The 131,952-nt window shown below is 45.5% G+C and overlaps 10 protein-coding genes and 1 long non-coding RNA gene across 19 annotated transcripts; 5 read left to right on the top strand and 6 right to left on the bottom strand.

Moving 5' to 3' along the window:
* Nucleotides 1–7,036: 7,036 nt before the first annotated feature.
* LOC147046843 (sodium-dependent phosphate transport protein 2B-like) lies at nucleotides 7,037–14,470 on the bottom strand. Of its 2 annotated transcripts, XM_085927832.1 has the most exons (15): nucleotides 14,425–14,470; nucleotides 12,547–12,738; nucleotides 11,080–11,128; nucleotides 10,804–10,866; nucleotides 10,595–10,726; nucleotides 10,184–10,312; nucleotides 9,966–10,109; nucleotides 9,730–9,841; nucleotides 9,459–9,654; nucleotides 9,230–9,325; nucleotides 8,899–9,010; nucleotides 8,452–8,619; nucleotides 8,175–8,291; nucleotides 7,897–8,021; nucleotides 7,037–7,835 (listed from the first exon to the last, which is right to left on the bottom strand). In XM_085927832.1, the coding sequence occupies exons 4-15, from the start codon at nucleotides 10,856–10,858 to the stop codon at nucleotides 7,296–7,298; spliced, it is 1,926 nt and encodes a 641-aa protein (XP_085783958.1). In that variant the 5' UTR covers nucleotides 10,859–10,866; nucleotides 11,080–11,128; nucleotides 12,547–12,738; nucleotides 14,425–14,470; the 3' UTR covers nucleotides 7,037–7,295. The 2 variants fall into 2 exon arrangements, with proteins under 2 accessions (XP_085783958.1, XP_085783957.1); XM_085927831.1 differs by lacking the exon at nucleotides 11,080–11,128.
* A 29,851-nt stretch (nucleotides 14,471–44,321) lies between these two features.
* Nucleotides 44,322–62,433, bottom strand: prdm5 (PR domain containing 5). Of its 3 annotated transcripts, none has more exons than XM_085929009.1 (17): nucleotides 62,321–62,433; nucleotides 62,136–62,231; nucleotides 61,581–61,664; nucleotides 61,073–61,195; nucleotides 60,143–60,311; nucleotides 59,664–59,841; nucleotides 59,365–59,460; nucleotides 59,026–59,147; nucleotides 58,486–58,565; nucleotides 57,987–58,071; nucleotides 57,752–57,909; nucleotides 57,275–57,368; nucleotides 56,452–56,612; nucleotides 53,965–54,058; nucleotides 47,446–47,531; nucleotides 44,963–45,067; nucleotides 44,322–44,725 (listed from the first exon to the last, which is right to left on the bottom strand). In XM_085929009.1, the coding sequence occupies exons 2-17, from the start codon at nucleotides 62,226–62,228 to the stop codon at nucleotides 44,561–44,563; spliced, it is 1,893 nt and encodes a 630-aa protein (XP_085785135.1). In that variant the 5' UTR covers nucleotides 62,229–62,231; nucleotides 62,321–62,433; the 3' UTR covers nucleotides 44,322–44,560. The 3 variants fall into 3 exon arrangements, with proteins under 3 accessions (XP_085785135.1, XP_085785134.1, XP_085785136.1); XM_085929008.1 differs by having other exon boundaries at nucleotides 62,136–62,234; nucleotides 62,323–62,433; XM_085929010.1 differs by lacking the exons at nucleotides 44,322–44,725; nucleotides 44,963–45,067; nucleotides 47,446–47,531 and adding an exon at nucleotides 47,911–48,055 and having other exon boundaries at nucleotides 62,136–62,234; nucleotides 62,323–62,433.
* A 2,092-nt stretch (nucleotides 62,434–64,525) lies between these two features.
* On the bottom strand, nucleotides 64,526–74,505 carry ndnf (neuron-derived neurotrophic factor). Its single transcript, XM_085929123.1, has 4 exons — nucleotides 74,296–74,505; nucleotides 69,295–69,498; nucleotides 68,908–69,032; nucleotides 64,526–67,561 (listed from the first exon to the last, which is right to left on the bottom strand). Exons 2-4 carry the CDS (start codon nucleotides 69,495–69,497, stop codon nucleotides 66,177–66,179), a joined length of 1,713 nt encoding a protein of 570 aa, XP_085785249.1. The 5' UTR covers nucleotide 69,498; nucleotides 74,296–74,505; the 3' UTR covers nucleotides 64,526–66,176.
* Nucleotides 74,506–79,274: 4,769 nt separating this feature from the next.
* Nucleotides 79,275–89,297, top strand: cpeb2 (cytoplasmic polyadenylation element binding protein 2). 2 transcript variants are annotated; one of them, XR_015068011.1, is made up of 10 exons: nucleotides 79,275–80,036; nucleotides 80,450–80,725; nucleotides 81,857–81,947; nucleotides 82,907–82,957; nucleotides 83,633–83,806; nucleotides 84,639–84,847; nucleotides 84,916–85,030; nucleotides 85,105–85,286; nucleotides 85,452–87,492; nucleotides 88,763–89,297. XR_015068011.1 is itself a non-coding variant. In XM_085928642.1 (9 exons), the coding sequence occupies exons 1-9, from the start codon at nucleotides 79,275–79,277 to the stop codon at nucleotides 85,677–85,679; spliced, it is 2,088 nt and encodes a 695-aa protein (XP_085784768.1). In that variant the 3' UTR covers nucleotides 85,680–89,297. The 2 variants fall into 2 exon arrangements, 1 of the variants encoding a protein (XP_085784768.1); XM_085928642.1 differs by having other exon boundaries at nucleotides 85,452–89,297.
* Nucleotides 89,298–89,722: 425 nt separating this feature from the next.
* c1qtnf7 (C1q and TNF related 7) lies at nucleotides 89,723–92,946 on the top strand. Of its 2 annotated transcripts, none has more exons than XM_085928227.1 (3): nucleotides 89,723–89,850; nucleotides 91,214–91,438; nucleotides 92,062–92,946. In XM_085928227.1, the coding sequence occupies exons 1-3, from the start codon at nucleotides 89,844–89,846 to the stop codon at nucleotides 92,688–92,690; spliced, it is 861 nt and encodes a 286-aa protein (XP_085784353.1). In that variant the 5' UTR covers nucleotides 89,723–89,843; the 3' UTR covers nucleotides 92,691–92,946. The 2 variants fall into 2 exon arrangements, with proteins under 2 accessions (XP_085784353.1, XP_085784354.1); XM_085928228.1 differs by lacking the exon at nucleotides 89,723–89,850 and adding an exon at nucleotides 90,987–91,070.
* Nucleotides 92,947–93,275: 329 nt separating this feature from the next.
* cc2d2a (coiled-coil and C2 domain containing 2A) lies at nucleotides 93,276–105,786 on the top strand. The gene is made up of 40 exons (XM_085928797.1): nucleotides 93,276–93,485; nucleotides 93,619–93,703; nucleotides 94,141–94,194; nucleotides 94,294–94,374; nucleotides 94,503–94,623; nucleotides 94,789–94,880; nucleotides 94,949–95,047; nucleotides 95,276–95,353; nucleotides 95,464–95,682; nucleotides 95,827–95,986; nucleotides 96,218–96,354; nucleotides 96,424–96,555; nucleotides 96,622–96,831; nucleotides 96,908–97,014; nucleotides 97,100–97,240; nucleotides 97,360–97,516; nucleotides 97,672–97,934; nucleotides 98,023–98,200; nucleotides 98,351–98,504; nucleotides 98,943–99,090; nucleotides 99,210–99,342; nucleotides 99,426–99,629; nucleotides 99,889–99,981; nucleotides 100,049–100,140; nucleotides 100,688–100,798; nucleotides 101,584–101,751; nucleotides 101,913–101,970; nucleotides 102,043–102,152; nucleotides 102,259–102,355; nucleotides 102,447–102,545; nucleotides 102,625–102,801; nucleotides 103,092–103,106; nucleotides 103,196–103,390; nucleotides 103,539–103,628; nucleotides 103,914–104,027; nucleotides 104,250–104,384; nucleotides 104,559–104,681; nucleotides 104,755–104,813; nucleotides 104,929–105,127; nucleotides 105,326–105,786. Exons 1-40 carry the CDS (start codon nucleotides 93,472–93,474, stop codon nucleotides 105,509–105,511), a joined length of 5,088 nt encoding a protein of 1,695 aa, XP_085784923.1. The 5' UTR covers nucleotides 93,276–93,471; the 3' UTR covers nucleotides 105,512–105,786.
* A 320-nt stretch (nucleotides 105,787–106,106) lies between these two features.
* On the top strand, nucleotides 106,107–110,783 carry fbxl5 (F-box and leucine-rich repeat protein 5). Its single transcript, XM_085928885.1, has 11 exons — nucleotides 106,107–106,269; nucleotides 106,771–106,986; nucleotides 107,271–107,366; nucleotides 108,075–108,270; nucleotides 108,408–108,593; nucleotides 108,702–108,827; nucleotides 108,928–109,073; nucleotides 109,180–109,262; nucleotides 109,375–109,935; nucleotides 110,010–110,158; nucleotides 110,328–110,783. The coding sequence occupies exons 1-11, from the start codon at nucleotides 106,186–106,188 to the stop codon at nucleotides 110,402–110,404; spliced, it is 1,920 nt and encodes a 639-aa protein (XP_085785011.1). The 5' UTR covers nucleotides 106,107–106,185; the 3' UTR covers nucleotides 110,405–110,783.
* Nucleotides 110,784–111,262: 479 nt separating this feature from the next.
* Nucleotides 111,263–114,786, bottom strand: LOC147046836 (divergent protein kinase domain 1A-like). 2 transcript variants are annotated; one of them, XM_085927381.1, is made up of 5 exons: nucleotides 114,594–114,786; nucleotides 113,023–113,157; nucleotides 112,829–112,936; nucleotides 112,543–112,722; nucleotides 111,263–112,453 (listed from the first exon to the last, which is right to left on the bottom strand). In XM_085927381.1, exons 1-5 carry the CDS (start codon nucleotides 114,669–114,671, stop codon nucleotides 111,650–111,652), a joined length of 1,305 nt encoding a protein of 434 aa, XP_085783507.1. In that variant the 5' UTR covers nucleotides 114,672–114,786; the 3' UTR covers nucleotides 111,263–111,649. The 2 variants fall into 2 exon arrangements, with proteins under 2 accessions (XP_085783507.1, XP_085783508.1); XM_085927382.1 differs by lacking the exon at nucleotides 114,594–114,786 and adding an exon at nucleotides 113,857–114,463.
* On the top strand, nucleotides 113,889–115,340 carry LOC147046835 (uncharacterized). Of its 2 annotated transcripts, XR_015067857.1 has the most exons (4): nucleotides 113,889–114,167; nucleotides 114,280–114,406; nucleotides 114,476–114,542; nucleotides 114,606–115,340. It is a non-coding gene; the product is annotated as an uncharacterized LOC147046835 (long non-coding RNA). The 2 variants fall into 2 exon arrangements; XR_015067856.1 differs by having other exon boundaries at nucleotides 113,889–114,406.
* LOC147046834 (desmoglein-2.1-like) lies at nucleotides 115,279–124,924 on the bottom strand. Of its 2 annotated transcripts, none has more exons than XM_085927378.1 (14): nucleotides 121,530–124,924; nucleotides 121,281–121,400; nucleotides 121,016–121,174; nucleotides 120,666–120,807; nucleotides 120,421–120,581; nucleotides 120,147–120,281; nucleotides 119,873–120,058; nucleotides 119,336–119,787; nucleotides 119,020–119,162; nucleotides 118,700–118,921; nucleotides 118,373–118,615; nucleotides 118,134–118,264; nucleotides 117,827–118,063; nucleotides 115,279–117,605 (listed from the first exon to the last, which is right to left on the bottom strand). In XM_085927378.1, exons 1-14 carry the CDS (start codon nucleotides 121,716–121,718, stop codon nucleotides 116,394–116,396), a joined length of 3,732 nt encoding a protein of 1,243 aa, XP_085783504.1. In that variant the 5' UTR covers nucleotides 121,719–124,924; the 3' UTR covers nucleotides 115,279–116,393. The 2 variants fall into 2 exon arrangements, with proteins under 2 accessions (XP_085783504.1, XP_085783505.1); XM_085927379.1 differs by having other exon boundaries at nucleotides 115,281–117,605; nucleotides 123,147–124,924.
* Nucleotides 124,925–125,078: 154 nt separating this feature from the next.
* On the bottom strand, nucleotides 125,079–130,919 carry LOC147046833 (desmoglein-2.1-like). Its single transcript, XM_085927380.1, has 14 exons — nucleotides 130,760–130,919; nucleotides 129,996–130,124; nucleotides 129,740–129,895; nucleotides 129,325–129,466; nucleotides 129,075–129,235; nucleotides 128,860–128,994; nucleotides 128,573–128,758; nucleotides 128,229–128,494; nucleotides 128,006–128,148; nucleotides 127,506–127,727; nucleotides 127,186–127,428; nucleotides 126,919–127,049; nucleotides 126,609–126,836; nucleotides 125,079–126,463 (listed from the first exon to the last, which is right to left on the bottom strand). The coding sequence occupies exons 1-14, from the start codon at nucleotides 130,799–130,801 to the stop codon at nucleotides 125,180–125,182; spliced, it is 3,468 nt and encodes a 1,155-aa protein (XP_085783506.1). The 5' UTR covers nucleotides 130,802–130,919; the 3' UTR covers nucleotides 125,079–125,179.
* Nucleotides 130,920–131,952: the final 1,033 nt, after the last annotated feature.

Raw genomic sequence — 131,952 nt, 5'->3', positions numbered from 1 at the left:
CTGTTCGCTGTGGCATGAATACCACTTCCTGTTTCCTAGCTTGGGGGCTCAATTAGCGCCTGCAAAGGTTCAGGTGGGTACACCGCTGGGATTTGACGGAACTTGCGGGAAAAAGGTGGAGGGAAACATTTAACCTGGCAATTTGGGCATGAAAACAAGCCAGATGTTCCGTGGAGGAATGAAGTTCACGCCGCATTAAACAAATTGGAGTAGAAATAATCCATTGCAGGTCTCCCATTTGCAATTCGATTTCCCTCAATGGCAGGAGGCTCCAAAATATGGCCCAAAGTCATTGGAGTATTTTGCACAGTTTCCGATTTTATTTCCACGACTGACCAATTTGTGAAACGAACACAATTGCCATGAACCGATTCTCCGCCGTGGACGTTTCTATTCCGAAAGTGCCGAATACGTATATTTGTCAAGTACATATTTCAGTGCCCAGCTATCCTGTTGCTATCCTCGTCTGTGAAATCGCAACATCGACATAACTACAGTGACAGACAGACACCAGAAGGTGGCAGAGTTGTGTAATTTTGCAGGTTTTGATTTGAAGATTGGGTAAAAAGCTCATTTCCATACAGCAGACATCCAACGAGATGTTTTCCCATGTTCTCATCCAAACATCAAATGGCAAATTTTGCCAACCAGCAAGTCTGACAAATCTTCCAAGGACCAGCCAATGGCGGAGCGGCAGTGGGCACACGCCTGCCTTGTGGAATCCTAAAGACCGCAGGCAAAACGTACTCCCGATGAACCATTGTCAAATATGCATTTGCATTTTCATTTCATCTGGATTTTTTTATGAAGTTAGTTAGCCGGACTAGGTTGCATTTTAATCATTTTCAAAACGACTTTTATATGCAAATTGCATACGCATATTATAGAAGAGTATACATGTCCTCTTGACCGCTGAGGTTTTTTTAACCACATTTTAAATAATATATTTGCTATGATGAATTCAAAACCTATTCTAATTTTAGAGAAAAAATGTCAACTCTAGGATTGTTATAAAATAAATGAATCAACTTGAACATCAACGGAGCAGGAACACATAGAGACAGACAACAACTGGTATCACCACTTATTGGATCCAACCTTATCCGAGCGAGGCCGCTCGCAGGCGGCACCGGGACGCCTGCGAGTGGAATCCCAGGATGCACCGGGTTCATGCTTTTATTAGCGCAGCCAAGCAGACGGCCCGCGGCTCATTTCAATGACGGCTGCTAATTCAAGGTCACAACCTCATTTGATTTGCATATCTAAAAACGCTGTGGTCGCCCGGCTCACAGATTGCAAAATGTTTCTCTTTTATCTCATGAATATAAAGAAGCCGCTGCAGCTGGCGGAGCTTCAGCAGCTTTATTCTGAGATTGGAACTATTTTAGGATTGATATTTTTCATCTTTACGTGAGTTGAATTATAAGTCATTTGTCTTTTTTTTTCCCTTTAAAATAAAGCTCAGTGGAGATGTTGGATTTATGACTTGGGGGCTCTCGAAGCACAACCCCAGGGACTATTGGGAGGACATTAGCTTCAGTTCTTCTTCACGTTATTACCAGCATCCCTCACACATGTCAATATTGTGAAAAAGATGTTAAAAGCTATTTTTTCAAAGCAGAGTCTCTCTCTTCTTTTGAACCCCCACCCCCTCAAAAGAAATTTCCAGCTTTTTCCATTCATTAGTAACCAGCAGTGGGACATATTTCAGCAAAAATAGTTTTGATCACAAAGTTGGAAAACAAACTTCTCATGAAAAGAAGAAACATGCCAAGTCCAACGGTGACTTTGATGCTAGTTTTTTGTTTCTTTCTTTCTTTGTTTGGTGACACTGCAAACTAAACGTGAGAAAGGGCTTTGGGTGACAAATAATAGAATGTATTTAAAGATTAACAACTGAGAAACTTAAAGCAGGGCAGAAAATCATTTCTTAGTGAGCAGTGTAAAAAAAGTAGCGGATAGCAGCTCACACTTAGCGTTTGCCGAAAGGTTCCAATATCATCCATCCAAGACATAAACAATCTACAAATGTCCCATTTTCAGACTACATTTAGCTAAATGTGTTACACGTATGAGTGAATTTCATCTTCCTTGGCTCATCTGTGTGTCTCCAATAATGTTTTTGCCACTTTTAACTTGCGCTTCACTTCCCGCAATGTTTTCAGACCTCTCATAATAATCATTATCGTAGTTACCTACAATTAGGTGGCTAAAAATATATATCTGTTTTGAAATCTTAACCTGCTTTAATCATAAAATATATATGTTTGCACATATTTGAGAAAATCTTTGCAAATTTGAAATTAAAACATTCTGTAAAACGAATCCCACTAGAATAGAAAAAAAATAAGCATATTTGTCTTTATCATTATGTATAAGATGTAAATTGAGTACCGTTTTTGTCGTTGATTTTTTTGTAGTTTTTGTTTTTGCTTGAGAATTATCCAGAAGTGCATTTTATACCAGAAGATGGCGCTGTTACAGTTTAATGCACCTCAATTGCTTTTCTAATTAAACAACAGAAAACGTTTTTTGCTCTGCTCCAAAATGTGTCTTGCGTGTTTCTATTATAAGATGTACACCCGACCAATTGAATAGTATATAAGTATTGTGCAGCCATGTCTTCATATTGTCCTCAATCACGTGCTGCTTTTCCCTCAGTAGTGTTGAAATATTCATGCAGATATGCGGTCATAAAGGCAACATGGCTTGGAGATAGTTTACCTTCATTTCCCCATAAGTATGGAACACGGTTGCTTGATGTGACCACAACACACTTTTCCACTCATGCGCTCACTCGCAAGTCTTGACATACTTTACGTATTCAGCAGTAAAAACGTTGATATAATAAACATTTCCAATACAAACACACAAATTCATACAACCCTCAGAAATAACACCATCTATTTTGCTGTCTACGATTGTGTGAATGCAAAATGGCTGCCACCTCAAACTGCAGATCCTTCTGGTGTATTGTAACAATATCCAAGGCTCCCTCTAGTGGCATTAAGGCGAAATACAGCTTGTGACAGTTTTAAATTCAATGCTACGCTACATTACGTTACGTTACCTTACGTTATGCTACCCAACTTGTGTTGCTGCAGATTTTCATTATCAGACGACAAACGCAATCTGTAGGCAAATTAGCAAGAGTTCCGATTATGCAGCAGATATGTTACGAAAGTGTGTTCTCGATTTTCATTTGGCCTCAGCCTCTGCACACGTTTATCTGCATCGCGCGAAGCGTCCATTGCCTAACTACTCATTATTGCTGTGGCGCCGGGCAGAGCGTATCCACACACTCTGGGGGCGTGAATGAGGGGCGACAGATTTACTCGTCTGTAATCTCATCGGGCGGCGATAAACTTAATTAAACTTGGCCGATGCTGCCATAAAAACAGGCCAGTGCATTGTGCCTGCTGTTTATTATGATTGTTATTATTACTATTATTAGTTCAGCTGCTCATCATCAGCTCCGCTGCTAAGCCAACCAAGGACAAACTTTTTTTTTTTTTCAACAATCATCATCATACGGTTCACAGAGCTACGGTCTAGCCTAGCTTAGGGCACTATAGCAAAAAAAAGGCAATGTTAGCCAGTCATCATCATTCATCATGAACTTTGTCACTTGATTGACGTAAACATAAACATACGGCGCTATCTGAAAAAAGTTGTAGAGTACCAAGTACTTTTTTTCCATGGCCCTTGGTGTAAAAGGTCTGACAAGCACTTCACTAGAATCCCCCCGGAGGATGAGGATGAGGCAAAAAAGTCTCTGTTTGATATTCAAAAGAGAAAAAGCCTTCAAAGTCAGAACGTTGCACTTCATTCTTGCAACTATGCATATAATGTACCATACTAGCCATTGTCCTTTGATAATTGTGGTGCATTTCTGCTTTTAATAATTAAAACGTGTGCCAATGCAAATAGGTCGTGGTCCATAAATAAGACATTCAAGAAGACACTTTGCTATTTCACGCTGCGTTTCATATGTGTTGGAGGCCCAACTGCGGTGGCTGTCTGTCGTCATTGCTGAGACTTGCTTGTTGCCTTGTGTGCCTCTAGATGACGCTGTTTCCTCATAGTTGCAAGTCAAACCCTGCTGGACAATTTTGTCCATGGGAAATAATTTCAAGAGGCTCATTTGTTCCACAGTGGCCAAAAGCAGCCACTGTCCTTTATGACTGTCGGTCCTTTATATGGTCACATAGATGATTATTGATATTGTTAGTGACTTAGTAGGTCCTTATTTGTTCACAATACATAATTGTCTCGAATAAAGTTAAGCCTTTCGTTCTGAATTTTGAATATAAGGAGTTTTTAATTTGCCACTCACGTCTACTTTCTGCTTCTGGGTCCAAATCCCGCATTAAACGCCACAAGTGCAATGCGGAGCGAAGACAAGTGAACTAGTGGCCTCGAAATGGCACATCAGGGCTAAGCAATTGTGCTGGACATTGGCACTCTCATTGTGTCAAATGATCCTTATTAAGCGTGCTATGGCCCCCACTCAAGTCATAAAAAGAAGAAAGATTGTGGACATAACAAGCAGTTAGTGATGTGTAACGTGCCGTGACTTCTCTTACTACCTCTGAAAGGAGAAAATTGTCAGCTCAACTCAGGCCGTTCCCCATTTCATGTTTGTCGCTGTGAGAAATTCTTAGGCTCAACGCACTGTCAAAAAGACAACTTATATTTTTTTGGGGGGGGGGCTAAAAGAGTCATTAAGTTGAAACAACAATTGCTGACATTTTGGCAACAATGTTTGTTAGCACAGCAAAGCAAACAATTTGCTGAGTTGTTTGTACAATTAGCTCTGCAAACTCTCTTTGTTGAAAATGCGAGAAAGCTCATTTTTGTATCAGCAAAACTTAATTTCGAGTTGACCAACTCCAAACAACATTGACAATTGTCACATGACAGAGTTGAGTTGTGATGCTTCCCATAAAGTGAAAGTCCCTCCTCGTTCTCCTGAATGTCAGTGTTGTGCCAAGACATTTTTCCCCTACTTTTGGTTATACTGACCTTGATTCAGCCCCACCTTTTTTTTTTTTTTTTGGATGGTGTGCTAAACAAGCTAAGTCGATAAGATTCCTGAGTGGCCCCACATTGTGCTATTGTTGATTCACTCACGCAATGGTGATAGCTGACGTTTACTCACGTATTTTGACTTTTGCAGAATGGATTTGCTGAACTGGACTCGACCTTGGATGGTGACAGCCACATGAACGCTGACAAACAACAAACTCCCCCTGGCCTGACTCTGTGAGTCATTTGAGTCAATGTTGTTCTCAACTAAGAAATGAGACATCAATGAGTAGGAAGCAAGACAACAAAACAATGTCAAATAAAAAGTGAAGTCATTATATGACACCATTTGTGATTCGTTCATTTGAATCGATACAGCGAATCCTTTCCGGTATTCCGCATTCTTAAATCGATGATTGGTATTGCTGCATGATAATGTTGATTTTGACCTCCGTGTCATATCTGTCAAAGATGGGCAAGTGATGCTAAAGGTTCCTCAATGATTTCCCGACGTGTATGCTATCTGGGGTTTGAAAGTTCTAGTGGTCATAGCAACCGTTGTAATGTTTACTCACTTTGCCAGCTGCAATCTTCAAATAATAATACGATGTTCCCCAGCGCTCAATTTGTGGGCCATTTCGATTTTACGTCACATTCACTTCTTGACAAAATGGGACTATTTCAACGTTGGAGTTTGTGTCACAGGCAGGATGACAACCGTGTGATTTGGAAAGCCAAAATCCAATTCCAAAAAGATATATGATGATAAGATATCACGGGCCTCAACATCTTTCCAATGTGATGCACCACCGTTTACTATAACTGATACGCTAAATTAGCGTCTTGTCTTTTGTTTATCAAGAAAAATCAAATAATGATTTTATGAGCAATATGATAGTAGTCAAAACATGTTATGTAATCTCCAGGAGACATCCAAAGGGCTCAGCCCTTTTATTGTTTGCTGATCGTCCCTGCCACGTCAACTCGATAGGAGACGATACTTTACGATTTGATGAGACGAGAGATTTGCTTTGAAATTCAACCGCCACGGGACAGCCAGTGAATCTGACAACTGGACAACATTTTCAGTTTCCGTCTGCTTGTAAAATCAAGTCTTATCTTCTTATCATACTTTAGCGTCATGCGGGAGAGCCCGAATACCAGCGCTGACAAATATTGGATGACCACAAAACACAAATGAAACTATTTACCGTCTTTTCCGCATGCACGTAAAAGCCTTTCATTTTCAAGCCTTAACTTTTTGTGTTATTATCTGATCTAATAACTGCAATAAAAGACGCTGTTCACATAAATTGGACGCAATCATTCAAGTGTTGACCTTGGACTTGATAAATCACTGCAACATTGTACGCTATGTGATGGACATGCATTTTTTGGTAACGAAAACAAGAGAGAGAATTGACGCATCGCAAAAGGAAGCGTACCATCACAAACGCAACATGACTGCAACAAGGAGCGGAAGAGACAATAACACACCTGGAGTAGCTGGAGGGAGCTGATTGGTAGACGCCAGGGCCGGCGAGCCGACAGGTTCCAACAAAAACCTAACAAGCAGACGATACGGGCAAAATTTGAACAACATGGAACTGAAACAAAAGTCATCTTCATGGGAGCTTGCTTTCTCCAAAACTTTTATAAAGGCACTTTAAGTGCACTATGTCTTCTGGGAGAACGAAAATCTTATCTCGAGATTGAGATGCCATGGGATGATGCTTTATAAAGTCTCTGTTCAAAGGCATATCAGATATGATAAGCAATGATGTTATCAATTGCGTGTTTGCACGTGACAGCTCATGAAGTTTGAAGAACACCATGAGTGCCAATATATACAATGTCAAATTGGCCTTTGTATTCTTCCATGCATGGTTTTGTTTGGACACTTCTGATTTAGAAAGACGTTAGGTTCACTCAAAACCAGAAATATGTCATGATACTTTTGTTGAGACAAGCAAATAAGCACAGGTTAAAAAAAAGAGATAATTTATTGAATTCATACATTTTATCTTAAATACTGAAGATAACAAAGATGTAAATTCCAGATTTAACATTCAGAATTTTCCATCCATAAAAAGTTGAGATAGTGATAGAAGGGTTTTTATCGATAAACGGCCATTAGGTGAGGCCTTTAAAACAGTACGTAGCAGCGTAGCTGAGATTACAGCGTGGAGGAGATAGTCCAGTCGCGGGAATCATTAACGTCGAGAGATGACGGTATATAAAATGGACACGTTTCACAAGCGAGGCTTTTAAAGATGAGTCCCTTCGATAACCTTGCCGTTGTTATGGGGTGTAGCGGCCGAGTTGTCGTACAGCTCCAGGCTCTTCTTGTGCACGGCCACCTGGCCATCTTCGTCTTTCTGGCAGCAGCTGCAGCACTTGCAGATGCAGCAGCAGTAGCGGCCGCAGAAACCCAGACAAGACGTCACCAAGCTGTCCCAAGGCGCCAGCGAGCGCAGCGGGCGCGGTAGGAAGTTCCACGTGCGGAGGACGGGCGGCAGGCAACGGGGGCAGCGTGATTGCAGGATGTTGATCACGACCACAAAGACGACCAACACTACCACGGGCACCCCGACGCCGACCAGCACTTGCCAGCCGGCCACTGACAGGCCAAATATGGTGAGCGGCAAAACCAGGAAGCACAGGATGAGGTAGAAGGCGGCAAACCAGCGGTACTCGGCCGTGCGGTTGCCCAAGCCCCTGGCCAGCCGGATGGGGATCCGTGTGAACGGGATAGGGTACCACAAAATGATGCCCATGATGTTGAAGAAGAAATGGCAGAGCGCAATCTATCAAGAAACGCAGATGATTACAACCGAGATACGCCGCCACTACTTCTTCTTCTCGTACCTGGAGCGAGTTGGCCAACTTGTCTCCCGGGCTAGCCATAGCCGCCAGGATGGCCGTGGTGGTCGTTCCGATATTGGAACCCAAAGTTAGAGGATAGGCCCGCTCCAGGCTGATGACGCCGATACCTAGTGAGACACGAGTTGCCACAGGGAGCCAAGTCCAAAATGTGAGTGGCAACGGTCGCCAGCCATTATCACCATCAGACCTCGGAGCTGTGAAGCTACCTACGAGGTTTCCGTAGCACCGAACTTCAAACTACTTGAATGATTTCAACTCACCGACAAGAGGCGTTATCGCTGACGTGAAGACAGAGCTGCTCTGAACAATGAAGGTCATCCCGGCCCCCACAAAGATGGCGATATAACCCGTCACCCAGCTGAACGGGAAAGGGAAGTCTACGGCCATCGCAGAAACAGGACAAATAAGGACGATGCAAGTCGGATCACCACACGCTTTGTCCCTGAGCTTTCTTCGTCACGCGGTTCAGGACGGGAGGAGCCCGAGGGTGAGGTGTCAACCGTCGCGGAGAACAAAATGTGTGGCGTCGTCCCTCACCTGTGTTTAGCACCTTCTTGATGACGACGGCCACCTGGCCCTGGAGCATGGAGTTGAGCAGCTTGACGATGAGGATGAGGCAAGTACAGAGGATGAAGAGCGACAAACCCAGCAGAATCAGACCCACCGCCAGGTCGGGCAGGTTGGCGTTGGCAAAGATGTGGGGGCCTGTCGGCACACATGGCAAACGTGCTAAGCTAACTGAGAGACTCTGCTTGAGGAAAAAAACAAACCAACTAAAATTCATTTCTACTGTCATGTCACGCCGATAGTGCTCTTCAAGCCACTCCGATTGGTATGAATAGTCTCATTGAGCAAGTCAAAGTTATTTGCAGAATCAGCAATCAGGACCAGTCAAAGGTGGTCATTGTCTAAGTGGGCCTCTGGGGGGGGGGGGGGTCATTGTCTCACATTCCACTTCAGGTATTTACTAAAAGGCTTGCTTACATTTCTCTAGGTAGTCTGTCCAGGTGGTGTTCATCTCAGTCAACGTGTCGTTGCCTTCCGTCCAGCAGACGGCGCCGACGGGGCAGCTCTCCACTGTCTCGTTCCAGAAAGTCTTCATTTCCCCAAGAGATAAGAAAAATGGACCAAGCACGTAACTCACTTGACTTGACTTGGGGGGATTAGTAGAAAGCTGACAATTCCGTCGCGTTCATTTCCTCTCGTTTCATAATTTTACAGCATCACGAGGCCACTGACATTTCCGCAAACCAGTTCATTTCCTAACATTGTCAAGTCCAGGCCATCCATTCAGCATCCAAGCATTTTTCCTTACCGTGTTGACCTTCTTCTTGCACCAGACTTTGATCAGACTCTTGTTTCTGGCCTCCGGATCACCGGTGGCGATTCCGGTGATGACCGATTTATCCAGCTGAGAAAGAGAGAAAAAAAAACATCCTTAAAGTGAGTTGTGCGTAGCTGGTCTGCTACAATTGTGACTTGGGGGGTCAAAAGGTCAAATTAAGAAGAGTAGAGGCCAAGGAGATGCCGTGTGGCTGGTTCACCTGGATGATGGAGTCTGTGAGCGGTTTGGTGATGGTCTTGAGCAGGTCGGGCGCATCCTTCCCCGTCTCGAGTTGGAAGGACTGGATGATGAGGTAGGTGAGCTTTTCTAGGACCCTCGTGGCCACCTCCAAGGGCAGCAGCACCAGCACGGACAGCCAGTTGAAGAAGTCGTGCACGGTGGCGCCGGCAAAGGCCCTGCGCGGTGGACGGCGCAAAGACGATTGGTGACCTCCTTTGATACCAAAAAACCTTTGCCGGGGTTTTGTCTACCTGCGGAACTCGTTGCGGTTGCCCGCCTGCATCATGGCCACGATGGTGTTGGTGACCGATGTCCCGATGTTGGCGCCCATGATGATGGGAACTGCTGACCTGACCTCCAGCACTGCAAAAAAAAAAAAGAAATAAAATACAGACATATAAGTGAGACAATTTTGAGTCGTTAACATCCAAATGTATCTGGTACTATCTTGACGATGAGATCTTTCATTTGGGTCAACATTTCTTACATCCAGAGGAGACCATGCTGACCACAATGGATGACGAGGTGCTGGAGCTCTGCACCAACACTGTGACCATGACGCCAATCACCAGACCGGCCACCGGGTTGGACAGGATCACGTTGTCCTTAAAGATGTCACCGGCGGCTTTGCCTGTGTACAAAACGCCAAAGATGACAAGACGGCGAGAAAAATGTACGAAGCAGAGCCAACTCTGTCGGTCTCACCTCCGACCAGCTGGAAGGCTGAGCTGAGCACGTCCAAGGAGCAGATGAACAAGTAGAGCAGTCCTAGAAGTAGGGCCAGTTTTATGATGGAGGTCAACACTCGCATGATCTTCCCCTTGGTGTCCAGATCTGAAAGACAGCGTGTCGGTTGACTTGGCGTCCGTCATCGATCTGGAATTTTATATATCGCTCGATGATGCCAGCTTAGAGGTGTTGCGCCAAATTTTGCAGGTGTTGGGAAAATATTTCAAAGTTAAGGGGACTCAGACCCAAGCTGTGTGGTGCTCCCTAAGAATTGGAAATGGCCACATCAAAATGGCAGACCTTCCAAAGAAATGTCACATAGTTCAAAGAAACTGAATTCAGACAAGTGTTCTGCAACCATAACCTCTTCGGTCTGACCGAGCTCACCTGACCACTTGACACCCGTGTCTTTGAGCTCCGGTAGGTCCCACGGATCCTCTTCAGCCACGTCGTCATTGACCAGGTTTACGGTGGAGTAGGATGACATCATGGCGCCGTCTTTCCCGCCCTTATCGTTGTCTTTTGTTTTAAGAGGTACAACATTATCGGGCGGAAACAACGCGGGGGCTTAACGTGGCGGCTGGGCTGCAACATACCAAAGCTGGGGGACGAGGGGGAGGACTCAGTCCCAACTTGTGGTCTGGGACCCATGACTGTATCTAGAAAAGGGAATCACCTTTTAGTCCGTTGTGTGTGAAAGAACATCAGACAGACTTGATCAGACAAGTCAAGTTTATTTATTAAGCACTAAATCACAAGCAGTCTCAAAGGGCTTCACATATACAAAACAATTATGCTCAAAGCATCCTTAAGCTCCCAAGAGGGCAAGGAAAAACTAAAAAAAAAAAAAAACTAGGGGAAAAATGAGAAACCTCGAGAAGGGACCACAGATGGGAGAATCCCCCTTTCAGGATTACAAGGCTGCAATGGATGCAGAGAGGGCACACAAAATACATAACATAAAAAAAATGTAAAAAACATAATTAAAAAAAAAAATTCTGCAATGTTATGCTGAAAGCAATCGTCACTTTTTTTTCTATTATTAAACGTATTCTATTTTCCCCTGATTAAATGTAATCTGATTACAAAGTAATCAGGCATGTTTTTGTTTTTCTGATTTTCTAATGAAACAAATAACTGACAGATTGGAGTCACGCACGGAAATTGGAATGGCGGCAAACATTTCTTTGTTAAGCGTGTGGCACAATTTGGAACTTTGTTGAGTAAAGAGAAGCATATACAGATTTTCTTTGCAAACTCCAAAGTATCATCTTGCTTTCATTGCCATTTCCAGCCCGTACAAATCAAGCACAATATGACAGCATCTCTTTTTTTTCGGGTCTTTCAAGGAGGGGAAGCTCAAATTCGGATGCTGGTCTATTCAAGGAGGGGAAGCTCAATTTCGGCCGACCTAATAAAATGTGTCGCTTTATTTAGCTGCTGCTGGGTAGGGACAGAGAGTGCGATAGAAGTTAGAAAGAGTGAAAAAGAAAGTCAGTCTCCAAATACAAGCAGGTACAAAAAGAACCTACCAGAAATAGACGCTCGGTTTGTCGCTCGTCGTTTGTAACCCCAAAAAAAACCAAAAACGGCGTCTATACTTTTTAAAGCAGTGGTGTCCAACCACCGGGCCGCAGACTGGATAATTTGGTACCGGACCGCACAAGAAAGTATCAATAACTTGAATTATTTCAGTTTTATTTATCTTTTATTTAAAAAAATAGACCGGATTCTCTCCTACACCTCGTGATGTGAACAAAACATAAAATTATGCGATGTTATGAGGATGCTACGAGTAAAGTTATTAAAATAATAAAATATTATTATTATAAATATTATTTTGTTGCATTTATCCACCACACCTTAAAAGCCGGTGTAGGTAAAAAATCCACTCAGTGTTCATATCGGCTCCCTAATACTTTTGAAGACGTCACGCTATATTGGCTGAAAAGACTTGTTAAGATTGTGCTTGGTCTGTTTTGCAAAAATGGGATTGTAGTTCATATCTCGAAACAATGTGCAGTGATTATTTGATTTAATGATGCTTTCGACATCTGCTTTTGATTTGTCTTTTCTAAAATTGTTTTGGAGATGTTTTCTTTGCAAAGATTGTGACGTCATCAAACACCTGTCCATGAAAATATTTTCTGACATCATTACCAAGTGATAAGAAGCTGATTCTGAACAAAAGTTGAGCGCGTTGTAGCACATATTTGGTCAATGACATGTACAACGGTATATATTTGATCACTTATTTTTCAGGGAAGCTGAGCTTCCCTTGCCGTTTAGAGTAATCGATCATCGAATCGTAATTGTCAATCGACTCCGGTGAGACTCACCTGAATTTGCGTGTCTTGTCTATAACTGAATGGCCAAGTGAGTTTTTTTCCGGGCTGCTGCGCTTCGTCACGCCACGTCTTCTTATCAACAGAGCCGAGAGAGGTCGTGCCTCTTGGTACCGAACTCCCGAAGCCGAAGGGGGGACGCTACACCTGGGACACCTGTTGCTCGGGGGAGGGCGGCCTGGCCTGCTGCTCTTATAGATCCCCCCCACACACACACACACACCCACGCCCACACACACACAGCAGGTGCAAAGGTCAGCCACGACCGCACACACCCGCCTTCATGTCATGCATGTGAACGGATGGATGAGAAGAGAAGAAGCACAGTTTGAAGTGAACTGAGTTTCTCATGTGCACATTTTGTAAACATATTGGAGGTCAGCAATAGTCAGCAATTCACTGCTTGACTATAAATAGGACGCCCCCTTGTGGATGTTGGAACAGTGTACCCAATTGGACTCAGGTGAGAAGTAACAGTGCAAAATACTGTTCTCTCTCTCCCTCTCTCTCTTTCTCCTTCAAATCCAAATTCAAAGAAACACGCCCATCTACGCACAGAAACGCACACACACACACACGCACACACACACACACCCACGCACACACACACACACACACACACACACACACACACACACACACACACACACACACACACACACACACACACACACACAACTCACACAGCTGTGACCTCACACGTTTATCACTCATTAGCAGTGCATTTACGGTGCCTCGATAGGCCCAGCGACAACTTTGCCCGCTGCATCTCCCATAAATGGTGTGAATACAAGTTAATGTTTCACATCAGAGTTACGCTCCAGTAAAAAAAAAAAAAAAAATGATGGCTAAAATAAATAAATAATAAAAACAGGGTTCAACAGGTGTAAACTGCGATGGCATTTTTTACAGTGTAATGGTGGTGATGTGGAAAATGTGGAAATGTGCCAACGTTGTTACCAGAACGACCTTCAGACCTGGAAAAGTCACCTGGAACAGCTGAGAGGAGTCACTACGTTGCTTCATCCAGTAATTAGACGGCACCGCCCGGCTGCATTTGTGCACCTTTACTCAGCTATACCATATTGATCTATCTATCTATCTATCTATCTATCTATCTATCTATCTATCTGTCTGTCTGTCTGTCTGTCTGTCTGTCTGTCTGTCTGTCTGTCTGTCTGTCTGTCTGTCCTGTATATAGTTGATGGAAAATTTGTGCCAATGCAAATTGCACAAATAATCAAATGCAGCTCATTGAAATGAGAAATATAATCGAGATTGTGTTTTTAGATATGCCGCCTGTTCTTCTCGTGCCTTCGCCCGGCTGCATTTGAGTGACTTCATCATTTCTCTGGCGCCGACACGGCCAATAAAAGCGTGGCGACCGCGTGGATTTTAATATCTATTTATCACTGCAGATGCTGATAGCCTCTGTGGAAAGAACATCAGTGTTTTGATTTTTTTAATCATATTTAATGAAACCTTGACCTTGCAAAGTGTACCAATCGGAGTGCAAGGGGGGGGGGGGGGGGGACTTGCAGACATCCAACACAAAGGAAGAGTCTCACAACGTAACTTTTCTCTGGTTATTTATTGACTAACTCATTAAATGGCAGGTTTTCCCTCGTGTAGCTAACCTTTGACTTTTGGAAAGCTGCCTCCCTCCATAAAGGGCCACACAAACCCATGCACACACACACACAAACACACGAGAAATACAGCTGTGCGTGTGCAGAATAGTCTGCTGCCTCCTATTGGTTAAAATGCCTCAACACACTTGTGGAGAGTCTACCAAACGTTGCTTGAAGTTATCTCGAATGTATTTGAAGGTATGGTACTTTGCATTGCATACATGTAAACATATTTTCTTACCTGTTCCAAAAAGAAATGTGTTTTTTCTAGTTTCCATTTTTGGCATCTTTAATAGGGCAGCTTCACCTGAGGAAACATGAACACATGGATTGAGAAATAGCACGCACTCTATTGATATTTTTATAGATTTATTTAGCTGCCAGTCTTGGCTTAAAATATGGTGGACTTTTGCTTTGTTAAGGCTATATTGAAAGTGCTACAAATTAATGTTATCAATTAGAATACAAATATTTTTTTGTTTTGGAATACAATTTGAATTCATACATTTCCAAACCTGACCAGCAGATGGTAGCAGACTATAACTTGTGTTTTTTTCTGTCCTCTCGCAATCAGTGTACGCCAAGTTGTGTACTTTTACCGTCACCAATTTAACAAAAAAAAAAAAAAAAAAAATGAGAGGGCTTTTTGGATCCAGATGGATAAAAGATGTCAATATTCACAAAGATAAACACACCTGCCAAATTTGGTGAGCGTTTGAAAATGTCAAAGCCACCAAATTTCTATTTGACCTTAAAGAGTTCTCCCTGATATCCCTACACCATTTCGAGTAAAGGTCATACCAAAATTGCTGACTTTGCTTTTTTTTTTATTACATCTTAAGACTTTCTTGTGGGTCTGCTCATAAACGTGGTGTCAAGGGTTGAGTTTTAGCCAACTCATTGAGGTCTCACTGTAAATGTGAGTTCAGTGTTTGGCAGAACCTTTCAGAATGTTGGTAAACAACAAACAGGTGGGGAGTGGACTCCCAAAAGGATATTGACTGCCTGTTTCATTTCCAAAGTATGTCCTGTTGTCTTTGACTCACCCAATGCGACTTGCAGGGCCAGAGTCTGGAGCATGATGTCTGTCTCTCTTCTCACCTTCTTGTAGCTTCAACAACACATGGCCGTCACGTGGGAGCAACTTCCTGTTTCACAGATGGTTGGACAGAATTTGGGCTTTTGAATACAGTTGCTCAAATATAAACAACGTGCCATATGAAACCACATTAAGTATAACCGCGCAAGTGAGGACCAAGAAAATTGAAAAGCTGAGCCAGAAAATCTGTCTTGAAAAATCATCAAACAAATTTTGTATTGTTTAATTGATTATATTTTTAATTGTAAATATGATGACTGATTATTTAAATCTAGACTGCATGTTGTGAAAATCTGACAGTAAAAATGGAGCTGAAGATGAACTGATCTCAAAGTATCCAAATCAAGAACAAAAATAGAAGCCATCATAAATAAGAGGATCATAAATAATTTCCACATCAGGCAGGAAACATTTACTTGCTTCTCATCCATGCTCAGGTTTCACTATTTTCTCTCGACACACACCGGCAGCATCTTGCCGTCTTTAAAGTGCAGGTCAAAGGTGACCATGCCAAGTGGGAAAGGTCCATCTGCCGCTAGAGGAAGCTAGCGAGAAACGAGAGTCTTCATGCATTTTCAAGGTGAGCTCGTAAAACCTTCTTTTGCACTTTGCACGGGTGAGAGTTCGTCCAGGAGAGTCAACACTCAATATCGCAATTCCGTCATGCTGTGTTCGAATTGATTGAGATCCATACACAGATATCGATATTCATGTTGAGAGAAAACAATTGCTGTCAATCTGTCTTTTAAAAATCCACAAAGCATAGTGAATAGACAAGAGAGAGCGCAGGAAGGGGGAGGGGGAGGCCTCCTGCTGTGACCACCAAACTTGAAACGTGATGGGGTTTTTTTTCTCTCTAACGACTTTCCCTCCTTCAATAACATTTGGAAGATCCAAGAAGAAGAGGCTGGCCTGTATGCACAATCTGGAGGCAATTGTTCACGCCTGGCCGAGATGTGCCTTTCTTCTTTCTTTCCTTTTTATAACACGGCTCCGGTTGGAGGTGGATAAATGTCCTCATTTTACCAGCCAATCAAATCAAATCTTTCCACCCAAAATTGGGTTATTTTGTTAGGTCATATGAACCCAAATAGTGAACGGGTCCATTCTTTTGTGAGCCAACTGTTTTTGCAAACCAATATGACTAACTTCCTGTTCAATTTTGTTTGCGCGTGTGTCCTGTTGCGATACGAGTCCACCAAATTTCATATTGATTGATGAACTTGATAATGGAGCCTAGCGTTGCCAAGGATGAGTTTTAAAAATACAGAGGGAAGAAAAAGAGAGGGAACGATGACATGATGAAGCCGTTTGAATGTTGGCTTCGAGCAAACGGCTCGTACGTCCACGCACCACTTCAAAAGCTATCCGATTCCAAGACGTTAACATTTGACGGCTTTTACGCATTTGAAACAGCTGGGAAATTAAATGAAGCCTTTATATGCTCCTTGCACTGCTTTTTCTTTTATTGTATTTTATTCGCTGTAAAATAAAAGCGACCGTAGAGACGTGGTGGTGGACGGTGTTAAATCATCACGCAATGGTAAAGCGGGATAAAAGATGGATGACGGTGCCGGCGGCCTCTGTGGAGTTTGGGCCCGACGTTCTCTGCCAATTAGACCTCGGCAACATAAATCACACTTTAGGGCTTCGTGTCATCAAGCCCACCAAACGCAGATAAAAACACACCACACGGTCAACCCTCACTAGGTCACAGTTCACCTTCGGTGCCCTGCCGGTTTTGAAGTAATTTCGTTTTTATGGTGGGGTTCTCCAGCACACACACAAAAAAAAAGAATCAAATGCCCACAAAGCAGCACGGTCTTCATCGTGTCCGATTTCAAATTGATTCCACGCAAGAATGTGGAGCAATTTTGGTCGGGTTGAACATTAAGATGTCAGTCTATGCCGGTTGAGCTCATTTCACCCTGCTACGCCCCAAATGAAAAGCAATATTTCAACTATTTGGTTCAAGTCGAGTTGCTTCGATCCTCCAGAGTCCTGTTTTGGACCAGAAATAATGGTGGGCTTCTTTTCAAGAGGTGGTTCAAACGTGAAATATACCCCCCCCCCCAAAAAAAAAAAAACCTCTTTGGAGGTTTCCGAAAAGACGAAAGACGCGTCCGAGGTGGTAATTGTCGCCGATAGATGAAGGAAACCTGAATCCGACATAAGCGCGGCCCCCCACCGGGGGCGAGTCGCCCCTGCCAAGCTCATCTTTTATTACGGCCTCTCGGTTTAATGATGAAACCTTCACACCTCGGCCACCTGCTGGCCACTTGACGTTTTACGGGTAATCCACTCCACCCGGCATCTGCCCTCGCTTCCTCTCTTAATACAAACCTCATTGGGGGGGACTGGGGGGGGAAAGAAAAAAAAAAACAGCTTAGGCTTGTGCCAGAAGCGTATAAACAATTAAAATGTTGATGTATACATCTTTTCAGCCTGTCATTACACAGTAAACAAACTCTAATGTCGTTTAAGTAAACAGGAGAAATGTTTCTGGTTTTGTAGTTAGGTAACAAGTTAACTTATTGACTTTTCTGTTGCTCAGGTTAAAGGCACAGAGGCAACTTGCCGTCTGACGTTGAAATGGATCGGCCGTTGTTGAGCTAATGTTAGCTTGCTAGCAAGCTAGCCCTCATGCAAACATTTGAAACATATCTGTGGCTAAATGTTTTCCGCAAACCAAATGATGGTGTTTCATTTCCTAGTCTGTTCCTTCAGAAGTGGCTACTTGGCTACCAGGCAGTCTTCTGATCTTCTCTCTAGAACTATTTCTGAAAGCCACTCAATTTAGGTTTCGCTGGATTCATTTCATTTTTTTGGAAGGAAACAGAACAAAGATATCAATGAAGCTGTCTTTACGTTCTGCATCCAATTTGCCGCCATATTTAAGAAGTTGCGTCGTGAGACATCTGGCTAGCGTGAGATCAAATTGGAGCGAACAGATCGACAATTTGGCGGCGTGCGACATCAAAAGCAAATGGACGTAATTTGGCCTAAATGGCAACTTTGCGATGGCTAATGGCCCCCAAAACGGCCTGTCGGCTCCCATTAGACAGCTTGCCGCCTAACATGAAGCGAGCGGAGCTGGGTTGAAACCTTCCCGCCTTTCGGACGGCGAGTCAAACGCCAAAGAGATGAGCCGCCTCGTTAGCCGGCCCCCGCGTCGGCTAAAGTTACTTCGCAATGACTGATGGATAAAGAACCCCCCCCCCCCTTCCTAACCCCTCGCTCGCCATTGAATCCATACATTGAGCAATTATGCAGAGCCCCCTTGTCAACAAAGCAAACATCGAAGCTACATTTGCACTCCGACATTTTGGTTCTGGTTTTGTTCCACTTAAATCAGTTCCAGAACAGTGGATGAGTGGTTAGCATTGCTACGTGCCATCGAGAAGGTTTGGAATAGGACGAGCAAAAACGTGAACATGAAATTTGCCGTGTGAATGGTGAGCACCACTGTGTGCGTGTGTGTGTGTGTGTGTGCAAAGACAGATGCCTCATTGTCTGCTTGACCTTGGGCAGCGGGCCGCCAGGCTCTGGCTCGGTGTCGCGGACTTTGCAAACATATTAGTGTAACGTTTGCATAAAATGATAAATAAACAGGTGTGTTTACCTGTCGGGGGGGGGGGGGCGTGGGAGAGCGGCTACTGTGGCGTATGTACGTGTTTGCCTATAGCATTGGGTTACGGGTCAGGCCGTCTTTTTTATTACCACGTTTTCAGACGCCAGAATAAAAATCATTTTTCGTTTTTAAGAACACGTCATCAGCTGGGTCGGACGTGGTGGCAGTTGGGGAATGGTTTTGAGAGTGCAACGGTGATTTACAAGCTCCTGGGTCAGTGTCGCCGGCCGGCCAATTTGCAGGTGTCAAGCGCCAGTGCGACTTGAACTCAAGCTGCTCAATGGCCCCATTATGAACCCGACACCCCCCCCCCAAAAAAAAAATGCGTGAATAACTGGAAGTGACACCCTTTAAATGCTTCAATTGTGACTTGCCTGGAACGTGTGCTTGCCGTGCTCCGCATTATCATCTGTTATTCGGAGCTGCCGAGGTCAGTGGGAGGGGAACCTGTTGGGACAAACAAGTTCTTACATTGCAGGAAAAGTCACAACATGTTTTATAATAGCAAGCTTTATTTTTTTTAATCATTATCTTTTTTTTTCTTGTCTATGTCGCTGCTCTCTATGAGCGGCAACAACGTGGAATAAAGGAGGCAAAGTTGATCCAGCAATCTTCCATTTTTTTACATGACTTTTTTTTAAATGGAATCATCATTTTTTCCCCCCAAAATCTAATTTAATTTATACCGAAAACATTTTTCTCAAACGAATCATAGAATCTTTTCCCAATATGACTTGTAAATTCCATTACTTTATCTAATTTTTTAAAAAGGATATAATTTTTTTTAATCTCATGAATGTAAAATGATTCTGATATGTACCACTTTTCTTTCTCAAAAATATTAACAATAATATACTCCGCAGCCTTGGGAGTGTCATCATGGACTTGACAATTTTACGCATAGGCGTAAAATGTAATTGATGCCTTTCCTCGCTGATGTCATCAGAATATTGCGGTAGGGGGTTGATGACGACACACATTTTTTCAATTAGATCCAGCGTGTAACAAAGCCGTTCTGAACACGCGTCCCTTAAACATCACACATGTGCTCTATACGTGTTTGCGTGTGTGTGATTGCTTCCAGGAGGTGGTAATAACCAGAGACAGATGACGTCACGCTAATAAAGACGTTCAGACAAACGGGAACGTGCCGACGTCGTTGCTGCTGACGACGAGTGACAGGCGCCCGTTGCATTAGTCGCCAATCTGCCAATTAGCATCCGAGTCTAAAAGTCATATGTCAACAATGGGGGAACTTCATGGAAGCCATTAAAAAAAAAGGGGGGGGGGGGGGGCGGCCCTGACCCTGACGGACTCCAAAGGTCAGGGTTCAAGCAGGACCATTATCGACCCTGCAAAAGTGGCAGAACGAGATGGTGTGCTCCGGTGTGTGTGTGTGTTGGGGCAAGTAGGTCAGTGCCCCACTGCCTCCGACAGATGGCACTGTTAGACCGAAGCGGAAAATGCATACAGTGAATAAATAAAACGCTTTACACCACCAAAATGGTCTCACACTCACAGGATAACTTGAAATGCTCTCACACACACACACGAGTAAAAAACAATATGATGCGCAACGTTATTTATGGAGCATGTTTAAAACAACAAAACGCTTTGGAGACAACAAGTTCCTGTTATTCGGCAGAGTCATGTGACAATTAGACACACACACACACACACACACACACACACACAAAATGGTGAGGCACACAATGACTGTTGACGGGTTTGTGGGTGTGTAATGAGGCGGCCTCTGGGGCCACGTTTAATTGTTTAGTCATCGTCTCCATGCTCAGTTTGTCACAGTCAATAAAGCCACATTAGACCAGACTATGAGGGAAGTGGGCTTTGTTTTATGGGGGGGGGGGTGTCTATATAAAGCATCCCGCCCAAGTCTTCTTTGACTTTCTTTCTTAAGAGCAGGCTAAAGTTTGATCTCACTCTTTTTAGAATACAATTATGACAATTTTGTAGGTTGGTCTGCTGCATTTCATCAAGCTATTTAGACACAGCGTGGCGCTAGCTTATCTTTTGGCTAACGCTATCATTGCGACTAATGTGCAGGACAACAAGCAACAAAGATTTTATTAGGCTCACATGACTGATGAAAGCGCTTTTTACATGCATGAGTGCAGCACCTGATTGGCTAGAGCCTTCTGTCCTAAACGCCTGTCACTGATAACTGTGACTGAGCGCCATGACTGGCGTGACCGTAGCCAAAACATGTCACCGAGGGCACGATGGCCTCGGAGATAAGATGCGCACGCCTCCCTCCTTTTCGTCCGGGCCTCGACCCCAAGCGGCGCACCCTCACTCGGCATCTGCGGACCACCAAGCGAGAGTCTACCTGACCTCGGCCTGACCTGCCCCACCTCGCTGTCGTCAACTCTGACACGTGCACAAACTGACGGTCCAACAGGATAAAACCAGCTCATCTAAAGCATTTTTTCAGCCACAGTTTTCAAATAATTTAAGTCTAAATTTTAAAATTATATTTAAACTATATAGAAAAAAGTGTAATTGCACATCCACTCCAGTAGATGGCAGTGGAACTCTCATTGTCAGCTCCATTTGCAGAGTCATTATCATGACACTATCAAAGAGAAGGAGATATTTTCAACACTTTAGATTCATCAATAATTTGAAGAAAAAATGCTAGAACGATCCGACCGAGTGCAGGATGACTGAAAATCAATCATTGCTTTCCCGTAGGCCCTCAAAAGTGTAAAAGATGACGCCTGGTCAGCCCAGTTTAATAGCGACACTTTGAGAAAATATGGCGTGAAATGCGGCTAAGTGTGGTCATATAACACGGGTGTTTTACGGCACCGTCAGGGACCATGGCGCTCGGAGACCTTCGGTGTCCGAGACAACGCGAGGTGGAAGGCTGACCTTGCTCCGTGCATGATGGGGAGGGGACGTTTGCGGTCCATCCGGGGATCGTAAATTTGCTCAGATTTACAACAATGGCCAGCGAGTCGTTCGGGAAAGACTTTTTTTAAGACTTTTTCTACACTCCGAGCAAAGTTTGTGTATAGATGCTGAAAAGCTGAAGTGTTTAGCTTTCCAGGTGGTTATGAGGCAAAGTAGAAAAGTGACGACGGCAAGCCGTGTTTCGCTTTACTGGCCACCTGCAGACGGCATGGCGGCGCGTTCAAGGACCTCACCATCATTCTCCAACACAGATCAACATAAAGCATCAGCAGCGACATGTGACCTCGCCAACCCGCCCTCAACCTGTCTGATGAAGCATTTAAGAAAAAAAAAAAGATGAAGAACATTTGCTCGTGACCTGCATATCACCCCGTGGTGATTTGAATAAACGCTTAATATTGGCGAAATTAACGAGCGAGAATTTAAAAGCTCTTTTGTGCAGACGAAATATTCTAATCTCTCTCAAGTATAAGAAGACAGGCATGTTAAGCTCAATCTTAGCTCAAATAATGACAATGCCTCTTTGGAATTAAACGGCCTGCAGGTTTGGAGACCCTGTTTCATTTTGGTGAGGTTTATTACCGCAGAGAAGTTTTCATACAAAGATTCCCGCCACTCTGAGTTACTTCAGGGGGTTACTTGAATTACTTTTTCCATTATTTAGTTTGGTAGTCACTCTGTTCATGGACAACCTAATTCTTGATTCATACCGCAAACTGTTTGTTGTGAATCGGTCAATTATGTCAGAAAGTTACTTTGGATACTTTTTCATACATACCTTGCGGGCCAAGATTTCAGTTACGACCAAGTGTAAGATGCCACTTGAGCAAAGTGAAAACAAAATAGACATGGGTAAAATACTAGCTCAAGATATTCTCGGAAATATGCAACATTTTTCTTACTGGCAAAGAGCTGCTGTAGGCCACTGCTCACGACCAGAATCTCACACGCCGACAGCGGGCCAAACGTTCCCAAGAGAAGGTTCCTTAGTTGAACGGGAAATTTGTCAATTTGGGAAATGTAACATAGAGTTCCCGGGGGTGGTGGTGGGGGGGGGGGCGTAACCGAAAGAGGTCAAAGGTTTTTTTGTGCGCGGTGGTGAATGGAGGCGCGATGAAGACAGAGCTGCATTTAAGGGGCCCACAAAGCCCGACGCCTGGAAATAAACAGCTCCCGCGTCCCGTCTCCTTTTGGGGCCGATGGAGTCCATCAAAGAAGATGGTAATGTCGCCACTCAATACGAGCAGACTGAAAGAATGTCACATAATCAACACGGCCCGGGAAAAAACAGACATAAATTGAGCTTTAAATATTTGCAACCCCAGTTACAGCTTTTAATCATGAGTGGCGTTGCCATGCGGGGCCCCTCCCGCTTTGTGTCATTATTTGCAGGGGGGCTTGTGGGTTAATAAGCTGTGTAGTGAAAGTGTGAATCAATAATGGCGTCTGCGGGACAGTGGGAAGCGCGTCGGAGCGTGAAGTCGCAGCCAGCGTGGTCAGGTGGTCGACAAGGGCCGCTGGAGCCCCTCCAACCCCACACCGCCAAATATGCACACGAGAAACGTCAAAAAAGAAGTTCAACATTTCCGTCTGGACTCATCCATCACGAGCCCAAAGCTACGCGTGTGCCCCGTGGGGGTGCTGTTTGATGTGGAGGGGTCAAAAAGGCACCTTTCCTTTGTTTCTAAGTTTGTACAAACAATGATGAATGGAGGTGTTCCTAATATTTTGGACGGGGTTATTTGGGGGTAGACACAAACATCAACCATGAAATCGGTCTCCTCCACCTTGACACTATCACAGGTTTTCCGGCCAATTCGCAGCTGGATATTTTTGGCTTCACCTCTTCACCCTGCGCTTCATTTGTCTACGCCCCCTGGGGGACAGAAGGCGCAATCATTCATGCCACCAATGCAAAATACAACAAAAAAAAAAACTGGACTGGATTTAGTTGTCCTGGGTGACACATTTGACAGGCGCGGTCAGGGAGGCTCGCACCGGCGTTGTCGCCTTTTTGTCTCCCCCGTGTTTTCTCTGCTGTCAGGAGGGAAGTGTGATAAAGTTGCCGATTGTTTTACGCCGGGGGTTACGGGAAGGTCAGATCCGAAATCAATGAGGAAGCGGCTCGGCTCTCCGCTCTATTTCTGCCGAGCGAGAGGGAAAGAGAACGAGGTGGCCTATGATATCGGAAACGGGCGGGGATCGTTAAGGTGACAGATGGAGGAAGGATGAGAGGCGTGTGAAATGTGAAACACAAAAAGCTTGGAATGGAAACACAGTGGCGCTGATATGCATCATTTTATCTGCCATTGGAAACAATGTTAGTATCAGTTAATATTTTAAAAAAGTATCATTCGGATTTTTTTCTTTGCCAATAGTTTCTGGCAACATTGACTGTGAACTTGCTAGCTCTCAGCTAATGCTAATGGTCCTAATGGTCACATTAGAAAACATTTGCGCTATATTATTGCTTTAGGTAGATACATTAGCAAAAAAGAATTCCAATCATCCTCATTTATGACGTCATTGGAAAAGACCAATACTAGCCTCCGTTCTGCTTTGTTAGAATTTTACGAGTTTGGCGCGTACACGATTTCTCAGGCTAAAGAATTTATTTTCTCATGTAAGCATTTTGAGAATGTTGCTAGCATAAGGAGCATAAATCCAGACATTCTGCTCAGCATCAAATAAATGAGCTTACATCAAGATCGGCACTATACGTCCTCGGTGGTACCACTAAACACTTTCTTGATTCGTGTCCCTAAAGTGTACGTAACTGTATTTATGGCCGTGTGCCAAGATGAAGTTTGAGCCTCCCTGCGCTGTTGTTTTCAGAGACATTTTATGTCCTCCCGGAGAGCCGTGAAGTCGGACCCGACCCGACTCAACTGTGCTCGTAAATGCCACTCCGCGTCTACATCGGTCCGAGAGGAAAAAAAAAAAAAGACCCGATCACAAAGTCATCATGAGGTTAGTACATTGAATTCAGTTAAGGAGCGCCAAGGGTCTTTGGTGGAAGTACTCGCCTGCTTGGAGTACCAGCAGGTGTTTATTGAGGGACCTACTCAAAGTTCCTTTCCATATAGAAAGAAGTAGGACGGCGGTGTTTATTTTCAATGGCGGTGTCTGTCTTAGCAGGAAGCACCTAACTGATGATTTGGGTCACAACATGTATTTTAGGGATGGTGTTTATTTGAGGGAAGTGTTTAATGGAGACAATTTTTTTTTTGGTCAGAAATTTTGATCCATCTCAGGGTGGCAATTGAATCTGCATCTGCTTGAGGGATTTGTTGATTTCTGCTAAGCACATAATTTTAGATTGTCGTTTATTTTCTTGGCACTACGGACGAACGCTGCCAATCTGCAGATGAACTTTTTGGGCGCAACGTACCGTTCAAGCGTTTGAAGTGGAACTGGCTTGCGGTGAGCGCAGGCAACCGATTGGCCTAAGCAAAACATCAATTACTCCAGATTGTTGTCGGGAGGCCTTCTTTGGTTTTGGCTGGCGAAGACACGAGCACAGCTTGATGTGTTTAGTGCGCTCTGACAGGGTCCAGATCTCTGAAGAAACCCGCTCTTTTGCTCTTTGGGAGATTGACACCGCTCCCAGTGAACTTGGGGATGTCCGTGTCCTTGGTGCTGCATCATTTTTTTTGTGTTGGGGGGGGGGGGGGACTAATCACTTCCCCCCCGCCGCTTGTTAAACACATTTCACGAGAGGCCTGTGGGATGCCGTTTGCGTGTCATTGCCTGCATCTGTTGCAGGGCGTATCTCATTCTTGTCGATGATGACCAAAAAAGCGAGGCAAGTGTGTGAAGGCAAGTGAAGAGGTTGTTTTTTGTGGCGTGAAACGCGTTCAAAGCGACTTGTCCGCACGGAGACGCAACAACAAGGACCACACGAGACTCGATGGATATCAAAGAGCCGCGTTTGTTTTCGGAAATATTGTAGCCCTGAGTCCAAAAAGTCAAATCGGGGCATGTTAGTGTGATTCAAATGTTTATTTGTGACAAGTAAACTGTTGCCAGCTCGAAACCGCAAAAATGTTTTGCACATTCTTACATGGTATGGAAGCTTTTATACAATTTTACACCATAAAGGCCTTAACATCTAAAATTGTAATTTCTCAAACGCCTTCAAAATAATGCACGTTGCTAAATTTGATTTAATGTATATTAAAGGGAGCATTTTATTTGTCATAAATGAATGATGCCCTGAAATAATCGAAGCATGGCATCAGTTTTAGAGAGGAATAGATTTTAAATATTTAGTTTTTATTTGCCTTGAGTGGATGATGCAACGGGCAGATAATTGAGGTATGTTTTGGAGGTTTTTTTTTTCTGTATTACTTTGTAAATGACATACCTGGCAAATAATTGGAGGATGTGATAGAAAGGAATTTTATTATTTAAATTTTTACGTTATTTTTTATCCTTTTATTTTATTTCATTGTATCATTTTATTTTTCTTCAGTGGAGTATGGTATCTATTTTATGGTCAATTTGGCCCTTCATCGAGACAAAGTTGGCCTGGATTTTATTTATTGCGTTGATTATAAAGAATATCATCCACAAAATGGCTGCGCTCTCAACCCAAATCCGTGAAAGCATTCAACCCAGATTAGCATACATTTCAGGGATTATTCCCATTTTGGGAATTTAGAGTGATATGTGTTAAAAGTTCACTGCGGTCATGATTTTTTTTCTAAGAGGGCTGTCTAATACGCCTGAAATAAGTTTTTGTTAGATATCTTTTGTCAAAAGTTGATTTCTGTATGGCAAGCGATCTCCAAAATAACCTCTGACCTCTTTTCTGGAGAAGACTTTCAAAGGTTGGGTGAAAAGACTATTAGATGAAATGAAGAATTCTTTGTCTGGTTTGTTTTGCAAGTTTTGTAAATGCAATATTAGTCGCTCGCTTGCTATTTTAATCAGTATTCAACGAAGCGTTTCTTTGTCACTGTTTGCAAGAGAACGCTAGCTAGCTTGAGCAAGCTATATATATTTTTTTCGTTCATCAATCTAATTGACAGTAATGAACCTGCGCACACGCCAGCGCTCTGGAGGAACCCGTGAGCGTCCGTGCCGTTTGGGATGTTGGTCGGAGTTACCGCTGGGCCGTGTTCCCAGAAATAACAAAAGCTTCCCTTCTTGGAAGATGGCAAGAACAGCACCAGATGCGTGCACGTGAGAGACGGCGGCTTTGTGTTGCCAGATCGCACTTTTTACACTACACGGCTCCCGCGGCAGCCGATGGACGGACTCTTATTAGGTCAGCTGGAAATGAGCACAATCCCCCCGGGCTGGGATTTATCCCACATCTCTTCCAATTAGCTTGCGCAGAGCTTCGGGAGATAATTGCCGCGGCGGCGGTGCCGAGACAACCTCTGCAACCGCTACATTCCCATCTCATTCCGCACTCCACGAAGGGATCAACATCCCCATCGCTCCTGCTTAATCCAGCTCCGAGCCCCCCCTCTCAGAAAACCATCACATCCCGTGAGCTCGCTTCCGCTAAGTACTTACATACGCTAAGCAAGTTTGGTGAAGTTTTGCATGTGTTGTCATTTCATCATCTCTAACGATGGGGCGGGGAGGGATTAGCGACATTGCCTTTTTGATCCGATAATCCTCTGCTCCACTCCAAATCCCAAACTTTTTTTTTTTATCGCCTTTCTCTGCTCAGCCACCGATGGAAAATTGACCCTTGAAAATGAGACGGGATTCAGGCAGCGGCGGGGATATGTGTTTGCCAACGAGGCCGAGGTACACAAAAACTGGACGGACTAACAATGAGACTAAAAGATAAGAGCCCCGGCAGCCATCTCGGGTCGCTAAACGCGCCTAAATTTCAGATTTCTCTTCAAATTTGCAAATATGCAGGACATCGGTGTGACAAATAGTCCAATTGAACTTGTGAATGTAGGCCGGTGCTTCTGAAAGTGTTCAGGTCGGCCAGCCGCTCGAATCAGGTGACAGGTGAGGGCGGTAATTCACAGCCCGAAGAGAGAGATGAGCCTCGGCCGGCCCGTCGCCGAGGAGATTAAACGGCTTCTACTTTGCGTGGAGATATATCGCCCGGTGGCATTAATCAGCCAGCGAGCAGTCCCAAGGTGCCGTAATTGCATCTGCGCATGAAACTGAGCTGACGGTCCTCAACACACACACACACACACACACACACACACACTGTAGCAAACAGCATGTCTGGGAAATTCCGCACGTGATCGATGGGCGCATCCTTCACAGCACAGAGATGAAAAAATATTTACGGCATGGTAGACGAAACATTTCCTCTCCCAAATTTGCCCTTGAACTAGAATCGCACTCGGGTAAACAACTGCCAAATGACATTTTGTATTTCATAATGAGGCATGATTAAATCGTTTTGAAATCGATTGCGGACTCACCACCAGTCGAAGTGACGTTTGGCTACCATCAGTTAAAATCTCATCAAGTGTTCCATTGAGGGTTAAGATGGACAAATTCAATTGATGTTTGATGACCTGAAATCACAACAGAGCAATTAATTCAATGAAATGATTCAAAAAAAAGTCGGTGCCTAAACTGTTGTCCAACTCGGTGCTGAATTCTTAAAGGCAGAACATTTGTGTTGGTTCACATTCCATTGTGTACCTAATGAAGTGGCTGTGGAGTGGAGGCTTCATTGTCCGGTGAATCCATGTCCCACTTCTGCCGTGCGCGACCCCTCACTCCCCCCCCCCCCTTCCCTTCAACATCCATCCCACCAGCAGCGCTCGCTCGCTCGCTCGCACGGGGCTCGTGCTCGCACACTGGAACTAATTAACTAAACCCGATCCCGCGCTTTATGTCGACGAGGTCTGCGAGTGGAGAGCGACAGGAACTTAATTACATGCTGCCGCAGCCCAGAATAGCCGGTGAAGGTTTCAACTGCGCGTGTGCGCACTTTGCAAGCCGCGAGGGGGGATATTACACTCAAGTCTTGCATTGTGGGCCTTCGCAAAGACTTGAGTGTCAAGACACCAGATTTATGTTTGTCCTCCTTTTTTGGTGCATCTACAAGGACTTGACTTTAAGAGGCTTTTGGAACATCACAGAAGGACCTTTGCCGCAAGTCAGAGCCAAAAAGTACCAATTTTAAATCAAGACATCGAAACAATTAACAGTTTTTCATTCATTTGGTCAAAGGTCACGCGCATTGACTTGGAACACTCATTTAAAATTCTAACCCTGACTGACAATCCGTAGATTTGATCTAGGAGAGATAGTCGGCCTCCGTTCTTTAGCGACTTTCAGCTGTCAACAGAAGAAAGCCACGTGGAATTCCCCTGAGAGTGGCTAAATGGTGCCCGAGCACTCACCGGTTCGTCTTTGTTGTTTCCCGGTAAAATGACAACATGCATATTTTTGTCAAGCGTCTAATTACAGACTAATCAATCAAGTGGGCGTGGCCCCCGTCCCTCATCCACAATGCAGGTTTGTCGGGCAATCCCGCAAACCGCACTTATCCACTGTAGCACGCCGCACTCTTTCAAACCCCCCCCCCCTCCTCCGCTCCCCTCCCAAACCCGGGCCGCTGTGTTCTGGCGGGGAGCAAATTGAAGGTTTAAGATCCGCCTTTTGATGGACGGCAACAAAAAACAGGACGTCGCAGCTGGCTAAGCTGCACTTTGACAAATGTATTTCTGCACTACAAAGTCCCGCCGTTGCACGCTGTCCTTCCCACGGTAGCGTTCCCCAAAAAAATAAAAAAATAAAAATGGTGGGTACGGTTCAACTTGCTTTGTCCAGAAGAACGTAAATGACCCGGTCTGGGCTGCCCCTGTTCCCAATCGTCCTGTCCAAGGCCAAACATCATATCGCCTTATCTACTGTCCTTTTTTTTTTGGGTAATCATTTGAATTTGGTTGTTCATCAAACTTTTCTCCGGGGTGTGTCAAATTTGGAAAACATTTGTAAACTTCCAAATATCACTTTTGTGAAAACATGGCAGGATGTTTTTGCTGAGATTTCCTGGAGGTTTCCCCATCCATGCTTTTATTATTCTTTCTTTTTAACTCGACTTGGCGGAAGACGCTCGGGTAATTAAAACCAAAGGACGCATTTGCCTCCCAGCTGCTTGCCTTTAATGAAAGCGTCCCGTTCTTCAGCTACCAAAGTTATTTGTCACCGCAGAGACAAAAGCAACATTGAATTAGCAATCAGACGTCTTAAAAAAAAAAAGAGAAACCAGACTTGTAAATGAGCGTCTGGAGTAGGAGGCTGACGGGACCACATCAAGGAGCGCCACAAGCATCCCTTTTAGGAGCTTCGGAACCAAAAACAACTCACATTTCCAAAGTTGACACTTACGGAAAACATACAAGTCGAGCGTCACCCGATATTCTGCACCCCCCCGTGTCATAGGTTCCTCCAGATGGGATTTTTTTTCCCCGAAACCTTTCGACCTTTTGAAACGTGCGTGATTCCCCCCCCTCCTCCGGACTGCAAAAGTGAGAGCACAAAGCTTGTTTTTGTTGTTGAACGGCTTTCCCGCTGTTTTGACTCGGCCCGTGAGCTCATTCTTTGACATAAATGAAGTCCATTGGTAAAACATGTTAAGCTACACAAAAAAAAAAAAAAGTGTTACTCAAGAAACGCAGAGAGAAACGTGATGAATCGCAGCTGCTTGGTGAAACGGAACGTTTTGTCCAAATGGAAGGAAGATTTTTGGTTTGAGTTTTGACCCTCTGGTCCGATTCAATGTTCTGTACGTTGAGATAAGTTTGACCGCGATAGAATAGTGACCAGCACAGTTTCAGCAAATCATTGGCAACACCGCGTTAGTGTCACTTTGTTCCGTGGACTGCGGCGCTCAAACTCGTCCCCGAGACGGGCAGAGCATATCAACTTCAAGTTCGAGTGCAGTGGTCAAACTACTCCCAAGTAATAATGAGGCATTAGAGGAAGAGGTGGCTGACTGCAACTAAGTCATTCCGCATGAAGTCAGGACCGACACACACACACACACACATTGGCTCGGGCTGATGAGTGTCCGATGACACGAATGCGCAGCAAGGCCGCTTTAGCACTGGATCACGCGCACGCTCGGCGACGCCATAAAACACGCAGCGAGGATGGCGTCTTAGGCTTGGATTTGGATCACTGTCACATGATGTCAACGCGTTCATCCCTCACCCTCAATGAGGCCATTAGGCTGCAGACCAAACACACCCAACGGGTGGATTGCTTCCGTCATTCCAAAGATGGACGGAAAGAAATTGAAAACTGAGTGTGAATACAAGATTGTCATTCATTCGTTTGTAAGTAATTTGTTAGGTCCTGAGTTAATCGGTTTACGAGTTAATTGTCTATTAAGGTATTTATAGAATCGACGACTACTCGCAAAGTAGCATCATGTCGTAGCATACCAACGTAGCATCACGTATAGTGTTGCGTAACATCGTAGCGTATAAATGTAGGGTAACATGTCAACATTTTTAATGGAATATCTTGAGGTGCTCTTCCAACTGAACACATTTTCCACAACGTTACCACCGCTATGATTCATCACTCAAATTGACTCGGAAAAACACCCTGGACGAAGCACAAAGCCCTAAGCTGCAAAACACGTGCAAAAGCCCATAAAGCTGAGTTGGGATCCCAGTCAGGTGGTTTTGTCACTACAGGCGAGAAGAAGAAGGAGAAGAAGTCATTTGATCCACGGCTAATATAAAACATACTGACATCAGCAGCTTTAAACTGGATCCTCTTAAGAAGTACGCTGTGGTCAGACCATCACGCTGGCTGCCGCTCACGCCTAAAAGCACCTTAACACATTTTCCCCTCCGTGTGTGTGTTAATGAGCGCTACCTTCGGAATGTGTGTGTGCGCGTGTACCTGCGTGTGTGTGTGCGAGTCGATGCGCCCTGGCGGCTCTTTCCGTGTCGCGGCATGTTTTAGAGATTATGGTGACTTTGACTTTTAATGACATAATTTGAATCACATTTCTTCCCCAGAAATTCATTTGCAGCACACATTTTTTTCCCTCTCAGAACTCTGGGAAGTCCACAAGACGTCTTGAAAGTGTGCATCACAGTCACAGTACATCGATTTCCGAATCTCCAGCTATTGTCTCATGTTTGCTAATACGACATAATGGCAGGTGATAATCAAATGTTTTGTTTGATTGTTAACGTACGTAAACTCAACTCTGCGTGAGCCTTTGCTCCTCACTGTGTTTTCCTTTTGCATGCACATAAAAGCTGAACTAACATGTACGGGGCGAGTCAGCGGGTGGCCTTGTACAAGATGGCCCCCACCTCGCCCCCCCCCCACTTCTGGTCACTCATGAATACGTCCCTAATTGAATTCACCGGTGACAAACGAGTGTTAATTGGCAGGATAACGATGACGGCATCCGACTATTCACAGACCAGCCTGAAAAAAGAGGGGGAGGGGGATTCTTGCCCACCGCAGGGCGGTTGGTCACAGCAGGGGAGCCGAAGGGGTGGGGCGGAGGGGGTCCCCCTGGGGGGGGCTTTTCTACAGTTCTTTGTGCTCTTTCAATTTGCCAGGAAGCAATAAAACAATAAAAAAAAAAAAGTCCAACTCGATGAGAGTTGGGCGCTTCAGTCCGATGACCCGCTTTTGGCCTCGCTGTGAAGGATGACTGAAGCCGTGCCCAAGCTCAACAAACAATTCGGGCATTCTCAGACTTTTTTAAGATTGGTAGGAAAGGATGCTCGGTCGGCTATGAAGGGCGCCGGCCGGTTGATCTGGCCACTGCTCTTTTCCTTTTATTGCCAGCCCGTCAATAAGAGGTGGCAGTGGCTTCATATTGCGTGATAAATTCTTCATGAGGTAATATGAGTGCAAATGTTCAAACGCTGAAAAAGAACACACGCGGCAAAACAACTGCTGAGCTTGCGAATGCTGATGAAGGGAATGAGAGGAGGAGTAACTTTAGCTTTAGCCGTTAGCAGGCGGGCGCCGGAGTGGGAAATGGCAGCCAGAAAAATATTCAAACATGATTATTGTGCTACTAAGCAAAAAAAATGCAAAAACATGCTAATAGAACCACAGCGTGTGATTTTCGACGCCAACAAAATCGGGAAGGAATGCTGGCTTATGTTTTAAGTACGATTTTTAACGGGTAGGCATGCTAGGTTGGCTCCACAAAATATTCTGTGGGTCTTGAAAGGTCAGTCAAAACATTTTGGCTTGTTAGAACCCTAAATTTTCTAAATACTTTCAGTTTGGGAAAGCTCTGAAAATGTATTTGGCTTCCGAAGAGATCAAGCAAAGGAAAAGTCGAACTGTCGGGTTTTGGCCGTCCTTTGGCGGTACTTTATCAACCACAGCATGAGCCCAAACTAATGTTTCCGCTCACCTCCGTCTCCTGCCGCCTTCCTCGCTGCCATCCCTTCCCAACGTATACATCACAGGTGCGCGCTGACCATAAAGAAGATTTAACCTCCATGAAAGAATGTTGTGGAGGTGAAGTAGAAGGCCAGGTAACGCTTGACTGGGCTGGCGGTGCTAAAAGCTGCCCCGAAAACACGGGAATGGTTTTCGCGGCTGACGGACGGACGGCCCTCGGCACTGACGCAACCTCGTGCGTAAGGTGGTTGCGTAAAATGCGGGCCCTCCCGGATTGTGATCTCGGTACTGCTCGATTGTTGCCCCTGTCTTTTTTTTGGGTCTGAATTTATGGAGTTAAGAGACCAGACCAAAAGTCACGTCAACGTCGACGTTTGAAATGTTCCACTTTCCCCTCGGAATTATTTCATACGATTCAATCAAGCTCGTCTGGCTCCGCTACTCCCCCCCCGAGTCAAATTTGTGTAAACATGTCAAAAAAGCATCGAGCGCAGTCGACAGCCAATCGACTGCTGGCGCTGGCGAAGCTGACTTTCAACAAATTGTCTTGAAGTGATTAAGAAGTCAGGTGACGTTTCACGCGTCCGTCCGACCGACCGGCCGGCTCGTGAAGTCACGTCTGCGGCCGTGGAAAAAAAAAAAAAGCATACTGGGCACTTTGTGTGATTTGTGGTGCCCGGGAGGCGAAATGAACGTTGCGGTGCCGTCCGTGCGGAAATTGTGAAAGCGAAACGTTCCCCTCAAGGAGCTCTGATTATGTGTTGGAAGTTGGAAAGTTCCACAAAAATGTTTTACCCAATCATCACATCTTAGGGTCAAGCTTGATATGGGCGCTTGAGTTTCTTCTTACTCTATCATGAAGGTCCCTCGTGGGAGTTCCAGAAAGACAAAGTATTGAGGTTACACTCTCTAAGAAAGATGGGTGGGGCAGTGTGGGAGGGGGTGGGGGGGGGGGGGAAGAACAGTTCCCAATTGCTTCTGGAATCTTCCGTGGCAAACTTGCACACTTTACATTGGTTTGTGTCTTCCTGTGCTACAAATATCTCCAACAGAAGCCCTCATTAAAAACTTCTGGAAAAATGGTTCTGGAACGTTCCATATTTAAATGCTGTGGGGGTGGGGGGGAAGTGATTCCCATCTCACAAGAAAAGTGCGGCGATGTATCCCGGGAGTTACATCGCCTACTGTGTAATTACCAGACGGGTGAAACGACTTTAGACCTCACACACACACACACACACACACACACACACACACACACACACACACACACACACACACACACACACACAGTATCAATGTCAAACGACGGAGGCAAACACGAGCTCTTCTCGGGCGATGACAAACGACGTGTAGAAAACAGATGCTTCCCCCAAAGGCCGATGAATCACATTGCATGTTATATTCATTAATGTGTCAATCGTACAATGAATTTTCATTCTGGGCTCGTAAATATCATCGGCAATAAATTATGCTTGAAATGAACTCATGTAAGACAAACATGGCCGAGAGCCCCCCCCCCCCCACACATCCCCGCCACCACATATTCAAGTTGAGCTCAAGTGAAACATGTCGGAGTAAACGTAAAATCACGGGAGTATTTGTACTCGGATAGCTCCATTCCTTCAGCCAGTGCTGGCATTCACCAGCGTCCAGATGTTGGTCTGCGGGATACACGATCCGGCGCTTATTAAAGTGAGCTTATGTGTAATTAAGCCTCCCGATGGCTTTTGGGCCGGCGGCTCATTTTTAAGCCCTCTCGCTCCGGCTGTCGCCCTCCTGGTGACGAGCGAGGCGTAAAAGCTTTTATCGGGTGGCGGCGGAAAAATGACAGGCTGTTGAAAAGCGAGCAGCGGCGGTGGCCGTGAGGAGGCCGTGCCCCCCCCCCCCGACACGACCTGGTTATTCCTAAACTGTCCTCAATTTACCACAGAGACAAGTGGGGGGGGGAATCATGGCGCAGTGAAGGTACTCTCATGCCTGTGGGCAAGGAGAGGCACTTTCACACTTTTTGCAAGAAACCTGCTACAAGCCACAACTCACATCCAGACGCTCACACGCAAATGAGCCGGCCTTCCGACTCCCTAAAAACCCTAAAAATTTTTAACAATGCCTCTCTTGCTTCCATATTAATTTCATTCAGCCTTTCAGCTTTCACACACAGAAAGTTACTGAGAAGTCACTTGGGTACTGTTTTAAACGCTGGAGAAAATTGCACAATACGCCTCCCCGAACGTTCTTTACGTCATCAAATGAACTTTGTCGTTTTGGTTCCCACGAACTCAACAAGCGGCTGCACCTGCCGCAACGAACTTTTTTCGTCAGCGCTTTCATCAGTGCAACACCACAATTGGCCTGATAAGTGCAGCATTCTGTTTACAATCAAGCTCCGGGGAGACGAGAGCAACTGTGAACAATCTGACTGTAAACGGGCAAAGCGCTTTTGCCAGACCGCGAAACAACAGCACAAACAATTTCAAGGTTGTTCTTGTCCTCAAATGTGTTCAATCATTTAAATCACAGGTCTCAAACGCAAGGCCCGGGGGGCCAGATACGGCCCGCCACATCATTTTATGTGGCCCGCAAAGACAAATTGTTAATCAAATTCATGCGTCATTACTAGAATTGCAAATTGTTTTCACTTTTAATAATACCTTCTTTTTTTTAATAATATTTGACATTTGTGTGTACAGAATGTGCTGCACAGATGAATCCTTGTTTTGCTGGCCATGCAGCCTGAACAACGCTGACTTGCTGAATGTGAATCAGAACACCCTAGAATGGTTAGCTGTTTGGCGTGACAAGCTATGATGATGACTCGTCTGATTTGAAAACGAGTTATTTGTCAGTTGGTTTTGTAGCTTTTACTGTATGTAATATGAGGTGCTCATACATTTATTTGGGTTGACAGTCATAATGGCCCTTCGAAAGAAGCTATGACTACAATGAGGCCCATGAAAAAAAATGAGTTTGACACCCCTGATTTCAATTGTTTCACTTCTATTTATTTCATTTAGCTATTACACCGGTGAAGATAGGGTGGTTTGGAAAATGAAGAATGAAAATTATTAGAATCTCAACCCATTTCATAAGTCTTTAAATTTGTTATAATTCGTAACGTAAATAAGTCATGGCGTGATTTACTTTTTACGCATGAGTGTTTCGGCAATGTGCATGAGAACATCAGAGTGTAGGAGACGTACCTGTGCTCCTCTCGCAGGAACGTCCACCATGTTCAATTGGTCTCAATTAGCTGCCACCATCCAAACACTAAAAAAAATAAATAAATAAAAAACACACATGAGGAGCACGAAATTGAACAGGCTCTTATCCAGACACTTTTTTTTTTTTTCCAATATGCCGTTTATTTTTACAATCTCCAGCTGGACTTGGGTTGCAAGTGTGTGGAAGCAATCAGCAAACACACAAAGGGTGGGCGGAGGGTGGTGTGATGTGGTGTGGGGGGGTTCAGGGAGGGTGCGAGAGCTAATGTTCACAGCTTCGTATGTCACTAAAGCCTGAGGGATAAAGTGCAGAAATACATCGCAGCTCACGTGTGACAACTGCCTGCAGAAGGGAAGTCACATTTTCGTCCTTGGCTTGGTCACTGGCCTTTTTGATAGGTTGCCTCTTTAAGACTTTTTTAACAAAAACATTGCAACAAATTTCTATGGTAACCATTTTTTTATAAAAAAGTTCTCCCCGTGTCCGCGTGGGTTTTCTCCGGGCACTCCGGTTTCCTCCCACATCCCAAAAACATGCTTGGTAGGCCGATTGAAGACTCTAAATTGTCCCTAGGTATGAGTGCGAGTGTGGATGGTTGTTGGTCTCTGTGTGCCCTGCGATTGGCTGGCAACCGGTTCAGGGTGACCCCCGCCTACTGCCCGACGACGGCTGTGATAGGCTCCCGCACGCCCGCGACCCCGGTGGGGACATAGCGGTTCGGAAAATAGATGGACTTGGCCATTTTCTAGCTTAATTAACTTTAGTCTTTAAAATGGACATCAGTGACATCGAATAATCTCCGCACCTCCACGACTCCGCCCGTGACTCCTCCCCCTCCCAATCTGATGGATGTCCGCCGTCCGCCACGAGCGGCCCCGCGCTTTCATCATCGGCCGAGACGGAGCATCTCGTGGCTTCCCGTTGCCGTCCCGTGCTGGCGGGCCACTGGAGATAGCGGGAGGGAAAAAAATTCGTTCACGCTTCTTCACAGGTCATACATCAGCATTAGAGCGTTTGACGGCAGGAAGCAGCAAAGCATGCTGGGAAGATGACACCATTTTGACGGATCGGCGCGCGTGTTATCCCGGGGATAATATTTTACGAAATGTCTCACGTTGATGAAGTCATGATAGAAATGTAAGGTGCAGTCCAGGGTGGGCCGACATTGACGACAGAATCGTCTGTGTCCTGCATACTACATAATTGTGGCAACCTCACAAGGCTGCTGGACGGAAAAGCACAAAAAGGCCTCAACTCCACCTGTTGAAACACGATTGGGCGCAAAAAGCAAAAGCGTAACAATTTCCTCCCTGGTGCGTTTGGTCGTAGAGGTCGGGTGGCGTTGTTTATTTGCCGAAGTCGACAAAGCTCCCGGCCAGCTCTAATTAGCGGCGTTTGAAATGAGGCTATTAAAACCAATGACCTTCATTAAAGAGGTATTAAGGGACAGATGCCTTCACGAGGGTGTGTGTGTGGGGGTGGGGGGGGGGAACTTTCTTGAATAAACAGCTGGGATTACAAACAGAGCGCCGGCAGGATTACAAACACCTGGACTCGGCAAACATTCTTAATCATGGATAAAATTCATTTATATGTTGCAATAATTGGCTGTAATTGTTTCTTTGAAGAACCTTGTGCATCTGGCTGGCATGTGCTTCAAGGACTTACTCCAACTCTATGTTTGGGGGATTCCACAGGGTTCCTATTCGAGTACACAGAGAATAAAACAATAATTCAAACTTTTTTTTTTTTTTTAATACTCTACACTGGTGCGTTGAGATACAAGGGACAAGACTTATGAGTGTTTAGTGATGTGATTTTTTTTGTTTTGAGACATGGGCAAATTTTTGATTTAGTATTTTATGTTGATCGAAGTCAATGAAGTTCGTCATTATGTTAAAATTCCCACTTTTTACATTTGGAATTTCTTCCCTACCATTTCCTTTCCTTGATTACTTTCTTCCCTTCCGATCATCCATCTTGAGTATGACATTTGTTCCCTTTTAGCAAGAAGTCTAGCAATATAGGGTCTTCAAAACGTATGTCCTGGATTTGTGAGCTTTCAAATGTGCTTCCAGCAGCTTGCCTCCACGTGTCCCCCAGCTTGCCTGCTCTGAGGTGTTCCGAGCCGGACACGCGATTCTTTTTAGGAATTCAAGCGGACTACGTTTAATCCAGCTGGGCTTCCACTTTTTTTTTTTTTTTTTTTTGGCGTGGGCCCACGGCCAGTTTAGTTCCATATGGCCCGCAGACGCACCACAAAAAAAACTACACGCACTTTGGCCAGACACGCACCCCCACACGCTCGGAATCCTGGGAATTAGACTCATTATGCACAATTTAGCCGCTGTTTGCTGCCAGTGCAGGAAACGTGCGAGTGCGCGTACATTTGTGTGTACAGAATGTGAGGCGGAAACGACTTCAATGTGGTGCACAGGTGAATCCTCATTTCGTTGACACCGGGATACTTTGATTTAGGAATGCCCCACCCAATTTATACATTTTCAAGTTCTGAGGCGTAGTTTACTGGATTTTTTGTTTCGTTACCATGTCCGAGCCAGTTTTAAGATTCACAGCCGCTCAATAATAATTTTGGGCGAGCCCTACACAATGCATCTTTTGTCGTGACAATCTTCCTCTGCAGACAAGTTCCCACTGAAGTGATGATTATTTTTCCTGTCACTCCCTGACTGATGTACTCATTTACACGGAGAGCCTGTCACTCAGTAAGTGACCCCAAAGCCGTCTTTTTCTACACACACACACAAACTCCCAGCGAGTGTCGCTGACGCTGACAACGTCCCATCTGGAAGCTCTTCCCTGAGATGTTTCAGTGCTCCGGGCCCTCCCAGGAGGCCTTCTAAGCCCAAACTTCACCTCTAATGATGTGAAAAGGGAGGGGAAGTGGGTATTTGCAGACATGAGCAAATCCCTCTCCCAGATCACTTTCCGCTCACATCAAAACGGGAGCAATTTGCCGAGGGATCCGACATCTTGGCTCGGCGCGGGTCTTTAACACCTCCTTTGTCACTGTGTGAAAAGGTCACAAAAGCGAAAGTCATGGTGACCTGTGCCAAGTCAGATTGTCATCAAGTCAGAGAGAGACATTTTATGCAGGACATTTTATTTCCTCTATGGAAAATATCTGCAGAGTGTAAGATGTAGGCAGAGTGACGTCGCTTAGCTAGCCAGTCAAACAATCGCTGAGTGATGCCATTCACACCTGACACCTGTTGGAACCTGTTTAGGCGACTTGGCGGTAAACGAGGAGAAAACCCAGCGCAAAAAGCAATAACCTGAGCATCACGATCTGCTTCCAGTTATCTCGCACCGGCGTTCCCATCGGCCGACTACAAAGAGAGGAATCGAATTTCAGGAGATGCTTTGAATGCAACTCGAACCGAAACGTGTTTCTCCATTGGAGAACAAAGTTGCGGGACGTGGAGTTGTTGCCAAAGGTGAGCGGCGCTTCAGAAGGTCCGCCTTTCCAAAAACAAGGCCCCTGCAAAGTCTCCACTTTCCAGCTTGACAAATTCAGCTTAGAGTTCTGGTTTTGGCGTCATCTCGAGTTTCAGCTTGTTTGGAAACATTTGGCGTAAACAAGCACTTGGGTTTCCTTAGAACTCTAGAGATGAAGAGGACGTGAAACAAAAGGTAGATGGGCCAATCGGTCACTGCGGTCACCATTTTAGAAACGTTTAAGAAATATGGCCGGGAACATGGACTTGATTATTCAGATGGATGCCCATCAGATCCTGAAGATATCCTACAGCCTGAATGGACAAGTAGCTAGCTACTAAGTACATAGGTAGTTTGGTAGATATCAGGGTTGGTTTTTAGGCACTGATTTATAATCAGGGTGAGAAGACTAAAGATTTGAGTGTGGCCTTCATGGATCAACAGATACCCAGTCCACACATCTGCTTTGTTGAAAAAAACGTTTTGTCTTTACATTTTGGACTCCAAAACTCCATAAATTTAGACAATATATAAGTTACATTAGATATTATCAGTTGATTGTTGCCATTAAATTCAACGTACTTCTACTTGGTTCTGGACTCCAAAATTCCATAAATTTAGACAATATATAGGTTACATTAGATATTATCAGTTGATTGTTGCCATTAAATTCAACGTACTTCCACTTCAGCAATTTAGGACTGCGCTCCCTTTCACCATGCTAACCGCTATCTAGCCTTGAGGCAAAAGTCGAGGCTAAGTTCGCCAAACTGTCAACTATTCTGGGTCACTGAGTGAAACAGTCTTGGTTTCATTTCCGCATGTCTTCGCGCACGGTTGGGCTGTGAAAGATGTTTGAATTGCCTCCAAAGTTTTGTGATACTCTGTCAACATTTTCGCCTTCATCTTAGCACATTGAAGGAGATTGGAAAATGTATAACAGTTGATGTTAGCTTTCCGTTTCAACACTAGCGTATCGTCTCGATTTCGACCTGTGATTGGCAACTTACCGGAGTCTCTGTATTTATTACTTTTTTTTTCATCTGTTCAGAATGTCAACACAACCAGCGAGTGATGAAAGACTCCAGCGCAGGAGTTACAGTTTCTTAAATCGGAAGCCAGAGAATAACTCCCGAGATTTTCTGGCCTCAGCAGTTTTCCTGCTTGATTCCTAACAAGCATTTAATTTACGAGCACGTGAAGGTCCCAACTGCTTCGGACCCTCACGCTTCAGTCTGACGCGTGACTTATGGGATCAAGGCCGACGTGCGGCACGGTATCTTCAACTTCCTGATTTGATCAGTCCTGCGGCGGACCGCCGAGCAGGCGCAATAAATCTGTCGCCGGAGTGTTGAGGGGAGCGCCCGACATTCCTCATTCTTGTGAAGCACCTGCACACCAGTTGCCTTCTTCGGCTCTGGTTTCTGCTAGCTTCATTATTCTTGTTGCGCACTATCAAACGACTGTTTGTAAACAACACAAAGGTTAAACTTGTCGAGTTCCCACTGCACTGATAGCTGATATATTTACTGAAGTACAGTACCAAAATATTTGTACTTTTTTTTTTTTTTTACAGCCACACCACCAGAGGTGGAGGACCTTGAGTTTTCAGCTCTTCTGCTTCCGTGTGGGCGAGCGACATACACGATCCATGTTTGTCAGTGTGTGTGTTTGGACCGACAACAAGACAAGAACAACAGTCATTTCATTTGTTTGACTTCCTGTCCAGCCCCGGCAGCTGCTTGCCATCACAACATAGTCAAATTGTGTATACATACTCCTTTTCAATGTTGGCTTTCAAACCTGGGTCAGGGTTTCAGATTGGGGTTTTAAGATTGGGTTAGGATCTTAAAGTCAAGTCATTTTAAATTAGTTTTGTTTTCCTTGTCCCAGTTTTGGGTTTTGAACATCGGTTAAGGTTTCAGGTAGGGGGTTTAAGCTTGGGTTAGGGTTTGAAAGTAGAGTTTCAAGACAGAGTTGGAGTTTTAAAATTGGGGTTTGAGTTTGTTGGGTGTCAAGACAGGGTTATAGGACACAGGTTAGGGTTTCAAAGTCGGGTTTGAGGTCTGGGTTAATGGTTTGAATAAGGCTTTGCTTCCTAAATAGGCTATAAAGGCCGGGTTAGAGTTTTGTAGTAGGTTTTGAAGTCAGGGTTAGGGTTTTAAACTGTGGTTTGTGTTTCAAAGTAGGTTTTGAAGTCAGGGATAGGGTTTTAAACAAAGGTTGGAAAGACAGTGTTTGAATGTAGGGTTTTAAAGATGGGTTAGGGTTTCGAGTTGGAGTTTAAAGCTTGCGTTAGAGGGCTTTAAGCATTCACATCGAGCACGCGTGCGTGTGTGGTCTGCCTCAGTGGTTAATTCACAGGCCCAACATACAAAACCTCGTCCATGGGACAAAGTGAGTGGGGGCGGGGGGGCAAGGGGTGGTGGGGTACCTCGCCGCAAAAGTTAGCACCCCTGCTAGTGTGCACGTGTGTTTATGTATGTGTGTCAAGGTTCAGTGGAGCGTAGCGCAAATCAGCACATGAAAGGTGGCGTATCCCCAACCCAACAGGAAACAGGCCCGAGTGGTGGCGGCGGTGCTGTGTTACAAATTCAAAACATGAGCGACAGTAGTGAGGACAAAACTTTGTCAGACGTCGCTCTTCACTCATTGCTGTTCATATTCATGTAAGGTTGGAAATCATTAGGGTTGCAAAAGTGGGTGTTTCTATCTGTCGCCACGGCAACACCTGTTATGCGTGCCGGTGCTTGGCTGTAAAGGGGCGCTGGTGGTGGCATAATGACAACTTGTGGAAAGTGATGGGGCGCATGCGAGGGTTGCGGGGAGGGGGGGGGGGAGCAGGAAAAGTGAGTTTTCCATTCCAGACCTGCAATTAAGTGCACGCATGAACACACTCGTACGGGGATGCTAAACGTCGGATGGAAGGCGAGGATGGGACGAACGAGGTAAGCGGCAACGTCACGGCCGACTGGGAAAGTCCCGAGAGAAAATCACATGTTAGGGAAGCCAAAAGGGGAGGCAACGGTAGACACAACACGTAACTGACATGCTACATATATACTGTGTAGATACGCTATAGTATATAAGCAAGAGAGCGAGATAAATAGATAGATCTATTATATACTATATGCTATATGCTATATTATCGCCACATTAATCCTACTCCATTTTGCACATTGCCACTCTGGTGACCTTGTCCCCACTTTTTACAACATGTTGGCACGCATCTGTGGGAATGTTTTTTTTTTTTTCCCACTCAATTCCAAAACAAGCAAACACAGACGACATTGTGCTCGGAATAAGACATCGGGACAAAGTTCGGACCCGGCCGCATCTTCCGTCATCCCTCGGTGACGCAGACGGCGGTCATGTCCCGTAACCAGAATGCGGCGCACGACAAATCGTCCAACCGCACGGCACGCAATTTATTGACAAACACGACATCTTCTCACACAGCTAAATACGGCGCGCTTGGACACGGGCCGCTGGGAAGCGCAGATGAGAGGCACCTTAGCGTGACGCCGCTCGGCCCCAATGAAAGGCCTCAATTAGCCCGGCCCGGAATAGAAGACAGATTAACAACAAGACGCAAACACTTTTAATCAGCGTCTCGCTAACATGCCATTACATGAACTCATCAGAGATGCGGGAGGAGAAACATCAAAGGGGAAAATGCGTCCATGTTTAGCGAAGCCTACTGTTGCTGCACAAACAGAGAAAAGGCTCAGTGTCACGTAATTACCGGAAGGAATTGTTGTTGTAATGATAAATATCGCTCATTATGCGGTGAATTTCTCAAGATATCGTGTTGTATTATAAAATCATGTTATTTGAAGATACAATCTTTTCACGCTATCAAGTTATCACAATATTTTATATTTTATGATGTTTTCACGTGAGATAAGAATCATGATGACGCATTTGTTATGAGCATTATTTTAGTACATGTATTCAGGTTATCACTTTATTTCATGACAATATTTTCATATGAAATTAGCATGTTTTTTTTACGTGAGGTGCTTTTCACCTTTGGTGAATGTATCATGTCATTTCAAAACATGTTTTCATACTATAATGTGACATCACATTATTTCAAAATTTGACGGTTTTATGTTTTAGGGTACAAGTTGAGCACAAAGCACAGTCTAACTTTGACTGTGGCTGCAATATGCTTCAAATATAAATTAAATTTAAAAAAAAGTTGTGCAAGACCATTTTGCACCGAGCTACGCCTTATAGAGAAAATAACCCACCTTTTTGTGTTTGTAAACAATGGACGCCGGGGTACTTCTAGGTGGCGGGAATGTCAGCGTCTACCTCTGACTTAGTTGCTCCGCGATTGTTTGAGAATTGTCATTCCACGGAGCAATAAACACCATTGAAGGTAGAAAACAAGATAAATAATAGAAATATCTATTTGCATAGTGTAACAAAAACAAGCAGCTAAAAATAACACTGTATTTTGAACACGTACAGTACTGTGAAAAAAGTCCAATGGGTTCAGTTTTTTTTTCCTGGAAACTGAGAAAAACACACCACATTAAACGCATCGTTCGGATGTAATTTTGAGAAGGATCTGGAGAAAGGTGCCTATTCGCTCAACACAGACTTTTACACAGTACTGTCTCTTTGGGACAATGTGTTATTCCGTACGTCTGTCTGTCCATCCGGATATAGGTCCGTCTAGCCATCCGTCTCTCCGTGAACGTTCTCCATGTGCACTTTGAGGTAGTCGTTGCGCGTGAACTTCTTGTGGCAAAGCTGGCACTCGGCCATGGGCCGGTTGGGGTTGTGAGTCAGCTTGTGGCGACTCAGCATTTTCTTCAGGCTGAAGGACAGGTCGCACACCTGCAGCCGCAGAAAAATAAGGGGAAAGGAAATTTGAACAATCCTAGCAGATAGCATGCTAAAAACACAAATGGACAGATTCCGGTTTATTTTGCTCCGTTTCTACTTCCTGTCTTGGGTTCCCTTTTCCCATTGTCTCGATCAACTCAGCAAAGAACTTTGGTTTTTCATCTCTGCATCCATTTGGTATCATTCCCAAATACATGGTTGAGCAACATGTAGGTGAAGGATACTCACGTCGCACTGGAAAGGCTTTTCTCCCGTGTGCGTCCTCATGTGTTCATCCAGGCCTCTTTTCTGACTGAAAGCTTTGTTGCACTCGCTGCATTTGTACGGCTTCTCCTGCAATGCACACGAGCACACGAAAGGTTACATAATTCTCCTCCGTGTGTCTGTGGATTATTTCTCGTCATTTCTGTTGATTTCTATTTTGCCAACAGCCTGTTATCATGAATAACCGTTAAGGAACAATCACATAACAAGGGATTTGAACACGTATCGGCTCGCCTGTACCAAGATGGCTTCTTGACCTCTGTCAGGGCGCGGCTCAAATCTACAGGCCCACCCGCACTCTGATTGGATGCCGCTGTTAATCGTCGTAGGCGCCCCCAGTCACTGTGGGTGCGATAGCAAAGACTATGGGCATGTTTGGTCCCCCGTTGTCAAGGCAACGGGAGTGAATGCAGGAAGTTGAGGGCCTGGGAAAAAAAACGCTATCATGTGGGCGGGGCTTGGCTGACACAGGATACAAAAGGCCGTGTGTGTGTGTGTGTGCGTGTGTGTTGTGAGTGTTTGTTACCATCTAATTCAGGGGTGTCCAAGGTTTTTCTTCCAAGGGGAGCAAACAGGAATTTGAAGCATTTAAAGGCTACTTTAGCATTCTTCGCCCTCATTTAATGAAAACAAATAGAATAGAAATTTTGATATTATTTTATTTATAAATTTCGCACATTTACGGCAACCAATGCATTATTCGCGCTATTGGCCAACGATGTGTAATTGGTGAAAGGACCATGTCTCTCTTTTGGGGTAGCGGGCCACGAATGGCCCCAGGGCCATATTTTGAACACAGCGTTCAAATGGAATTTCTTTTGGCCATGAAACAAAGGAGGTTAAAGTTGAAGGGTCAGAAAACACATGGACGCGAGGCTTTTAGCGTACCCACAATGCTTCGGTGTGCGCGACCCCGTTAACACGCAACATCTGTACCTGTTGACCTTCACTCTACGCCAGCTGTTGAGCCAGCTGACCTCTGACCCGATGGAAAAGGCAAAGCTTCGAGTCTTTGTTTGTTTACGGGGAAGAAAAGCTCACTTCCTCGCGTGGCGTCCTCGTTTGTAAAGCAACATGCAAACAGGAAGCGGCAACTTGGGGCCTGCAGGCGATCTGACGCCAATCCAATTGTTGTATTTTGACATTTGGAGTTCCCCAAGAAGAAGACAAACTATTGATGCTGCACTTGGATTTATAAATAATAAATAGAAAAACTAAAACGTTGCACTTGACTAAAAATACAGCATAGTGTTCAAGTTAGTTCAAAAGAAGATGTAGGTCGAGAATTGAATGAGCAGACATTTGATTGGATCATCATAAAACCTTTCAAGTCTGTTTTACTTGTTTGGTCTGGTGGTTTGTTGTTATTGCGCAAAGCCGTGCGGTGGCGTGGCTTCTCATTACACGCGGAAGTGTTTTTTCATGGCCCTTTTAAACACACACGGCAGCATGTTCTTGTCTTTAATTGAGGTTGACGCAGGTCACTGTTGAAATCAAACAAAAACATTTTCTCTGGACGATTCCTCCGTGACCCGCCGTTGGCCCGCCGAGGCACCTTTTAATACGAGTCTGCTCGTCGCACCGCCAAAGCCACACGACCGGTTTAAAAAAACGACTTTATTAAAAAGCTCCTCGTAACCGCGGCCGTTCAAACGTGTTTCATTCTGACTGGCCGCTGATGCTGTTTTGTGCCTTAACACATACGACAAAGCGTGATCCTGTGCGCTAGTGCTAAGAGTTGAACGTGCTCGCGGAACAAAGGAAACCTTCGAAGCTCACGCTGACAAAAGTGTGCAAAGCAGACAAGAATGAAGTGGAAAAAAATGGAGAAACCAAATTGGGGGCAGAATTTTCCCTCCTGACTTGATTTTACATTCACACGCTGGTAAGAGAAGTTCCCAGTCGTCTTGTTGAGTCGACTGTTTACAAAAAAGGTAAACAGCAACTACTTTTAAGCACGTGGACGTATCGAGACTGGGAGTCTGGCTACTTTCCCAAGCTTGTATATACTGCGGCTGTGTCATGGGGAGGTTTTTGTCACCGAGGACATGGATATGGATAAAAGCTAAACACGCGCGGCATAAGCGACTTCCCGCACGTACGTATTTATCCAGGCGCAAACTTTGTGCGGTTCAGAGGAAGCTATTTTGGGGTACGTGTGTGACGAGTCGGCGTGAATCACGGCGAGTGGCGGGACAGCAGGTCACGGAGAGGACGCAAGACAAACGTAGTTGTGAGAAAAACTTTTGAGATCTAGTCAATTTTGTTTCTGATTTTCCACGATTTCAGCCATCAAAAAAAGAATTGCTCACATAGTTAAAGTCAAGAATTAACGGTTCCGTGCTTAATCCCGCCAGCACGTCGGTAATAAGTACGCCGGTGAGACGATCCAGATGTTGGACGTTACATCGACGTGCATTTTAGAAGACAACAATAGCAAGACTTACTCGAGTGTGCGTGCGGATGTGCATCTTCAGACCGTCGTTCTTGCTGAAGGCTTTGTCGCAGTACGGGCACTGGTAGGGACGCTCACCTGCCGGATCAGACAGATACGTTGAAAGCATCCGCAGCATACTTGTACCATGTGCCCCTCAAGTTGACAAATTAAATTTTAGGGACATTTCTGTGCATGGGAGCTAGCATTCGCACTGAAGAACACACGTCTTCATTCAAGTCATCCACAAACAGCTGCTCGGACCTGCGTGTCCGCTTTTTATCTCTGTGTGATCTCCAAAACCGACTTGACCCAGCTACCGGCGGAGCGCAAGCGTTTTGCTTTCCGAGCCACACAAACTCTACGCTGCCCCGGCGAACGTTTGCGTCGGCCGTGGAAAAACATCCTGGCTCGGGGAGCACATCAGACGCGAGACCGGTCGGAATGAAAAGCGACTCCGGCCAAAAAAGAAAAAAGAAAATTCTCTGCGAATGATCCCCGTCTGAGCGCACTCCCGAAAGATGACAAAGGGGAAGTGACAGGCTGTCAGTCAAGGGCCGCCCGGACACATGGATCTGTTTTAGCGTGCGCGTGATCCGCTTGCACCACACTTGATTGCTGATCTTAAGAGAAAAAAAGAAAAAAAAGAAAAAAGAAGTAGCATGAGGTCACTATTTATGAGCCATGAAAACCTTTTGACAGGATCCACTCAAAACGATCTTGGATTCACATTTTATTGCATTGTGAAAATTGTACGTAGCGAAGCATATGTGTGACACAAATGTATCAAATAAAGCTTGTAAATCCAAGAAATGTCAGCAGCGTGCTTGAAAGCATCAGGTAACGTCGGCGAGGTTATTTTTGCAAAGGCAAGCGACTGCTTGATTTGAGGTTAATTAGCTGCAACTGCTCAGGGATGTGCCACGTAAACGCTCTCAATAAAGCCAAAGGCGTCGTGGGGAAAACAAGATATAATGGCTTCTTGGCTTTTTCACAGCTAAGCAGACAAGATCCCGGAAAGATGTTATTCAAAATTGTTTCATTAAAATCCAATTATGAAGTTGTTGTCGTGGTATAAGGGTGTTGACTTTGAATGACTGAATTTACTTTGAACGGATACATCAAAAAACAGATGCCATTTTGTTTTATTCAAGATTATGACTGAAGGAATTCATGTATCGAATTGTAATCGTGAGCACTGCTGCTTATCTAATCAAGCACTTTTTCAACCACCAGGGGGCGAACGCATGAATGGTCAGACAAAGAGCTGAAAGTACATCAAAAATTGGAGATGATCAGCTCTTGTCGCAACTTTGCGAATGCATTTAGCTAGCTAGCAACTAAAAGCTAGCTGGAAGGCGGCTGTGGCCGTCTGCGCTGCACATTAGCGGACAATAGCCAGATCCTGCGAGGGCCGCCATCCAAAGCCACACTGCGCCACTATTAGCACGCTAATGCCTTCCCCAGGACTCAACCCGATACCACACACAAGCACATGGCTACGCTACACAAGGCATCGGGTTTACTCGCTTTCAAAACACATCTGGCCTTCACATTTTCCTGTTTGTCAACAACAACAAAAAAAAGGTCCGGAGACTCAAAGTGCACCGGGGGAAAGGGGATTTTCGGGACATGTTGCCGTGCGTCATCGTGCCGCTAAGACTCTCATCGTCTCATTACTTCTTGCCACCACGGAAAACAACAATTGTTTTTGTCACGATTTAAGCGACAAATGCGGGTGTTTTCAGGCAGAAGTGACAACTGCAGCACGGAACTGCGACGGCTCTCTGTAACCGTCTTGCCTTTCGCTAGTGCTCTTGAGTGAACGTAACGGGAAACCTGTACTTATTCTCCAGATTGAACCAGATTGCTCGGGGATTACGGGGAGGCGGTGGCGGTTTTACGAGTGCCGCGACGCTAACTGATTTAGCATGTGCTGAAACGGAATACCATCTATTTGACCCCCGGGCATCTAGACGTAACAACCCTCACCTCCCCCCCAACCTCTCTAGCTTCTCCCGTTGTGGCTCTCTTCTGCTAATCGATCCTTTTGAGTTGGGGAAAAATACTTATACTCTGTACTTACTGTAAGTAAAAATACAGACTAGCGTGTTTTATGCTAATGTTAACTGTATTTACAACTTTACGACCGCGCTAGCAGCACGCTCAGACTTGCATACAAATTAGGCCCAGCCTAGTTTTACAGTACAGGTGTACTTTTTGTGGAATTGAAGTTGTGAAAAATGTAACACATTTCTGAGACAAGGAATTTGTCCTTCAACTGTTTCAAAATTAGGAGGTTATAGGTTCAAATCTGGAAACTGAACTAAACTGCTGGCTAAATTTCCCAAATGTCAGTGACAAACTTTTGTCCAAATACCTCAGGATTAAGATTTACGCCTTAATGTTTACCCTCGTCAGTAACGAAGTATTTGTAATTTGTTACTTTCCGCTGCTGTCAGCAGATCTGTTTAGCAGATGGTCAGGCTTTGTCCCGGTCTGCTGTTACGAAGAACGCTTTTGGAGCCTGAAAGACATTAGCGCTGTCTGTCACGATTAATCCCCCGGCTTCCTCCGCTTGAGCCACAGTCCGCTCAGTCCACTCAGTCCACTCAGTCCGCCGTCCTTCTGGCATGCCAACAGGGGGCTGCGGCGTAATACGATATCGCCGATAAAAGATTGCCTTTGATGCGCCCCGAGGAATGCCTGACAACTTGACCTTGGTGCTACAACAAGCGCCTCCGCTTCCGCAAACTCTTCTCGCACCCCGGTACATTTGACATATCCATAACGGACATTTGAGATATCCGTGCGTACGTTTTCTAATGCTTATTCATGGGTGAGTTGGATCTCATCCCAGCCGACTGCCGCCACAATCTGAAAGAGGACAGGCCGTGTCCAAAATAAATCTAAGAGAGGGAACTGAAAACAAAACCCTGAATATTAGCTTGAGAGACCAATATACAATTCACATTTTATAGCATGATAACGAATTCCAGGTTGTTACCACGACAACAACGGCGACAAAACTATCCGTGTTCCCGATTAAACCGTCTTTCCGTACTTTTCAAGTCTGGTCTGCGCACAATTAGCGTAACAAATGACAGCGAGATGGAGACTATTACGTGAACAAGCGACTTGGGAAAGCAAGACCAAAAAAAAATAATAATGTGAACTGTATCTCGGATTGTTTATTGGAAGTTGTCTCCCCTGTGAAGGGAACATTTGCAGAGGCCGACTGATACGATGCCAGATCAGGCGCAGCACGCATGGCAGACATTTGTAGGACTCAATGACAAGCTTGTTTATGTAATTACAGCAATGCTTCATAATCTAAGTGGCAGCCATTCCCTTTTTTATTGTTTTATTGGGGGGGGGGGGGCTTTATGGAATGGCTTGTTGAGCTTAATGTGGAAACTGGCTAGTTGCAACCATTTGAATCGTGTTGAGAATTTGGGTTCGTTGATTTCATAGGGATTGGGATGTCAATTGCTCTTCGTATCAAAACGTTAGTGGGCACTGACTAATTACTGGACCAAACAAAACACTGTGTTGAATTGACTCCAATGAAGTATTATGCTTCCCCACCACGGTCCGCTTCCAAGCATTGATAGGCTGTCAGGTTCACTTGCACCCGCTTCAATTAGGTTTCTCATTCCCATTCGATTGTACACATACAACTACTATATACATCCATTTAAGGCCTCCAGTGGCTGAATATGGTTCATGAATATGCACAGCCACTTTCTTGAGAGTTCGGGAAGCATGAAAGCTTGATTTGTTCAAACGCGGTTTCCCAGAGTTTACACTGCAAACTGCGCCTGAACGAGACTTTTCCAATGATGTCACAGTGACAGTTACGGCCTCAATATTCTCCACCGTCCCATTTTTGGTTCTTGGCCATGTTCTGTGTGTACACACACACACACACACACACACACGGGCACACACAGACTGGGAAAATCCACCCTCACCACTTTTTGATGTAGCGACGGAGCCCTTTTTGCACCAGCGTGGGAGCCAAGAGAATAAATTAGTAAACGAAGAGAAGGATTCATCATGACTACCGAGTTGCACAAGGTCACGGCCGCACTCCGTCCAGCGTTTTTTGACAGCTGGCATTTTACGGCTTGTTGGTGATCTCATAGCGGGGCAGCTCGGCTAGGCCGCGCCAGCCACTGCGGGACGGCGACTAATTTGTTTGACTTGAGCATGATCAAACACCATTAAAGGGAAACGTAATCCAAGCTAAATATACAGCCACCCGGACGAGATTTACGGCTGCGCATTTTTCCCGTATTCCATGTCTTGGCTTGACCCGCTTCTTTCATCAGTGGTGGGAAGTAACAAAGTACAACTACTTGGTTACTGAATGTCACTCTCGCATAGTGTTTAGATCAAATTGGACCTGTTTTGACAATCAGAATACTCAATGTTGTTTTTGCATCCTGAAGTTTGATTTTCCTGAAGTCACCCGAAATACGCAACACTAAAAAATAGTTCAATATGTCAGACTTTTGCAGGGATTCTACGTGTCCTTGTACTTGAGTACAAAATGCGAGTATTTTTGCCACCTCTGTCTGTCATCGGGCCGGCCACGGTTTGAAGGGAGGGAGATGAAGGAGAGGAAATCTCCTGGGAATCTTTTACAACGCCGTTTGTGTGGAGCGGATAAATAATCAACTGCCAAAGGTTCCTGTGCAGGAGGAAGACAAACAAGATGAGCGGCGCATTGTCCATTTGATGAGGTTTTTAGCTCAGCTGGAGGCAGTCTTTTGCAGATTACTGACAGGCCCGGCCAGAGCGGCCGCTTGCCGGAGCCCCGGGGCGAGTCAAACAATTTGCGGATATGATAAAAATGTTTTCTTTGTAAATGTTTCCAAAAGTCACACTGGACACTGGAATGTGAGAAAACGGAAATAAAACAATCAACCACGGGTCTACTTGACGTCTTCATTGTCAATGGGTGACTCAACTGCTGTGTCGTGATTATTTTGTATGCTTACTGTATATATGGATATGGACGGCATGGGGGGCTAATGGCTAGCATGTCTGCTTAGCTTTCAAGAGACTATAGGGTTTGACTCTTTGTTTTCACACGCATGTCATTTGGACCCAAATCCGTTGATACAAACATAACTGAAGGGTTAAAGTTGTTTCTCACTACATTATGTTGATTTCACACTTTTCACAGCTCCGACACAACATTTATACAAGTTCAGAGTCTTTCTTCTTCTGTCTGAGAACAACGTGACCTTGTGGGGATGGCCGCTCTAGGCACGACTCGCGCCTTTCACCGAGGCTTCGTACACAAAAACGCGGACACACACAACAAACACGCGCACACAAAAATCTCCACCTATAGAAGGAGGGGACAGATTTACAGCCAGTCGGGGTCACGGGTCGTCCGGCTGGATGCTTTCTTGGAGTGTTCTTTTCTCCCTTTGCTCCTTTCTTTCTTTGAGGTGTCCTCTCGGCTCCCACCCCTCCCCCAGCATTCCTCCCTTTTGTTTATTCTACATAAATACAATCAGAGCAGGCCACACGGCTTTACATTCTCCAGCGCCTTACACACATCCACAGAAACACACGCATTTACAAAGGAAGCTATTGACAAAGATGGAGACCACACTGAGCGCGGCAACACCTGAAGGCAGCCAATGAAACGGAAGACGTTTTTGCACAGCGATTGTCACAACAGCATCCTACACATCAGATCATTCCCACCTGGAGATTTTTAGTTAGGTCAAATGTTCCTGGGTCAAGCTCCTGGCAGAAAGTGAGTGTCAGGTATTCAACGTCACACTCCTGTCGTTGTGTTCGTCGAGACAGCACCAAGTGAGACAGACGCTTTATCAAGACTCGAGAGAGAGTATTGATGCAGAGACAAGACCAAGACTTTTGGAAGTCGAGACAGAGAAAAGACAGAGACTTGTGGAGGTTGAGACTGAGATGAGAACTTCTTTTTGACTGACACTGACACAAACTATGGCAGGAGGGACGAAGGCAAAAAAGTCATCATTTAAACTATATCCTCTGTTTTCACAATGACTCTGCATTGGTCAACTGACACTACAAGAAAAAAAAAAGTCGCTTTGTAAATCGACGTACCACTGACTGTATGTTGTTTTCACCGTGCGTAATTTGCATGAGTTTATCTGCTGACAGAAATAAACTGATATCATTTGTCCCAACACGGCAAGAGAATAACGATGGGGGAGAAGCCAAGTGTGTGCGGGCGTGCGTGTGGTCATGCCAGGTCTCGGCAGCAGTCAGTTGGTAAGGAGATGCGCAGGAATGCGTAGCTTTCCAGTTTAAGGCCCTTTAATGAACATCCAAGCGCTCCATTCTGTCTGGTAGCCATGTGTGCAGCGCATTTCCAGATCACGTTTGGGGGGGGAAAAGCAACTGAAAAATGTACCGGTGGGAAGTGGATCAAACTACCGGATGAATTTTTGTTCGCGGTTGCTTTTAACACATTTTCAGCTCTAAAAATGGGCTAAGCTAACGAGACTAGCATGATCCCACTTACCTGTGTGACTGCGGATGTGGACCCTCAGCGTGCCGTTGCTGGCAAACTTTTGTCCGCAGTACGGGCAGATCTTCTCCTTCTCGCCTGTGTGCGTCTGCAACAACAATTTTGCATCAACACACAAGGTGATAGTTTCACAATTGGGTAAAAGATCACAAATTTTCCAATTTGTGGTGCCTTGGTACCAGAGAACTATGTTTTTATTCAATAACAAAACATATAATTGAACTAAAAGTTTGTTATCTTTCGGCACTGAAGGTCACGGTGCACATGTGGCCTCATATCCTCCTCCTTCATCTCCCGTCAACTCCCAACAGTCCCTCCCGACACCCATCGCGCTCGGCGACCTCCACCGATTCAACCCCCACATGTTTCGCCATCCAGCAAACATCGCCGGTGTTGCCGCGTCGTAAACGCACCGCTGTGAGGGAAATGCCTCGGGTTGGGAATGCGGGGAATTTACTGAAAACATATTTTATAGCCCGGTGCGGATGGGACTGCTCACCCAGTGAGTCTGTCATTTGCACATTTAACAGAGGTGAGATCAAATCCAGAGCAAAACATACAATGCATGCATGTACTTGTTTGCACCCAGACGGGAAAGTACCCGCTGTTACCCCAGACAGGGTAAAAAACAAAACAAAAAATATTTAATGTGCTTTTTTTAAAATGGGATCAAGATCCCTATAATATTTTAATGTATATAATAATGGCAGGATTCATTGAATAGTTTTATGCCCCCATCTACATGGAAAATGCTCCTCAGTAAGCCGTCGTAAAAGTCAGTCCTTGCAGAAGATAAAAAAAAAAAAAACTATGCCTGCAAGTATTATCATTGTCTACACGTTTGCCCTTCAATAATTTTTGCCATTATGTAAGTAGCATTAAGATAGCGGGGTCATTCCTGAGGCAAATTATTTGCTCGGTTTAAAAAAAAACTGTAATTGTCTTTGTTTTATGTTTATGCGACTAGTGACTCGTATACTTTGATTTTCAGTGGCAGAACGAAAACTGCTATTGGTTTGGAAGGATTCCCGAGCACTTGGCAGCGTCAACCCAACGTCATCCGCCGGCACTCGTTTTCTTGATTACAATTGTTTCTTCTGAAAATGTCTACCGTGAGCTCCATTCCAGCTTTCGTAAAGCAGCTCCAGAGAGACGTCGGCTGGTTGAACTTTTGAAGCCATTTTTCATTTGTACAAAGTCATTTGTCAATTGAAACAATGATTGAAAGCCCAGGCCTGGAGTTCCAAGGCGAACATTTTCGAAGAGTAATGGCAGCCAGATCAAACCAGGAACGTGCGGCGAGCTGTTTGGCCTCACTCTTCGCTGCTATTATTTTTGATTTGCGTCAGGCCAGGCAAAAAAATGTGACGCAGCCTAGCGAGCCTAAGCGAACATGGCATTGAGAAATATTTGACATTGTTTTGTGACGGGCAAAGTTTGCGGCCAGCAGGTTGTCGTTTACAGCGGCAGCACAACTTTGATCAACACGAGGACCAGCTGGTGGAAAGGCCGTATTGTCGTCGCTGTTTATGAGTTTTCTTTTCAACTTTAGCCAGCTTAGGCATCGGCATTAGTTTCTTCTTGTTTTTTTCAGCCAGTAGTTGTTTACCTAATATTTGTGTATCATTCATGAAATATGTCAGACTATACATATACATATATTATATATGTACATTTCTAATTTACATTTCTGTTCTTCACATCAAACAAACATTTTTTAATTTGTTTTAATCTTTTTTTTAATCTTTCTTTAATATATATATTTTTTTTTTTAAATGTTCTCATATTTGTGTATTATCCGTAAATTATTTCTAAAAAAAAAAAAAAGGGCATTTTAGGGAGGTTGGTATTCCTAATGCTTTCCAGTATTTGTGCAAAAAGAGCGCATGTGTTATTAGCCTAAGCGAACATGGCATTGATAAGTATTTGCCATTATATTGCACGAGGCAACGTTTGCCTCCAGCAGGTTGTCGTCTCCTGCGTTAGGCCCACTTTGATCACGATCCGCGATCACGCAGCGGCCTCCGGGTTCCCCGCTGTTCGGAGACGACCCCCTCCCAACGGCACCGAACGGCCACGTGGCAAGAAGCCGGTGGAGATTTCAATCTGGATGCACGTTGTCAGATCGCAGGGATGCTAATCAACGGCTGGATCAGTTTGGGGCTCTGAAAGCCCCGTCGAGTTAATGGACGAGCTGTCGTTTTGAATCAAGGAAGAGATCAATTCCCGGCTTTTATAAGAGCCTCCCTACCTGGGTAGAGATGGACCTTTCTTGCCAGCCATCAACACTGTTGAACTAAAAATGTAGCCAATGTTAACAGAGGTGGCCACCATCCTGAGGAGATGTTTAAGGCCTAGTGGTTGTCAAAATTTGGCTTTGGCCTTTATTTTAAGAGGATTATCATATTTGGCTCACGCTTTGGATTCAGAAGTGTTCCTAACGTTTGACGTGAGCGTTTTAGCCGTAGCCGTATGGCTCACCTTCTTGTGGCTCTTGAGGACGGAGGGCGTGACGAAGGCCTTCTCGCACAGGTCGCACTTGTACTTCTTGTGACCGTCGTGCACCACCTGGATGTGCACGTTGAGCGTGTCCTTGCGCTTAAAGGTGGCGTTGCACTGGTCGCACTTGAACGTCCGCTCACCTGCAGCGAGAGGGCTTCTTTGTTAACAAAAGCTGCTCCAAGGACCTTTTTTTTTTTTTTAATCATGGCGGAACAATTTGTCTGAGGCCATTACGGAGACGACAAAAGATGACCCCGAGCCAACAATGTGTGTGATGAAAGTTTAAGGTGAACATGAAAAGATTGTTTGACAGAATAGAACTAAAACCAGAAAGAACCCTGGTCAGAAAATTGGGCCATCATCACAACTTGTCTGCTCATTTAACCCTTTCGATACATTCAGGCAACAACGATAAATTATCCATAAGTTTCTTTGTGATTCCATTTCTCCTGATTTTATCAAATATGGATGACAGCTTTAATCAGTATCTTATTGGACCACCCGCAGTAAAATCCCCCCACTGATGTATTGTAAGAAGACTGCTATCATATAGCCGTCCTCTTTATCCTACCGAGGTGAGAAATGCCTTCAGCTACATCGCGTCTTTGTCGTTTGTGACAATGCGAGCCGCACAAACCGATTCAGTCACACGACCTACAGCGAACACAATATCTTGAAGCTAAGCTAACAGATACGCGTGAGACTCTTTTGCTACCGTATGACCTCAAATAAACAAGCAGAGTGAGAACACGTGGGAAAAAAACCCCAGTCCTTATCAATCTGGACATGAGGTTGTCCTTACTGTTATGGATGAGTAGGTGGCGCTGTAAAGAGAAAGGAGTGCGGAAGAGGGCCTTGCACTCCTCACACTGGAACGGTCTTTCCTCCGAGTGGGTCTGTGAGCGGAGAGAGACAGAGAACAACAAAGCAGCGTCAGCGTGTTTGACCAAGTGGACGTGACGGGATCGTCCACTAGGCTCGCCACTACCGCCGCTCAGCTCTGTTGACTTGATGAAGACAAGCGACTCGGAGGGGATTAAAGTTCAAAGTGCTTCTGTTTTTACTCCTTCATCACGCTGCCCTCTATTTATCTGCCTGAGTGACACCTCAATCCCCAAAGTAAACACGGAAGAGAGCGAGGGGTCGCAAAGAGAGCGTAGATTATACTTGTAGCCACCAGCAAGACCTTGATGGGCAGCTGTGACATGACACTGTTTTTGAATGGAAAGTCATTCAGGAGTTTGTGTGTGTCACTTTTAACTTTGTGCCAATTTCTCACCTTTTTGTGATTCTTGTAGACGTTCCGATGGGCAAATTCTTTGCCACACAGTTTGCACTTGTACGGCTTGTCCTCGCTGTGGATGATTTTGTGCGCCGTCACCTGGTCGAGGCGCTTGAAGGAACGGCTGCAGATCTCGCACGTGTACGGACGCTTCTCTGTCAAGCCGAGACAAAAATGGTTACAATTTAAAATATATATCTTAAGTGATGTTTATGAGGCTGGTTTATCTCACCTGAGTGTGTGATCATGTGTCGTTTTAGCTGATTAGTGGAGATGAACTTCTTGTCACATGCGTGGCAGTCGAATATTTCGTGTATCTGGGGGATATGGAAAGACAATGGCATATGATTACCACTTTAAAATAGTAGTACGATATTGTTTATTGTTTTATTATTTTTGCATACAGTGCACATTTATCGTATAGCACTTGGGAGCAACAACCTAGTTTGTCCCCAGTAAATGTGCCAGTTTTTTTTAAATAGATGTAGCTTGCAGCACTAAATTAGTGTGAGAAATGTCACATTGAGGAATAATGGCCCCAAATGCAATCTTGCTGAGCTACTGTTAGCGCTAGCAACAATATGATAGCCCAACCCAGATTTAGCAAAAATGTGTCACATTCACACAACTTGGAATTTTATTTGTAGCATGAACAAAAAGGCTGTGGTTCATTAATCATTGGTGAATTTGGGTTAGGGAGAGGTTAGGTTGGGATATCGAATGTAGCTTACCTTTCTGTGCTCTTGCAGATTTAGAGACGACGAGCACTTTCTGTTGCATATCGTGCAAGTCAGTTTCCTTCGCGCACTTCCTAAAAAAACAAAACAATCAATTGATTTGTTGTGTTCGGTTTGGATGAGTTGCTGCAGCCTATGTTAAACCAGCAGTTGTTTGAATATTAATGTAACATTAATGCTAATTTCTATTAGCCCATCTATGGTCCTTCACATTATCAAAACGACTAAACATCTGGTTTACTGGGGAAAAACAAGTACTGTCATGGTGATTAGATCTTATTTAGTGACCACGTGACCTCAAAAGGTCCTGTCTGATCCACTTCCCCCTCCCAGAGTCCAGACCACACTTGGGACCCTAAATCTCAGTTCAATCACCCGGTGATATCAAAGTCTCCATCTGGGCTCACCCGTGGCCTACATCCTGCCCTAAATAGCCAAATTATCCGGAGCCCAGAAGGTGCCGCTGCGCAATTACGTGGCAATTACAAGCGAAGGCGGCAGCGCTACTGGAGGAGCCGTAAAAGCGCCGCCGACCTGTATGAACGTTCCCTTTATGTTTCTTCAGCGCGTCCTTGCTCTTGAAGCGTTTGCCGCAGCTCTCTTCCTTGCAGATGAAGCGGGCGTCGCCTTTACACGCCTCCTTGTGCTGCTCGAAACTGCACGCGAGAAGGCAAAGATGGTCGAGGGGAGAATTCCGTACGTAAAAGATACCATAGTGCTCCAAGTCAAATATGTGCAAGTAAGGACTAAGTCTGGAGTTTGAAAATTAAGCAGGTTTAGTGGAGTCTCCACAAAATGTCAAAACAAGTCAAGTCATGTGACTTATGTCTCCCTTCACCCCACCCACCCAATTGACCTACTGCAAAAGACTACCTGGATTCTGAAGTGAAGGAGCTGTGGCACAGGGAACACTGGTGATATGCTTTGGAGTCTCCCGAAGGGCTCACTGACTCGGAACAGTGCAACACGCTGGAAGAAGAACAAGTCCAAATAGAAGAGCATTACTTAGGCGTAGTGAAGTCACACTCGAGACCGGCCTCAAGACAAGATTTTGCCAGCACCTTCTATTCTTCAACGTCATTGAATATAATAACAAGGAGAAGCAGTAAATCAAACACTGCCAAGCGTGATGTTTTGGCTCACTATCATGGCGATATGAAGAGTGGACCCACTGGCGCTGCAGCGCTTGCTTGACGGGGAACTTCTTGCCGCAGTTCTTGCACTTGAACTCCTTCTCGTCCGTGCCAGGCCTCTGGTGCAGACTCTGCAGGTGGGCGGCCAGGATCTCCTCGCTGGGGAAGCTGCTCTCACACAGCAGACACGGGTGGTCCTCCTTCTTGATCACCAATTCTGTCAACCATTCGGCAAACGTGTTGAAACTCGTCAACTGGAATTCAGCCACCACTTCCATGACTAACAGTTGCCTGTAGATGGCAGCGTTGCATAGTTTCGCATTTAAGATCAGCACAGTTTTTGAGTAGAAGAGACACTGAACAGAGTATGTATTATATACGCTAGTGCTGCAACAATTAATCGACAACTAATTGATTATCAAATTATTTATGCATTTCAGACAGATTTTCTTTTGTGTTGTTTTTTTACTTTCAAAAAAGACATTTGCCGCCGTTTGCTTTTACTTTGGAAAACGTACCCATCTCAACCAAGTGTTTTGCCTCTTTGCTGCTCTCGTCCTCATCTTTGCTGACCTCTTCCTCTTCCTCCTCCTCCTCCTCCTCCATGTCACTGTCCAGGAAGCCGATCAAGAGCTCTGTGTCCGTTTCGATGTCATCCAAGGCCAAGTAGAAAATGTTCTCGCCGTCCTGAAAAGCACAGTCATTTTAGGATGCGATTGCAGAACATCAAAATGAATGGACAATCGAAAGGATGACTCAAAAGCTAATCCTGAGAAAGTAACATTTAAATAATGTACAATCAGATTGAAAGATCAATCAGAATGCTCTGGAATGGCTGTCAAAACGGGGAACTCTGCTTTAAAAGCAGCTGGCGGTCAAAGAGCGAATTGTCTTTTAGCTTGCATGTCTGTGACAAGGAGATGATCATTCAAAAAAAATAAGCAACAGGTCAAAGGGGTGCACTTCACCGCGTGAATACCCCCAACGGACCACGTGATTGGACGCCCAAAGGTCATCCGCATGTTTCCTAAAGCTCTGCCTTTCGTCAGCACTGACATTTATTGTGCCCCTCTTGTCCTCTTAATCGTTATTTATGTCGATCTGGAATGCCCTCTGTTTGGACAAAATGGAAGTTTGACGTCAGTAGCCGGATGTGAATTCAGACATTTTTGAAAAGGGTTTGATCTGGTGAACTTTGAACCTGGCTCACTTGTCACTCAGCGTGGTCGTAAGGTTTGAATTAATCACCTTTGATTTTTTTCGTTACAGCCGAAAGCATCCACGTGGTATTATGGTTGTCAAACGACAAGGATAATAATAATAATCATAACAATATGCGGTAGACACCGCAAATATTTTGGAGCAGAGAGGCACGCTATTGTCTGGTGTGACTTATTAAAAGTGGTATGAGAAGGCTCCATTGTGTCCGCCAGAGAGAGGAAATGTACCTGAATGGCTGCCAGGTTCTTCTGCTCCTGCGAGGGCGCCTGGTGGACGAAACGCAGCCAGTTGGCGTAGCGCGGATTGCTGGCGTCCAGGATATACAGGACGTCACCCTTACTGCCACGAACCTGCAATCAGCACACGACAGTCTGACGCTTTATCGAAACACACTGCAATAACATTATTAAATGGCCCTTCCAAAGCATAATTTCCATTCACAAATCTATGGAAATCTCCATTGCCTGTTAGTTTAAACTAACAGACTATCCGAAGGTAAACTTAATGTGGTTTGGTTAATTACATTTGTACAGGTACTTGTCATTGTTTTTTGTTTAGTTTTCTAGGAAACTTCAACTGGGAGTTGTAATGAACACCTTCAAGCAAGGAATATAAACAAGGCACGCCACTATTTGCTATTCTAGTTTTCTTTGTGACCATTGATTTTTTTTTCCAGTGTTGTGGTCGATTAATATGAGATATCAAATTAACTAAGAAAAGTCAAATGGCATTCACCTCCCACATCAGTCTCGTGTCTGCACTTTCGTCCAGCTCGCACGGGAGCTTCTTCTCGCCTGCGAAGGGGCCAAACTTTTCTCCCTTCAAACATTTTTTGAAACACACAATGACAAAAAAATTGATAACTTATCGACGTGAGGGTTATCACACGACATTGGAGCTAATGTGTACCACACTTGCGTGTAACACTGAACGCACCTTCAACTTCCCAAACGCCAAGCAGGGGGGCGTGGGAATCCATGACGTCACTTTTCCCCGACTTTTTTAAAGAACTATCATATAAACTCATTGAGGAGTTTCTCCGTAAGTGCCTTTCTGAATCATTCGCGCGACATGTGCTGTAAAGTTGACTTATTTGTGTAGAGGTAATGTCGTGAAGGTGAACTAGGCGAATGGGAAGCGGGGGAAAATGGTGGAGGGGGGAAAAGTTGTGCTGCTACGTGGCACCTAACGTCACAACTCGCTCGCATTTGACAGCCACTTTGAAAAGAGGGTCCACCTCGAAACAAAAACACACCGCGACTGTGTTGGGGAACGAAGAGAAGGACAAACCTTTTTGACTCGCCGCGCCGTGAACAGACCGATTCCATCCTGGACCTTGGACGACTGGAGGGCGAATCTGTCCGGCACGTACATCCCCAACATAGTCTGCTGTCATGAGCGGGAAAACAAAAGAAAAAAAACTCGGCAAAATGGACGTTTTGCCGACAGGTCATCTGAGGCGAGGGAGCATTCACACTTTGAATTTCTTTACGTCTTTCAACGGCGAGGATAGTCCAGGTGCGGGTCCGGGTCCAGGTCCAGGTCCAGGTCGGACTCGTTGCTACTCGGCTTTTGGCAGGAAAGGCGAACGGCGCCCTCTGATTGGTCCAAAAAGTTTGTAGCTAGAAGCTGCACCTTTCGCTGCATCCAATCAATGACGACTCAGCAAAATCAATACTTAGTTGAGTCTAACGTGAATTATAATGCAGAAACAAAGAACAATTGTTCAGAATTTCTTGATTATATTATCAAATTAGTATATAATATTATGTATATATTTTAGATTAGTCTGTTTTAATACTACTTGTATAAAATATTTTGATCATTTTCCATTTTAGTTATGAGCAATATCATTACATCAACTGTACTAAATTACTTTTTTATATTTTAATTTCAGTTTTATAACATTTTCAATATTATATTTTATCAAGTTTTGTATGTATTGGTTCATTTTATTTTTTATGTATCATTATTATTTACATTTTGTGTATTCTTATGACATAAACATGGCATGCCAAATAACATCCCACGATATTGTTTTAATATGATCAATTATTATTATATTATCAAGACATAGACCTTCATCAAAAAAAGTATCACCAAAGGTTTGTAGTTGTTACTTAGGCTACAGGTACAATATAAAGTAGTCAGTATTGATTGATTGATTGATTGATTGATTGATTGATTGATTGATTGATTGATTGATTGATTGATTGATTGATTGATTGATTGATTGATTGATTGATTGATTGATTGATTGGCATACTCTAGTTCTTGCAACAAAAGTGAGTACACTCCTAAGTGGAAATGTCTCAATTGGGCCCCAGTGCTATGCTATTTATATTTGATATTAGACAGACGGGCGTCACATTCTTTGGCACGGGTGAAGTGAATGGCTTTAAAATGACAGACTTCTTGTCCAGTTTATTATAAATCTTCAGCGGGATCCGGTCCAGACGTCGCGAAGTGCTTCAGCCTGATGCACAAGGGCAGCGCGATACCTCAGACAAATTGACAAAGCAGACGACAGAGACGCATCTGTCTCTTAATTAAAGACGTTCTCGACCGAGACTTTGGGACCGCCGCCAGCCGTCCGGGCCGCTGGCTTTTTCTCGAACCGCCGGCCTATGTCAACCAGCGCCAAAAACGACACAAATCACATTGAGGATACGGCCGAGAGGAGATTCTTTCAGACTGGAGCAAATATTTTCTCTGGAGGTAAAACCTCTCGTTGGGCCAAGGCACAAATGCTTCCATACACCATTTTACAAAATTGATGTGTGCATTTTTTCCTCCCTCAAATGGCCCAAACTTGATACTGCTACATTGAGAGGGGGCCCGGCCACCCCCGCCCGCCCTCCTCGCCGCAACTCCCTAATTCAAGGCCGAATAAACCATTTCCTGAAGCGGCCAGGTCACGGGATGAACCGTGTTTTTGTTTGGACAAGCCTGTGTCATCCTTTGGGAGAATTACAGAGCTGATGAAGAGGGAGAAATTACAAGGCGGACTGCCCGAGCTAGACCGATCTTTTGTAAACTGTCAATTCAATCATCTGAAGCTAATTTTATTTTGAAACTGGAATGCTAACCGAGGGCCAAGCTAACATGCTGACATCATCTTTGCCTCTTCTGCTCTAGAACCTTCTGTTGTAAGATTATGACTTTTCCAAAAACAATTGATAAAACCAAGCCGCAATTACGAACCAATCACGGTTGAACGATGTTTTATCAGTCACTGTTTTCACAGCAGCGAGTCAGTTTGGTCATAGGAACTCTTACTTTCAAAAAACTCCCCATACCATTTTAAAACTACTTTATAATTCTATATAATTATGTTTTCCTGTGCGGAAATGAAGGTCAGCCAGTGTTTTGGAATATGAATTGTTGCTTTTTATTTTTCTCAATGTGTGACGAGGCCTACAACAAGCGAGATTCCACTTCCGTCTTTATCAGCGGCGCTTTCATGAGCTATCCATGACCCTCTAGCAGCTCCCTGGAAGCTCCTCCACATTATCACTGAGAAACGGGAGGTTCATGGAATTCAGGTGGCGGGAGCCTCCCTACGTTTCCTCCAAGCGGGGAGCTTCCCATTGACGCTAAGCAGACATGACAACATTCACCAGTGCCATGAAAAGATGTCATACTCATTTTATACTCAAGTCAGCAAAAATTGTCGTTCGAGTTGACTGACGCGAGGCACTTCAGTCTCGATTGCGCTCGGGCAAAAAGAACACGACACCCGGGGTGACACAGGGATTACGTTTTCTATATTTAGTGTTTATGTACATTGACAACTGTGTACACGTGACACGCACTCGCGCACACATTCAGGCCATCGCGCACGCAAACGCACACGTCGGTACAGTGATAATAACAACGTCACCAAGCACAGGGGCAGGGCACAGTTACAAGAGAGCGATTACACAAAAGGAATGTCATGGTAACACTTCATCAAGAGAAACAAACACACAGAGAGAAAAAGTAGAAAATAATTTAAAAGTCTCGGGAGGCAGCGAGAGGTCTGTACAAGATAGCGTCCTCAATCCGTGGATCGTTCTTTCTATTTTCCCCCTTGGCCGGCGAAAATAACAAAAATGAAAAAGTGACTGATTATTTTCTCGTTTGTTTCATCTAAAACCAAATGGAAGTGTTACTTTTTTACGGTTTTCACTTTTGCAACAGGTGAAAATCTGCAACGTGGAGACCGTGCAAATGATATTTTTGTTATAGTTTTATCCTTAACACGTGCTTTGACCACATTTGAACTTGTTAAAACACACTTTTTAAAGATATTGTTCAAATTTGAATACAAACAGAAAACTGCCCGCATAAAATGTACAGAAAATACGATTCTTGTTGAAACGGATTACCGAGTCTCTATCTGAGTGCGGCAACCGGCGGCCCTTTCCCACATATGAGGGCATCACAATAAGTAAATACACAACAAAAACACGATTGCTTGAAAATCTGTGAGATAGCAAGGAAACACTGTACAATATTTTCTTTGATATAATACGGCAGATGGATCGTGATTGTGGAAAGTAGTCACACTCGGTATGTAAGCCACACACGTGTGGGGAAACAGACGTAGAGGTAAAAAAAAAAAAGTCAAAATGCGTGGAACTGCCAATGTAGTGTAAACATTTTTGACTGGCAAATACAGTTGAACGCATTTGCAAAATAATAGAATGTATTCGCAAGTACTTTCCAGTTTTCAACATATTTACAAATACATTCAAATGTACCTGTAAGCTAAATGCTAATACCTTAGCATTTTTCCTCAATAGTGCTTAAAGGTACTGGCATGATTTTTTTTTTTTTCCATGAGGCCTATATTATGCTGATATGCTCCAAAATGATGGAACCATTGTTTATTTGTACTTTTCAATGATTTGCAAGTATAGGTTGGAACATATTTGCCAGTCAACATGTTGGCGATTCAACGCTTCAGTACAGATTGTAATGATGCAAGGAGACGAAAATCCACAAAAGAAGGCCCGGATTCGGACCTCTATGCTCAGAACAGGTGGATGTGACTTTTCTTTTGTGTATGTGCGTGTTCCTTAAAAAAAAAAAAAAAAAAACAGACGACAAAATAATCAGTCACTTTTTGTTTTTTGATTTCCGATAGTCAATAGTCATGCAGCGACGATGAAAGACAAGCCTGCTCACGAGGTGGGAGGGAAATGTAAACATAAATATACAGGTGGATGTCTCCAGCAAAAACTCCCTTCCGTCTGAGTAGTCAGTCTGTGTATCTTTCAAAGAGTTAAATAAACTTATTCCATAGATATATTTATAATAGATTTCTTCCTCTGTGCGTAGTCATTTTTAGCAGTACTTCCTCGTTTTCACCAGTTTGCTCTGGTACTTGACAGAGTGGCCGCTGTGCGCCACCACGTAGACGTCCAGCAGGTAGCTCTTGCCGGGCTCCAGCCCCGCCACCGTCTCCGTAGTCACCGCCTTCTGCAGGTTGGGGCTGTAGAAGTACTTGCACAGGACCTTCTCGGACTTGCGCCGCGTCTCGGGCCCCGCGCAGCGATTCTGCTCACGCCGCCTCTGCTCCTCGCCGTAGTCGTCGGCCACTTCCTTGCGGTAGACGCAGTATTTGTTGCGTTCCTGCGTCCCCAGCCAGGCCACGGTGACGGAGGAGCAGGTGCGCAGCTTGTCGAAGGCTTTGATACGGGTGTCCTCGGGCAGGGATGGGAAAGGCTGCTTGCTGCCCGCTCGGGTGGTGGCCAGGACCTTCAGGGTGGAGGCGCCCTTGCGGCTTCCCCGCAGGCGGATCAGGTACTTGGCTTTGGGTTTGCCTCGCAGCTGGAATTGTCGCACGCCTTCCACGTTTTGCGAGAGGAGCAACTTGCCGTCACGCCTCACCTGCACCTGTACCGCGTCCAGGCAGGCGTGCACGAAGAGCGTCACCCGCTGGTGTGACGACACGGGGGCGAAACGGAGGAACTTGCTGCCTTTTCGCTTGACAAAGACGTCTGACACTTTGCCATCTTTGAGCTCCACCGTCTTCTGCTGGGCTTCCTCCTTGGTACGGGCAAAGGTGCCCACGTATGCCGTACTGGTGTTGGTGGCCGAGTTGACGGCAAACACGTCAAAGTAGTACTGCGTGTCGGGCTTCAGATCAGACACGGTGAAGATGTTTTTGTTTCCGATGCACAACTTGTGAATGTCCGACATTTTAGGCTTGGCCGGGTACGCCCGTGAGATCTTGTTGCTCGTCAGGCCTCGTTCTTTGCCGGGCGGGACGAAACCGAAGTGGGCAAAGTCAAACGGACTGAAGTCCCTGCCGGGCTTAGGCGCGAGCATGAAGGCGTCGTCGGCGCCAATCTTCGCCTCGGCGGCACACATGCTCTTGAAGTTGTGCTCTTTGTTGATGACCACGCAATACTGCACCGGCTGGCCCATCAGGAACCCAGTGGGCGTGGGCTTCCAGGCCAGGGTGACGGTGGTGCGACCCAACGAGGTGACGTCCACCCGAGGGTCATAGGGTAGCTCCGGGTAGGGCTGGTCGGACTCTGGTGTGGTGGAGGCGTACACCTTGAAGTTGCTGTCCTTCTCGGTGGACAGCAGCTCAAGCTGATAGAGGCCGGACGGTGTGCTGGCGGCCACGTAAGACTCCACATCGTTGCCCTTGTAGGTGAACAGTTCTGTGCCCTCGTCCACCGTCACCTGCTGCTTCTGCTGCTCCAACGGCTCGGGCTCCCCTGAAAGCGACACAGGCGCGAAAATCTTTAGTCAGCATCACCAGCAAAGCTTTCCCGTTCTAATATCGTTGCCATAGTATCGTGAAACTCTTTGTATCGTTGGCAAAATATCTTGATACTGCTGCTATAGCTGAGGTAAGGATTTTATTCCTTCCTCGCTCGGTTAAAAGTTGGATGCAACGAGAAAGCCTCGCGCGATCCAATTATCTCCAAACACGCCCGCCGTGTTTTCACTGCAAACATCTCAAAAAGATCACAGCCCCTGTCGTTGACTTGGCCTGGGCTTCAAAGGAGCGCCTTGCGGTTTCGGAAACAGTTCGAGCTCTTGCTAGAGAAACCATAATATTATGTTTGTCAACCGGGGGAGTGTTCTCGGCGGTGTAGTCAAAATTAACGCTCCAGTGATCTGCTCCCAGCGCAGCTATGAGAACAAACTCTCCGGTCCAAATTTGAAATGTTTGCTCTACTTCAGGAAGTAACTGTGCTTCTTTTGATGCCAGGAACAAGTCATCAACAGTGAACGCAAGCAATAAATCATCTGCCTGCGGTTTGATGTGACACTCGGCCAGGTGTTTGGCCATTCAGATGGTTTGGACATCTCAAAATCTCGGATTTTCAGATGAGTCTGCAGCCAAAGTATCATGATACTATTTGATATTGTTCGACAAAGCTGCCGGCAATTTTTTTGTTGTGATACTATCGGTATTGTTGATAGAGTTTTATGATGTGGAAACATGTCATGACAATCAATTGCGAGACAATTTATGATGGTTTGTGCTTTGGTCTTGATTATATTAACTTTGTTATGTCTTGTTATAGTTTGATTCATATCTGTCTCATTGAGATCCACCTTGTGCTTCCTCCTTGTCTTTGATTGTATTTATTTCTCTGCCTTCGTTCCGTCTTTTGTTGACTTGTTTGCTTTCGTTTGTAGTCCCTATAAACTCACGAGGTTTTGATTCATTATTTGGTACTTTTTATCTGCTTTTTGAACTTCTGATGATTTGGTAGTCTTGATTATCCCAAATATTTTTGTGATAGCTTGATATCAAACTGAGCAGAAGTGGAGGATACTTTTGGATTCGAGTTGAATTATTCAAAGGGAAACTACAGAGGAGGGAAGACAAACACAGACATGAAAAGTGAGTCCCGACTTCAAACTATCAGGGCGAGCAAAGTCAAGGCACGTAATGGCTTTAATTCGCGCGCGACGAGTCTCAAATTAAAGGCATGTTAGCCCACAAGCGGTCAGACGGAGCGACTTAATGAAACCCCAGCCGACACACACACTTTACCGCATCACACTAGTCATTAAAGGCGCAATTGAGGTCCTCCTGGTCCATTACCTGACGCCTCGCCGCTGGCCTCCTCTGGAAGCTCCTGCAGGGTCAACGTCCACTCCAGAGGCGCGTCACACGGGGTCACCGTCACCGACAGCGGCGTGTTGTCTTCTTCCACCACAAAGTAGTACCTGGGAGAACCGTGACAAGTTTTTGTTTAAACCAGGATAGTCAAGAGCTGAGCCCATCGGTTGCTGACCAAAACCGCAGCACCGACCCAGGCATGTCAACATGTCACTCAGATGAATTATTAATTTGGTTGTAAAGCCACAAAGTGTTAAAGTCGAGCTCACATTTTTGTGGTGGCTCCACAATGTTGTGTGCATCCTGTTTTTATTACATTATTTAAAATGAATTTATCAAGGTCACTTGGTGATTCATTTATTTATTTACCTTTTGGGAGTGTCCCTGAAGAGGTAGCCACTGATCTCGGCTCCGTCGGGAATGACGGACGAGTCGTGGAAGATGGATTTGTCTCGGATCTGCATCTGGAAAAGTCCCTCATCTCGCGTGGGCAGCTTCTGGGCCAAAGTCCCCCAAAACCCCAACAGAACCAGCAGCAGCAGCCCACTCCTCCAGCCTTTACACTGCCTCATACTGAAACACAAACATATAACCTTTTATTTACTCATGTCATGTTTGATTCATCCCGAAGAGCCATTTTCAACACATAAAGTAGATGAAATAGTAGAAAAAATGAAAACCTTTGAAACACTTTACGATAAATTTGCTCTTTCATTTATTATATCTGCTTATGGTTATAACGGAAGCTAAGCTAGCATCCACTCCGCTGCATAGCAAAATAGCATAACTAACTGTAGCGGATTTAATCAATTAGGAGTTGATAACTACAAAAAAAATATTACAGGATCAAAGTGTTTGCAGCACCACTGGGAGAAAAACGTCTGCAGGTTTTTCATTTTAGTCACTTTTTCTATCTTTTATTTCAATGCAAGCTAAGCTAACCCCCCTTCAGAAACATGCATCCACAAGGCAAAAAAAGTATATAAGCTTACATTTTTTAAGCTGCATATACTTTTTTTTGCCTTGCGGATGCAAGCTTTTAATAAACGCTAAAGTGACAGATTAGCTATTGCGTGACAGATAAAAAGGGAAAGGACGGCAAGCGACCAAGCGGACGGAGGGATTAAATTTTAAAACACGGATGCGTGAAGGAGGGGAACCACAGCAGGTTTGTAAACCGCTTAATAATACATTTTTTTAAAAATCCTCCAAATCCGTGTCGTTTAACATTTATTGACATTTTGTTGGCGCACAGATGGACGTACTGCTGAGAGGATCTCGCATGTCCTATTGATTTTGGAGACATTGATTGCGGATGATGGGAATGCCAAATCCCCGGCGATTCAATCAGTGTAATGGCGGCAGATTAGCCAGATACTTTACCGCCATCCGCGCCGTGTCCTTTAATTGACCTGTACAACCAGCCCAAAAACCAACCAACAAAAACACTAAGCGACCACTCCCTTCCTGACTGCGCACACACTTTTTGTACTGAAAATGAATGTTGAGAACAGTTTAAAAAGACAAACAGCCTCTTTAGCTGAAGAGAAGGAAGAACTCCTGATCCAAAGCACACCAAATCAGTTGTCCATGACCTAGCGACTGTATTGATCAATGGAAAGAAATAGCTTTGACCCAAAGTATTCAACATCATATGCCCGACATCTTTCTCATATTTAACTTGCTTGGTCGCTAGGCAGCTAGCTAGTGTTCTATCTATAGCGTAATAATGTCGCAGGCCAAATTTAATATAAAACTCAACAACAAACATCGAAATGTGAAGAAATTCTCAATTTTATCAACCGAAGGTTTCAGAGTACTCCAGTGAAATGTGAAGTGTATTCACATTTAGTGCCTGTCGCATGTCATATTAAGATTTGTGTCTTAAGTGTAATGATGTCATCATTGTTAAGAAACTCAAAAGTACACGTGCTGAGCAGCCGGGCTGAGATGCGCGATTATGTCAACATGGTCACACACACACACACACACACACACACACACACACACACACACTGTCAGTGCGTTTTATAAGCCCAAAAAATGCATCTGGAACATGTGAGCTACATTTTGAGCAAAGAAGAGTGAACGATGATAGTTCAGCGGGGCGGGGAAAAGGCAGAAGCGTCGTTAGCTAACTGTTAGGAACAACACTAAAATAACACACCGGTAACGGTTGGGAAGACGACTAGTCAACTTTACAAGTCGACAATGATTTGAGTTACTAAATGGTGTTTTTTTTTATAATAATTATTTACCAGGAAATCCCAGCACACCACCATAAAATGTCAAATTTAACAGATACAACTGTGATGTTTTTAATTACGCCGGGGGGTCAATGACATCATCGGGGACCAATTAATGCCAATCTTACTTTGATTGCATTAGTGTCATCTTTAAAAACAAATATGAAGTCATGCAATTGCTACAACACGGGCAACAGACTTGTTTGGCAGATTGGATGACTTATTTTTTGTGTTTTTGTTTTGATAAATTCTTGTCAACTTGTCAAATTTCAGTTAGTTGTACTAAGTTCATTTTGTTTTCACTTGTCAATTATTTTACTGGTTCCTTTATCACAAACAAGATATTTTAGATGAAGGCCGAAACATGTCAGGTAATGCAACCTAAAATATCTTGTTTGTGATAAAGGGACCAGTAAAATAATTGTCAAATTTCAGTGTTGGGTTATTGTTCTTGTATTTTTAGTTGAACTGTCAGTTTTTATCTGTTTAGTTTTATCCATTCATATCCACTATACCGAGCGAACAAAGTGTCTCTCAGCCCGCTCTGTCACTTCATCTCTCCCTCCAGCTCCTCCTCATCAGGATGGAAATTCATCCTGGTGGCGGCCACATGGCATTCATTAACAGAATGAAAATACGGTTTGATTTCAAGTCCAATGAAGACATTTTACATTGCGCCCATGCAGCCGGACGGCAAGCCTGCCGTGTTTTCCTTTCCCGCAGGCCGATTTTTGTGGCAGTGTGCCATTTGGAGGAAGACAAGGGTCTTCCAAAGCAGGTCTGCTCCTCTTGTATGCTTCTCTAAGTAAGGCTTCAAGATCCAAACACTGCAACTTGGCAGTTGTGTTTCTTGGCGTCATGTCTGTCTCTCTGCCATCCCAAACAATCCTCCGTGACAGTTACGGAGTTTTCCGGACGGTCACGAGAGGGATAGAGCCAGCCCGTTTTACTTTCCCTGCTCTGCACTGAGCGCCACATCCTAGAATGTTGCTCCCTAGGGTCGGCTGGCGTAAAAAAAAAAAAAAAGTCACTCAGGAAGTGAAAGGCATTGTCACATATTGGTCATTTTTGTGAGCTTTTGACAATTTTTGTGATTTTTTTTATGCATTTTCTGATATTTTTTGAATTTGTTTGTAACCTACTTAAGGGCATATTTTTCTACAGATTTATTTTTCTGGAGAAATTCATTCAGTGAAGGGAGGCAAGTCTAGTGGGAGGGCTGTGGTGGCTTTGTGGCCCCGGCTTAAGGAAGATGGCCCATGCGAAAGAAAGTCATCCCCAAAGAGGCCAAGCCGACGGGAGCCTCGTGGGAAAACACACGCTTTATCTGCGACTCTGCTCAATGACTGGCTTGGCCGCCCAATGAATGAGACTCGAGAGTGAGAAGCCACAGTATGGCTCATGTCGTGATCCAAAGCATGCAGCATCATCCATCTAAGTCGATCTAAGGAACAGGCCGCAGCATACTGTATGTCCAACATCTGTTCTTCCATCTATCCATCACATGCACATGATGCAACCGCATCATATTACAAAAATAGTTTCAAATAAATTCCATCAAAATTACGCCTTTGGAAGCCACTTGTCCAAAACACAAAGTGAGTGTAACTGTATTGTGTTGAAAAGTTAAATCCCGTTTTTAACCCGGATGAAAACTAACATTATGCATAGATGTGACATTTAATCTCCGCTCGGCATTCTACACTTTGAGAATGACTGATTTGGGCAATAGCGCTTAGCCCCGATCGACAATAACGGCAGCAACACTGTCGGAATTTCTTTCAGCGGCCAGTTTTCATATGCAAATGTAGCTTTAGTTACGCTGCGCCATGCGGACCTTTCCATTTCAGCACGTTTTCTCTTTTTTTTTGTTGTTGTTCATCATGCATTGTAGCCTCACCCCCACTACTCCACTCACTTATTCACACTTTAACCCCAACACCGCTCCCTCCTCGCCACCTCCTCTTCTCCCACCCAACCGTGCAACCTTCGACAATCAGTTACTCATTCCCCACTCCCAAATCGTTTTTATATAGCTCCGCTAGATAGTTCACTCGTGCGCCTCCGTCTGTGGCGGAAATTCAGGTTTGTCAACCACCGTAATGACGAACAGATTCCCGTAGATGGTGACATTGTTTCGATGTGGATTTGCACAGCTTTTGAATTCAAGATAAAGATTAGAATTACTGACATCAATTTGAGGGGACATAAAAGCGAAAAACGTTAGCTTCTAAGTCTCTTTGAACAAAACGTTAACTCCATTTTTTGCTCTGAAACCAGTGTTGTTGTTTTTTTTTTTTCTGTTTTGTTTTTTTTTGCTGTCAAACCAATCCAGGGTTAGAAGGTCAACAAGGATTCTTGGATTTAAACACGAGTGTTGCATTTAGGGTTCACAAATCCGCAGAGATTTCTTGACCTAAAAAATATAGTGGCACTCAATTTTATACTGATTTCACGTGTACTAATGCGCATGCATTCAACAATGTAATTTCTTGAATGAAAACAATTAGAGATGTATTTGGGGGCTGCAATTGAAACTTTATGAGGAAATTAAAAACATTTTGATTGGTTAATAGCAAGTAAAAACACCGGTGTCGCGTTTTGTCAACAAAGCGATGGAGCGCTTTCTCAGTATCTGCGTAAGTCGAACTTTAGAGTGGAAACTGAAAACAAAGTGATTTCGGGAAATTAAAATACTTTTGGTATGTTCCGGTAGCGCAAGTCAACGTTGTCATTTCTTGAATGAAAAACACAGTGCTGCGTTCAAGCTCCGCATTTCAAAGTGCGACCGTGATTCAAAACTCTCGTGTTGCTTTCAGGCTCCGCAATTGAATGAAAAGACAAATGTCGCGTTTACAATCCACATCAGAAACATTCCCAAAGTGCAGACTGCAGACTCCACTCAGCAACATTTGCGTGCGAATCGCGTCATGACTCTTTGAAACTTTTCTGCTCTCCTTCTTTTTTTGTAACTGCTCCCGGAGATGAAAACCACAAGCAATAATAAAAACCAAAAGAAGCCACTTCCTCTCCTCTTTTCGAACGAGCACAAGGACAAACCTGAAAAAATGTCCCACGAGAAGTCACTTGAACGCAACACAGATGCAAAGAAGACCAAAGTTACCTTTTGAAATAACGAGCCGATGGATGCTGTACTCTGCTGAAGAAAAAGTTCCTGTTCCCCGGCAGTAGTCCTCTCTCTCTCTCTCTCACATCGACTCTCTGACTTTCTTTCTCTCGTGTCGTATGTGCCTGCGTGGGAGCCAAGCGCAAATGAGGGAGAGGAGCGAGTGAGCGGCTGAGAGGGTATCCCGCGCGCACGCGTCCCTCCCCCCGCCCGCCGCTACGGAGACCTCCAGTGGATTGGACGCGCCAGCCCACTCGTGGAAAGAGAGAAAGTGGTGGCACGAGTATCTCAAGTGTGGGAGGTAACCAAGTAAGACTACTCCATTATTGGGTCGATTTTTTTGCTTATCGATAACTGATGATGGATCCCCCTCAATAGAATGGGCAAATTCAAACATTTCAGGGGGCATCTGGTGGTACACTAGTGCCACGAAACTCTGTTGAAATATCACCATGGCTTCATTCCAGGCCATAATGGGTGTCCAATTAAAAAAAACGTGATATGCTGCCATCTAACGGCACCTGTAAGCAATAACAAATATTTTTCGCTGTCCGTCAGCAACTTTGGATTTTGTTATTCAGGGCAAGACTTCATCTTATCTGCACCATACGTGAGAATTTATTTTTTCAGACGACTTTGTTCTTTTAAAGCAAACAATACTTTCTCCTTATTTTGCCCAAACTGGCTTATTAGGGATTTCAACCTCACGATAGAGACACAATGTTAACAAGCCAGCCGGGGGTCTGCCTTGTGGAGGAATGTCAATTTGTAATTTTATGAGAATGGAAATTTGTCATTTTTAACTACTAATATATCACTTTACAATTAAAACAATTAATTCCACCCATCCATTTTCTATACTCCTTGTCCCCGCGGGTGTCGCGGGCGGCGTGCTGGATCCTATCCCAGCGGTCATTTTTAAAAACCTAAAAAACAGTCAACACATTAAAAAAAAAAAGAAAACAATTCAGTCTCATACTGAGACAAAAGCCAGCCATAAAAAGTGTTTTAAGTTATTTTACGCAAACAAATGAATAAAGTCATTCGGCTTGACAACTGGCAGAAGAATGTGAGCAATTGTGTTAGGTTGTGTTTTTTTTTTTTGGTCTGCACCACTTCCCACTGTGTCCAGCTTGTTGATCATTCGCTTGCAAGACAAAAAGCAACACGGCTAAGTCAATATTTGGGCTTCGATAAGAGTGAATGGATGCTTTGAATGGTGGAGGCGGTCGTGCGTGTGCGTGGGGTAGAATTGTGGGATGCCGCTGTTTCCTGCACACTTCGCTGTATGCAACATGCATTCCTCCAATTACATTTGAATCAAGCATGTCAATCGATCTTTCTATTAACCTAGAAGCAGCCTGGAAGAGGAACAAAAATTGGTGTAATTGCGACATCTAGCGTCGAAATGACTAACCGTGGAATTATTAAAGCAAGAGCAAAAATCCGAAACTGCATTGTCCTTCGTGGAAAATGTCTGAAAAGGGAGCAATTCCAAGAAGACCTTGTCCCTGAAATGGCCCCTGGTAGACAAAGAGGGCTTTTCCCGTTTGTATTTGTACCGTGACGTCATTGTTGGGTTGTTTGCTGAGGGCCAGGTGGGCACACAGCGGCACAACACGGGAGAGGAAACCCGTCGAAGGATGACATCAGGTCCTCATCCGACCTTTCCCATCGACCTTCCTCACTCTCCATCCACATGACGTCACACCTAGTACATTTTGTGAGTCGTTTTATGAGTCTAGATTCTACAATGATGTGTTTTTGTCGTTTCTTGTCAGTTGTTTTTCATTCAGAGGTTGTTTTCTGCTAAGTTTTTTTTTTATTGGAGTGGGGCAACATTTTGCTCAATTGTCCTGCCAGCTCTTAGCTTTTAAAAATACTATTTGGATGTTTTTAGTATGTTGTTGTCAAGCCTAACGAGCCCCATATGGCCCCGGGGCCGCAGGTTTCTCACGATAGTATTAAGTCAGGCACTCTGTAAACATCAGAGCGTCTTTTGGCTCCCGATGAAACAAAAAGAAAAATCCCAAAAAGGCTCAATTGAAAGCAGACGTTCAGTGGACACGAGCGGGTGCCGCATGTCGACATGATCCAATAAGAGGGCAGGAGATGGGGACATTAGCCTCAAAGGGAAGGCCGGAGGAGGGGACTGAACCAAGTAAACAAAAGGCCAAAGTTTACATTGACAATGGCACAAGCTTTCTTGAGTCCTTTTAGTGAAACTTTAGAGCTCCAGGCGTGGAATGTGCAGAGTAAACACAGACAACATGGGGAAGACAATGAAGAAGAGACACTCAGGTTCTGTGACATGACTGTGAGATGGAAAACATAACATCAGGGCTACAAAGTTCCACTTTACTACGGAGCGTCTGAAATTGTCGATTATTTTATTGATGTATTCATCAAGAAATATATGAAAGAAAATTGTGTTTAATTGTCTTCATATTTCCAGATTTTGGGGTTTGTTTTACTGTGAACACACTCTATTTGCAACAGGCTGGCACACAAATAGCAAAAATATTTTACGGGCTATGCCTTTTTTTTCCCCCCATTCAACTCTTTATTGGTTGTCAAAATTCTTCCGTTTCAGTCAGGCATGTTTTCTGCCGTTTTCTGTCATAAACTGGTGAGCACTGCTCCCAAGCGGAACAGATATGTAATTACATGTACCCAAAAATAAATAAATAAATAAATAAATAAATAAATAAATAAATCTGCTGATAACCATATTTTGTTTCTATGTTTGTTTGTTTGTTTGGATTTTTTCAGGATATTCTTCTTTTGGAATGATATTAAATTAAGTTCTATGGCAGAAATGACATTTTAGTCTGTCACTGGCGTCAATTTTACTCAGAATTGTTTAGTTTTTCACCCCTTCAATAACCACAATCGCCGCTGGGTGGCAGTAATTTTACAGTTTTTGAGTCACACGGGGCGGCTCGGTGAGCACTGGTTAGCACGTCCGCCTCACAGTTAGGAGGGTGCCGGTTCGATTCCCTCCCTGTATGGAGTTTGCATGTTCTCCCCGAGCCTGCGTGGGTTTCCTCCGGGCACTCCGGTTTCCTCCCACATCCCAAAAACATGCTTGGTAGGCCGATTGAGCACTCCAAATTGCCCCTAGGTGTGAGTGCGAGTGCAGATGGTTGTTCGTCTCTGTGTGCCCTGCGATTGGCTGGCAACCGGTTCAGGGTGTCCCCCGCCTACTGCCCGATGACCGCTGGGATAGGCTCCAGCACACCCTCGACCCCCGTGGGGACAAAGCGGTACAGAAAATGCATGGATGGGTGGATAGTCACACAGGCCTTGAATGAAAAAAATGAGTTTTTTCCTCTCCAAGTTGACTACACTTCGTTCATCAAATATTGATTTGTTGATTGAGTCATTTGATGGCGTTAAGTGGGGCAGGCATACATGGAGAATCAAGAAAGACCCTTTAGAGGCTAAATATGGCCAGGTTCATTCAATGTAGACGTTCCAAAAGAGTATCTGCGCACTATGCTTTATCATCTACAGTATGTGAAGCGAGGCACATTGCTGTGGAAAGGGAAGCTCCATAACCGATATCCGGAGACCCCCCCCCCCTCAATTTTTTTTATTTTTATTATGGACGCTGGCGACTCCCGCATTGTATACAAGGCAGATGTGCACACACATAACTGCATTACCTGCACTAATGCAGGCAGGTGCTTCCCCCTTGATTCAATCACGAGCCCCCAACCCTGTTTTGTTTTGCCCCTGACACACGACATGTGGAAACATGATGCTGCATGTATTTCAAATCAACGCTATCCATCTTCAAGGACTGGTGCACTCTGAGGCCTCACTAGTAGAAAGGCAATTCAGTGCAATATTCTTTAAGTGAAATCAAATATATAAATGCAAAGTCATTGATGTGGAGTGAGCCACACGACTTCCTGTGTGCTCCCAGATGGGATTACAGGTACAAGGGCCACTCCCAATGATGGAGTCATACCAGTTGATGGTCAAACAAACAAAATGATCTGATCAATGCAACCCCCCCCCCCCCCTGACACACACATACAAAGAGCCTGGTCGAGTAATCAAGCACAGCAAAAGTAATGCAGATGAGCGGTTGCTATGACGACAGGATGAGAGACGACAAGCTTTACAAACCCGGCGACATTCAATAGGCTTTAGCGATCCAGGTGCTCGTGAGTGGCAAACATATTCAAATAAGAAGTGCTGTTGTGGGTTTTACAGCAAACACCAACTAGAAATATTTTTTACGTCTGAAAGAAGTTGGACAGTGGTACAGTGGTTACAAGTTCAACTCAAATTATCTTTCTGCATTGAAATGAATGGAAGTACCATTCATTTGTTCAGACACACACAAATAGATTAGGTTATCAAAGTAGGGCCGATGTTGACCCTTTCTTTATTCCTTCCTTCCTTTTTAATATTTCAAAAAGTACAAAGCATTACATACCAGTAGGCCTACTACGTTTAGAGTTGCAAAAAGGGGTGTCGGCCCCACACTGCACTTTATGAATAATGAAGCACTTAGGAGGAAAAATGACGTAAACTCTGCGGTGCTCTTTACAGGCAAGGCAGGCAGGCGAGAGAGGCGAGGCGAGGCAGGCCGGCGTCGAGGCGCGCGCACCCGGGCGTGATGCGCCCGTGACGTCGGTTCCGTCTGGGACCTTTAATCCCTCTGCCGCAGCAGTGAAGGAGCGAGGAGGGGGGCAGCCAGCAACCGGCATGGACCGCACGAGCTAACGGCGAGCAGGACCCCCTCCCGTTAGGCAAAAAAAAAAAAGACGCATTCTCGGTGGGTCCTGGTTGAAAGCTCTCCATATCGATCCAAACCAAATCGGGGAACCGGTGCCGGTTCCGTTCAGGCCAGACCCCCTCCCTTCGTTTCTGCCTCCCTCCCTCCTTCTCTGCTGCCAGACATCCTCCCTCCACATTGTCATCATTTACAAGCGTAGCGAGGCGGATCGCTGCTGCAAAACATGCAGGATGAGCCTGCGGGGGTGACACGCACTCCGACGCCGCCGTCCACCGACGAGGAGCCTGCCAGCCGTTGCACGGTGCCAGCGGATTACGAGCTGCGAGGCTTCCGTCCGACGTGGCCTGCCCGTGACCTTCAATTCGGCCGGGAAAGACAGCGGCGATCCGGAGAGTTCGCCCCGGAACCGGCGGCCGCGTCGTCGCCCGCCCTCGACCCGCGTGAGGACGCAGCCGATGCCGCGACGCCACCACTAACATCACCGCCGCCGACTTCCGTGAATCCGCTCCGCGACCTCCCGATGGACTCCCCCGTGGGCCACTACGTCAGCAACGGCAATGACTACAACATGTTGTCCGGAGGTCTGGGCGCCGCCTTCCCGGAGATGCAGAGCACCGCTGGCGGTGGCGGCTCGTCGTCGCCCTCTCTCCCGGGCTTCGGCACGCCTTGGTCGGTGCAGACGTGCGGTTCGTCGCCCCCTCCTCCGCCTCTTCCTGCTCCCCCGCCTCCTCCCGCTCCACCTGCGCCCGCCTGCACCTCCGGCGACAGCAGTGGCAGCGGCGTCGGTTTCTACACGGGAATGCGTTCGTCTTCCGTCAACCCGGCCTTCTTCCAGGGCTTCTCGGCTAATCCGTGCTCCGGGATGAACGTGCAGGGATTCGGTGGGCCCTTCTCGCCGCAGATCCGCCGCTCTCCCATCAGCCCGCAGATGCACAACCAGCAGGGCGCCTTCCTGCAGCAGAGGAACAACTACAACCAACATCAGGTGGGCTCCAGACATTGCATCCCAGAAAGCGAGTATTTTTCTGCATAGTCGACCTCCGTTATATTGCGCTCAATCATGATTTTTAAGCAATCTTTTTCACCACTGGGTTCTTAATTCAAGACTTTTTCATGTGTCCTACATGTCCATCCGATTTTGTGTCGATTGGTGAAACCGATGTTGGGGCAAATTTCTTAATCTACCTTTTTTTAAATTAATTTTCCACATATGATTGTTTTTATTGCCAAAATATCTGATTGTATAGATTAGCTAGAAGGTTACTGGAAAATAAATGATCCAAAGCATACACCATCATGTGCCCAACAAGTACATTGATGGAACAGAGCAACTCGTGATTCATTGTTCATTAGCTCCACGTGTGTCCACTAATTGCTTTTGTTGCTCCCCCCCCCCAGCCTATGATGAAGCAGTCTTCCTGGGGGGCTCACCAGGGCAACGGCTGGAGCTCGGGTGGCGTGTCCTGGGGGCGCGACCATCGCAAGGGGGCGGGCGCGGCGGGCACGGCGGGCCAGGGCGGGCACGTGTCGTCGCCCCTCAAGAAGGCCTTCCACAGCAACGTCATCGCGCCGCCCAAGTTCCCGCGCTCTGCCACCTCGCTGGGGCCTAAGTCGTGGCTGGAGGACAACGTGTTTCGTGCCGATGGCAACAGTAACACTTTGTTGCCCCTCCAGGTACAAGCGAGGTCATGGTGCTAGCTTGAATGTGGAAATTAGCATCTCAATTAGTCAGTAGGTTGTTGAGATGATGAGTTTCAGGGACGTCGGGCGTGGCCGTCAAGTTTTGAAACGCTCTTTGTTTTCTCAGTAGAGCTAAAGCTAACGTTAGCAACCGCTGGGACTGATGAAACCCAATACGCGTGTTTAATGTCATTCCAGAAAATGAAATGATGTCATTTTTTTGCCGCCGGCTGACTTGGGGAGTGACGTGATTGACTGCAAAGTGCTGGACGCGGTTCGTGTGTCATCCTGGTTTCGTGATCGTATCTCGCTAGTAATGGCCAAAATGAGATTGCTGGGTTTTTTTTTTCTGAGAGAGCACAAAAGAAGTGAAAGACGAAGTGACTTGTGTGCGACAAAGCACAAGGCTTCCCGTTTCAGGAAGTGTCAGCGAGTGTGCGGATGGCGCTGATCTTCATTTCCATAAACACTGTCACATGAGGAATTCAAATTCCAAGACCTTTTCCTTCCTTCCTCGCTGTCTGCTTAGTGTTTGGTAGTCGGTGACGCTTGTCACTAGCGTCTCATTGTTTTCATTGTTAGCAAGAACATCATAAGAAAAAGAAAAAAAAATCATTTATTTCAAATCACACTCCTGCAACACAAGAGTCATAGACCACAAACAAAATGTCTCCACGAACCTCCCCCCCCCAAAAAAAATATAAGAAAAATGGATTGGCATGAAATTGGATGCTACTTTGTGAGCACAGCCAGTCTGTGAGGCTTTGGTGGATGACTTATCGGGTCACGGCATCTTTTAGCGGGCCGATTCCATTTCAACATGTAGCATGAGCTCATCATGCTAACTGGGGACCAGAATAGTCACGTACGAGTGTGTCGTGCGTTTCAATGCCATACTCTCAGTTCCTGTTTCCACTCCCGGATTCCTTTGACCCGTAAATCCGGGGAATTGCCCATATACAGCGCTGAGCAGCATACCTCGCGGACCCCTAAACCCAACAACGGAAAGAATGTTGATCCCGGCCGAGCCGAAGACTGCCCAGGCTTTATTATTGAAAGTAATATTCCCGAGACAAATTGTGATGAGATAAATCTCACTCATATCTTTCCATTCGGTGCTTCTAGGACCGCTCCAGGCTGTACGAGAGCCTCAACATGCATTCGCTGGAGAGCTCCCTGATTGACATCATGCGAGCCGAGCAGGATCCTCTGAAAGGTGAGCGCTGCTTCTCACTTTCCCAACTGCGAGGCCTCCTGAGAAGCTGTGTTGTGTTTCTGCGTCAAAGCTTATTTGCTCCCCCGCTGAGCTCCTAATACGTGTGGGCCTCCAGCTGGGTATTTACACCGCCAAGCGGCTCTGATCACATGAACCCGGCCGATATAAAAGTTGAATGCTATCAGTGTACCGAATAGATTGGAAAATTTGCACATTTTTGAGGGGTGTTTTTGTGCATTGGCCAAAGCAAGAAAGCATGACTTAGCTGCCTTGAGATAAAAGTTTAATTTTTACAAAGAACAAAGAACAGTTTTATCGCAAATCATCTTTCTCCATTGAAATGAATGGAAATCCCATTAATCTGTTCTGGCCTCCCAAAAAATAACAACAAAAATGGTTGTGCAGTGGACTCCAGCTATATATATCGAATATCTGCATCTACTGTAATTGCCCTTGTAAATTCCCATGGAAATTTAACAGGACTTTCCCCACCTCTTTGCAACCCTACTAACCACGAGGCCTATGGTACTAAATTCACAAACGGTGCTCTTACATTTGAATCATTGTTGTTCCTCCTGAAGCAGCAGCTGGCAAGGACACGGGCCGAGCGGGATAACGCGTAATGCTAATTTTAGACGCCGTCGCCCTTTCACACGCTGCGTTTGACAGCCAGGAGAGTCGAAGGAGAGGAAGAAGGAGAGCTGGCCAGGCTGGGCTGCTGTTAGCTATTTTTAGCAGATCCTAAACACATGGGACCCCACATATTGGCATGGTGGGGAGGGGGGGGTTGGCATCATATGCCATTTTATAAATGAACTTGCTTTCGCTGGGTTCGCCCTTTGAAACGAGCAATTACTGTTCAACCCTCATGATTGAGTGATTATGACGCAATGGCTAGCATATTTAGCTAACATGCAAATGTTCCAGCTCAGTGACCAAGTGTGTGTTTGTTCATCCAGGCCGCATTGGATGCCTGAACCAGACTGCCGATGGGCTCCTCATGCTCAACGGTAATTATTGCTTCATTTTACTTCGGTCTTCACTTCCAGCAGCCCTTATACAATAAATTAGGTGCAAAATGTTGCCGCTATCTGCCATTTCTAGTTGGTTACGAGTGGAATGTTCAGTTGTGGCATATTGAGCTTTTTATATCCCATACATTTGTATTTAATCATTTAGAACATTTTTTATTCAAGTACAAGTCTTGTTAATTAGAATGTGCAATATTTATAGGGTGTAAAAAAAAAACAGGCGGTCTAGCATTTGATTAGTTCCAAAGACCTGAAACATTCTCCTCTACTTACACGCAGCCAGGAGCTATGGCAGACGTCGAGGTAAACCTTCAACTAATTCAGCACGTTTGCTTATCATTTGCCTCTTTTCACTTCAGGCGTGGCTTGTTTTTAACCTGCTGTGTGTTTGCTCATTTTGCAACATGACAAGATATGAAAAAAAAAAAAAATCTTGGCTCAAGATTTGGAAATTGTCATTATTTGCAGTTAAAACATTGTCATCCGTGCTCTGGTCGGTATTGTGTCGTTTGTTGGATTAAGCAGGGATGGTTTTTTTTTAGCAGCTTTGTCTTTCAAATAAATTGTGGCTAATCCTCGTCAGTGCTGAAATAACTCAATGACACGTGACTACCTTCGCCCTTGACATCACCTGCTCTCAATATCCGCCTCCAGGGCGCTCTTCTCTTTTCCCCATCGACGACAATTTGCTGGATGACGGCCACGGCAACCAGGGAGTCCCGGGGGTCCTGGGCTCGGCCGGCTGCTATCCGCATCAGAACGGCGAGCGCATCGAGCGCTTTTCACGCAAGGTGTTTGTGGGCGGGTTGCCGCCCGACATAGACGAAGGTGAGAACGCAAGGACAGGATTTATTTATTTATTTTTATCTGCAACGCGGGCTCCCTCTAGTGGTCCGCCGAAAATCTACTGCCTATTGTTTTGTTACCACGTTAATATTTCCAGTGTGGTCGATATTAAGGTTGTCTGACAAAAATCCTATAAATGTTGACCATGGAATCGACCATTTTGTTTGTAAGCAATGGCATCTTTCGCACATCTAATCCAAGATTAAAAAAAAAAAAAAAACACCCTTCTGCGCTGCAATTATGTAGCTCTAATGAGTAAAAATGACAGTTACTAGTTATTTGTTTAGTTATTGCTTTATTTATGAGCAGGTCTTTATTATTTTTGATTCATTTTCAACAGATTTTTGTTGTGGACACCTGGAATTTATTGAGAAGAAAAAGGGGGAATAAATAATCATGTTGTTTGCTTATGTGGAATAGAGACAAGTAATGTAATTATTCACAGACTGTAAGAATAACCAAATGTCTGTTGCTTGCTTGGCTAGGTTCAATTTTGATGTTTTTTAGACTTGGCGTGATCATCTTATGCGGTTTTACCTTCATATTTGAGGAGAATTTTTGCTGGGCACAGGGAGCAGCTAGCATAAAATGGGTCGACTGGTCTTAGCCACATAGCGTATTTCTCCTGTTTTAACCAGTCATTATTAAAACATGTCGAGCGTTTCTATTTTTTCTTGACTGGCTTGTCATCACCTCCTCGTCATCCGTCTCTCGACCCATTTTCACGATAAAATGTCACTGTTTTTAGTCGATCCTGACGAAAAGCACTTGACGGCTGTTTCACCTGAACATTTAATTTCCTCTTCCTTTTTAGATGAAATCACCTCCAGCTTCCGCCGCTTTGGTCACCTGGTGGTTGACTGGCCGCACAAAGCTGAGAGCAAGTCCTACTTTCCACCCAAAGGTTACGCCTTCCTGCTGTTCCAGGAGGAGACTTCCGTGCAAGCTCTGATTGAAGCCTGCATGGAGGAGGATGGCAAGCTCTACCTGTGTGTCTCCAGCCCTACCATCAAGGATAAACCTGTGAGTACACCATCATTTGAAAGATTTGAACCATGATTTAAGGGATTAAAGAATCCTTTCATCTGCAGGTGCAAATCCGCCCGTGGAACCTGAGCGACAGCGACTTTGTGATGGACGGATCTCAGCCCCTGGACCCCCGCAAGACCATCTTTGTGGGAGGTGTCCCTCGTCCCCTAAGAGCGAGTAATGATCAACATCATTTTGTCTTTTCTTCATGGCCATCTTTGAGATTTCTAACCTCCTCACGTCCCGCCTAGTCGAACTGGCCATGATCATGGACCGCCTCTACGGAGGCGTCTGCTACGCCGGGATCGACACCGACCCGGAGCTCAAGTACCCCAAAGGGGCGGGGCGGGTGGCTTTCTCCAACCAGCAGAGCTACATCGCTGCCATCAGCGCCAGATTTGTGCAACTGCAGCACGGCGACATCGACAAGCGGGTATGATTCTTTTACCCTCTTTGTGGTGTTGGACAGACCAAGTGACGGACTGACTGACAGTATGCAGACTGACCAATGGGAGACAGAATCGTGAGTTGTAGATACTGGCCTGAGTGAAACCAGCTGAGTAAAATGCCAATTTTTGCCATGTTGAATTTTGTCCAGGTGGAGGTGAAGCCGTACGTGCTGGACGACCAGCTGTGCGACGAGTGCCAGGGCGCTCGCTGCGGCGGCAAGTTTGCTCCCTTCTTCTGCGCCAACGTCACCTGCCTGCAGTACTACTGCGAGTTCTGCTGGGCCAACATCCACTCACGTGCCGGCCGTGAGTTCCACAAGCCTCTGGTCAAGGAAGGCGCCGACCGCCCGCGCCAGATCCACTTCCGCTGGAATTAGAAGCTAGCAGTAGAACACCCCAGCTAGCTAAACCCGGGGTGTCCGAACCTGGAGCCATTTTTTAGCCTTCCGCGAGATATCTAAATATCAATTCATACCCGACCAGACAAGAAAAAGCCTTGAATCCTTCACAAAAGCAAAACAACCGTCGTTTCATCATCTTTTTCAAAAGTCGATATATTTCTTTCGTAGTTTTTGTGGTGGATTCGTCTTTGTTGAGCCTTGACTCCTTTGAATTTTCCTTGTGCGGACAAAATAATCCAAACGCTTTTGCACTAAACGCTCTAAACGCCACTCTAGGTAGCGGCCGAGCTTTTTCGCATCCTCGATTTATTGTTTCTTTACCACCGCACATCTCAGGCAGGCTCTTTTTTTTTCTGTGATACTTTCATCTTTTCATTGACAAAACAAATTGAGTTTTAGACATTTAATTTTTTTTTTTTTGGATGTAAGATGAAACAATAGAGAGACGGGGATATTTGCGCATGGGGGCAACTGCTTACCTGCTCGCGTCCTGCACTCATGGCTGCTGAGGACACTAACCAAAGGTTGCCAAGCACGATAGGAACCAGAAATACCGACATGCGCTTGTAGCACGCAAAACTACTGACCGTTAGCCTCTTTCACAAAGGAGATCGTACCTCAGTGTCTTTTCACTAGCCACTCGATTCAACATTTACAGTATACGTAACAAGCTATCATAGGAAATCTCGCTGCTATTAAGAAAATAATCAACACATATACGAGTAGTTGTGTAGGACAAATATTTGACCCTCCTGTTATATTGTAGGCTAAGGTCAGACGAGAAACCAAAAGTAGTTTGAAGGAGTTTCTGCGGGAAATGGTTAGTCGTGGATTTAAAGATGAGATAGGCGGCTCTGGAAAAAAATGAGACCCAAAGTAGACTGGACTTTGTTGGGGGTGGACCATTTTTGGTTTTTTTTTTCAAACAAATGCGATCCATTACAATATTTAGATTTTGAATTTATGTTGTCGGAACTTCATAAAATCAAACAAAAATGTTCAATTTACTCCAAAATTTAACAGACGTACAAAAACCAGAAGAAAATATAGCCCAAAGAATTCTCGAAAACGTAAACTTATCAAAACTAGGGCAAACCAAATTTCCACAAATAACAAAATCAGATAAATGGATCATTTTGCAGTGCTCTCATTTTTTTCCCCAAAGCTGCACATAACGTTTGTTTGGATTTTCACTTGGGAAAATTCAAGGCAAGTTGTTAATGTTAAAAACAACAATGCAGTGACGCGTTTCTGGCAGCGCATGTTTGGAATCAACTCGCATGCTAGGACGGGTGGAAGGAAATTCGCTAACGATTAAAAAAAAAAAAAAAAATACAACTCAGTTTTCAGTAGCATGAAGCTAAAAGGAGTGTGTGTGTGGCGGGGTGAAACACCAGCGCGAAATAAGAAAAAAAAAATATTTAAACCTGCATGCTTCAGTGTTTATCTGTCCGTTTACGATGAAAAGACGATTCTGCTGTAGACTATTAGTGGACAAAAAAAAACAACAAAAAGTGTGGTGTTCGGTGGTTGTGTTTTTTTTTTTCTCCCTCTTGTTGTGCGTGTGTGCGTGTGAGTGTGTGTAGAATAAGGCTCTGGTTAACGATGGCGTATGAGGCGGTGTTCACCGTTTCAAAGGTGACAGAGGCAAACGATTCAATCGGACGATGTTTCGGGGCAATCTCCCTCGGTCGGTACTGTACAACTTGCTGTGTTGTCATGGTTACGCTGTTGTTTGTGTTGACTACTTCCCCTCACTGGACCTTCCCTGAGTGTATTTTTTATTACGGTAATATATTATAATTATTCTTATTATTGTCATGCACTACTTTTCTATATGTTTCTTATCCATCCGTGCAAATACTTTTAAAAAGTTTCCCCTTATTTATTGTCCCACGGATGATTTATTGTGCAATTTTTATTTTTTCATATGCCGCGTGTGAAGTCTTAAGTTATGTGTGTGCGTGGATAGAGAAGGAATTGAATATTTTCTAATATAATTCTTAATGTGGTCCCTAATGTTTGAATACGGTCACCTGTAACACTTGACTTGTGTTGTTATTGTTTTGTTTGTTGTCCGTTTTTGTAAAGGAAAAACAAAATCACATTTATTTCACTATTTTTGTAGACAAACAGATATTTGATTTTGATTGTATTTTTCTATTCAAAAGTGATTCTATTCCCCTCCTATAAACCCTCCTGTTGCAGAAAATTTGACCCGAGGATGTTTTAGTAACAAATGTGTCAGGGACCAAGAAGAAAATCATCATTTTATATTATTTTTGTTCACGTGACTTTCAATATTTTTTACATTTTTAACTTTATAAAGTAAAAATATTCGGGGGGTTTTGAGTTGTTGTTTTTTTAAAGAGTGAATCGTTCTGATTCTACAGATATTTTCTCCAGACTTCTGTTAAGATGTCTATTGCCACTCCCAGCTGAAGTTTACTGTAGATTGGTTTCTCACTTGCTCATTGCTAACACACAATGCAAAACATCATTGACAGGCTAATAAATGTAGCATTGATGCTTAGACTACTGATATTCAAGCAGAAATGATGTTTCATGCATTTAGTTAAATAACGCTTGGAACTGTTTTGAAATGTAGTTGCTAAAAGGATGTTCAAGGGATTTTTCTTTCATCCTGACACAATTAATTAAACATGCCCAGGGTCAAATTGACCCGGTGACAGGAGGGTTTATGTCCAAACCTTTAGTTCCAACACAAAAGGTTATCACGCACACACACATGCGCATCCAGACAGTTTGTAGTATGATTCTTATTTTCATGCACACACGTGACGGAAGGCAGCATGAAGGTTTTGTTCTTCTTCTTCTTCTTTCCGGAAGACACTTGAGATTCTCCCGCTCTGAAACTTGAATTCTTCTTCTTCTTCTTCTTCTGTCTCTCTCTAATGACACACTTTGAAAGGCTGACTAACCTCGATTCTGTGTTGTGACGTGCAATACCGTTTCTAATGTTTGTACAAAAAGTAAGAATTACCGTGTAAAACCTTTTTAAAATGCAGATTTTATTTTTTTCATTGCATATTTTGCAGATTTTTCTGATCCACAGTGTCATTTTTTTACTGTCTAATGAGGAGAAAAAAGGAACCAGACCCCATTTTTTCATTGCAACTATTTTTAAATCCAGATATCTTTGTACCGATGTAAATGATTGTAGTTATTTTGGATAGTGTTTTGCTAACAAAAGGAGAGACTTTTTCATGTATATTTTCACCTTGGTTAACCTACTTTCATTTCACCCAACGGTAGCAGAATTCTTGGGAGGTTTTTTTTTTCAATGTCATTGGTATGATTTTGTATTCTGGTGTGGAACTACAGAAGATGCTAATTGCTGAGATATTTTAATGAAGCTGCTTATTTCATTGTTTCTAAAATCAGAGTTGACCTAAAATACAAAAAGTTGATTGTTATGGTGCATTTGGATGGTGATCATTATTACTGGCTGGTAGTTTGATATGCAAAATGAACATTGCGTTTTATTTTTTACCTGGCCTTGTTTTGTATTTCACTGGTGATTAAATTTTTGTTGTTGTTTCAATTCACTTGCTAAATAAAGACCCACTCTGTTTGGACACACTACGGCTGATTTATTTATTTATTTATTTATTTATTTATTGCAAAAGATATTTCACTTAATTCAAATATTGCCATTACTAATTAATTACTAATGGCAATATTCAATTTAGTGATTGTCTTTTTTTTCTCTCATAGGAGCAACTTTACGCCCACTCAGGCCACAATATACAATACAAATCATATTTATTTATTAATTAATAATTTATTTATTAATTTATTGATTGATTTATTTATTTATTTATTTATTTATTTATTTACCTGGATTGATAAAAGTCAAGCGTGTCTCGAGTGCGCCTACTTGTTCGGTTGACGTCAGCTCACTTTAGAACTGGAGTGAGGCTCAAAGAAGGTAGTGGATCCGAGCCGAGGGGTGGGCGGGATGGACTCCGGGACGTAGGGTGGATTCAAAAGAGGGAGTCCATCCAGCTGCTCTCGCCGACTCACGACAAAACGCTCGCACATGTCTGACGGACGCAAAAAGACCAACAACATGTTTGCGGAATAAGAGTGGAAACTTTGCACACGAAAGGCGTCCGCATGGGGGGTAGGTCCGATTCGCTACTCCGGTTCGAATATAATTATGACGTTATCGGTAAACATGCAATTGCCTTGGATGTGTTTTGCAAACAACGAGCTGTGAGTTATTGCGATTTAAGTTGTTTTTTTGCCACTTCTACTTTAAATTTAGTCTCAAACTAATCCAAAGAGAATTTAAAATAGTGTTCATGAGTGGGCTGGAAACAGTCTGTGTTTCCACCTCATTTGCAAGGGTTGCAGTAGCGTGCAAAGGGGTGGGCAAATTGGGCGGGCATCTCCACCCGTGAAATAAATGTCATTGGGAATCCGTGTCAAAGGAAGGTCCAGGCAGCGGTGGCTCTACATCCAAAGTATGTTTGAAAATCTTTTGTTAGCCTTTCAAGAGTCATGTGGGAAGCAAGCACACATTTTTTAAGGCAAACCCAATCAAGTATGACGCATGCAAACACTTTATGGTCGTTTCTGTGCCTATTTCTTGAGTCAACAAACCCTGACATCATCACAGCTTTGGAGGCAAAAGCTCAGGCGGGGTTTCATTCTTCGGAGCCGCACTGATGATCAGAATCGTTTTGTCCGTCCAATGCTCACTTCCTGTTTGTGTGCAGCTCAAGTCGTCCTGTGCGTTTACACACTCCACATTTGATTTACGCCTGCGGGGCCGACACGTGTTCCCTCTTCCATCCTTTTGCCGGCATCGATCCCTTTTCTCACACCCACGTGTGGAAACGTGCAAGGACCGAGAACAATTTGATGGCCGCAGCCTCCGCACTCCGGCGGACATCCGCACGCTCGCCAGACGGACGGGATGGAAGCCCAGCTGTGTTGCAACTCGCACACGATGGGGATTGTTGCATTCCTCTACGGCTTTCTGTCTGCACAAGTGCAACTGCATGCCGAGGTTCCCCCGGACCGAGAGAAAAATATTGCCTGGTGTGATGTCATCTCTCGGGAATGTTTTGGCACGAGGGCTGCAGCAGTTGGCTGGTGGACAAGAGGTTTCATTTTGAGCTCTGGATCTCTCTCTCTCTCACACACACACACAAAACACACACACTCACTTGAGAAGATGAGTGTGAAAAAGCGTCCAGCCGTAATCTTCTCATTGTGAGAATCACATCTGGCCTCCTCCGAACAACAACATCTAATTAGATTGGCGGACTAGTTTTGTAGTTACACTGAAACCATGTTCCTCCATAACATGTTCCTGGTGAGAGGTACAGTAGTTCGGTAAGTAGCTAGGTCGGCCGGATGGTTGGTCGGTAGGAGCTAGCCGACAAACTAGCTAGGTGGAAGTAGGTTGGAATTGAGGTTGTTTGTGAAGATAAGTAGTCCCTTGTTTTTAGTTCATCTGCTTTGCCGTTTGACTGCAGATGTGAAGATGTGGGCTTTGATGGGAGCCGTGTGCCTGTGCCACTGTGTCGTCGGACAGCTGCTGAAAGGAGCGCCGCGTCTCCTCTGCAGCGTCCCGGGGGCGCCGGGACCGCCCGGCAAGCCCGGCCCCGGTGGGACACCGGGAACCGACGGGAACGCGGGCGTCCCCGGAAGAGATGGCAGAGATGGCAGGACAGGGGAGAAGGGACAGAAGGGAGACCCAGGTATCAGTTTCCCGATGCTTTCAATTACTATTTGGAATGATATAGCCGCGTAAGCCCAAATAATTACGTTTTCATTCGTCATGCTTGTTTATGGCTTCATAACAGTATTTCTATTGAGGAAGTGAACACAGCTGTTCCCCATGAAGCATATATTTCATCTTAACACGCAAAAGCACACAGCGAGTGGACATTTTCAAAGGCTTCTTAGTCGGAGGCGTCTGGAGAACAGATCGTTTGGCCCGAGCGATTCAAAATGTCAACATGGCAGCGCTCCCAGGTGATTTTGAGCGTGACGCCACCTCAGGGAAATGTCTCTCCGTTGTCTACTTTAAATAGCTGACCGGTGCTGAAAAAAGCCAGGTGCTAAAGGGGATGCGTTCTGCTAACCTGGTCCTCAGCAGCCCCTTGTTCGGCTTATGGCAACTGGGAAAACTCTCTTGTGGAGGTTCCTGGAAGCCTGGCAGTTCATCCTGTCACAGTGCTGTAGATGTCCTGAATGTTGGAAGTGGTGGTTAGAGACTACTTCGGAGTTGATGGTCATCCATCCTTGGATTATCAATGGATTGCTGTCGTATAAACGTTGCGTCGGTATTGAATGCTAAAGCTCGACTCTTGTGTTTTAGGTTTAAAGGGCAGGGTGGGACCCACAGGTAAGATCGGCGAGCGAGGCGAGCGAGGTCCTACAGGGAAACGAGGTCCCGTGGGGGAGGACGGAGATGGAGGCCCACCGGGCCCTCTGGGCCACGAAGGCGAAAAAGGACAAAAGGGCCAACGCGGCATTCGCGGGGTGCCGGGAAAATGCAATTGCGGAAGCCTCACACTCAAATCAGCTTTCTCAGTTGGCATCACCACCAGCTACCCGACTGAGAACACCCCCATTAAGTTCAACAAGGTCCTTCTCAATGAGGGTGGCCATTACGACCCCCAAACGGGCAAGTTTGTCTGCGCATATCCCGGCATTTATTTTTTCACTTACGACATCACGCTCGCTAATAAACACTTGGCCATCGCTCTGACGCACAACGGACAGCACCGCATCAAAACCTACGACGCCAACACGGGCAACCACGACGTGGCCTCGGGCTCTACGGTCATGTTCCTCAACCCCGAAGATGCCGTCTGGCTAGAGATCTTTTACCACGAACAGAATGGTTTGTTTGCCGACCCGGGCTGGGCGGACAGCTTGTTCTCGGGCTTCTTGCTCTACGCCGACACGGACTACTTTGACAACCTGGCAGCAGACTATGCATAAGGAAAACTGAGAAAAAAGCTGGATGGATGGATGGATGGATGGATGGATGGATGGATGGATGGATGGATGGATGGATGGATGGATGGATGGATGGATGGATGGTCGGACTTGAAATAGGTGCCACCAGAATCTGATTTTAAATCAATTATATTTAAATTTGATTCGCTAAACTTGAAAACGTTAATTTGAATGACATAAACTGAATTTTGATTCATTTTTTTATATTATATTGAAAAACAGAATCGCAGTTGTACAATTTGAATTTGTTTTGGAATTGAAGTCAAATAAACTTGAAACCAGTTTTTATCTGAAACGGTATTTGATCGTTATTGAAAATTATTTTAACTTTCAGTTAATTTACACAAGTAAAGTAGTTGGAGTAGATTTTTTTTTTTTTTTTTAGAATGGAGTAGTTAGCGTCGTGTTGTTACTAGGCAGCACGAGGGGCGGGAAGAAGCGTTTGGTGTGGGCGGGTGAATCAACATAAGAAGGAATGGCAAAGCCCTGTTTGATGATTGACAGTTTTACTAGCCAACGAGAGACTACATACTGCAAAACGTCACACTAGTATCGGACCACCGGAGGATTATTGAAGTCGCTTAAATGTATGGTGTGTTAGATCCAGAACTCCTTGAGATTAAATATGTATTTCGGAATCATAGCATGGGAAGAACAAGTTTTTTAAAGAGTCCAGTACACCCACATAAAAGTGATACAATGGAACAAACAGTCGGGATGTCTTAATCACATTTCAGCGTCAAAGAGATCCGCTACGGTCGCCATGGCTTCCCCAAGGTAATGTTGAATAGTTAGCATCTTTTTCGCTTTACATAATTTACACGAATCAATGTAAATCCACATTAAACGGTGACAGTTAGCCACGCGGCTAAGCTAACGCTATCTGATTCCCCATCCTTTTTTTTCCTAGCGCCATCCGAGATAAACTCCGCAAGCAGCGGCGATCCTTACAGGAAACCTTGGGGAAACTCAAACACGAGAGCGACGACGAACAGGTAAAGTTGTACAAGTTAGTGTAACAGTGTAAAATACACCGCGGGACATTGGATGCTGGTAATACAGATGCTTTGAGAAACAGCATCGTGGGGAAGTTGTTTGCATCACAGTACTGTGGATCGGGGTTCAAATCATGACTCCAGATTATCTTTGTGGAATTTGGTTTGATTCAATTTCACTTTTGTCCATTTTTCTGCCTGACATTTGGCATTTTTACAGTCAGTTTTGTATTTGTCTCTCTGAAACCACTTATTCGTTAGTATGAAGCCTTAGTAGGAGCGTTGGGGCACCATATTGGGAAAAAGCCATACCAGAGTAGTTTTACTTTAGTTTGCTTTTATTCTGTGATATTTTTTAATGTTCAGCTAGGATACCTGAAACCCTCTGGTGTGTTTGAATGAGCCGTGCCAAACGTGACTCAACATGTTCTTTCCAGGCTCTGGTTCCGTCTTCCAGGTTGAGTGAAGAGTCGCTACACTCAACAATGAAGGTGGGTGTTTAGTTCGATTCCTGTATTTTCAATGTCTTCTTTCTGACAATAACTATTTTATTAGCATGCTAACTATGCGTGTTATGTGTTGTGTTGCAGGATCCTCAAAGCAGCGAGGACGACCCTGGAGAAACCCTCAAGCAAAAATTACGGGCCCAGAGACAGATGAGAAGGAAAAGGGTTTGTCTTGTTCTCACTCAATTCAGATAGAACTTTTGGAATTTTGCTGGCGCCTGCTGTTTACAAACAATATGAAATGTTCTATACCGGTGTACTTACTTTATTTGCAAATTGTGGTTGTGTAAAAGCTGTTGGAGCAGATTTCCGCTCAGGAGTTGCCCATTGATGATGTGGAGGAAATTTCCAGTGCTCGGGACCTCAGTGAAGATGAAGGCCCCTCAAACAGGACCACAGAACCTTCAGGAACGAGTGAGTGGAATACTATCTGAGTAAATAAGCAAGTGCCATGTCATAATAATGTATGGATAAAATTTGGCAGCCATAAAAATACTGTACTCAAAATGTTGGGCTATACGAGGCTTCACTACATGTGGTACTTCTTTTTTTTTTTTCTCAATGAACTTTACCTTCTAGGCCTCGCCTCCAAAGCCTCAAAGAGTCGCACCTCGCAGCAGTTCGACCGCTTTGTGACACGACGTTTGGAAGAGAAGCTGAAAGCAGCCAGGGTGATTGCCGTGGGAGATATTTTGATTGTGTTTGGGGAACGACAACAAGTTGTTAATTTTCGTTCCAGTCGCAAGGCGAGAGTCTCCAGCGTCAGGAGGCATCAGCGACCGACGGCACTCGCCTGCAGAGCCTCCGAGACAGATCGACGGTCAGGTCTGACAGAGAGGTCAGTACGGGTGTCAAATTCTCTGGTTAATCCATAACAACGCAATCATCCAATGAATTGACAACTATTTTGATCATGCAGTAATTTGTTTGTTTGGTTTGTTGTAATTAATTACAATAACTGGTTGTAATTATCAGATAATTCGATGGCATAATTGATCGAATAATCGCTTCTGAAAGCAGAGGTGGACAATGAGCGTGTGGCTGAGCTTCTGCTGCTGTGTTGCAGGCGGATTCGGATTCCAGCTCTCATCTTGTTCCTCAGGGAGCCAGCACAAGGGTAAAGTTCCAGGAGACCACCAACCGCGTAAGACTGACGACTCTTTTGTATTCAAGACTCATTCAAATTTGTGATGTGAACATAGACCAGGGAGTGGGACACGCAGCAGTTTGTATACAACAACTAATATCTCTCAGGCGGAAAAGGAGCGGCCAACCAGCGAGGAGGCGTACAACTTTTTCACGTTTACCTTTGAGCCCGAGCCGGAGCCCGAGCCGGAGCCCGAGCCAGAGCCAGAGCCCGAGCCAGAAGCGAGCACGAGCGGAAAGAGTCGGAAGCAAAGGAAAACGGGCGAGGACAGCAGCCAAGCGCCGGACGAGACTGAAGAACAAAGTCAGGACCAAAACCAAAACCAGGTAAGATGTACTTGAATAGCTTGGCATGAAACGAGGTGGAAATGGACTTTCAATGTGTTTGTCAAAAAGGTGGTGTTGCATGAGCTGACCTGACATTGGAGGTGTGGATATCAAAATGTGTTTCTTCTCGCTCATCGCCTTTAGAACGAGAAAGAGCCACTCATGCAAGACGAGGACGGCAACGTCTTTGTCATCGAGCAAACGTCCAAGGACTTTGTGGAAGTGAAGAGCGCCGAGTACATCGGCTTGCGGGCGCTCGCTCTCCGCCGCCGCCCGCTCGTCTACACGCCGAGCTCTCGGACGGGTATGAAAATCGACATCTATTACCGCGTGCTGGGCCAATACTGGCCTTACGGTATCAGTATTTGCAAAGGATGACGATACCACCCACAGATACAGATGTATCAAAGGTTCCAGTGGTATTGGTACTTGGTATCGGTATCAGTGCGTACTTGAGTAAATACTTATACAGGTATCAGTCTGAAAAAAGTGGTATTGTCCACAAAAACATCCATTTCACATCCCCGTGTCACAGTACCGATCTCAGCGAAACTACCTGAGAACATGAGGCCTCGCTATCTGGAGGAGGAGGGTCTTTACGTGGGCGAGCGGCCTGTAGTGACGACCACCAACGAGAACATTCTGGAGAACCGCATTTTGAAAATGGAGGAGGTGATGTCGCCGATGCGCCGTCTTTCTGTGGCTTCTCCTTTTTGACCATTTTTCTCCTTTTCCGTTTAGGGAGCCAAGTGGTTTGGAGATGACGGCAGGATCATCGCTCTGCCGGACCCCATCAAGGAATCGTCTACCAGGCCGCCGCTCTTCGATATGGAGGACGACCTGGACCCAGGCCTGCAAACGGTGTACAGGAAGGTCAGCTATCACCATACCTCATCCAAAGTGGTGGCGCCAAATAAAAGATTTTCATCTCTTCCTCAGCCACTCAATTCCAAGCACACGCAGCAGTTCATCAGCGACGCACCGGACGCCGAGGGAGGCTACCAGCTGGATGTGGATGTGTCGGGACTCATCTTCTCCCATCACCCGCTCTTCAGTCGCGAGCACGTGCTAGCATCGCGTCTGGCGCAGCTGTTCGACCAGTACCTCAACCGACAGCGCAGCAACCTCGCCGAGCACCTCACTGACAAGGTGTGGCGCCACTATCGCTATCGTCTTGGTTGCCTTTTGTCAATGGTTAAAATAGAACATGTTCACTTTGCTGCAGTTGAACGGGTTGAGGAACACCATGAGGAACATGTTGGAGATCCACAGCGAGCAGAACCTCTCGCAAGCCCTGCAGCAGAGGATCGTGGAGTACAGCGTGGAGGTCAGGTGAGGGCTCTCGGGTTCCCATCCCCTCCCATCGTGATTGGCCGTCCCTCCGCAATTTTCCCACCACTTGCGGATGTCACGATAGGAACACGAGGCTACTACGGGACGGCGAGCAGGAGAAGGACAGGATGCTGCTGAAGAACCTGATTAAAGTCTGGAAGGAACTCAAGGCCCTCAGAGAGTTTCAGAGGTTCACCAACACGCCTTATAAGCTCTATCTTAGACGGTAAGGTTTTTTTTTTTTCCAATTCTTTTGTGCTTGAACTTGCCAAAACATTAGGTACACCCTGGTAAAAAGTGCATCTGGATCCTTTTTGTATATGTAACTGATGGTGTGGGCCCCAGGGAGAACGTGGACCGCGAGACGGACGAGCACAACTACGAGAGGGACATTTTGTCGGAGGTGTGGGAGCTGGAGGCCGAGGGCGAGGTGGACTACCAGAGCAAAATGGCCGAGTACAAGAAGCAGCTGGATGAGTGGAAGGCCTGGAGGAGGAAGCAGGTGGCCGCATTTGTTCATGTCTCCGCTATGCTTGTTGTCTTAAATCCAGTGGTGGGTGGTCAGGAGAGGCGAGGCCGTCTCAACGTCCACACACGTACCAGAAAACTAAGAATCTGCAGAAATGATGTATTTTGCTTTTTCATCATTCCCCACAGAAATCCAAAAAGAAAAAGCGAAAGAAAAAGAAAGGGCAAACTCAGGATGAAACAGAAGAAGAAGAGCAGGAAGCGAGCGAATCTGAGGGGCCTGATGAAGAAGGGCCCCTCAGGCCCGTACCACCGCAAAAGCTGGACTTTGACGTCATCGAGCAGCAGGTGCGCGAGAAAGCAGCCAGGATACGCCGCAGGCCGGGTGAGGCCATCCTGCTCCCCGAGCTGACCGCCTCCGGAAGCATCTCGGAGGCGGAGCTCTGCGCCAGGTACGAGAAGGCAGTTTGTTGGTTTTGAGCGGGACGGTAAAATGGTGTCGTCTTTCTGACGTTTCCCGTCTCTTCTCTCCTTTCCCAGAGGTGAAGTGGCTCGACGGGAGGAGGTGGCCAGACGCTCCCTTTTTATCAAGATTCTGTACAACGACAAAGAAGTGACGCAGACCGACAGCCGGGCGCTCACTTCCGACTTCAGAGTGCACTTTGGGGAGATTTTCAACCTGAAGATTGTCAACTGTCCTCGAAGCATTACCTTACAGGTACCATTTCTTTGCTTTAACTTTCGCCTCCGCTCCCGAGATATGCATTTTGGCCTGTTTTACTGCCGCTTCGGCAACTATTCACAATATCTACTTCATGTAAGAGCATGGCTTTCGGGCGTCTTTCACATCCACGTTTGTGCTGCGCAGGTCTTCGAGGAGGCGGGCTCGTCGTGCTCGCTCCTGGCACAAGTATACGTGCCGGTGCCACATTCCTCGGTATTGCCGGCCAACGCCTCCATTGAGGAGTTTGAGTTCAGTAGCAACCAGAGGGTGATGTTTGACCACGAGGGCGTGGGAAGCGGTCAGTGACTCACATTTCTATATTTCATATATTATGTTTCCTTCCGGGCGGCTCGGTGGTGCACTGGATAGCACGTCCGCCTCACAGTTAGGAGGGTGCGGGTTCGATTCCACCTCTGGCCCTCCCTGTGTGGAGTTTGCATGTTCTCCCCGTGTCCGCGTGGGTTTTCTCCGGGCGCTCCGGTTTCCTCCCACATCCCAAAAACATGCTTGGTAGGCCGAATGAAGACTCTAAATTGTCCCTAGGTATGAGTGCGAGTGTGGATGGTTGTTCGTCTCTGTGTGCCCTGCGATTGGCTGGCAACCGGTTCAGGGTGTCCCCCGCCTACTGCCAGATGACGGCTGGGATAGGCCCCAGCAGGCCCATGACCCCCGTGGGGACAAAGCGGTTCAAAAAATGGATAGATGGATGGATGTTTTCCTTCTTTTGACTATGCAGATGTTCCACTTTCCTTCACGGCCGATGGCAGCGACAACGTGATCCTGCTGACCTCTGGTAAGGTGTCGTGCTGTGTTTCCTGGGGCGTCGACGAGGATGACGTGCCGCTGGCACCTCCCGTGTCTCAGAATCCCGCTGCCCTTCACGGGTACGAGAAATGTTGTCGCACAGATTTTTTTGTTTACGACAAAATCTTATCGATAATATTGGACTCCAATTTTAGTGTTACTGAATTGAAATGATTCACACTTTTTTTTTTCTTTTCAGTGGCGTCTGCCATTTTGACGGCTTCTCTCGCATCGAGTCTTCTGGCAATGTCAAAAAAATCGGCGAGTGGGCCTTGCAATCTCGACTGGACCCCAACGATCCCAAAAATGCCTCCATCATGCAGCTGCTTAAAGTATGCCCCCCACCCCCAGAGGAAACAAAACCCACACATCACACACGTGTGTCTGTGTGTGTGTGCGCGTGCATGTGTGTCAGGTGGCCAGCAGTGGCGAGGTGACGACTTCTGATCACTTCCGTCTGGAGCAGCTGCAAGAGGAATTCAACTTTGCCAGCGACGAAGAATTGGCACGCTCCCGGCGCTTCCGCCTGCTGGTGCTCCGGAACCAGGAGGTGCCCGAGTTTCGCAACTACAAGTGCGTCCCCTCTCGCGAGAGAGAAATCACCGAAAAAGTTTTTCAGGTAAGTCGCCGCCAGTGAACGAGGCATCAAGAAATATTTTTACACAAAGCTGACGTCCCGTCCCGTAAGTAGCATAAAATATTCTCAATGAAAATAAATCTTATTATATATTAAAATAAACTACCAGTGTGTGTTCAGTCTTCTGAAAGTTATGGTTGGCCCCCACTATGAAACCGGGCGAATCATTGCGCGTTGAAATATTTTCAAAGTTTGAAAACGACAACACAAAAGTCCTGTTTTTTTTTTCATCTCCCTTCAGGACTACGAGAAGAGGCTGAAGGACGGCGAGATCATCGACACCAAGGAACATCTGGATTCCCATCGAGCCTTGGTGGCCAACTACCTCCAGAAGGTGATTGAGCAAAACATAAAAAATCCTGTAAAACACCGATCATCACCATCATCCACCCACCCCACAGATCCGCGAGGCGGTCATCCATAGGTTCCTCTTGGCCAGCCATCACTTCCTGCTGTCCGACATGGTCATCGAGGAGGAGATGCCGTGTTTTGGGTAACCAAATTACAAACGTACTCATTCCATTCCCGACATTTAATTGAACATTTCAGCTCACCCCGTGTTTGTAAACAAAGGCGACTTCCAGGTAGAGAAACAGTGAGCAGCTACAAGTATCTGTAACTGAAAACCATGACAAAAATAATATTTGCAGTCAATGAAAAAATGGCCAAGATAAAAATAAACGTTTTTTTCCTGCCCGAACTGCACATATAAATGTTAGGTTGGGCTGTTTATGACTAATTCAGCAAAACATGTTTAGCCTGCTAGCTAACACCAGCTCTACAGAGCGTTTTCCATTTCCTGTTTTCTCAATCCTTCTGTTTGGTCAAATGACACGCAAGAGTTTTTTTTCAAGTGTTGGTGCCACCTGGAAGTGCATTTGGCATTATGGTGAAAAGTTGCGTTCTGTTTTGAATGCATGCTTGCATGTCCTGATAGAGAAAAAAAAAGCACTAATTTGCTTTTCTGTGTTGTATTTCCTTTGCATGTTTGTTCTATTTCTGTAACAAATGAAAAACAAACCCACACACAAAATGACAAGGAGAACACTTTTACAAAGAGGGACAGATCGCCACCTTCGAGATGGCAGTGAGTTTTTAGAGCTGAGGAGTCCCGAGCCAATAAAACTGACTTGCAGGGCAGACTTGCTGATGTAAGTACACGAGGAACGTGCGTCTAAGACTTCACCTCTTCAAAATTCACTTCCTTTTTACTCTGAGACCAGTCCAGGCGCCGTTTAGGACTCGTTTGCGGTCTCAAAGTGGGTTGATAGTTTTTGGTTTTCACCGCTAGTGCATTTTGATCATGTTTCCAGTTGGATTTATCTCTTTTGTTTTCTTCTGCTGTGCATGTTTAACAGTGGTGCCGGTCCAGGGTATGTCCTCTTCTGATTTCCCGCCCGCCTCTTTCCCAGCTAGCTTGAACCCACAACCCAGCCCAGTAGCACCAGTAGACTTTGTGTAGTGTTCTAGTCACTCCCGCCACAGTTTTGCTGAGATGTTTTCTCTAATTTCACTGCAAATTGTTAAAAGATTTGTCAATATTGAAGTTTTTCCATGACCTTTCTTCCATTTCCTGGCGGGACTGATCAGTGATAGCCAATCAAGTCCTGTTGGCGTTTGTTCCTGTGAAGATAATCTGGCTTTAAATGTGGATTAGGGGTGTCCAAATGGAAATTGAGTAGATGATTAAAGCTTGTGTCGATCTTTTTACAAAAATTGGGGCAAAATTTAGACAAGAATAAGGTAAAATGGCATTATATGCAAACTGGGGCATTATGGCTAACCAAATCCCATGTCTCATTATTCACTCGATAATTATTATGAAATTTGCCACTTTAGTTGTAAGAAGTTACTTTACGTCTTTGGACACCCCTGAGACTGCATCACGTTCTTATGACCAAGTTTCTTGACTAAATGTTTTGTTGGAAACAATCAGGATTCTGGGCCTCAACCTCTTCCACCTGGCTGAGCCCAAGCGTCCTCTCAAGCCTCAGAGGAAGGAGAGGAAGAAAGTGACGGCTCAGAACCTGTCCGACGGAGATATCAAGCTGCTGGTCAACATCCTTCGGGCTTACGACATCCCCGTGCGCCGCTCGCAGAACAGGTGAGCAGTTGAACAGGTGAACTTTTCAGAGCTACTACGCTCACTGCTGCTACCTAGTGGCAGAATGCCTGAAACTCACTTTCAATTTTAGCGAGCAAACAATCTGGGATGGTCACTGTGTTTGAGCAAGTGTGTAACTTGTCTCTTGAACACCTTTTTAGTAAACCAGGACACTTGGCACAAGGCGCCATCCAGACCAGCGACTGGTTCATCAGCCAGGTAAGACGAACGAGCCAAGGGCGGAGCGAAAAAGTTGACAGTGAGCGATGACGCGTTTGCATTGGGATGAAGGTCCAGGTAAGGCCCTTCGTGGAAGTATCCTTCCAGCGCAACGTCTTCCAAACCACCACCGCCGACGGGCCCAATCCCTGCTGGAACGAGGAGCTGCAGCTGCCTTTCCGGTAAAGTCGCTTCTTGTTGGCTGGCCACTGTCTGCGAGGATTTGAAGATATCGATGCCCCGTATTGTTGTATTACTTCATTATATTTCTCTTTCCCCCCCCATCAGTGCACCAAATGGAGACTATAGCATCGCTAGCTTGCAGTCGGTCAAGGACGATGTCTTCATCAACATATTTGATGAGGTGGTTCATGAAATTGGGGTGGTAAGTTGCTTTCCCTCACCACCACCCCAACTAAATGTCACAGTTATTGTTTTCCTCTTAGTCCAAATGTGAGGCCTTGTTGTGTGCGCAGAGTGACGAAGACAAAGGCAAATCGCTGCACACTCGAGTGGAGAAGCACTGGCTGGGATCTGTCAAGATTCCCTTCAGCACCATCTACTCGCAATCCAGGGTCAGATTTTTATATTATTTATTTATTGATTTAATGGGAGTGGTGATGATGCTATTCTCAACCGTGTGCGTCGGCGCAGATTGACGGCACATTCAAGGTGAACATGCCGGCCGTGCTGCTGGGCTACACCAAAGAGCGCAGCCACAGCGCCGCCGGCGCCTACGAGGCCATGCAGAGCCTATGCCAGGGAGCCTTCATCACGCTCTTCATCACCATCGAGCCTCAGCTGCTGCCCGGCGACTCCATCAGGGAGAAGGTCTCACCGCATGGCACTGGCCGCTAGTTTGCATGTGCCGCCACGTAGACTTCCTTCACTTAACGACTCACCCATTTTTTTTAAAGTTTTGGAGCGGTCGAATAATAAAAAAAAAAAAGACCACTGTTTTATGTTTTTGCGTTTTAAAACATTTGTTTGCATGTTTATGTTTCATCACCAGGCGCTCAGCAGGTTTTTTTTATGCAGCCCATTTTTTTTTTTTATGGTTCCCCAGTAGTCCCCACGCCATCATTCATTTTCTCTTTTTCCTGCTCCTCTGCATGTTCTAGATAAAGGAACTAAAGGTAACCACTAGTGTCGCATGTCGCCCGTTCCTCTCCTGTATTCCTCTCGCCTAACTTTCGTCCCCCCCCCCCCCCCCCCCCCCTCCCAGTTTGACAGCCAAGAGGACGAGCGTCTGCTGCAGGCGGCCGAGCGCTTTGAGCGGGTGGCGGCCGCTGAGTTCCCGGGCCGGACGTGCGCCACCACGGTGGTGGACCTCAACGGCAAGACGGTCTTCATCACGCGCTACATACGGCCGCTCAACCCGCCGCAGGAATTGCTGGCTCTCGAACCCCAGGAAGCCACGGTGAGCATGACCGCTGACGTAGCGTCTGGTTCCTGCAAAATTCCGTTCAGTTCATAAGTAATCCTCAATATTTTGGTAACACAAAGCATAAAAAAGGATTTTAAGTGTTGGTAGCATTTTGTCCATAACATGTTTTACATCCACACAGACTCAGGTGGCGCGCTTTGTGTCGCTCATCCCGTCACTGCCAGACAGAGTTTCCTTTGCTGGCATCTGCGACCTGTGGAGCACCTGTGATGTCAGTAAAATATATTTGACTATAAATAAATAAATAAATAAATGGATGGATGGATGGATGGATGGATGGATGGATGGATGGATGGATGGATGGATGGATGGATGGATGGATGGATGGGTGGATGGATGGATTGATACACAGATTCAGTCTGTCAGTAAGTACTTAGTAGTAGTTGGTAGGTTGGTACTCATCGCATTTTGGGGTATTGTCTGATTATTTGAAGCATTTTTAAAACAACAAAAATGGTATATCCAATTTTTAAACTGATTTTTTTTTTCACCCCAGCAATTCCTGACATTGCTGGCTGGAGATGAAGAAGAGCACGCCGTGTTGTTATGCAACTACTTCTTGTTCCTGGGCAAGAAGGCCTGGCTGGTTATCGGCACTGCCATACCGGAGGTTAGGCAGCCATTTTGTTTGTTATTTGAAAGACTAACATACCCATGACTACAATGTCAAGAAGTATTCATTTTATTTGTAGACAAAATAACTGCACAAAATATTTAAAAAAAAATGCAAGCTCAAAACAGGTTAGGAGCCTGCACAATGTCCGAGAGGTGACCAGCACATGAACTGATGTTGTGTCCAGCTGCTCCTCAAAGGTCACTTTTGTGTTTTAAGGGTTCCAGCGCGTACGTGCTGACGCTGGAGCAAGGCCGCTACCTGATCTGGAACCCCAGCAGCGGCCAATACTACGGACAGTACGACACCTTCTGCCCCCTGCAGGCTGTCGGCTGCCTCGTCAATGCTGACAACGTCAGTGAATCTCACCGCATATTAGTATTTTTAAAAAATGATCAGTTAAATGACGATTGTTGTTTTTTACATCAAGTATTGATGTAATTTGCGGAGTATAAGATGCTAATATGAAATGAATTTTATTATACACGTTTCATTTTTTTCCCCCCATGTTGCATTTATTTGTGGCAGGTTTGGTTGAACATTCAGGAGCATGTTTCCCCCATGAGGATAAGCTTCGACTTGAGCCGAGCCAATGGCTGGAGGCCATTTTTTACACGCTCTTTCGCACATCCCGGACTCTCCAGTGTGCAGGTGACGAGACTACTACGAGTGTGTACGCATGGCTATGTAACATTTCATAATGTGTGCGTGTGCGTGCGTGCAGCCAGAAGAACTGGTGTACCGAAAATCAGACAAAGCGACCGCAGCAGAGCTTCAAGACAGGTAAATAGTTCATTAACGCGTTCCACATATTTCCATGTTTGGAAAAGGGGCTTAAATCGGTGGTATAGTGCGCACTTTTGAAGTGGTCCTTGCAAAACTGGTGGAATTGTGTCAGGTTGGAGAAGCTGCTGCGTGACAAACTGATGGAGTGGCGCCCCCACCGGCCCACGCGCTGGAACCGCTACTGTACCACTGCCCTTAAGCACTTCCTACCCAGCCTTGAGCAGAGCGCCAGCGGCCCAGGGGGCGGCGCCGGCCGTGACATGGCCGAGGCTCACCGCCACGAGCTGCAGAGCCTGTTGGGTGACAACAGAGTGAGTGGTGACAACAGCAAAAAAAAACTTTTAAGACTGTTGAGCATAATGCAAACAATGCAGAACGCTACAGGCTTTCTTGAACATAAGAAGACAGACAAGCAAATTCATATATTCTTTATCCTCTGTAAAGAATGACTCATTTGACTGCTGGTTCCTGAGGAGCTGTGACCGTCTGACACCTTTTTCCTCTGCCAGATTTCAGGCTTTCCGCTGCACATGGCGTTCTCTGAGGTGGCCCCTGTGGTGGAAGCGGTGCACAGCACGGGGGTGCACACAATTCAGACAGCCAACGTGGAGTTCGCCCTGGCCGTCTACGTGCACCCGTACCCCAACAGCGTGCTGTCCGTCTGGGTGTACCTCGCCTCCCTCGTGCGCTCCTGATATGGTCAAAAACAAGATATAGTAGCCCTACTACCCCCAACAGCAAAAATCCACGAGTAACACAGAAAGGGTTTCATTGCCATCATAATCAAATACTAATTGATTAACTGATGGCGTAGTGGTACATCTGCCTGTCTTGTGTGCAGGCACCATGAGTTCGATTCTCACATATGACGGTGTGCATGTGTGTGACTTGTAAAAAAATTTCTCCTGTAAATGGTTTTCTGTTTTAAAAATGGAATATTAATATGATTTTCTTTATGTGTATTTTGTAATGTGGCATAAATTGCACAATAGCACAATTGTGTTTTGATATTTTTAGTTAAACGGAAAAAAACGACATATTTTTAACATTTCAGTTTGCAAAATTGGAAAGATTGTGACAGCTTCCTCCCGCAATTTTACAGAGATCTCGGTGACGTCGTCACACAAAAATGATTTCGTAAACTCATCTTTCACAACAGAATAACAGTGTAAAATGTGGTCACATTAAATATAGCACTCCTTAATGGATTCAACAAATAATTCGGCTTTATTAAATAGGATTTGGCAAGTCGGAACTAACGCAATAACGTCCTCTGGCGGCCAAAGAAGACGTCACCAATCGAGTGACGTCGACGACTCAAAAGCTCTACGCTAACGGCGCTAGCTACACAGCTCCCAGTCTGGTCAACATGGCTCCCTTTCCGGACGAGGTGGACGTTTTCACTGGCCCGCACTGGCGTATGAAGCAGTTGGTGGGTCTTTATTCCGAAAAGGTGAATATGCAAAAGAGTTTGTTCAACGTTTGTGCTCCAAATGTCTTCTTTTAGAACGCATATCGTGACAACGTTGGCCCCAAAAGATGACGCTCGCTAGCTTTAGCATGTTAGCGTAAGTGGTTATGCAACAGCCATCAAATACGACAACACATCTGTGGATTTATTGCTATTTAGCAGGTCATCGGGCTAAAGATTTGCTCTTGTTTAAACAAAACTATGTTATTTATAATGTCGGTTTTGCTACTTAAAGTGCGCTTATCACGCAAGCTAGCCTTAGTGAAGGGGTGTTGCTGTAATGCATTATGAACAGAAACCCGTAAATATGGTATGTCTCGACCATATTTACTTTACAGCCTTTCCCCGCCACAAAATGAAACAATAACAATTTCTTTGAATTTTATTTTAACCTTATGAGAAGAAATTGTGTGAATCCATATTTCCATCCGTCTGTGTTTTGTTTGAGTTTTGATAGTGCTATATTTTGCTTTCGATTGGCAGCTGTCTGAGACCAACTTCTCCAACATTAGCGACTTCCGCTCCTTCCTCAAGTCGCTGCTGGCGACCTTCGAGGAGTTCAAGATGCACGAGCAGATCGAGAACAAGTATATCATCAGCCTGCTGGAACAGCGTTGCTGCACCGTTTACAACATGCACTCGGACAACAAACTCTCTGACATGCTGCTGCTCCTCGAAAAGGGCCTGCACAATGTTAAGGTGGGCCTGCCATCATGCCGCTGCCTTCCAAGGACTACATTGATAAAATTGTTTAATTGCAAATTGTAAAATTTGATCAAAAGCCCAGTCCACGCAAGTACGTGTTGACTTCTCATGCTCCGTTTAGAAACATGCTGATCATTATTGTCATTGTGAAAGTGTAAGCAGACTGATGTTGCAACCCTTGACCTTGGCACTGCTGTCAGTGAAGGCATTTTCTGATTTTCAGCTTCAGGACTTTCCATGTGTCATAAGCAATCATTGAGGTTTGTCTGTGTGTTTAGAGTGAATACGAGCAGCTCAACTATGCTCAGCAGCTGAAGGAGAGACTGGAGGCTTTCACTCAGGACTTCCTGCCCCACATGAAGGAAGAAGAAGAGGTAGGCCAGCCTCTTTCTTTCTCTTTTTTCCCACAATTTATTTGAAAGAGCTTCAGACTTGCTCAAAACAACCTATCTACAAATGCCACAAGATGCCGCCAATCCCTCAGAGAGGATCATGAATAATAACCCTTGTTGCCTCATATGAGGCTTTGTTAGCTTAAAGGGTACCTTTGGTCAACCTGTATAATGCAGGGACTGATTTAGTATAAAGTAAATGTGCAATATCAAAAAATAAATAACACAACACCTCTTAGGGACAAGAGATATATATAGCCTGAAACATTGCCGTTTGACCGGCACTTTTGCTGCCTGGGGAAGAAATATGGCGTCACAGGGTTGATTCCGTTTTGGGGCGCCCCAATCAAGCCTATAAACTACCTTTATAAGAAATCGATTATGTTGAAATTTAAGGGTAATGTGAGTAATGATGTAGGAATAAATGAATACAACGATTAGATGTTCTGTAGAAAAGGTTGTGGCCCCGCCCCCCCATTTCGCACTGGCAAAGCTATCCGGCTGCCTAACGAGCTCTAGGCAGGGACAAGTATTCTAGTATACAGGGATGAGAATTTTCTGGGGATCTCCGTGTTTTTTTCCATTGAAAGTATTTTCGCGAATCGTGTAAATCCATTGAGAAAATATAAACTCAAAAGCAGCTGAAATCAGAGTGCAACGGAGTTAAGCGAGTGTGTGTGTGTGTCGCAGGTGTTTCAGCCCATGCTGATGCAGCACTTCACCTATGAGGAGCTGAAGGCCATCAAGAAGCAGGTGATAGCGCAGCACTGCACCCAGCGGCCGTGGAACTGCGCCGCAGATGTCCTCAAAGGCTTCAGCCTATGGAGCCACGCGGAGCAGCTGCAGAAGGCCTTCAAATATGCCGACCACGAGAAAACCGACTACGGTTAGCTGCACAGTAGTTCAAACTTTTCACAATAGTATTGTGTAAAATTATATGTGACAAAAAATTGCACTCGAATTGTCCTTTTTTTTTGTAGTTGTCCAAATTTGTTTTTCTAATGGAAGCTGGTCTTCTTGTAGAAGTTGAACGCAACGGCTCTTGTTCGGTACACGTTGCCCAGCTTCCGGTCGAAGTCATCTTGAGGATCTTTCGCTATTTGGGCCCTCAAGATCTTTGCCACTGCAGCCAAGTGTGCGGCTCCTGGTCTGAGCTGGCCAAGACCGGTTCTCTGTGGCGGCACCTCTACCCCGTACGCTGGGCCCGAGGTAACTGCGCCATTCATATGCAGGAAAATAAGTCATCCTAAATGGAATCATCTGCAACTTTCTCTCTTCCGTCTGTCGTCTTTTCTTATGTAACATCGGTGTGTTTAGGTGACTATTACAACGGCCCCCCTGGAGATTGTGACCAGGAACCAGATGACAGATGGCTCAAGAGTCGGGAGAAGGAAGTCCGCGCGTACCAGGAGTGGGATGAGGATGCCGACATCGATGAATCTGGTGACCTTCTCTTCTTTTCATTCGCACGTGACAGGAACAACAGATAATCTTGTTATTATTTTGATTTAAATGCTGTCAAATGTGGCGCTGTTTATCTCAGATGAGTGCAGCGACACGTTGGCCATCAGCACAGCCCAGCGTGAGAAGAGACTCCTGAATGGAATCATCCAGAACCTTCTCCCCGTCATCGGCCCGCATGTCAAGTCGCTGGTGCTGGCCTACGGCTCCACCGTTTCTAGCAAAATGGTGGGTAATATATGTGCGAAAAAAAATATGATGGGCGGCATGTACTTGTGCTCTGTGTTAGTATGATGAAGCACCACAGTGTGTGAACTGAGATATTGTTGAACAGGTGCGTCAGATCCTCAGTCTCTGTCCAAACACGGTTCATCTGGACCTGACACAGACAGATGTCACCGATTTTGCTTTTGACAGGTAAACTCAAAAGCCGCAGCGCACCTTTGGTTGGCTTGAAAGAGACATCTGCTGTTGATGATTTGATGCCAGCTGTTATTGGGATTTTCTTGTGTCCCCACATTGTCCCCAGCTGGTCGTATGTGGGAGCTTGCGCATCTCTGAAGCACCTGGACTTGTCAGGGTGTGACAAGATTACAGACCACGCCCTGAAGAGACTCTCTCTGGCACTGGGGGACCTCGGCACCCCGTGGCGGTCACGCCGCCAACGCCGGCAGCGGGCCGTCATCTTGAAGCAAGAGGCCAATGGCTGGGCGCCCGCTTGGTTTCCGGCCGACATCGAGGACTCGGCGGAATGGACGCGGCGAGGCACCAAGGAGGTCGAGCAGGAGGAGGAGAGAGAGCGCTTTGTGGAGACTCAGCTGGTGGGGAGCCTGTGCTGCTGCAGGCGGGGCCGCAGGATGGGCCCAAACGCCGCAATTTTGCACTACGCCATGTCGGCAGACCGGTTTTGCGCTCACGCCGTCTGCTGCAATGGCGGAGGAGGCGAAGACGGGGCCCTCAGGACTAATGGCCGCCGCTCGCCAAAGGACACTAAACGCCCCGACAATAGGACTAAACAGTTGGGCGCCAGACGCACGCTGAACTTCCTCAGCCTGTCCGGATGCTACCAGGTCACAGATGTGGGACTCAGGTAGGGCTGCAGATTTAAAAAAAAAGAAAAAAAAAATGTTGAAAATGAGTATTTGTCAATGTTGTTTGTTTGAGGGCCATGTCCGAGTTGGGAGGCCTTCCGTTCCTGGAGCATCTCAACCTGTCGGGCTGCCTGTCGGTCACGGAGGCGGGGCTTCACCAGCTGGTCTCGGCCTGTCCCGCCCTCAACGACGAACATTTCTACTACTGCGACAACATCAACGGTAGAAAAGCGCCTCGACCAAGAATGCAAATTCCACCACAATCACCTTTGTCAAAGGATTAACAATCTGAACTATCGTTATTTTTTTTTATTTTAATGATGTCTTTTTATTTGCAAACAACATTGTCTTTTTGATCATGCAGTGACTGAAGTTTATTTTGTGTGATCAGGACCAAACGCGGACACTGCGAGTGGATGCCAGAACCTGCAATGCGGATTCAGGGTGTGCTGTCGCTCCGGGGAGTAAAGCAACATCAACGCTGCCCTGCTTCTCCTTCTTTAATTGCACTTTATCCAACTGGGTGTCACTTGCTGTACGTTTCTGTGTGAAACTGTAAGTTGAATTTTCTCTATATACACTCCAAGGTCCAGTGTTTCAATAGCCACTCTTTCATCCTAACTACAATCCCATCCAACCTTTGCCAGTGTATGATTAGTTTGCTGTTTTTTTGTTTTTTTTATTTGGACAACTATGACAAAGGATTTAGAAGCCGCTTAGAAACACTGTCGCTCAATAAAAAGGAGGAGGAATAGAGAGTATGTCATTTTGACACCAAACTTACCCACAAGTTCCCCTAAAAAAAATAAACAGGTTGCAAAAGAATAAAGTCAGTGTTGCAAACATGCTTGCACTTTTGTGGTTGCATGTGTGTGTGAAATTCAAAGAAAAGTGAGTTTTATGTGGATGACATTTGACATGACTAAATGAATCATTTAAAATATATATATATATATATATATATATATATATATATATATATATATATATATATATATATATATACACACACACACAATAACCCCCTCCAAATGCAGTTAAGCATTCTGAAATATTTTGATCACTTTGCCTGTAATTCGATAAGGGTAGGAGCTTGTAGCAGCAGTAGAATTTATTTCACTGAAATTGATCATGTCAATTGCTAGCTGTGAATAGGAACTTCTCCAGATGAGGTGGGTGGGACATGGCACAGTCATGTGCGGTTAAGGTGTCTTACATTTTCCACTATGACGGTGGTATTGAGAGAATGGACAGATTTGCACAATGGACCAATAATTACTTCTCTTGAATTCAAAAGAAATGAATCATGTCATTTGACTTAACTGTTGTGTATGCTTCCGTTTCTCAACCACGTCAAATTTTGGAAAGAAAAATAAAAAGTCGCAAAATCAAAACACTTTAAAATGATTTGGATTAATATTGATCTCATCTTTATTTACTCTCATAATAACAGCTCGCCAGTGCAAAGTGGGTTTTCTGAGACTGATACTATCGTGGAAGATGGCCAAGTGATGTAGATTGACTCTCAATCTGCTCTCAATCTCCCAAGCGTTTTTTTTGGTCAAAATAACACTACCCTAAACCCATAAACAAAACATTTGAATTGAGAATACCCTACAAAGTTCTATAGGATACCATAAGATTCTTTTAAAGTCTGCCAAAACCCCGATCCAGACCAGAAAACCTCTGATTGAGGATTCCAATAACTTTTGGCTAGGAGTCTTTGTTGTGTGAGATTTTCTTCCATAATAATGTCTTGAGGTTGTTGAGAACCAGCGAGTGTTGGATCTCGGCCTGCTCTGCCGATCCGCGCAGTGCCGTGCAGGCGTTCAGCTGCTTCTCCAGCTCCTCGCGGATGTCCGAGGGCGCCCCCTGCAGGACGTATTCTTGCAGGACCCGGCAGGCCTTAGCCAGGTTGGGTTGGGCCACCTCGGGGGTGCAGCGCCGCTTGGTGAGATCGCAGGAAGTGAGGCAGTCCACGCCGTAAACGCAGTCCGTGTCCTTTTCACACCTCTGCTGCCGGATGGCTTCTTGGAAGGTGGCTTCAGGGACGATGTTCTGGGCATCCGCCACCCTAAAATCGTGGCGCCCGGTGTACCCAAAGTGGGCAGCGCTCAGGTCGCACATGAGAAAGCTACCAAATGCCCCGTGGAACAGATCCTCCACCAGCTCCAGGAGCCCGATAGAGATCTTGGCCCTGTGGGGCCAGGTGGGGCCGAACCAGCGGTCGGTGGCGCGGCGCACCCAAACCGGCACCCATGCCGGTGCCCTGACACCGTAGAGCGGGGCGTTTGGTATCTTCTCCGTCACGTAGAGATCGCCGCAGAAGCCGAGAATCCTGGGTGTGTGTCCGCGTTCCTGCAGTGCCAACGCCAGCAGGAAGTCGTCGAGCTGCAGTAACGCCCACGATGACCGAGCCTCCGCCAGGGAAATGTGGCCGTCCTTGTTGGCGTCGGCTGCCGCCAGGGCACGCGTGCTCAGCTCGCCAAGGTTGGCCTGCTCCTCGTCCACTGTGGCCTGTGAGGAACACCCACGACCTTCTGAGACTCGTACTGTACCCAATATTGAACAAATCCAATCAAGTGTAGAAAGCCCTCGCCGCTGACCTTGAGGTGGTCGAGGATCATCTCCCTGAACTTTTCCACGGAGGTTCCTTTCGGGGGGACGGCAAAGCGGGCGACGACCTCCTTCCTGGTCTCCATCTGGCCGGCCACGTCGTAAGCAGGGGCCTCGTCCATCTGGCACCTGACCACGCCCTCCAGGTCGCCCCACATGCTCGAGTACACCTGCAAACCACACGCAGGAAAATAAGAATTGCTCATTTCATGAGTTTTCTCTGGATTTGCTGTCCAAGGTCCTGAAGGTCGGCACAAATGCGAAGAGTAAGCGTACCTGTTTGGTGGCGTGCGTGCTGAGACACTTGCTGAGCTCCAACGTGTTCTTATCACACAAGCTGCTGCAGGCAGCGCCGTCCACCACGCCATCTCTGTATCTGGCACACTTGAAACACAACAGCAGGATCAGACATGGTGGCTTGGCAGCCCACGCAAAATCTGGTGAATATTTTTTTTGTTTGGTCCCGTCACCATGGCTGCGCTGCACTGGCGTCCTCGGCACAACTCGGAGTAGGACGAGTACTCCACGTAGACCACCCAGCTGCCCACCAACACCGCCAGCCAGCAAACGAACAAACACTTGAGGTGCGCTGACGACAAGCGCGCCTATGGAAGAGGAGGAGGGGGGGGGGAATATGGAAATACATTTTTTTATTTGACCCTCCCTTCTAAATGATACAAATGCAAAGCACCAAGCGTGCAGCCACGCAAGCTACATTAACCTGGCACATCTCGGCTTGTTTTTGCAAAGCCGCAAGGCCGCAATCAATTCTTGCGGCCTCGGCTTCGCTTTCAACAGCCTTCACGTGACCGCCGCCAACTCGACAAACGATTGCGTATTGAACGTGAGGACTGGGCCAACGATTAATTTGAACAGGCTGCTGCCTTTGTGTCTAACAGTGTAGAGTGCATTTGTTGTAATTTGGTCATTTTTTTTCTGGTGTATTTTTAGGATCAAATGAATCAAGCTTTATGAGAATGGTGTCCCTAATGAAGTGTCCATTTGAAGCAACTGTTGCAGTGCAGTTGGAGGTGATGAGCAACAGCACATTTGACTTTAGTCTTCATCGTTCATACATTATGGATGACGATAAAACTCGGAGACTAATGGGCTCCCAGTGGAAACATTGGAGAGGAAGAGAGGGAAGTGGGCGGGGGGGCTTCCATGAAGTGATGTCATACAAATATGAAATAATCGTCAAATCAGTCGCCAAAGAATTCTTTGACGCCAAAATTTGAGAGGAGCCGGACTTTCAAAATTGACTGGTAAATTTCTACATCTTGTGCCTCACCAGCCAAAAATACCTGAAGTCAAAACTTTCCTGTCTCTCGCTGATGTTGTGCCACTCATCCCCAGTTCCTCTTCTGCATGCCAAATAAGGGCAAGGTCCAATCCACTTCCTCCTCAGCCTGAAACCAGCCTCACCTGTGCTGGTGTGTCTCATCTCAATCAAACAAGCTGTTCCAGATCATCTCCTCAGAGGCTGTCTACAAAACCCCCTGAGAGACGGTGCTCGACAGTTCGACGTTAACCTTCCGTGGTCAGCGCTCAGCTCCACGGCAAACCAGTGTCTCCTCCCTCAAATCCACCTTGGATCACCTTTTTCGTGAGAGAAGTAAATATATTCTTTTTGCCCTGAAACCTCAGTCTCTGTGTCTTGTCTCCTGGGTCCTCTGCACTTTTGGCTCACCAACCCAGTTTGAGCGTGACAGCTGATCTTTTATCAGTTGTCAGTGCTTCCAGCAACATTTCCCTTCCGTGGTTAAGACCACCAGAGACCTCTGCACCTCAAATCATCCTCGTCCAGTACTACTGCAGTACGTTTGAGAAGGCACCAAAAACAACTTTTGCCACGTGAGTTAAACAATTTAAGTTATGTGATGGAATATGAAGTCTATTAACACCTCACCGTTTGACGAGCAGGATTGATCCTACCTTCATCATGAAAGTGGTCGCCATAGCAACGGTGATGAGCCAACCCCTCAGAGACGTATGTGCGCACACAAGCAACCAAACACACACGAATAGCGGCTTGACTAACCTGCGTGTGCAGGGGCTTCCGGAAGAAGAAAAAGATGAAGAAGAAGAAGAATCTCCACGGCAGTTGAGCTTTCGCCATGGCCGTGCTTCAAACTGGAAGCGAGCTGGCGTCAAGCCCACCGGACCGCACGTGTCGTGACGCCCCCCACCCCCTCCCGGAGGAGGACGCGGAGGTGGTGTGCGAAGAGGCTGCTTTCAAGTGAGGCTTGCATCTGTCGTCATGCACCCACACCGCTCGCCCACAACACACACGCACGCACGCACGCACGCACGCACGCACGCACGCACACACGCATCCTCTCTTCCCATCACATTTTATTTCTAGTCCAAACACTGACTTTATTTTTTTGTTACAAACTATAATAAAACTACATCCACTCATTAAAAATTCAATAAAAACACCACCAAAGAATCCTGAAAAACAAGTCGAAGGATTATCACACCAGTCATAGAAATCTCATATGCCCCCTGGTGGATCTAAGCAGAAAAACAATTTCTTACGTAATGTACTGCAGAAAGCACGGACAGTTGCTAGTGCAACTTGGCTTTAATAGCGAAATGTTAGCGAAGCAGGTGTTTTTTCGGGAGAGAGAGACCGGAACAGAGTATGACATTTATTTCACTCGAGCCAATCGCAAGGCTTCGTTAAATTTATTATGCAAGTCTTGCAACAGACACATGAAGGCCTGGAGATTTTTGTACATTCAAATGACATTCGGAGAGCTTAGCTTTTGAGCTAATTTCAACGTAGCATTATTTGACAGACAAACAAAACAGCGTCATTTTTATCATTATAGAGAAATTTTCAGTGAATTAGATCAACTAGATTTGATGCAAAATATTCCGAGTAGCGAGAAGGTCAGAAGCTGCTTAGTGTGAGTGCAAAAAGCTAAAGTGGACGAACAAACACACTCATTTCCTGTCATTATGTCATCAGGGCCATGATTAGCTGCAGATTAGTTTCAGAGTGGGAGGATGAACAAAACAACATATAATGGTCACTTCATTGGAGCGTAATCCAGACCAGTAACAAAGTCCGTCTTTTGGTCTGAGTACACGCTGGTGTTGGTGGCGGTCAAGGTGGGGCAGTGGTCGTTCATCTGAATGGACAAAATTTCCATGGCAGACTTTGAGGGGTTGTCTGAGGAGCACAAGCCTTTGATCATCTTCCACCTCCAGGATTTTTCCTGGTTAGAACCACATTGTCCTTCTTACGTATCGCCCGACTCCCACCCGGCGAACACCACAAAAATGCAGTGTGAAAAGGAGTAACTCTCTTGAATGGTGTACTGCAATTCATCATCGACAAGTTGAACCAGTTGTCCGGGTTTAACGAGCTCAAAGAACCAGACATGTTTGAATCTCGCCGCTTTTTCTTTTTATTTGGATGTGAAAAACATCTTCAAATCAATCCCCAAAAAATTGCTGTTAAAACAAAGTCAATCCAAAACCCTCTCCTGACACATAAAAAAACATTCAATGATCCCACCCTGGTGCCATACACATCCAAAATGAACTATAGAATCCATACATATAAACACACACAGCACATCCATAAGCAAGTTTGGTCGCCAGTACGCAAACTGACACGGGATCTCCATGAAGTGTCTTGTAGGGTCTCCACAGGCTACCGAGGTTGGTCGAGAAAGAGCATAAAAGTATACAACGGGTAGGAGCCGTATAGCTTCGCTCCAAGGCAAGGCTGCGGCAGAACATCCACCACCAATAAAACCTGCACGGTAACAAAATACTTGAGGGATCGCCTTGAGAGAAATTGCTTTTAAGAGTCATTTGCCCCGTGTTACAGTTCAGTGAGCTTTTCTTCCTGCACCACCACCTCGCGGTATGTCGGGACTCTGCTCACACCGGTGCTGGATGATGTCATGGTGATGCCCTGAGCTCCAGCGATGTTGCTCATGCCAAGGTTTGGCAATTGGACGCCGCCTTTTCTGGTGGAGGTTTGGCTGGTCCTCACCACTCTCCCCACTGGAACCTTGCCCTCTATTACGGTCTGGGAGCTTGAGATGGTCCCAGCGTTGATTAGGTTGTCAGGGGCTTGAACTTGACCCCTTGTTAGCGTGGATGTTCCCTGAAGTGTCATACTTGGTAAGGTTCCTGCTTGCATGCCACTTACCAGGGTCATGCCAGGCCCCTGGACTTGTTTCCCGGACACCACCTTCTTTCCTTTGACTACCATGCCGTGTGTCTGTGACCCTGGGTTACCACTAACCAACACCAGGCCAGGGCCCTGGGCTTGTCCGCCAGAAATAACAGTCTGTCCTTGGACTATCATGCCTTGTGTAGGTGATCCAGGGGTACCCGTAACCAACATCATGCCAGGGGCTTGGGCTTGCCCCCCAGACACCACAGTCTGTCCTTGGACTATCATGCCTTGTGTAGGTGATCCAGGGGTACCCGTAACCAACATCATGCCAGGGGCTTGGGCTTGCCCCCCAGACACCACAGTTTGTCCTTGCACCAGCATGCCTTGAGGAGCAGCCAGCATCATGCCCTGGAGGTTGTTAGTTGGTGCCTCAGCCAGCAGCATGGTGTTTTGGACTTGTGGCTGGACCACATACTGCATAGGCTGCAGCATAGGGGCCGCGGCGGTATAGTAGACTGGCTGCTGCTGTTGTAGCAGGAACATCTGACCAGAGTTTTCCACCTCTCCGATCACAGTGGTCCTGCCTTGGTTTCGTGTAGTTGTGTTTTCCTTTACCACCTTTGTCACGGTCTGGTCTACTCTGGGGACAACCGGTGGCAGCTTGGGGAGTTCCAGCTTTGGTTCAACCTTTGGGGGTGGTGGAGTGACATCTGGTTGGATCTTCTTGCCACCGCATACCTCTGCCAAGGTCTTGAACTTGAAGTTGAGGTCATCGAGGAACTGCAAGTCGTTGTCATTCTCAAGCAGGCTGCAGCAGCCCACTGAACCGGCCAAGGACCCTTGGCCCTCGTTGTCATACACCAAGAGCGCGTCTTTCACTGCCAGATCCTCTCCTCCGCTGCTCATCTTCTGTTGAGAGAGGACAAATACATGTTTTGATCATTCTGTATCAAAAACATTAGGAGCAGTGGTGGGAAATTCCATAGGACAAATGTGTTGTCGATGTACTATTACCATGTTTATAACGTTAAATCAGTACTTCAGTGTTTATCAGAGTCTCTTCTACAGAAGTACAATACAGTTTGAGTACCATTTTGATTGGAACATATAAGGGGGAAAGTTGACCACACCTGAGCGTAGTACTGTGCAAGGATGTGTTGTGGCAAACCGATATCATCGTAAGCTGCCCTTGACTCTCTTTGGGACTCTGAGTAAACCCATCGCTGATTCCTCATTCCCAAAGTGGTATCTCTCTTGATACCGGCAAAGTCCTCATGAAATTCTTGCATGCTCCTCCCGTCCACGTAATTCTGTTTTGGAATGTCCACGGCATCGACTTGCATCGGCATGTTCATGAGCGGCACTTCCTGTGACAGTTCAAACTGCGTCAGAAGATTTCTTCCATCAATCAAAATCACAACATTTTCCTGTACACACCGTGTTCTCTCCTTGGCCCTCGGTGCGGTAATTCATGAGGTATGATTTGGTGTCAAAAGGCAGCTCGGTAAAGTTGCCTGGTAGGCCTGCAGCTCCGCCGCAATGGCAGAAGAGCAGCAGTAAAGGGATGACTGTGGGAATAAAACATTATTTTACTCATCTAAACTAAAAAAAAATGGTCTGTTTGGCAAGTTGGTTGAGCCCTCAACCTAAACCTAACCAAGACTATTCGTACTTACGGAGTAGCAGCAGCAGGCCCAGTAGCAGCAGTCCAATGCCTGCGGGTCCTAACTCCGACTTCTTTTCGGGCTGACCTCTTCCATCTCGGTTTCCACAAATCTCTCCATCCTCGCATGTACATACTTGGACCGTCACCTTCTGCGGTTCCGGGCACGCCACCCCCTGTGCGTCCTTCACCAATAATTCCACCTCATGGAGACCGGGCCATGTGGACTCTTGGGCTCTCACGATGGCTGCGGTATCTGGCCGTACAAATTCAAACATGAGCTTTAGCCTGAAAATTAAAGTTGCTTAAATCCAAAAGAGACCAGATGGTATCTCCTCACCGTTGAGATGCTCCAACTGCCATTTTCCCTGAGTGCCCTCTGGAATGATTTCAAAGGTGAAGGGAGCTCCGTTGGGGAAGTCGTCTCCATCGACAGCATTGATGATAACCGCATCGTCAGGAATGCAGAGAGTCTCGAGGGTACTGGTCAGGGTGGGACAGTGATCATTAAAGTCCTCCACCTGGATGGCCACCGTCCCAGTGGCGGTGCCTGATGGTACGTCTGTTTATGGGGGGGACAGACCAGCAAGGGTCAATGTGTTTTTCTGCTAAGAATGCTCCATTAACACCACATGAAGACAAAGGATTGTGGTTGCGTACCATCAGAAATGCAGAGTATTTTGGCGTAGTAGGTGCCGTTCACTAACAAAGTGGACTCTCTGTCGGGCATCTTGTTCAGTCTGATATCGGCGGTCTCAGGGTCAATGGTGAGCCAGTTATCAGGATCTGAACCTTTAACATACCTGAAACACATTATACATGCTGAGCTGGCTTCAGGTCTGTGTGGATTTTTTCCTCCACTACATTATGGTTCATGATTGCCCTCGTTGTTGTGCAGTAATTGGTTTTGGATTATTACAGTTTACAGACAAGTCAGAAGTTGGTCGCACATCGAGTCACCGGTGTAGCCGCTCACCTGACGTTCTCGGCTGGTTTCCCCGTGTCGCCATCTAGTGCGGCATACCGAGTGATGATGTTGTTCATGTTGAAGGTGGAACTGCCTCCCTCCGACATGGTGATTACTTTGACTTTGGGGTCAAATTGTGGACCCTCACGCTGGTTCTTGACATTGATTTTGATGGGGTAGGTTTTGAATGTGTTGCCTTTCCACGTGACCCCTCCAGTTGTACTTGTCATGCCACTGCTGAAACTTTCTATCCAGCTGGTTCCTCCTCCGCCTCCTCCACCGCCTCCTCCTCCACCGCCTCCTCCTCCTCCTCCACCGCCTCCTCCTCCACCGCCTCCTCCTCCACCACCTCCACCAAAACCAATATTAGCTGTGGATGTAGCGGATGGATCAAAAGGTGGAACCATGTTCAGCACGGCAATTCCCAGGTCCAGGTTCTTCACGTCTTCATAATCCACAGCCTGTGACAGGACAAATGTGTTTTCATGTAACTTTCCAAGCCTACACAATCCTTCCTGTCTCAAAACCTGACTTGATATTTTGTACCTTGTCGAGCATGAGGACTCCCTCGTTGGTCTCTGAGTCGGTGATCATGCTGAAGTACCCGGCCTCATTGCCTTTGACAATCTTGAAGATGCTTTTCCAGTTATCCGTCCCGTGCAGGTCCAGGTCTTGAGCTTTGATCCGCATCACTTCCACGTCTTGTGTGTTCTCCTCGATGCTGCCCTCGTACTGCCGGGAGAGCACAACTTCTATATGACGGCTGTGACTGTGAACTAACCTCAGTGAAACCAAGGCATTGCAACTGTTCATAGCGTACCACGCTTTTTTCCAGGGTGGGTTGGTTGTCATTGACGTCGAGTAGTTTAACAACGACGTCGGCGGTGGCGCTGTTCCCGCCTGGCGCGCCGTTCAAGTCCTGACCCCTCACTGTAAGCGTGTACTGCTCTGTTTTCTGAAAAGTTCAAATGGCGGTGGCACAAAAACACGAGGGCTAAAGGTCAAAGTGAGGGTTTAAGACCGAGTTAGGGTTACAAAGTAAGGTTTAAAGGCAGTTAGGGTTTCAAATGAGGGTAGGGTATGAAATGCTGTACCTCTCTGTCTAAGTCGGTGCGTTTGACGTAGATGGTGCCATCGTTCTCCATGTAGAACATGTCATCATTCGGCTCCTGAGACACGATGCTGTAGGCGATCTGAGAGTTGGGATTTCCCGGTTCGTCAGCGTCAGTCGCGTTGATTTTCATGACGAACGTCCCTGCAACAAGAAGCCACGCAGGGCGACTAGTCAGACACATGCGGCGGCAGAGTGCAACCCCACCCAGGCGACTCGTCCGCTCACCTACACCGCTGCGCTCGTTGACCGAGCTGGCCGGGATAACGCCAAAGACGGGAGAGTTGTCGTTCTGGTCCCCGACCTTGAAGCGGATGTGGATGTTTTTCTCCGCCTGCCTGCCGTCCGTGTAGGTCGCCACGCCTGACAGCTGCAAGCATCCAGTCAGTTCACACTTAGGTCTTATAGCTTTGGTATCTAACCCATGTCAATACCAATCTTGTGTTTGAAATTAGACTTTTCAAAGAAGGTTAGTGTTTCGATGAAGTATTTCAATCCTGATTTGTAAGTGGTTGTTAATAAATGGCTCCTCGCCAGCATGTCAAACAAGGTCACTGCCTTGGCTCTTGTCAACTCACGTTGTACGTGCTGTATTCTTCCCTGTCGAGCATCTTGGTGAGCTTAATGTAGCCCGTTCTGGGGTCCACCACGAAAAGGTGGAAGGGGTATTGGTTGGCACCCACGCCCTCCAGGGAGTACGCCAGGTTCCCATTGTCGTCATCGAAGTCCGAGTGGATCTGAAATGTATGGTGCCCGGTTCATACATGTTTCCCTCTGCGCGCAATTGAACCAAACAGATGCGCCAACGCAAACGGCTAACAATGCTTACTACTCCGTACTCACTTTAGCCACGTAGAGTTCTTGAGAGTAGTCTGTGTTTTCTATCAGAACCTTTGGCGGTGGGACCCAGTGTCTTTTTTGTCTGGATAGGACTTCACCCTCCGCCAGGGCAAATGTCTGGAGCTGGCAAAATAATTAATATTGCAACATTTAATTATAGCGGTTTTGTATAGAACATTTAATAACCCTCTTCCTACTGTCGTGTGCGTCTGAAGCTGACTGTCACTAATCGGCGGCTGAATGCAGACAAACCTGTCTGAAAGTTGCGGTGAAGTGGGCTTTAGGTGCACACACCCTGCTCTTGTCAGCAAAATTTAATTCATAGTAATGAGCCAAGAACCATGTAGCACAGTAATAAATCAAGTCAACAATATTACTTGCATTAACGACACCACAACTAACGTCTGAGTGGCCTTCTATAAAATCCTTGTGCTCTGACATCCCAAGGCCTCATAGCCTAAGGCTTGACATGCTAACATCCCAAAACAACTTGGCATATTCAAGCCCCAAAATCCTAACACCCCAAGAGACACCCAAAGTGTAACACTCTATCCATAACCCTTACATCCTAAAACTACATCCCTGACACTCTAGCGTCCCAACATCGTAACACCCAGACAATCTAAACTCAATGCTAACGCTAACCTTAACGCTAACATGAACATTTATCCTAAAGTCTCACCCTAACCCCAAAGTCCACAGAAAATATGTCGCTTCTCATACTACCAGACACACGTGAACCCAGCGAGGAGCGGCCGACACGCCCTAGCTCCCTGCCTAACTGTCAAAACTGCCTGTCTGCCTGCCACGCCCGCAAGATAAACTCCATGCTGGTTCATTCGGGCAGGTGAGCAGCGCTGACACAAACTCACACAAGTGGGCGTGGCATCTTTTGGCTGCCAAAATCATCAAGTAGACACTTGCAGGCCGTGAAGAATGTACAGAATTGGCATCAAGAAACTTTCCCTGAAGGGGAACTGCTATTTGTACGTCTTCGCCCATGTAGCAACAGAGGGGAAGTTAGCGTTAGCCAGCAAGCTCAAAGATAGAATTGTTCCCCAAACCCCGAACTAGGCCAAGACATTGTGAATGCCGTTAACCTTACCACTAAACCATTTCAAGAGGCCCGGATGCTAACCTCCAACTTTCCACCGGGTCATACCCTAACCTCTTCTGACCCCAACACTACCCATTACCCAACTTTACCCTAAACATTAGAGGCCCAACAGTGCCGTTGTTCCACGGCCAAAATTGTGCACTTGATAATGAGCCTGACTTTGCAGTGGGATGTACTTATCGAAACGACCTTCACAAATATGTTTCCTCAGGTCAAGCTTTTAATGAGCGCAGTCAAACACTCCTACTTTGGATTAAGGAGGCAAGTACAGACAACTTTGGAAAATGCTATGTTGAGCAGATGCTGACTTTTTTGTGGTAAGCTGAAGGTGGAATTTTGGCAAAATGGAATGAATTTATGATGATAATCTTGTATCATTTACTACACTGTTAAAATAGCTATGATTTTTATTTAGACGATACATCTACTTACTTTACTGAGTAAATTCAACCCCGTAAAAATTCTGTGTACATTCTAACCTCTAAGACATGATAATGGTTGTTTGAATTTGCACCTCTGGTGTCCATGACAACCGTCTATTAGGACCCAACACATTAAAGTGTCAAATAAACACACCCAAACTAACACTCAACTAACCTTGCCCGTTGACGTTTTTGGTTCACATTCAACAAAAGTTAAAAAAACAAGTAACACATGCCCTGGAGGTCCAAATTTCACATTCCACCTTTTAGTCTTTGCTGCAACAGTAAACAACTGTAAAAATGTCAAACCAAATCAAAGTTAATACTTACGGCCAACAGCAGCGACAAATACATCCTAATCATGTCTGCTGTCCATGAAACAAAGCCCACGTCGCTTCCTAATAATGTGAGACGACCTGGCCCGGGAGGAGGCTTATTTATCAAGGGGCGGAGTACTTTATTCTCACCTTGCACACACACACACACACACACACACACACACACACACACACACACACACACACACACACACACACACACACACACACACACACCTCACAGGCAGTGACAGGTTAGTGTGTGACGAAGCTGCTGGAAATATTTGGCAGAACATGTTAGTCCAGGCTGTGCAGGCCTGAAAAACACAATGATGAGTGGCATGGTTCCTTTTTACGAGATTACAATTTGCTCTGTGATTACGATGCAACGCGTACTTATTCATTGAGTCCGTTGGGGACAGAAAATGTGTTATAACTAATGTTCATCCTGTTGATTCTCTGAGCATGTTTTTTCGGTGCAGTATGACACATCGGAATCAGGCCCAAAATATTCTGATGTTTTCAAAGTTCCCAAGAATTTCTCCGCCGTGAGAATCACCGTCTCGCCCAAAAACTGCTGACGGGAGCCGAGTGCCACACCCAGAAAGTGTGAGTAAGAAGCGTAGGTGAGTTAGCGGCGGCAGTTCATTCCAGCGGTAGAACAATACAGCCGTCACTCCATGCCGAGCTTCTACTGGCTGAGTTGAAGACAAACAGCCGCCTCAGCAGTCGAGCCTGTTTTGTCGCTGGATCATGTATCAGTTTGGCTTCAGCTTTGTGATTGGCTCCCCAAGCTGTCCGTCGGAAGCCTAACGCGACCTATCCCCTCAGGGGGTGAAGGTTGGGTCTTGAGTCCTTTCTTCCGGGAACTCGTCTGATATTTTGACGGGTTGCCATAACGAGTCGGTCTCGGTATTGGCGAGACTCGACTCGAGTCTGTGAGTCACATTTAATTGACTCACATGATGACTGATCGGTAAAGAGAGTTTGGATGAAAGTCTCAGGTAGCCGCCACGCCCAAGTCATCCATCATAACAACTTGTTTCGCTAGCTAGTTAGAACATTTGAGCCACTGAGAACTAGAGTGAGTTAACTCCGCTTTGGTTGTTTTGCACAAATGATTCAACAATCTAAAGGGCTGCAATAAAATAGGATTGTGATTTAGACTTGACCCGAGGCCCTAATCTGCATCAAAGTGAATTTCCAAACATTCCACACGGTGTGCTTTGCTCCACATGGTGTGCTTTGCTTGACCTTGACAAATATTTCTTTTGCACTTTGTAATTACAAAGTTCAGCTTGTGAGCAAAGACGGGGAGTGGCCTTGAAACCTGCTTTTCTTTTTCCCCCTCCGCCAAAGGTGTGCCACATTATAAGTAGTTGACAAAATGACATCTAAATTGGAGATAGTAAACAATTAAGTCAAGAAAGAGCGCAGTCACGCATCCACACAGAATTGGCAGCTCACTACAATCTGAAAAATACAAATAATGGCATGAATAAACTTTCATTTGACCAAATGAGCAGATCTGCTTTAGAATAATACGTTACACTTTCAGCGGTGGTGACTTTGTGTGTGTCTGTGTCGAAGGTTGAAAACCGGTTCGGCAAGGGAAGCTCACACATGCACAGACACACACAATCTCGGCAGACACACCCAAAGCGCTTTTCTTATGTATGCAAAGCCTGCTGCGTTCTTTTATTTGGTACTCACCTGAGCTACTTTCACAAATGCCGGCGTTGAAACTTAAATGGTGAAAAACGGCATATTACATTACTTTTCATCTTTTATCTCCAAATATGTGCAATCTTATTTCGTAACAAATCTCAGAATTCTTTCCAATCGATTCTGACCAGAAAAAGCCAACTGCACCCACAAAATTTCCGAAACGGTTTCTCCGTAGTTTTTCATACGATACTAACAAAAGAGAGGACATTTCTGAAAATGATCGTTAAATCCCATTCATTGCACTGGAAATAGTCAGCAGGATTGAGTCAGGAAAATAATCCGTCATGTGCACTTGAAGCACCTCATAGCCAAAATCCGTTATTTGCGTGTCTCTTGGACCACCACCTTGTGGTATGCAGACATTCTGGAAGAAGCCACCGGAGGTCCAGTTGACTTGGTGGTGGTGGTGCTTTTAATGTTAAAGGACTTTACAGATCCAGAGGTGTTGATCTTCTGAGACACGCTTGCAGCTTCATTTCCGCCAAATGAGCCTTCCACCAAATGGACTTTGTGAGTTTTAGAAATACGTCCTGCTTGCCCACCTCCTGCCACCAGGGTGGTTCTGCTCCCCTTTAGAACTTTCCCAGACCCCGCAGGGAGCTTGCTTTCCACCATCACCATATTCTGGAGGCCGAGATGATTTCTTGTGTGGACCTTAGCCTGGACCTTGTGGTTCTCCACCAGCACCATGCTGGCATCATTGGTGTGTCTGCCAGACACTAGCATGCTTTGTGCGGGTGCTGCCAGAACCACTCCCTGGAGATTGGTAGCTGGTGCCTGGGCCAGCAGCAGGATGTTTTGGACTTGTGGCTGGACTACAAACTGCATGGGTGTTGCGGCGGCGTAACAGACGGGCTGCTGCTGCTGCTGAAGCAAGAACATCTGGTTTTCCATCCCTCCCATCCCAGCGGTCATCCCTTGATTTTGTGTAATCAGGCTTTCCTTCACCACTTGAGTCCGGTCTGCCATAGCAGCAACTGGCGGCAGCTTTGGGAGTTCCAACTTTGGTTCAGTCACGACTTTTGTTGTTGGTGGAATGACATTTAGTTGGAGCTTCTTGCCACCGCACACTTCTCCCATCCCAGCGGTCATCCCTTGATTTTGTGTAATCATGCTTTCCTTCACCACTTGAGTCCGGTCTGCCATAGCAGCAACTGGCGGCAGCTTTGGGAGTTCCAACTTTGGTTCAGTCACGACTTTTATTGTTGGTGGAATGACATTTAGTTGGAGCTTCTTGCCACCGCACACTTCTCCCATCCCAGCGGTCATCCCTTGATTTTGTGTAATCATGCTTTCCTTCACCACTTGAGTCCGGTCTGCCATAGCAGCAACTGGCGGCAGCTTTGGGAGTTCCAACTTTGGTTCAGTCAGGACTTTTGTTGTTGGTGGAATGACATTTAGTTGGAGCTTCTTGCCACCGCACACTTCTGCCAGGGTCTTGAACTTGGGACCGAGGTCGTCAAGAAAACACAGGTCGTTGTCGTTCTCCAGGAGGCTGCAGCAGCCCACCGAGCCGGCTGAGGAACCTTGGCCCTCACAATTGAACTTCAAGTGAGCGTCCTTCTTTGCCATGTTCTGTCTCCTATCTTCGCTGTACACCTTCTGTTGAAATATGACCAAAAATGTGTGATGTGGGTCGGCAAGATCATGAGAAGAGCTACGTTTACATTTGTACTCTTCAAATGTAGGTTATTGCTTTGTACATAATATTATTTAGGCCTGCAGAGAAGTACACCACTGCTGTCACCTGTTGGTAGTATTGATAAAGCAGGTGGTCCTCTAGAGCGATGCTGTCGGACGCCGGGCCTCCTACTGCTGCACCTCCGAACCTGGAGTAGGTGTTGACGTTGGCCTGGCTACTTCCCCAGGACTGCTCCATGTTTCCCTGGAAGTTGTCTACAAAGTTTGACTGGTACATGCTATCGCTCACGTCTTGGGCCACCTGGTGCTTTGGGATGAGGTATAGCGGCACCGCCTGCCACAGAACCAGCAAATGGACATACAGAAGTCAATAACAGAACGTGTCCTGAAGAGTTGGCGGAGTGATCAGAATTTACCGTGTTCTCCCCCTTTCCTTCTGTGCGGTAGTTTATCAAATGGGACTTGCCTCCATCCGGTATGTCCGCAGTGTCCCATGGCAGCCCAATGGCGTCCCCACACTGACAGAGGACCAACAGCAGGGGAACCACTAGAACAGCAACACACTTGCTTGGATTAATCCGAGTCATTGTATTTAAAAAAAATAAAATAAATGTATGTGCTATAGTGCTACTCCTGATGCCCTGATCTCCATCCAACCTTCACACCCGTTTGATCGCACTTACGCAGTAGCAGCAGCAGGCTCAGGAGCAGCGGTCCAATGCCTGCGGGTCCTAACTCTGACTTCTTGTCGGGTTGACCCCTTCCTCCTCGTCTTCCGCAAATCACTCCATCATCGCATGTGCACACTTGGACCGTCACCTTCTGCGGTTCCGGGCACGCCACCCCCTGCGCGTCCTTCACCAAAAATTCCACCTCATGGAGACCGGGCCATGTGGACTCTTGGGCTCTCACGATGGCTGCGGTATCTGACAGATTCAACCATGAGAAGATTTAAATCGAGAAGATTTAAATCGCCTGAAGAAGCCAGATGTTTGGTCCTCACCGTTGAGATGCTCCACCTGCCATTTTCCCTTAGTGCCCTCTGGAATGATTTCAAAGGTGAAGGGAGCTCCGTTGGGGAAGTCGTCTTCGTCGACGGCGTTAATGATAAATGCATTGTTAGGAATGCAAAGAGTCTCGAGGGTACTGGTCAGGGTGGGACAGTGGTCATTGAAGTCTTCCACCTGAATGGCCACGGTGCCAGTGGCGGTGGTCGATGGTACGTCTGTTTGCGGGAAACAGAAGTAGCACCAGAATTCACATTCTGTCCTAAATTCTGTTCAGATACTAAATCGTCCGGTAAAGGTAGATGTACGAATTCAGTTAAAGTCGTTTAGCTTGCAGCTCCAAATTAGTTGTCAACAAGGGAGTTAAAAATAATAAAGTGCAGATGCCTGAAAAGCTACTCACGTACAGTTTTTGTGTTTTGTGGGACTCCACCAGAATATTTCAGAATTTTTACAGCTAAGGAGGTTGGGCAATGCTACTATTGTCTCAGTGTACCTTTAGAAATGCAGAGCACTTGAGCGTAGTATGTCCCGTTGACTAAAAAAGGGGACTCTCTGTCGGGCATCTTGTTCAGCCTGATTTCAGCTGTTTCTGGGTCAATGGTAAGCCAGTTGTTAGGATCCGAACCTTTAAGATACCTGCAACACAAGTGCGGCCCGTTTGGATGGATGGATGGATGGATGGATGGATGGAGACAGCTCAGTGTGGAGCCACTCACTTGACATTCTCAGCTGGTTTTCCAGTGTCTCCATCTAGTGCTGGGTAGTGAGCGATGATATCATCGGCAGGCTTGCCGTCTCCTTCCGACATGGTGATCACTTTGACTTTAGGATCAAAATTTGGACCTTCACGCTGGTTTTGCACGTTGATTTTGACAGAATAGGTTTTATACGTGGTGCTTTGCGGAAGTCCTTCATAAAGTGGAGCCTTGTTCCTCACAGTGAGCGTAAGTACCAGGACCATCACATGCTCATAATCCACCGGCTGTGAGATGGTACGTATTTTTTCAGGTTGTGACTAAAGTGGGTAGTCTGCGCGTTTCTGTTTAATTTCCACACGTACCTTATCAAGCGTGATGATGCCTTCATTCGTCTTTGGGTCCGTTTTGATGCTGAAGTACTTGGCCTCATTGCCTTTGACAATATCGAACACACTTTCCCAGTTGTCGCTGTCCTTTAGGTCCAGGTCTTGAGCTTTGATCCTGATCACCTCCACACCCTGCGTGTTTTCTATTATGCTGCCCTCGTACTGCAACGAAACAATAACATGACGTGACCTTTGACATGCCCGGTGACAACACAACGACGTGACTGTTGAAAAGTACCATGTTTCATTCTTACGGCCAGTACCTGGTCTTTTTCCAGTGTTGGAAGGTTGTCATTAATGTCCAGCACATTGATGGTCAACGTACTGGTCCCTGTGAGTCCGTCAGGTTCGCCATTGAGGTCCTGAGCTTGCACGGTCAAAAAATACCGATCTGTTGTCTGACAGCACAAAAGCACTCCGTTGAGTGAGCCTTTCACACAAAACACCTTTTGGACATTTTGTTTCTTGTGGGCTGCACCTCTCTGTCCAGAGTGGGCTTGCCCACATAGACGTGTCCATCTTTGTTCATTTGGAACATGTTGTGAGGTGGGTCTTGCTGGACAATGGTATAGAACAGCTGAGAATTGGGGTTGCCTGGTTCATCTGCGTCGGTCGCAGTGACTGTCGTGACGGACATTCCTGGAAAACAAAGACACGACACTGCCACCTACAGGACCCAGGTGAAACGGTAAAGCCCGACCAGTCTCAAGCGTTATCTGTTCTCTCACCCACAGGGCTGCGCTCGTACACGTCCACGGGCTCCATGGCATCAAACTGCGGCTCGTTGTCGTTCTCGTCCAGCACTTTTATGCGGAGGTCAATCTTTTTCTCCGCCTCAGTGCCGTCATTGAATCTGGCGATACCCAAGAGCTGACAGGACAAATACCAGTGGCTTGATTTGACTTACTCTGCAGCATCATCATGAGGCCATTTGAAGTATTACAACATTTTCCCATTGTTTTTTTTTTTTAAGCAGCCCAACAGTTGGCACAGCCCACCCAAAAAACAAAAACAGTGTTTACAGATTATTAGATGACTTGTGTCACACCTTGTGCTTTTACAAAGACAATAGATGTCATCCACTTTAAAATATAAACATAGGTATGTATTAAAAATTGGTCAATTGAAGGAGAGGTCACTCACATTGTAAGAATCGATGACCTCCCTGTCGAGCAATTGAGTGATGCGAATGAGTCCCGTTTTGGGGTCCACCACAAAGACGTTGAAGGGGTACTGGCTTGCGCCGACGCCCTGCAAGGAGTAGCTGATGTTCCTGGTGATTTCAAAATCGGATCGAATCTGAAACGCACACAACATACCAAAACTGAATACCAGTGGCACTCATGGAACAGAAATTATGCTCCTGTAGTGCCTCCTTGTGGACAAAAGTGGCTCTTACCTTGGCTACTGACTCCTTTCCCGAGTAATCTTCATTTTCCTTGAGCGGCCTCGGAGGGACGATCCATTCTCTTCTTTTCCGAACCGGTTCATTCCTGGAGTGGAGCGCCAGCACAAGTACGCTCTGGAGCTATTGAAACAAATGCATGACATCAGTAGATGTGAGATGTTTTGTCATTCCATCCACATATATTTCAAAGAACTTCCATTTCAATTTTTTTTAAAGATTTGGATGTCCTTCATTAAGATCACACATATGGACCAAAAATCCCAGGAGTTTAAAACACCAGCCTGACTAGATTACATGATTGAAATTGGGGAGCAATTGAATAAAATATCCAAAATTGTAGACTTCCTATTTCAACTTTCTCCGGCTTTCTATAGACATGCCTCACAAAAAGCATGTCAGCAAGAGAAAATGGCGTTAGGTGCTGATTGTAGACACAAAAAAAAAAAATCTGGTTGCGCAAAGTTTTGTTTAGTGTGTCTCCGGTCTTTAAAGTCCAACTGTAGATGTTCTCGCCTCTCCCCGTCCACCTAGTCTCTAACGACTGTCCACCTGATCGCATTCAGTGTCCACCAAAGCAATATCGTTTGTACATACTTGAGTCAACTTTTATTCCATAAGATTAAAAAAAAAAAAGCCCGCTCCTTCTGTGTAGTAACAACAAGTTATTGTAAGTAGGTGAAATGCTTTCTACCTATATGCACTTGCTCATCTCCTTTCCTTGGACACAAAACGTTTAATTATTCAAAGTCACTCACCGTTAGGAACAAAACGCTCGCGGGAAAAGCCACTCGGAACATAATGATGCCTTGCAGGAGGTCCTCTTCCAGTTTGAACAGAGGAAGAGGAGAGAGAAGCTTTTTGTATGGCAGAACTCCCTCTTGTGTGTGTGTGTTTGCGTGTGTGTGCGTGTGTGCGTGTGCATGTGTTTGTGTTTGTGTGCGAGTGGGTGTATGGGCGTGTGCGAGTGGGTGTATGGGTGTGTGCGTGTACGTGTGTGTGCGCGTTTGTGTGTCTATAAGCAGCTTATATACATCTATGCACAATATAGTGTATAGTGCATATATACATAAATGCATATTTGACTTGAGCTTAAAGTTTCTGAACACTTTCACTTCAGCGTGTGAGTTTTTAAAACAAACTTTGATGCAATTGACACGTGACATGTCCTCGCCTGCCAACAGCACCAACAAAAGTCAGAAGGAGAAGATGGCAAAGTGTCACGACTCATCCCCGGTTGTTTTATTATGTGTGGGTTGTCATGGTTTTCCGACCACTTCTCCATTGCTGTATTTACTCACAATCAATGTACTGATTACAGTGTCAGTTCTGTTTCGGTTAGCCAGTCTGTCGGTCGGTCCGTTAAGTTGTTAGTTTGTCGGTTCTGTTGGTCTTGTTTTCCCTCATTCTCCCTTCCAACGACCTTTACCCTCAATCTTGTACATAAATGACATTATTAATACTTCATCCATACTTCATAAAGTATTATTTGCTGACGATACAAACTTGTTTTTTTCCCACAAAAATCCAAATACTTCTATTTGATGCGCCTTATAATCCGGTGCGCCTTATATATGGACAAAGTTTTAAAATGGTCCATTCTTTGAAGGTGCGCCTAATAATTCGGTGCGCCTTTTAGTCTGGAAAATACGGTACTTGTATGTTTATTGTGTGTCTACTGCTTGTTGTGCCTTATTGTGTGTTTATTGGTTATTGTCAATTATATATCTGTATTTTGTCCATAATGTAAGGATATCTGGCCAATATCTGATATTTATGGGAAACCGGGCCCCCTATTAAAAGCTTTAAATAGTTTGCTTGGGGTGACCGTTCATGCATCCGACTGTGTAATACTGTTTGTTGTATCATGTTGTATGTCTTGTATATTGCGTGAATAAATTAGACTAAAAGTAAAAAATAAACCCCGGTCCAAGCTGCATTTGGTCGCCCT

Source organism: Syngnathus leptorhynchus, chromosome 13 (assembly GCF_054491065.1).
Source record: "Syngnathus leptorhynchus isolate UIUO chromosome 13, UIUO_Slep, whole genome shotgun sequence".
Taxonomy (NCBI): Eukaryota; Metazoa; Chordata; class Actinopteri; order Syngnathiformes; family Syngnathidae; genus Syngnathus; species Syngnathus leptorhynchus.
Note: the sequence above shows the minus strand (reverse complement) of the source record. Positions and strands in the feature narration are given on the sequence as shown.

Bases quoted from the DNA above. Each gene is read 5' to 3' on its own strand.
- ndnf (XM_085929123.1), bottom strand. From the start codon at position 69,497: ATGAGGCAGTGTAAAGGCTGGAGGAGTGGGCTGCTGCTGCTGGTTCTG. The intron at 69,033-69,294 runs GTAAATAAATAA...CGGTTCTCCCAG, and splicing joins TTCAGGGACACTCCCAAAAG to GTACTACTTTGTGGTGGAAG. The intron at 67,562-68,907 runs GTAATGGACCAG...TGTCGCTTTCAG, and splicing joins GGCCAGCGGCGAGGCGTCAG to GGGAGCCCGAGCCGTTGGAG.
- cpeb2 (XM_085928642.1), top strand. From the start codon at position 79,275: ATGCAGGATGAGCCTGCGGGGGTGACACGCACTCCGACGCCGCCGTCC. The intron at 83,807-84,638 runs GTGAGAACGCAA...CTTCCTTTTTAG, and splicing joins GCCGCCCGACATAGACGAAG to ATGAAATCACCTCCAGCTTC. The intron at 84,848-84,915 runs GTGAGTACACCA...TTTCATCTGCAG, and splicing joins CTACCATCAAGGATAAACCT to GTGCAAATCCGCCCGTGGAA.
- LOC147046833 (XM_085927380.1), bottom strand. From the start codon at position 130,801: ATGTTCCGAGTGGCTTTTCCCGCGAGCGTTTTGTTCCTAACG. The intron at 130,125-130,759 runs GTGAGTGACTTT...TTGTTTCAATAG, and splicing joins CGAGCGTTTTGTTCCTAACG to CTCCAGAGCGTACTTGTGCT. The intron at 129,467-129,739 runs GTGAGTGACCTC...TTGTCCTGTCAG, and splicing joins AGGTCATCGATTCTTACAAT to CTCTTGGGTATCGCCAGATT.
- fbxl5 (XM_085928885.1), top strand. From the start codon at position 106,186: ATGGCTCCCTTTCCGGACGAGGTGGACGTTTTCACTGGCCCGCACTGG. The intron at 107,367-108,074 runs GTAGGCCAGCCT...TGTGTGTCGCAG, and splicing joins ACATGAAGGAAGAAGAAGAG to GTGTTTCAGCCCATGCTGAT. The intron at 108,594-108,701 runs GTAACTGCGCCA...CGGTGTGTTTAG, and splicing joins CCCCGTACGCTGGGCCCGAG to GTGACTATTACAACGGCCCC.
- LOC147046843 (XM_085927832.1), bottom strand. From the start codon at position 10,858: ATGGGTCCCAGACCACAAGTTGGGACTGAGTCCTCCCCCTCGTCCCCC. The intron at 9,842-9,965 runs GTAAGAAATGTT...TTTTTTTTGCAG, and splicing joins CAGCATGGTCTCCTCTGGAT to TGCTGGAGGTCAGGTCAGCA. The intron at 8,292-8,451 runs GTGAGGGACGAC...CGATGGCCGTAG, and splicing joins CAAGAAGGTGCTAAACACAG to ACTTCCCTTTCCCGTTCAGC.
- prdm5 (XM_085929009.1), bottom strand. From the start codon at position 62,228: ATGTTGGGGATGTACGTGCCGGACAGATTCGCCCTCCAGTCGTCCAAG. The intron at 60,312-61,072 runs GTACATTTCCTC...TGTGCTTTTCAG, and splicing joins AGAACCTGGCAGCCATTCAG to GACGGCGAGAACATTTTCTA. The intron at 44,726-44,962 runs GTGAGTATCCTT...CTGCGGCTGCAG, and splicing joins AAAAGCCTTTCCAGTGCGAC to GTGTGCGACCTGTCCTTCAG.
- LOC147046836 (XM_085927381.1), bottom strand. From the start codon at position 114,671: ATGGCGAAAGCTCAACTGCCGTGGAGATTCTTCTTCTTCTTCATCTTT. The intron at 113,158-114,593 runs GTTAGTCAAGCC...CCTCTTCCATAG, and splicing joins GGAAGCCCCTGCACACGCAG to GCGCGCTTGTCGTCAGCGCA. The intron at 112,454-112,542 runs GTCAGCGGCGAG...TGTTCCTCACAG, and splicing joins TGATCCTCGACCACCTCAAG to GCCACAGTGGACGAGGAGCA.
- c1qtnf7 (XM_085928227.1), top strand. The intron at 91,439-92,061 runs GTATCAGTTTCC...CTTGTGTTTTAG, and splicing joins GGGACAGAAGGGAGACCCAG to GTTTAAAGGGCAGGGTGGGA.
- LOC147046834 (XM_085927378.1), bottom strand. From the start codon at position 121,718: ATGTCAGAGCACAAGGATTTTATAGAAGGCCACTCAGACGTTAGTTGT. The intron at 119,163-119,335 runs GTGAGCGGCTAC...AATGTGTTTCAG, and splicing joins AAACCAGCCGAGAACGTCAG to GTATGTTAAAGGTTCAGATC. The intron at 118,922-119,019 runs GTACGCAACCAC...CCCCATAAACAG, and splicing joins AATACTCTGCATTTCTGATG to ACGTACCATCAGGCACCGCC.
- cc2d2a (XM_085928797.1), top strand. The intron at 96,556-96,621 runs GTCAGCTATCAC...TCTCTTCCTCAG, and splicing joins TGCAAACGGTGTACAGGAAG to CCACTCAATTCCAAGCACAC. The intron at 97,935-98,022 runs GTACGAGAAGGC...CTCCTTTCCCAG, and splicing joins GAGGCGGAGCTCTGCGCCAG to AGGTGAAGTGGCTCGACGGG.